General features: G+C 47.1%; 1 protein-coding gene across 5 annotated transcripts; it reads right to left on the minus strand.

Moving 5' to 3' along the window:
• Positions 1-17,999: 17,999 nt before the first annotated feature.
• Positions 18,000-106,306, minus strand: SCYL1 (SCY1 like pseudokinase 1). 5 transcript variants are annotated; one of them, XM_029611618.1, is made up of 19 exons: positions 106,086-106,303; positions 104,593-104,733; positions 101,572-101,690; positions 89,651-89,773; positions 87,209-87,432; positions 86,842-86,932; positions 79,027-79,182; positions 78,311-78,469; positions 74,162-74,269; positions 73,738-73,851; positions 73,015-73,170; positions 72,261-72,449; positions 72,059-72,134; positions 71,392-71,586; positions 70,933-71,087; positions 56,244-56,339; positions 33,770-34,051; positions 19,887-19,962; positions 18,000-19,583 (listed from the first exon to the last, which is right to left on the minus strand). In XM_029611618.1, the coding sequence occupies exons 3-19, from the start codon at positions 101,650-101,652 to the stop codon at positions 19,459-19,461; spliced, it is 2,406 nt and encodes an 801-aa protein (XP_029467478.1). In that variant the 5' UTR covers positions 101,653-101,690; positions 104,593-104,733; positions 106,086-106,303; the 3' UTR covers positions 18,000-19,458. The 5 variants fall into 5 exon arrangements, with proteins under 5 accessions (XP_029467478.1, XP_029467474.1, XP_029467475.1 ...); XM_029611614.1 differs by lacking the exon at positions 101,572-101,690; XM_029611615.1 differs by lacking the exon at positions 101,572-101,690 and having other exon boundaries at positions 70,933-71,084; positions 106,086-106,302.
• Between the last annotated feature and the right edge of the window lie 37,873 nt (positions 106,307-144,179).

Raw genomic sequence — 144,179 nt, forward strand, 5'->3', positions numbered from 1 at the left:
AAGCTCCGAGACAGGGAGAGCAGGCCCTCGAGGAGCGAGTACCTGATTCCTTGGAGCAGGGAGACTCGATGGTATTGTACTCACACAGCGATTCCATTAGACGAGAGGTCTGGCACTGGAACAGAGAGCAGGCCCTCGAGGAGCGAGTACCAGTTTCTTGATAGCACCTGAAAGAAGTAGAAGAGGCCCCCGAGGAGCGGGGGCCTCTTCTACTTACTTAGCAGTAAGAGTTCCAGAAACGCTGGAATGGCAGAGTAACTTTGGTATGGAGAGTGAATCCCATCCGTAGGGTCACTGTAAGGAGTCCGTTGCTAATTCGATTAGCTAGCAAAAGTTGTAGGCTTAAATATCCGGGCAGCATGACGTCATCTCAGGGGGGCGCCAATGGGGAAATAAAGATGAGGGCGGCGTGCACGCACGCGCGCCCTATGGTACACCTTGGAGGAGCATGGCAAGAAGCAGCACCAAAGCCGGTCCGGGGATGCCGGAGAGGACGGCCCACAGACGCTGCGGCAGGCAGTAGTCCGAGGTGAGCGGGAGGAGCCGCAAGAAGAGTAAGGTAGGCTGGGTGAAGCCGGTCCCAACACTAGCGTAGCGTAGCAGTCTCCCTGGTCTTGTGTGTATTTTGTGTCCTGCTCGTTTTGTCTTAGTATTGGCCTTCTGGTGTCTTGTTTGTCTTGTCCCTGTCTTGCTTTGTGTGCTGTCGCAGCTTTGTTTTCTCTTGTCTGTCCCTTGGTACACTCCCTGTTCTAGGTTTTCTGTGGAGACCTTTTAGTATCCTGCAGCCCAGCTCTGCCTCACTAGGGTGTCCTTCCATGCCCTGTAGCCCTGATCTCTAGTGCATCTCCAGCCTAAGTCCTGCCAGCCACCAGAACCTGAAGGCTCAACCCAAGGGGAGGTGACCAGTCAGGCAGAAGATCCTAGCAAAGCCTGTTCCTACATCACCAGCTGTTCCTGAGTTCAACCTTCTCCTGCCCTGGGGGTTATCTTACTGGCAACAGTGGCCTGTCATTTGGCAGGTTAGTTACATACAGTATATGCTGAGTGTTTTTGTTTTTTTGTTTGTTTTTTTGCAGGTTTGTATTTCACAATATGCCTGACAGTGGAAGGAGTGTGTGTTGCTGTAACTGAGGTGACTGCCGAATTTACTGTGGCTTTTTTTTTTTTTTTTTTTTAGTTTTAAGGGGAAATATATTAGTTCTGCTCTCTGTTCATTGTTAGGTGGGGAAGTTTCTTTGGATGCGGAGTGTTTGTTTACAGAATTTTAAGTGCAGGTTTTATATTGGGAGTTCTGTTCTATCTTGTAGAGACCCCAGACTTTACTCCCATTTAGGAGAACTGGTTGAACGATGCTTTTGAATCATTTAGTGTCAAGACAAGGTGTGCTTAAGTTTAGGGTGTGTTCTTGATTATTTAGGCAAAATATCAATTGTGTTGGAGATTTTTTGGCCTTGTATGGAAAATCATAATTTTTGTCTTGACCAGATTAACCTGTAGTGGCCCATTTGCAGTAGGTTTCTTACAGGTATAGGTTACGTTAAAATCTTTTGGGGTATGAGAGAACATGGCCAGATAATCTGTATACAGTACATATTTGATCTCTGAATTATTTAGTGTTCTTCCTGGTTCCAAGGATCTCTCCAGGGGTCGTGTCTCCAAATGGGGTTGTTTTGCACATTAAATGAACTTCACTCATAAGCCAGGGTATGTTGGATACGATCGTAGTAGCTCAGATTTACTGCTTATGCTCAATACTTGCATTATCCCAAAGAGAGCTGCTTTCTGGAGCTCATGGGATATAATATATACAGGTGACATATAAAGGTTGAGCTTGGAATTTCTTTATAATCAGGATGGTAAATTCCAATACAATTGGGACAAAGTCTGTGTCTTTCTACCACATTTTCTTGGTCTCTGGTAGTTAGTATCTTCTCTTTCTCCATATGATGGAGTCTCTTGCTACTGATATTTTTATTAGCAGTTTTGTTCTTCTGTTTTTTCTCCTCTATCATTATGCTGGTTTTCTAGCATCAAGTTTTATATTGGTTGATCTGGGAATGTCCCATGTGATCACAGCTTTTCATTCTCTGCAATTCTGTCAAGATTGTGATCCCAGTGTTTCTCAAGTACTCTAATGCTATAGTGTCTAATTTCTAGTGGATAAGCCATGCCCACCTTAGTGTGCCTTTTTTTTTGTATACAGGCCTTCTGACATCAGCACATCGCATCCAGTCATGAGATGAGAAAATTGTCTGCATGTTTCTCTTTAACGTACAATTTATAGGGATGCTGACAGAGACCATCAAATTTGACAGCTTGGACTGTGCTCCATAATCCCTTGTTGTGGCCCTGGCAATATGTTTAACAGTTATAAAGAAAGGTGCACACCAATGTTGCATGCAGAAAAGGCATGGAACCCATGCCGTGGAAATGTACATGATATGTGCAAATGTTGTTTTGGCTTGCTCCCTCCATTCTTAATTTGTCCCACTATTGTCCCCCACCCAAAAACTTATATCTAGAGACACCACTGTGTACAGTAAGGCAAGAAGATTGTTTAAAAATATCTTGAAAGCCCAGATAAAATGTATTCTACTCATTTAAAAAAAAGTATATGTTGCAGAAGCACTGGGAAGCAGTCCCATTTCCTGGGAGATGAAGTGTACCCTTGGCCATGACGCGACCAGAGAGGAGCTCCAGGGGAGCACCATGGCAGGCAAAATGTGCCCCAGCATGGGCCAGCATGCTGGAGCCAGGGACCCCTGGCCTCTGCCGAACCTGATGCATCAGAGAGACCCAGCAATGTAATGATGGTCTCTGAAGTAATCCTCCAGTCACTTGATAGCCCTTTCGGACCTGACGAATGGAACAGAAGCAACAGGACGGACAGAGGCTGAGGGCAGAAATGAACAGACTCAGACAAAGACTCAGGGTGTTTGACGGACTCAGATGTAGACACAGGTTGGTTGAAGATTCAGGATTGTGAAGGGTGTTGCTTGAAGATTCAAGATTATGAAAGTCCTGAGTGAGTGCTGCCTCACCGCGCGCCCTACACAGCCACTAATGGCAAGTCGCAGACCACGCTGATGGCAAAGCAGACTCCAGGCAAAGCAGTGACTTTGAATCAGAACATGACAAAGATTCAGATGAGGCCTGCACCGAGACGTGCCCTCCACAGCCAGGCAAGGCACGGGCCATGCTGGGACAGAGCAGGTTCAGGTGGAGTCTTAGGCATGGACAGAAGCAGACATGAGGAACTCCAGAGACCAGGTATGGATAAGGATTAAAAACAGAACCTCAGGATCCAAAGCTCAGAGGAAGGAACTTGGAGCGGATTGCTCGTAGAAAAGAAGTTTGGAGTAATGACTCAGAGCAAAAAGAACTCGGAGATAGGAACCTGAAGCTTGAGGATTAAAAGCAAAGGTCTTCTGAAGACTTGCGCTGCCAAACAGGATATGATTAAGAACATCAGGAGACAGCATCTGGGTATGAGGACATCAGGAGAACATCTGAACATCTGGAACCGACGAGACGAAGACACGACGAGAGACCAAAATGAAGACATGGGATCCCACACAGAAACTGAGTGCCTAGGAGGAGTTGAGAAGCCCCACCTAACAAAGCCACCCATCTCTCAACCACCAGAGAATGAGCCTTCTTGACAGCAGGTCCCACTCTCTGGAATGCCATTCCCCCGGCTCTCAGACAGGAATCCTGTCTCCTGACTTTAAAAAAAAAACTTAAGACTTGGTTGTTCACACAAGCCTTCCCCTAACCTACTCTAGCAACAACCATGTTTCTGAACAGATTTAGGCCGAACAAGCACCCTCCATTCTCTACTTGTAATTAGTTTATGAGTTATCTCTCTCCCTCTGCATTTCCATCTCCCCAGTTCCATACCTCTGTTTTATTGTAACTTTTTCACTCCTTCTAGTTATTGTTAATGTTATGATTCTTAAGTTCCATGTAAACCGATATGATATGACCTATATCATGAATGTCGGTATAAAAAAAAAGCAATAAATAAATAAGTCCCAAGGAGGACTGACTCCTTGCAAAGGCAACGATAGAATGAAGGCAGGGCCCTTTTATAGGGCTGAGGAGGAATTCCCACAATGAAGTCATCAGGAGGAGCCAGGAGGACTGGCCCTTTAAATCTGGAGAAGAGGCACAACCCTGCTTCTAAGGAGGCAGGACCAGGGACAGCAGCCATGATGAGAAGAAAGAAGCAGGCCTGAAGCGTCGGAGGCAGCTCCTGCCACGAAACAAGCTAGGGGCAGCTCCAGCCACTGAAGATAGGACTGAGGGTGGCTCCAGCCGTATGAAGCTCTGGTGGTAGCCTCCGGGCCGCGAAGAGGAGCTCCAGGGCGGCCTACAGGCCGCAGAAGAGGAAGCTGGTCAGCGGCTCCTGCCGCAGAAGACAGCTCTAACATCAGCGGCTCCCTGCCGTGAAGACTGAAAGCTTCAGGATGGCCTCCAGGCCGCAAGGAAGAGAATCGATGACGGCGAGCCCACCACGGAACATGGTGGTGGCTCTCTGCCACAAGAAGACAGCATCGGCGGCCTTCTGGCCACATCGGAGCACAGCAGCATGGCCCACCATGCAGGGGAATGGCGTGGGTGGTCTCCTGACCGTGAAGGAGCACCGGCAGCGGAGTTCTGAAAAGCTAGCTGGCAGAAGGTGAGAGGCTGCCCATGGCCTTAGCCACGGGCAGAATCGTAACAGTATATAGACAGCAGGCAGAATGGTAAATCTGTCAACCTATTGGGAACATGCCAGGCCCAACCCAGATCCTTTATTGGTCTTTTGCCCATCTCTTGAAGGGTTGTGTAAAGATTGTTCCCCTTTGGGATGCATCTTTTGGTGATGATGGTTGATTTTAAAGAAGCGGCATTTTAGATTATTGGATGAGGCGAAAAATAAATCTTATTCAAGATTGATACAGTAGGTTATGCTAGAAAACTGTTTTTAAAGTAATTTAAGGATTTGACAAATATTCTAGCCCCATTAAAGGCCTGCTAGTTTTTGACTGTGGGGCTTTTCAGTCTTCCTTTTGAATAAAGGATAAGACATCAGGCTTGACCTGGAGGAAGAACGCATGAGTAAATTCCATTCCAGTATCTTCTCACCTCACTTCAGAAGATCAAATTGCTCTCTCCTCCTTATTCTTACCTCAGGGGTCAATTGTTCTCTCTTCCCTCTTTTCACTTTGGCAGTTCATTTGCTCTTTCCTCACTCTTTTCACCTCAGGGCTCAATTGTTCTCTCTTCCTTCTTCTCAATTATTCTCTCTTCCTTCTACTCAGTTCAGCAGATCAGTTGCTCTCTCCTCCCTATTCTTACTTCAGGATCAATTGTTCTCTCTTCCCTCTTCTTACGTCAGCAGTTTAATTTTTCTTTCCTGCTTCTTCTCACCTCACCTCGGCAGCTCAATTGCTCTGACCTATCTCTTCTCACTTCAGCAGGTCAGTTGTTCTCTCCTGCTTCTTCTCACCTCTCCACAGCAGCTCACTTGCTCTTTGCTCCCTCTTCTCACTTCGGCAAGTCAAATTGCACTCTCCTGTCTCCTCTCACCTCACCATGACACCTCAATTGTTCTCTCCTCCTTCTATTCACTTCAGAGCTCAATTGCTCTCTTCATCCTCTTCTCACCACTATAGCAGTTCATCAGTTCAGCTCTCTCCTCCCTCCTCTCACCACAGCAGCGGCTCAGCTCACTGTTCTCTCTGATTATAAAGGCATGCCGCTCAGAATCACTTCTCTCTTCATGCACGAGGCAGTCAGGGTGAGCGAGATGGTAGGTGGGCAGCGTAAGGTCCTTAGCAGCGTACCGCTGTACAGGAGGTGGAAGCCATGGTAGTCGGGCTGGCAATCGAGAAGGCTGCAACACTCTTGATTGAGGTCGGGCGGGCGGGCAGGTAAGAAGGCTGCAACGGTTGGGAATGAGGTCGGGCGGGAAGGCCACAGGTTGTTGTTCTTCAGGGGAAGAAGGCAGTGGCAGACTAATGTATGTAGAGTGGGTAGGTCAGGCAGGCAAGTGGGAAGGCTGCAACAGTCGAGAGAGAGGGTGGGAGGGCAAGCGGTCAGGAAGGTCGCAGTGGTTCAGAGGGAGGACGGCAGGCAGGAGGGGAAAGGTTTCAGCCTGTTGCTCTCCGGAGACGAAGTTCGCGGTGGACCGATGTTTTGAGAGCAAGCAGGCCTTGGAGGGAGGGAGGGCGGTTTGGCAGGAAAGCCGCAACTTGCTGCTTCTGGGAGAGAAGGTCATGAAGGTCCAACGTTCAGGCAGGCATGTAGGAAAGCCTCAATCACCGTCTCTGGGTTTTACCTGGGGGCTTTGCGAGAGATTGGGAACTGTCCTCAGGTGCTCGCTCTTCTGTTGTCAGTAGGAGTTGCACAGAATAGCTTCTACAAGGTAGCGGTCACCTAATAAGTAGTTAAATACTAGAGGGATAGGTTCGTAGAACCTTGTTGAAGTGAGGATTGCAAGGGATTAAGTTCTCCGCTAGTCAGAGCAGCGAGGCTAGGCTACTATCTTAAACCGTGACGTCATTCCCAACATAGGGGTCCCATGGGTTTTTGTAGTTGAGGAGAGAAGTCCAGCCTGTCTGGATCCACCAGCTTCAGGATCTCCTGTCCTTAGGACTCTGGTGGTCTCCCCTGAGCCCATGGTGATTCAGGAATGGACTAAGCTTGGTAATAAGCCTTCACTTTTTCCAACGCCATCTCTAGCGTAAGATATGTGTCTCTTCTGACCCACTGCCACATAGGGCGTTCTAGGTCATCTAGGAATTGTTCCATCAAAACTGCATTGGCTACCTCCATCCAAGTCTTCCCTTCCAGGCACAGCCGCTTCCAAGCCACACCCTTACATTGATGGAAAAGGATCTGCGGGTTCTCCTCTGATTGAAGGACTCCTTGACGAAATTGCTGTTGGTAGGCTTCTAGGGTGAATCCCACTCTCTAAGATGGCTGCTTTGAGTTTCTGATAAGTGGCCCTCCCTTCCGGATTGGCGGTTTGGAAGGCTTCTTTACTACTCCTGGTGAGTAGATTCCTCAGATAAGTCATCCAACTATTTTCTGGCCAGCCTGCCAATCGAGTGGTCTGTTCAAAATTCTTCAGGAAACAATCGGTGTCTTCTCCTGGGGCCATCTTAAATATGACTGGTCACGGTGGTCTGCATGGCCGCTGTTAGCTGAGTTAGCACTGTGTTTTGCTGCATAAGTTGCTCTCGTAGTGCCTGCTGCTGGTCAGTTTGGGTTGGCAGGGTGTTCTGCAGTTGCTGCTGCTCTGTGGCAAGGGCCTGGATCACTTGCTCTATCTTCCCTACTTTCCGAGCTGCCTCCAAACCGAGTACTTCTCCTGGGAAAGGATTGGGGGGGGGGGGGGGGAACCCTGCTGGTCTATCTGACCCTGATTTACTGCTTGAACCCTGACTGTACCAATGGGCTACCCCCTTGGCCTGTTGTAGCTTTAGCTGGGTGAGTGGAACTGGGAGGCCCCAGGAAAGAGAGGAAAAACAAATCTCTGCAGGGTTTCTTTGGAGGGGGGGGGGGGGGTTCCCTGCTGCTGCGGTTGTGGGCTCCTGTTGGTGCTTCCTGCTTAGGCAGGAGATCCCACTGCTAATACCATATGTGATAACTGAGGTGATAGCAACTTAGAAACAACCAGAAGGAATAAGGAGGCAGAATCTGGCTGTTTCCTTTTGTGCAATTTATGTACAGTGAAAAAACAAATTGCAAAGCAAAACAAACAAATGATGCAGCTCACCTTAAAAATTCAGGTAGCACAGAGACATCAGACATAGCAAGTTTTAGCACAGGCTGGCTTCCTGCCTGCTCCTTGGGCCTCTCTAACCCCTCTGGGCCCTGTCTTCTTATGCTAGGCTGAAAGGATCCTCCCTGGGCCCAAAATCCCTTGCTGGGTTGGAACTTAAGGAGGACCGGGCCAGATAGCTGTGGCCAGTCCTTTAAGATGGTCTGAGGCAGTTTCCTGTAGACTCCCTCACACAAGATTTATTGTATTATAATGTATAAATTTTCAATAAAAATATATTAAAAAAAAAAAAGAAGAGAAAATGGAGGTGGCCATCACTTTCCTTTCTGGAAGAATGATGAGACCAGCAATAAGATGCTGAACATCCTCCAATTTGTAAAGCCTCCAAAAGGAGATTGCTACAGTCCTGGTTGAAGAGATCTTTCATGAAGTGCAGATATGGATGAGGGAAACCCTTTCTTTGTGGATCCCATAAATAAAAAGGCAGCTGCGATTTATCTTATCCTGAAGGCTCCTAGATTCTAAAAAAGGCAGCTACCGCATCAATATGTGATGGTCAAATCTGCTGTCAAGAAGGCCAAGAGGGCTTTGGAGTTGTAGCTAACTTTTCCTGGGAGCACTGGTGCACTAATGTGGCTCCTGATGCTCCTGGGGCTGTATGTTAAAGGACCCCCCCCCCCCAATAGTCAAAGATTTAAAAAAATAAATAAAAGAAAGTTTCAAATTGCATAATGCCAGCCCCTCCTCTCCCCTCTCAAATCTATCCTTTTGTAAAAATTGGCCCCCCTCCCCAGGCCTCAGGACCCCCCCAAACAAATTCTAGCCCACCCCCTCAATTTCCTCCCAGTCATACTTTTCTATCTCTGGTAGCTAATGGGGCCTGTGAGTTAAAATGGTATTGGCTGGCTGCTTTTCAACTTCTTCCCAGGGATATCGGGGTTGCCTCTAGAGGCTGGAAGGGGGGGGGGGGGGGAGAGGGAGGGTCTTCTCCCTCCCTTTTTTTTTTTTTTTTAAACGCTTGTGGGAGCCTTTTTTTGGGTTGCTCAGGCTTACTGTAACAAGATGGCAGCCCTGGGCTGAAGAGCCATTGTTACACAGCATTTGTAGGCCACATACCCTGTGCTATTTTTCCCCACGTTATGTTTCCACCGGGGAAAATCCTACACCAAGTACTACTGCTTAGTAAGCTCCACAGTATTTTCTTCCTCTGGGGGAAAATACTGCAGTTTAGTAAATTTACTAAAAGACTGGAAAATTGTTTACATTTGGTAACAATTTCTGTGCTAGCTGGGCAAGGTCAAGGGTGGGAGGGAGATGGTATCTGCCCCTTTCTTCCAGCCCTGCAGTCATCAGAGTAATTAAGGTATTTTACTGGAGGATGGGATAGGGAGGGTAGAGGCATGCAATATTACAGGCTCAAAATCTCTCTCTTAAAAGTTGTTCCCCATTGTTAGCTCCAGTATTGAGATAGGCTATCAGGGGTTTGAACTGAGGGGGCATGGAGGTTAATATCATTCCCCTTGTTCACGAAAATAAATAAAACATTTTCCTGTTATATCCCACTGGAAACAGCAGTTATGTCTGGGGTTTCCAGATTGAGGGAAGGAAGCAGCACATGCAGCTGTGGCCCTGGAGCTGGGGATAATCTGACTGCTGAACTGCTAGGGCTGAGGGCATGCAGGTGCTGGAGGTATCTTATGTGGACTTTGCAGGAATGGGATTGGCACTGACCTGGAGAAGTGCTGCAGGAGATGAGGAGGCAGGAACAACTGCAGAAAAATGAGATGTGCATGGGCTCAGGGAGGGCAAAGCAAGGAAGTGATCTAAGCTTGTGGAGAACAGGGATCACAAAATGAGAAGTCAGCTGAGCCTGCCAATGAAGGGAAACCTAACATGCTGATGAGGAGTGAGGCAACAGAGGACCAGTTAGTGAGAAATGGGAAGCAGAGCAGGTTAAGAGAATGTAGGGAGTGAAGCAGGAAGAGGGATATTAAACCCCTACCCCCCCTCCCCAAATGTAAAAAGTTGAAATTATGCTCATGCAGGAAGAGGAGAATCAAGAGTAAAGAGTTAGGAGGGGAGAGGGGAAGAGAGAGAGAGAGAGGAGATTAGGAGAATGAGAGAAAAGTGGGGTTGAGAGAGCGTGGTAGGGACAAGTGAGGTTGGGGGAAAAAGGCTGTGATCTAGATGGGCTGTAGAGGGGGAATGAAGCAGAAGCGAAGAGGTTGGTGGGGATAAGCTAGGGTTCGGGAGAAGAATAACTGGTGGGGCTTTAATCTTCCCTAGCTTTTGTTTTGGCCATAGAAGTCTTCCCCATGTCCACATTAACTGCTGCTCTCTGGACATTTAAATATAGGCTGGTGAGTCGTATCACAACCCACTGTGTTCTGTTTTCTCTTTTTATGCTGGAGACACTGTAATTTGTGATCAGTTCAGCACCCCCAAACATTTTCAAAAGGTGGCTCCTATAGTGAATGATGGCAGATACAGACCAAATGGACCATCCAGTTTTCCCAGTAAGTTGCTTACGGTAATAACTGCCACTCCATGAAGGTTACCCCATGCAGAAATGTTATATCGAAAGTTAACATAGGTTACCCCATTGTTTTATTTCTAACCTCTAGCCACAATGTTAATTCCATTACTGTTCTCATCTTTACCACCACTTCCGGAAGGGCATTCCAGGCATCTGCCATCCTCTCTGTGAAGAAATATTTTCTGATGTTGGTTCTGGAATTTCCCCCTGGACTTTTATATCTTGCTTCCTAGCTCTATAGTTTCCTTTACAATGGAAAAGGATTTTTGTTTGTGCATCATTAATATAGTACACCATTGAGGGACAAAGCTAGTTAAATGGCTTGTTTTGGTATCATAGAAACATAGTTTTCGTCACTAAAACCGGCTATAATCGTGTAATCACTTTTTTTTAAATTTATTTAAAAATAAATAAACTATCTTCTAACTCTTCTCCCATTCAAAAACATCAGCGGTAGGTATATCTGTTTGTATTACTTAATACAAGTACTTATCTTAATTTCCTCAGTGAGACTTATTTGTTTGTGAGAGCCCACATAATACTTCCACTGACAGAAATGCCTGACACTGTCAGTGTTTCGACAAAAACATCTGCTTCAGGGGCTGGGAGAATATTTGTAAGCATCTCTTTCATTTACATATGACCTCCACTTTACGGAGTAAAGGCCTCATTACATATGATCTCCATTTTACGGAGTAAAGGCATCATTAATACCTTTCATGTTTCTGAAAGTCTGTAACATATTTCCCCTGCACTTCCTCTCCTCCAGGGAATGCTTTTTAGATCGTTCAGCTTCTTCTTATAGATCTTCCATTAAACACCCCACACCATTTCAGTCACCTTTCTCTAGACCACTTCCATACTCTCTCTATCCATTTTGAGATATGGTTTTCAGAATACAGTGCTCCATGTGAGGTCTTACTAAAGACCTGTCCAAGGGCATTATCACCTCCTTTTTCCTGCTGGTTATTCCTCTCTATGCAGCCCAGCATCCCTCTGGTTTTAGCCACCGCCTTGTTACATTGCTTCGTTGCCTTCAGATCGCCACACAATCACCCCAAAGTTCCTTTCCTGGTCTATGCATGATAGACTTTTGCCTGCATCGCATACAGCTCTTTTGGATTACTGCACCCCAGGCGCAAGGCTGCACTTTTTAGCATGGACTCTCAGCTGCCAAACCTTTGACCACTCTTCAAGCTTTCTTAAATCACTTTTCATTCTCTCTACTTCAGATATGTCCACGCTGTTACAGATCTTAGTATCATCTGCAAAAAGACAAACCTTTCTTTCTAAGCCCTCCGCAATGTCACTCACGAAGTTATTAGAAAGAACCGGTCCCAAAACTGATCTTTGCAGCACTCCATTTAACACTGTTCTTTCATCAGAGTAGGTTCCATTTACCAGTGCATGCTGTCTCCTGCCAGTCAACCAATTTATTATCTATTTTGCTACCTTGGTACCCCAAGACTTCTCATTTTATTCATGAGTTTCCTATGTGGGACCTTATCTAAAGCTTTCCTGAAATCCAAGTAAATCACGTCAAGCACTCTTCCTTAATCCTAATTCTCTAGTCACCCAACCAAAAAAAAAAAATCTGATTTGTTTGACAGGACCTTCCTATGGTGAAGCCATGTTGCCTCAGGTCCCCACCTTGTTAAAGATCATTCACTATTCTTTCCTTCAGCACAGTCTCCATTAATTTTCCCACCATCAAGGTAAGACTAACCAGCGCTCTTCTCCAATCTTGCGGCACCTTTCCCGTTTCCAGGGATCTATTGATCAGGTCTTTCAGCAGACCCACCAGCACATCTGAGCTCCCTCAGTATCCTAGGATGAACCTTATTGGGCCCCATGGTTTTGTCCACTTTTAGTTTTCCTAGTTCTTCCCATTCATTCTCTTCTGTAAACGGGGTTGTGTCTATCCCACTCCCGCCATGCTCTTGTCAACCAGCAACAGTCCTCTTCCAGGGTTTTCTTTAGTGAACACCAAACTAACGTATTTGTTTAATATTTCTGCTGTTTCATCATCTTTCTCCACACATTACTCCTGGACTTCTTTCAATTTTACCATCCCACCTCTGGCCTTCCTCCTTTCTCTGATATATCTTAAAAATATTTTTTCAGCTTACTTTGCCTCTTTGGCAAGCCTTTCTTCCGCTACCTGTAGCGGAATAACTTGTCCACTTAACGTCCTATTGAATATGGTCCCCATAATGAATATAATTAAACCAAATTTAAAATATTAAAACACAATAAAACAATCCAACATCCACAAGGGTAGACAATAAAAGGTTACTCCTAAATTAGTTCTGTTACATTTTAGTAAGAAAACACCTGCTGAAACAATAGTCTTAATCTTCTTCCTGAATTTCATGATTCATCTTGTAACTGAACTAGTAAGAAATGTGGTTAAAGTAGTTAGCGTAGCTGGGTTTAAAAATGGTTTGGACAAATTCCTGGAGAAGTCAATAAACTGTTATTAACCAAATAGACTTAAGAAGTAGCCACTACTTACCACGGCACGATGGCAGCATGGGCTCTATTTACTGTTTGGGATCTTGCCAGGTACTTGTGACCTGGATTGGCCACTGTTAGAAACAGGATACTGGGCTTGATGAACTCTCTGTCTGACCCGGTATGGCAAGTTCACATGAGCTAATTAGGCTGCAGCCAGAGTGCTCACAAATGCTGCCTAAACAACCTGCCACATCCTACAAACCATGCTACAAATCCTGACTCCATTTCAAATCCTGGTTTTGTGCTGGAAAAAGAACTGTGACTTTCAAACTGAGACATACAATTTATCTTGTGTGAGTCACTACTCCCCATAGTGAGACCATGGGATTTGGGGATTGGGACTTTCCTGCATACCCAGAAACGCTTGGGGGCAACCCAAGGGATTGCAAAGCTTTATTGAGGGATGCTACTTCTCTGTTTTGTTTTGTTTAAGCCTGGGTTGCAGAGCCTTATCCTGAGGCATTGAGAAGGCATCTTATTTGCCAGAGACTCCAGGGAGTAGCAAAGAAGTTTGCACAGAACTGGTTCCAGACAATACTTCAAGGGGATCCCAGGGTTTTCCTGAAAGCATTGGAACAGAGATTTTGGGAACCAGAAACTTCACCCAAATCAGCTTCTACTACGGCTCCTACAAGGGAACTGGCATCCATTACAAGTGATATCCGGGCTGTTGCCTTTACCAAGACTGTACACACATAACCTGAGTCTTTCGATGGTGCCAGAGGGGAAACTGCAGAGATATCTAAACCAGTGCCACGCCTGGATACAGCAAACCTCACCTCACTTCAGTGATGAGACTACCAAAGTCAAGTCAATTTAGGGCTTCTTGCTCATAGGGGAAGCCCTAAATTGGTGGTGGCCGTTAATACTGCCCAACTCTATACACTTTTCAAGAATTTTTCACTGTCTTGGTTCGAACATTTGGAAATCCTAACAAGATGGCTATACCTACCTTTGACCCTTATTGCTGGTAGGCTGCTGGAATCCCAGCTCCTGGTCCAAGTATTATGCCAAATGCCCACCCGGATTATGGTTCCAGGCTGGTACCGGCAGCAAGTCCAATGCCAGATTCAGTGCCTGTTCCGCACAACCTGCCAACAAGAATTGAAGCCGTACCAAAAGAGGATACTCTTGACTTACCAGAAATTGTTGCACAAGAAAAATGGAGCATACAGGAGGTCCAAAAGCTCTTAAGCAGGTTCAGTACCCCTGCCAGACTTCTAGAACCTGTGGTTATTGGGATGGACTCACCTGCTGTGCTAGACCCTGTTCTCCAGCTGATGACAGAGACCCTGTACCTGAAGGGGGCGCTGCCCCCCATGCACCAGAGACAATGCATCCAGTTCCTGAAGGGGGTGTTTCGCAAAGTGCTCCAGAGCCGCTGCACAGTGCTCGAAGGAGGCACTTTACCCAGGGCTCCAAATATACTGGACTGAGAGCTGTTGCCAGCGCCAGATCCAATTCCCATAATTGTGGGCTCAGGTTCTGGGGGACTAGATAAATCTGAGATCTTGGATGTTTATTTACATGTAATGATAACGAAACATTCTGTTCTGTTTTTTTTCAGAAGCCTTGGATCAATAACCTGCCCTTGTGTGGGCAGTTCTCGGGGGTGTGGCTCTTGAAGAGCTACTATATACATAGAAGCTGTATTTCCACCCAGAACTAACACACTTGTGTCTATTGCAGGGTTTCTTGTAATACCTCCTTACCAATCCACCGCTGATTGGAGTAGAAGGAGCTTCTTGATGCCACATACTGACAAAACTTTGTGGTGGTCCCAGGAGGGATCCCCTGGAGGGGGAAATTCAGTCAGGGGAAAAGGTGTGTTTCCCGGTCTTAAAGCTAGGTATGGCTCAGAAAAAGGTAAAGTCAACTTAAAGATATCCTGCCATATAGCCCCACCCCTGAGTATCCAAATTGGACCTCAGGGAGGTCAAAAGGATGCTGGGACACCTCAAAGCACTCCCAGTATTAAATGGCACGGTGGCCAAGAAAGGATGTGGGATCCTGGAGAAGACCCATGAGTTCTTTACAAGCCGTGTATTAATGTGATTCTGATCTGTGAAGTGATGTCTGTCTACGTATGTACTGTGCTGTTTTCTGGAAAGATTCTATTGTGCAGAGACCTGGACTGATATTATGGACTGATCAAGCCTTATTCCTATCTATTTACCACTGATTCATCGGCCGTGCATAAGACAGGAAATGTCTTGCATTTACATAAACCCCCTTTGCAGTCTTACTCCTGGTGTCTGCGTGCTGCAGGGGCCTTCTGGCCTGACAGTAATATCCACTGAGTTTCTCAAGTGCTTGCACCAGGCTTTTTGGCATTGGACAAATGGTTCTGGGGCCCTCTTCAGTAGTTCCCATTGTCAGGTACTTTGCTCTGGGGGGAAGAAGATGAGGAAGGTTGAAGAGGATGATGACAGGGGGGAAGCAATGGGTCAGATAGGTTCCTGGCAGATTTTAAGGGCAGGATGAAGGGGTTGTAATCACCCTTCCCCCATCCACCCACAGAAGGAAGGTGGCTATGCTATAGTCTGTTTATTTCAGAAGAGGAGCTTTCTTCATTCATTTTTCATTTATTGAGAGTCCTGAACATTGCAGAGGAGAAAGTGGATGAAGGTCTTCCTTCTACTGAGGATCCCATCATGACCAGTCTATGTAGGCCAAATAAGTCCTTTCCTTTACATAGATCAGTTAAGAACTTGATTTCTTTGGCATGGGATTATCTTGAGGACAATTTTAGGGAAGATGATTTCTAGCAAAGCTGTATCTCCTTGTCTCTTAGGAAAGGAAGAAGTCTCCCTCCTGTTCCGTGCACAGCAGCGCTTCACCCCCCACCCCCCCAAATCGCATACAGTTCTTTTGGATTACCGCATCCCTGGTGCATGACTCTACACTTCTTGGCATTAAATCCCAGTTGCCATATCTGCGACCACTCTTCAAGTTTCCTTAAATCACATCTCATTCTCTCCACTCCTTCTGGCGTGTCCACTCGGTTGCAGATCTTAGTATCATCCGCAAACAAACTCTACTTTCTATCCCTTCCGCAATGTCGTCCACAAAGACGTAAAACAGAACTGGTCCCAACATCGATCCCTGCGGCACTCCTCTTAACACCGCCACCTTGGCACCCACTCCTAAGCTTCTCATTTTGTTCATGAGTCTTCTATGAGGGACCATATCAAAGGCTTTACTAAAATCCAAGTAAATCACGTTGAGCACTCTTCCGTGATCCAATTCTCTAGTCACGCAATCAAAGAAATCAATCAGATTTGTCTGACAGGACCTTCTCCTGGTGAATCCATGCTGTCTCGGATCGAGCAACCCACCAGATTGTAGGTAGTTCACTATCCTTTCTTTCAGCAGAGTCTCCATTAATTTTCCCACCACAGAGGTGAGGCTAACCGGCCTGTAATTTCCAGCCTCCTCTCTGCTCCCACTCTTGTGAAGCGGGACCACAACTGCTCTTCTCCAGTCACTCGGCATCACTTCCGTTTCCAGGGATTTATTGAACGGGTCTCTCAGTGGACCCACCAGCACATCTCTGAGCTCCCTCAAGAATCCTAGGATGAATCTCATCAGGCCCCTTAGCTTTGTCCACTTTCAGTTTTCCTAGCTCTTCCCATACATTATTTTTCATAAATGGGGTTTCGTCAGATCCACCTCTATCCACAGCCTTAACAACCAGCGACAGTCCTTCTATATGGTCTTCCTTAGTGAACACCGAGCTGAAGTATTTGTTTAATATTTCTGCTTTTTCTTCGTCTCTTTCCACACATTGATCCTTTTCACCTTTCAGTGTCACTATACCACTTTGGACCTTTCAAACGGCTGAGTTTGAAAAAGGTTTGGACAAGTTTCTGGAAGACAGATTTACTAACAATTATTAGCCAGATAGACTTGGGTGTCTCCACCTTACTTCTAGGATGATCCAGGTGACCCAGACTGGCCACCATCAAAGACAAGATGCTGAGCTTGATAGCCAGTTGATCTCACCCAGCATGGCACTTATATCTTCACCATGCAACTCTGCCATTATCAAGGGCACAGCTGTGCAACACCAGAGTACAGAGCTACCTTGCTGGTAGTGGCACAGATTTACCCCCTCCTCCCACCACAAGAATAGGACTGCTTCCCCCTCCCTATTTACCTTCTCAAGCAGCCCTCTCTCAGCTACAGCAACATTTGAGCCTCTTCCTTCCATCTTCAGAGTGGTGATGTGGGCTCTGCCAGTTGCCCCAGGCCTTGTCTCTTCAGTGGCTAGCAGGATGGACTTCACCAGCTGCCCTGGGCCTTCTCAGTCTCTTTGCTGACTGGAGGGATGGGCTCCACTAGCGAACTGGGCTTCCTCCGTCCATCTTTTACAGCTGGTAGGATAGGCTCCATCAGATGCCCTGTGCTGGGACGCCAAGCATTTTTAAAGCTTGCAGGTCAGCACTTCCTGGCTGCTGTTCTCACAATGCACAAGATTAGCAGCACTGGCTTGCAAGTTTTGTCAAAATGTGTGCAGCTGAACAGTAGCTGTGTGTACGAGTAATCTAACTCATGCACAGCTGTGCACATACATGCAGCTTAGAGGAAACATGACAGGAATATAAACTGATCTGAACCAAGGATACACTGAAAGAGCCAGGGACATAAAGTGACTGACAGCTGAGGATTCAAACTGAAACACAAGGAGATAACCTTTTTTTTTTTGTCCACCAGTTACCTCCTGTTCCTTTGGGCTTCCAGCTCAACTGGAACCAAGGCTGGCATCTGGCATCATGAGTCTTCATTCACAACAGCCTGCGGATATTTCTTCTATTTTAGATCTCCTCCCAATTCACTTAGCACAGTCACTGCAGTGACAGTCTTGGGCTGGGTGGCTCCTTTCAGAAACCTACATTCATTCCGCCTGAATATGGTTATTAGGTGTTGCTTTGTATTGGCTTGGACTGCCCCACCCCCCCAAGCCAAGTGACCGTGAATGCTTCCTATGCTGCATCCCCAGCTGACCCAGGAAGCAGAAGACTGGCACTGGGAATCAAACCCAGTTTTCTTACCACCTGACAATTCAGAAAATGCATACTGAAAATATATTTATTACCATGGGTGCTATATATGCAACATGCGACACCTGTCCAGGTACCATAAAGGACTCCAAGTAAGCAGAAAGCAAAATGAATATAAAGCAGATCTTTATGTGACTGATCAGTTATACAAAGAGACAAACATAGAGCTCTCATTTGTACAGAATAAATATCCTAAATATCAGAAAAAGCCAGTACCCTTGAAGATCTTCCACATATATAACAAGTCCATAAATGTGGCTCAGGTCCTCATATGTCACCCCAAGACAAGGGTAGTATGACATAACCAAACTGTTTTTCACATATCACTGTTCACTTCCTTCTACAGCTATTCCCAGTTCTGATCGTATCTTAAATTAACTTACTCCCTCTATTCTGCTCCTACCTGTCCCTCAGCATTTCCTGTATCTCTGGTTATTGCCCCTCTTTCCTCCTGCCCATCCCTCTCTCCCTCAGAAATTATTTTTCCTTCGATCTCCTTTCTTGTCCTATTAAATTCAATAGTAGAGAGATTTTTGTTTTTGCTTTCAAAATGCCCCTTTCTTTGATATTCATTGTCTATAAATGGCCTTTTTGGATTCTGCCTCGGTATGCATTGTTGCTCTGTGACTCCCAGCTCACTGTGTTTGTGTGTGTGTGTGTCTCTCTCTCTATCTATATATATATATATATATATAAATAATTTACTGGCTGAACTCAGTTTTAAAAGCTGAACTGTGATAAATCCAAGCAGTGAGACACCGAGCAGGTACACCCATAGATCTGTTTTGTATGGGCTGGTATTTATTGGTCTGAGAGTGCTAGTGCAACATTTACAGAAAAGTCACATTATATGAAGGTAGATTTCTGTCCTTGAATCCTTTGCCCTTCTCTGGTGGAGAGCGAAGTATAGAGGAGACTGCTCCGAGATGGCTGTACTCAGAACACATTCAGACCTGGCTAGGAAACCTGCAGCCCCTTCCTTCATGATTTAGCTTACTTTAATGGTGCTGCCAGGACTGACGTTTTGGTAGGACATAAAGTTAACATGGACTGGGACTAGAGGGGTGAAGGTGTGAAGATGAATTTTCTCACTTACACAAACACTCTCTTTGCCTTCTTCCAGCCAATGCCTCCACCTCCTTCTGGCCTAATACTGCTGCCTCATTCTGGACTATGGGTAGGGCACAGCCTACCCATGGCTACAGCCCTGAATCACAGTAGCTTAGCCTAAGCCTGTCCCCCTCTTCATCCAGGCAGGTCCAGCAGGTTTGCAGAAGCTCTGCTGAGTGTGCCGGAGTATGATGGGTTTGCAGATACTGTGTTCGGGCCCCAGAGATAAGGGAAGGCAATGAGATCGCTGCTATCCCCCACCTTGCTGCTGCCATCACTAGAGCTAACTCAGGGTTTCTTGTTAAAAAGGCTTCTCCCTCCATCCCTCTCCTAAAAGGAGGATCAAACCTTAGGAATCACAAGCAGAAGGAGGGGAGAAGTCACAGTCAGAATAAATCATGAGCTCTCCCTCCTTGGTATAGTCCTCAGCCCAAGCAGAGGCTCCTGGGTAAAAATCATCAGTCCACTTTACGGGCTCCGAGTTTCATGGGACCCCTGGCAGCCTTCCGCTCAGCCCGCCTGGCATACATCTCGCGCTGCCGGTCCTCACGCTTCTTCCGAGCAAGCTCAGCTTTACTTGGCCCTGCAAGCAATAGTGAGACTAGGTCACATACAAGGGGCAACCCCTCTCCACACATGTAGCTGCCGCAAGGCCAGAACAGGCCAAACAGAGCATTAAAGACTGAATCTAAAATCCAAAAACAAGTGAACAAAAGAGAGAGACGGGGGCCAGACAAACAAAGAGATAAGAGAACAGAGACAGACAGAAGAGAGGAAAGCAAAGTGTAATCTTTAAGAAGGGACTATTTTATGGCAACTATACTCAATAACATCAAAGCAGAAGCACACATTCATGCATGAAGATTAAATACTCCCAAACTCTGACCCGAATCCAGTGACTCCCAGTTCTCCTCAGACCCCCAGTCTCCAGTAGCCTCAATGCCGTAGGATGCCTCGACTTTCTACAGGAGAAAGAGAGAGAACTGACTCATTATTACCTCAATATCAATATTAAAAAGAGGTGTATCCATTTAATCCTCACCTGTATCTCAGTCCCATGACACATCCCCATATCATTCACTCCCCTCCTGTATCTCAGCCCTATAACACATCCATGTATCCATTTATGCTCTCCTGTATCTCAGTCCAGACACAAATATTCTAATATCCATTCAACTCTCCTGTATCTCAAACTGTAACACATCCCCATACACATTCATCCCCTCTATCTCATACTGTAACACCATCCCTAAAGCCATTCACCTCCCTCCTGTATCTCTGTCCAGTAACAAGTTCTCCATATACATTCACATCTCCCAATATCTCAAACTATAACATCCCCATATCCATTAAGTCTCTTGTGTCTCACACTAACACATCTCCATATCCATTCAACCCTCTAGTATCTCTATACAGGCCGATACAGTACAGTACGCTCTGGTGCAGTGTGAGATCCAGGGAGGTGAATGGATGTTGGGATGTATTACAGTTTGAGATACAAGAGGGGTGAATAGGTATGGAGTATTTCTTACTGAACTGAGCTGCAGAAAAGGGGGAAAGGATACAGGGATGTGTTAATGTGATATAGGGGGTAACGAGCTGATACAGTAAAAGTCATGGGAGAGTGGGCGAGCGCACAGGCCACTCTCCTGTGCGCATGATTCAGGGGGGAAGAATATGTTAATGAGGGCCCGCAGTAAAAAAAAAGGTGCTAGGGACACTAGCACGTCCGGTGGAGTGCACTGTTAGCCCCCGAAATTAATAGCGCCAAATGCATGTTGATGGCCCTATTAGTTATTCCCGCGCGATCCAGAAAGCAAAATGTGCAGCGAAGCCGCACATTTTACTTTCAAAAATTAACGCCTGCCCAAAGACTGGCATTAATTCCTGCTGACGCCCACGGGTCGGCAGATGGATGCTCAATTATGCCAGCGTATGTTTTCCAAACTATAACATCCCCATATCAGTGCTGATCAGGCTGCACAGAGTAGGTGGTGAATGGAAGCATTCTCCTCCTGCTCTGCTGGCTGAGCCCAACTGCAGCTTTCAGTCACAGTTAAACAGGGTCCTGCAGTTGAAAGCAGGGTAGCCGGCATTCAGCTCGGCTACCAGAGGATGAGGAAGTTGTCCAACGTGCTATCATTCACCTCCACCTCCTACATGATGCATGCTAGAGGATGGGGAGAGGCAAGAATCATGAAGTTGCTTCACAGTCACATGGTGGCTGAAAATGCCACCTCCTGATAGGATAGCAGAGCTCATCTCCTCTAAACAGGGCCTGGCTCCCTGGTCTCCCGAGATGATTCCACATAGACCAGGGAAGAGGCAGATTTTGCATCCCTTCCTATAGCATCCCCCTCCTCAACTGCACTTTAGAGTAGTGTAAGCATTTCTTGTCACCCCATTTCAAAAAAGATAAAGCAGAAATAGAAAAAGTGCACATAAGGGCAACAAAAATGACAAAGGGGATGAAGCAGCTCACTTGTGAAGAAAGGCTAAACAGGTTAGGGCTCTTCAGAATGGAAAAGAGATGACTGTGAGGGGACAGAGGTTGTGATTAATAGTGAGTTCTTACACAACAGGGGATACACTATTCCCTTTGAGGATAGATATGAGAAAGGTAGGCACAGGAGAGGGAACCTTGTATGCTAATCTACCCAATATGGCTGCACACCAAGAAGGAAGTTAGAAAAAAAAAAAAAGAATCCTGTATAAGGAGCAATATCTTGAAGGTGGTCAAATTCTAAGACTGAAAGCTGGGATGTATCTTTAGCAGTGTAGTCAGAATAACTGGGCCAGATGGTTTCTTTCTGCCTACAATACCAGGGTTTCCCAAACCTGTCCTAGTGACCCCTACAGCTGGTTGAATTTTCTGGATATCCACAATGAATATGCATGAAATAAATTTGCATAAGCTGGGTCTCCAATGCATACAAATTGGTCTCATGCATATTCATTGATAACCCAACTGGCTGCGAGGTCACCAGGACAGGTTTGGGAAGGCCTTATGTTATGTTTATAAAATCATGTGTAGTGCAGAAGAATTACTTTCAAATAGTAATATGACTAGGAATCATGTCATGAAACTAACTAGTAGCAGATTTAAAATAAAGTGGTTTTCAGTCAATGCACAATTAAGTTGCAGAATTTGGAGTCAGAGAATGTGTTCAAGGTTAGTAGTAGAGCTAGGTTTAAAAATTTGGTTTCTTACCTATTAATTTTCTTTCCTTGAATCCTACCACACCAGTCCAGATCACAAGGATTTTACCCTCCTGCCAGCAGATGAAGACAGATACCAACAACCGCTTTGCAAACATCACCCTATATAGGACAATGTGAAGCCTGCAGCATTTCAATAGCAAAGCAAAGAGCACTTTAAATTTTATCCCCCTACAGCGAGCAGGGGAGTTAAAGATGGGCCTCCAACCTAACATGGCCCTTAATAACTATGTGTTAAACAACATGAAAAAAACAAATGATATTCAAGACAGTGCTATACACTATAAAGCAGGATGTCAATTGAATTGGGAGAAAACCTGGTCTAATAGGATTCGAGGAAAGAAAATTAGCAAGTAAGAAATCAAATTTTCCTTCCTTATCGTCGCACTACACCAGTCCAGAATGCATGGGATGTCCCCAAATAACCCTTACTCTGGATCCTGCTCTCAGGATGCTTTTCCTAAATGAGGCAACCCTTTTAGCTTGCATGTCTAACCTGCAATGCTTGGAGAAAGCATGCAAGGAAGCCCACATTGCTGCCTTGCAGATTGTCGGTGAAACAAAATGCAGCTCTGCTCACAAAGTTGCCTGATCCCTTGTGGAGTGAGTCTTAAAATATACTTGGGCACCATTAAATCTCTAGAAATGTATGCCAAATGAATAGCTTCCTTAATTCATCTGGCTATAGTAACCTTTAAAATTGCATCTCCTCTCCTCTGATCTCTGAAGAGAATGAACAAATGATCAGATGTCCTAAAAGAACTGGTCATTTTCAAGTATTTGAGCAATATTCTTCTAACATCCAAAAGGTGAAGATGCTCAAACTTCCCCATAGTATCACTCCTCTTAAACGAAGGAAGTTCCACTGACTGACTTAAATGAAACGACAAGATCACCTTTGGCAAAAAAGATATAAGCATATGAATCAAAACTCCAGCCTTTGAAAACTTCAAGAATGAATCTCTACACAACAGTGCTTGTAACTCTGAGATATTTTGTGCCGAACAAATTATTACTAGGAAAGAAGATTTTAGCATTAAGTTTCTAATCAATGCTTTCCCATTGGGTCCAAACAGAGCACTGCACAAGGCCCGAAGCACCAAATTAAGATCCCAAGAAGAATGTCCTTACAAAGAGGAGGACTGAGATGTTTTGCACTACTTAAAAAAACATCCAGGTGTAAAGCTAAGGACATCCCCTGAACTTTCCCCCAGAAGCAGATAATAGCAGCCACCTGAGCCTTCAATTAATTCAAAGCTAAACCTTTCTGAAGGCCATTCAAAGAGACTGAAGCCATTAAGAAGGAAATATCTGCTTCCAAACACCATATCCTAAAAACCTTCCTGACACAGATATGAGCCAATGCCATGAATTTTTTCCTTTCATGAAAAATAGTGGTCACCATCTCTTCTGAATAGCCTTTATTCCTCAAGCCATCTTTCAATAGTCAAGCCTCAGCCTTCTTCAATAGTACAGCCAAGAAAAAAGGGAGCTATATTCTCCATGACAGTCCTTGCTATAACAGATCTGAACATGATTGAACCTCAGACGTTCTCCCACTTTGAGTCTCATGAGATCTACATAACAGGGATGCCTGAGTCAGTCTAGTGCCACCAAGAGCACCTGACCCTACTGAGTTTTTATTCTTTGAATGACCTGTCCTATCATTGGCCATGGTGTGAACACAAAGAAGGTCTCAATGAGGTCATCACTGAGAAAGTGTTTCTACTCCCACAGAAGCAGACTTCTATCTTCAAATGTAGAACAGTGTTACCTTGGAATTTCTGTATGTGGCCATGAGGTTTCAATTGGTTTGCCCTACTTGCACATTAACAAAGCAAGGCTGTATCTGCCAGTTCCCACTCCCAAGTCCAAGGTGTGACAACTAAAATTGTCTGCCTGAATATTCCCCACTCTGACGATATCAAAGGCTGAGAGCACTTGAAGATGTACCTCCATCCACTGGAACAAAAGATATGCTTCTGTGGCCACTGGAGACTTCTCGTGCCTTCTTGTTGTTGCATTACTGAAAACACTCTTACTGCTCTTACTTACACAATGGGACAGAACTCCTGCTGAGCTTTCCATATTGTTCGTCTTTAGCCGATTGACAGAGCATGATGCTTTTGCGAGTTGGACTGGAATCCGTTGTCACGACAACCCAGTCTGGGGCCTCCAAGGGCATACCCCCTGGGCAGATTCTGGATGGAAAGCCACCATACCAGGCTGGCTTTGGCCTTTCATGTCAATGCCAGCCACATCTCGAAGTCCTGTGATTGCACTTTCCAACAGCGACCTCTGTAACGGCCGCATGCAGTCCCTGGCCCAAGGTACTAGATACAAAGTTGCCGCCATGGAACCAGCACCTAAAAAGAATCCCACACTTTGGGAGACCTCAGCTGCAACAGGTTCTGAATCTGCATGGTGAGTTTGGCAATCCTCTCCCTTGTATGCATAATGAAGTGTACTCCCAAGGTCCTGAGTCGGCACTACCTACCTCTTGCCAAAATGTACTACTCAACTTAGATAGAAGTTGAACCACACACCTCCCTTCAGACTTCGTATGGATCAGCCAATTGTCTAGGTATGGATGAACTAGCACTCCTTCCTTGGCTGCCACTGCTATTGCCGGCACCACAACAATCACCTTGGAAAATGTCCTTGGAACAGTAACCAAGACAAAGAGTGTTTCCCCTGGAACTGCTGTTAGGGCTCCCTGTTAGGAAATGTGGCACTCAGCCACTCTCATGTGGCCACAAGCCACTGGATCCAGCAGCCTGGTACACAGGTGTTTACTAAATTGGATCTCTAGAATGCATACAATTTAATTAGAGTTCATGAGGATGACAAATATTTATGAAGTTGGACCTCTGAGAACCATACAATTTGATCCGAATCCAGGAAGACAATGAGTGGAAGACCGCCTTTAACACATGCAATGGACATTATGAGTATCTAGTAATGTCCTTCAGGTTATGCAATGCTCCTGCAGTCTTCTAATTTATGGTAAATAAGATATTTAGGAACTTCCTCTACTCCCAAGTGGTGGTCTACCTAGATGACATCCTGATCTTTTCAAAATCATTGAGCACTGACACCATGTGAACAGTTCCTGCAAAGGCTACGCGAGCATCATCTCTACACTAAGTTAGAAAAGTGTATCTTCGAGTAAGAAAAATGTCCCTTTTTGGGAACATCATGTCATGTCAAGACTTTCAGATGGATCCTGAGAAATTAAATGCCATCTCAGAATGGCCTAGACCGGTAGGCCTCAAGGTGATTCAACACTTTCTGGGTTTCACAAACTACTACTGCAATTTATAACTGGGTATTCCACCTTGGCGGCTCCACTCACAGTCTTTACTACAATGGGTGAAGACATCAGGAATTGGATCTCAGATGCCATTTGAGCCTTTGAACAGCTAAAGAAGGAGTTCACTTTTGATACCTACTTACATCACCCAGATCCATCTCAACTTTTCATTCTGGAGGTAGATGCCTCTACCCTCGGGTAGGTGCTGTCCTCCTACAACATAACACTAAGGGTACTCTCATGACTTACTCCTATTTTTCTAAGAAATTCTCTCCAGCAAAGAATTATATGATCAGTGATCATGAGCTGATAGCAGTTAGACTAGCCTTGCAAGAATTGCAACATCTTTTGGAAGGGGCCAAGCACCAAATAACCATTTATACAGATCACAAGAACCTTGAGCATTTGGCACAGGCTCAACGTCTGAACCTCAGGCAAGCCTGCTGGTTGTTATTCTTCAATCAGTTTGACTTTGAGTTGCGGTACCAACCAGCTGAAAGAACCAGCGAGCGGATGCACTCTCATGGTCATTCGATACAGAGCTCCCTGGAACCTCCACAACACATTATTGACCCAGCCAAAATTGAGGTTGCCATCATCTTCACAATTCCTCCCAACAAGATGCTGGTATCCCGTCGCCTGTGTCAGAAAATTATTGAGTGGGCACACAACTCCCGGCTATTGGGTCATCCTGGCATTACACAGACACTGGAACTAATTGTGCGACACTATTGGTGGCCACAGATGAAGACTGACGTTCAATGTTATGTAGGGTCCTGACCTATAGGCACCATGCATAAAAGTGTCAGAGCATGAATGTGGGGGTTTGTTACAGCCACTGCCAGCCCCCACAAAACCCTGGACCCATATGGCCACAGACTTTGTTTGTGACCTTTCCCGCTCTAGTGGTAATACCACCATATGGGTGGTTGTGGACAGATTATCTAAGATGGCGCACTTCATTCCCCTTCCTGGACTCCCATCTGCACCTGAATTAGCAAAACTCTTTGTTCAACACATCTTCCGCTTGTATTGGCTACCATGTCACATCCTCTCAGGTAGAGGAGTTCAGTTCATTGCCCAATACTGGAAAGGCCTGCGCTGAAAATTCAGAATCACTTTAGATTTCACCTCCACATACCACCCTCAAAGCAATGGACAAACTGGGCAGGTGAATCAATGCCTTAAGGCCTTCTGTGGGCTTACGTGAATTTACGTCAAGATAACTGGGCCTCTCCCCTTCCATGGGCCAAGTTTGCCCATAACAACCATGTCAATACTTCCACAGGATCTTCACCTTTTAACCAAGGCCCCAAGAAGAGGCCCAGGCAAGAGCAGGGTCACCCAGTGCAATCTGATGGGAAGAGGGCTGCCCGGAACTCAAATACATTCTGCATTGACTAATAAAGCCCCTGCATTCTTTGGGATCTCCAAGATACTTGGCAGGCAGCGGAAGGTATGCCATGGGTCCAGAGACATGGACAGGACAGCTGGAAGAGCAGCCACCTGGGCAGGAGCCGGCGCTGAAAGTTGGGCCTGCATGGCCAGTTACCTGATTAAGCATCTCCTGCTGCTGCTGAATTTGCTGGGCCAATCCAAGTGTTGCGTCCATCAGTCCTAGACGGCTTCGCCCCATTTGCCTCACCTTGTTCATGGCTCCTCCCACTTACCTTGGGAAAATGGCTTCCACCGAGTCTACAAGCCGCCCTCTCCGGCGTCCCCGGAATGGCTATGGTGCTGCCTCCCGCCATGCTCCTTCCAAGGCTCTACTAGGGTGTGCGCGCGCGCTACCCACGTCTTTATTCCAGCATTGGTGCGAACCTCGGGGGTGTTCCCCTCAAGTGACGTCACGCCATCCGGGTATATAGCCTGTACTTTGTTGCTAGCTCGTTGAGTTAACAAAGGATTGGTTTCGGCCGATCTTAGTTACCCTGCCGCTTCCGTGCTGCCGCTGAAAGCTCTCTCTCTGCCCTTCAGGGTATTGACTAACCTGGGTATCTGCTCCTCGGGGGCCCTTTGCTTTATTTCAGGTGCCTTACAGGGATCAGGTTCTCGCTCCTCGAGGGCCTGCTCTCCCTGCCTTGGAGCCAGTACCATCTACTTCAGCCTGGTGGAATCACCTACCTACAGCTACCATCCAGTGAGGAATCTAACTCTCAGTCTGTCTCATCTACAGCATTGCCTTGCTGGGAAACCAACATCGGAAGTCCCCTATACCAATGGGGTAAGAAGGGTTCCCTCTGTCGATGGTCCCGAGACTGCTACATCCAGACTACCTCACTACTGCATCATTAGTATCCTTTGAAGATACCTCTCTCCGAACCATGCGCTGCTGAGCGACTGTCGGCTTTCCCCTTTGTTCTTGTTTAAAAGCTTCTCTATCTCCTTTTTAAAGGTTAGTGTCAGCAGTCTGGTTCCACCCTGGTTAAGGTGGAGCCCATCCCTTCGGAAGAGACTCCCCCTTCCCCAAAAGGTTCCCCAGTTCCTAACAAAACTGAATCCCTCTTCCTTGCACCATCGTCTCATCCACACATTGAGACTCCGGAGCTCTGCCTGCCTCTGGGGACCTGCGCGTGGAACAGGGAGCATTTCAGAGAATGCTACCCTGGAGGTTCTGGATTTAAGCTTTCTATCTAAGAGCCTAAATTTGGCTTCCAGAACCTCCCTCCCACATTTTCCTATGTCGTTGGTGCCCACATGTACCACGACAGCCGGCTCCTCCCCAGCACTCTCTAAAATCCTATCTAGGTGACGCATGAGGTCCGCCACCTTCGCACCAGGTAGGCATGTTACCAGGCGATCCTCACGCCCACCAGCCACCCAGCTATCTACATTCCTAATAATCGAATCACCAACTATGACGGCCGACCTAACCCTTCCATCCTGGGCAGTAGGCCTTGGGGAGATATCCTCAGTGCGAAAGGACAATGCATCACCTGGAGAGCAGGTCCTCACTGCAGGATCCTTTTCTGCTGCACCCGGTTGATGCTCTCCCATCATGAGACCTTCTTCCTCCAAGGCAGCACCAGGGCTGCCAGTCTGAAGTTGGGACTTGGCTACTATGTCCCTGAAGGTCTCATCTATATACCTCTCTGTCTGCCTCAGCTCCTCCAGGTCTGCCACTCTAGCCTCCAGAGATCGGACTTGTCCTCTGAGAGCCAGGAGCTCTTTGCATCGCATGCACACATACAACTTCTCACCGGTGGGTAAAAAATCATACATGTGACACTCAATGCAAAAGACTGGGAAGCCCCCCTCTTGCTGCTGGACTGCTGCCTTCATCTCAATTTTGATCAGTTCCTAGTTAAGTTTTAGGATGCTATGAGAGTAGGAATGTGTCTAACGTCCTTTAAATGTATTAGTGAATTAACTATATGTCTGGTAGTGGCCTACCGGGGTCTGATCGAATTCTCAATAAAGTTTTTGTTGATGGGTTTTTTTTTTGTGAAAGTGGCACCTGCCTTTAAATTAAGGGATGAGCTAGGGGTGGGGTGGGTGAGGGGTGGGAGGGTTGGGAAATACAAACAGTCTAACTTCAGTTAGTCAGCCAGAGTGACTTACTGCTCTCTTGATTAACAAATGTTGATACCTATTCAACCCAATCACACTACCTCAACACCTTTCCAAGGTGAGTAACTGAACTGAACCTTTCAACCTTTTTACTTAGATATACACTGCTCCTAGCTTATTTCTAGCTTCTGGCTACTTTTTGGGGGGTTTTTTGTTGTTTTTTTTTAAATACAAACTCTCAGTTCTTTAAAAGTCTGCAGAACACTCAGTTCTGCAGACTTTTAAAAATTAACACACTACTGGAATCTGTAATAGCTTATGGGGCGGATGCTTTATATGACCTCCTCCGGGTGCTGGCCAGGTCAATGGTTTCAGCGGTCTCTGCTAGGCGCCTCCTCTGGCTCCGGAATTGGTCGGCGGATTCTTTCTCCAAGACTCAGCTGGGGTCTTGCCCTTCAAGGGGAAGTTGCTTTTCGAAGAAGATCTGGAGCAGATCATTAAATCCCTCAGAGAGAATAAGGTGCATAAGTTGCCTGAGGATCGGCCACGGAGCTCCAGGATGTTCAGATCCACCAGAAGCCGTTTCAGAGGGCAGCGACGCTTTCGTCAGTCCAGACCAGTCTCCCAGAGGCCGCCCTCATCTCGCTCCCAATCATGGTCTCATTCCTTTCAGGGTCGAAGGCCAGCTTGGGATAACCTCTCCCAGGCAAGCCCTTCCAAATCTTCCCAATGAAGGTGTGCTGGCCCACTCTTCGACCCCCAGGATAGGGGGACGTCTCTCCCTCTTCTTCGAGGAGTGGGTCAAGATTACCTTGGATCTCTGGGTCCTGGATATTCTAAAGCATGGCTATGCTTTAGAATTTTCTCGTCCCCATAGGGACAGGTTCCTCTTCTCTCCATGCAGCCCAGTGAAGAAGCAGCTCATAGTGTGTCAGACGCTCGACCTTTTCCCAGCTCTGGGAGCCATCCTTCCGGTACCTCCGGCGGAACAAGGGTTAGGCCATTATTCCGTTTACTTCGTAGTCCCCAAGAAGGAAGAAGGCTCCTTTTGTCCAATTCTCGATCTCAAGATGTTCAACAGAGCCCTCAAGATTCCTCGCTTCCGGATGGAAACGTTGCGATCCATCATTGCGGCGGTTCACCAAGGGGAGTTTCTAGCATCCTTGGACCCTATGGAGGCTTATCTGCACATTCCTATCTTCAAGGAGCACCAGCATTTTCTGCGCTTCAAGATTCTCGGCCAACATTTTCAGTTTCAAGCCCTACCTTTCGGCCTAGCGACTGCTCCCCACACTTTCACCAAAGTAATGGTGGTAGTGGAGGCAGCCCTGCGAAGGAAGGGAATTCTTGTACACCCCTATCTGGATGACTGGCTCATCTGAGCGAAGTCCAGGGACAAGTGTCAGCAGGCTGTCGACAGAGTCCTACGACTTCTCCATTTTCTAGGATGGATCGTCAATTTCGCCAAAAGCAGCCTCACTCCCTCTCAGTCTCTGGACTTCTTGGGAGCACACTTCGATACCAGTGTGGGCAAGGTCTTTCTTCGCCTGGACCAGGCCCGGTCCCTCATCTCCCAGGTACAACGCTTCAGTTGCCTTCCGCTCCCCACGGCATGGGACTATCTTCAGGTGCTGGGATCTATGGCTTCAACTATCGATTTAGTTCCTTGGGCTTTTGTGCATATGCGACCATTGCAGAGAGCTTTACTCTCCCGCTGGAAGCCAGTGTCCCAGGAGTTTCAAGTCCTCCTGCCGCTGTCAGATTTGACCAAGGACAGCCTGATCTGGTGGCTCAGTCTGGAGCACTTGCTGCAGGGAGTGAACTTGGAGGTCCCGTAGTGGGTGATCATCACCACGGATGCCAGCCTCTCCGGCTGGGGGGCTGTATGTCAAATGCAATCGACTCAGGGCCAGTGGATGTCAGTAGAGGCGACATGGCCGATAAATCGGTTGGAGACCACAGCAGTTCGTCTCACGTTGAAGCGTTCCTCCCTCTAGTTCATCATCAAGTCATAAGGATACTCTCCGACAACACGACCACAGTAGCGTACATCAATCGGCAAGGAGGAACAAGAAGCCGTCATGTGTCTCGGGAAGCGGACAAGTTGATGGCATGGGCGGAGCTTCACCTCTCTCGCCTAGCGGCGTCCCATATAGCGGAAGTGGACAATGTCCAAGCAGATTTCTTAAGCTGTCAACACTCAGGATCCCAGGGAGTGGGAACTCTCTGAGGACGCAGTGACACTTCTCTTCCGCCGGTGGGGAACACCTCACATGGACCTGATGGCCACTCAAAGGAATGCGAAGGCACCGGACTTCTTCAGTCGCAGAAGGGAGCACGGCGCAGAAGGGGTGGATGCAATGGTCCTCCAATGGCCGCGACACCTCCTGCTATACGTGTTCCCGCCCTGGCCCCTGGTGGGAAAGGTAATTTGGAGAATAGAACTCCACCAAGAACCTGTGATCCTAGTGGCGCCCGAATGGCCACGAAGACCGTGGTTTGCAGACTTGATCAATCACAAGGTGGATGGCCCTCTTCGTCTGGGACATCTGCCGAACCTTCTGCATCAGGGTCCTGTATTTTTCGACAAGGCAGATAGCTTCTGTCTTGGGGCCTGGCTTTTGAGAGGCACAGGTTGAGAAGACGAGGTTACCAGGAGGATGTTATTTCGACCCTCCTCAAGGCCAGGAAAACTTCCACATCTCTCTCCTATGTCCGGGTCTGGAAGGTGTTCGAGGCCTAGTGTGTGTTCGTATGCATATCTCCACATCGTGCTTCAGTAGCCCAAATCCTATCCTTCCTACAGCGAGGCCTGGAGAACGGTTTGGCTTACAATTCCCTGCAGGTTCAGGTGGCATCCCTTGGCTCCCTCATTCGACATCTGGACGGGGCTCTGCTTTCCTCTCATCCTGACATAGTACGATTTTTGAAAGGTGTTAAGCATGTGAAGCCTCCAGTACACGCCCTATGCCCCTCTTGGAGCCTAAATTTGATACTTCGGATCCTCAGCAGTCCGCCCTTTGAGCCGCTAAAGCATGCTGCTCTTAAAGGATCTTACGCTCAAGACAGCCTTTCTGGTGTCCATTTCTTCTGCCCGCAGGACCTCGGAACTCCAGGCTCTCTCGTGCAGGGAGCCCTACCTCTGTTTTACTGATTCGGGAGTATCCTTGACTTTGGTTCCATCGTTTCTCCCAAAGGTAGTATCGTCTTTTCATGTGAATCAATCGGTGGAACTTCCATCCTTCTTGAATGATGCATTCAGAGAACTCCGCCAACTTGATGTCAAGCGCGTCCTTATTCACTATCTGGAGGTGACTAATGATTTCCGCTTATCCGACCATCTCTTTGTCCTTTGGAGCAGTCCCAAGAAGGGCAACAAGGCCTCTAAAACCACCATCGCGCGTTGGCTGAAGGAGGTGATCTCCTCAGCGTACGTGGGAGCAGGTCGACAATCTCCAGCGGGGATTAAGGCTCACTCACTCCACACCCCGGCCACTTCCTGGGCCAAGAGCCAGGCGGTCTCTCCTCAAGAGATCTGCCGTGCGGCTACATGGAAATCGCTGCACACCTTTGCGCGGTACTATCGTCTAAATCTCCAATCACTGGGTTTTGGCTCCTTTAGCACTCACATCATTCGAACAGGGCTAACCGGGGCCCACCCTATGTAGGAAAGCTTTGGTACATCCCACTGTCTGGACTGATCCGGGTACGTACAGGGAAAAGAAAATTATTCCTTATCTGCTAATTTTCGTTCCTGTAGTACCACGGATCAGTCCAGACACCCTAAGAATTCATGGGGTTGGGATTGTCTTTCAGCTGACTGTTTGGGGTCACTAGTGTGGCTGTTTTCTAAGGGTTCTCTTTGCAAGTTTATTGTTATCAAGGTTTATACTCGTTCACTATTAATCGTTTTCTAGGTTTGCTTGAGTTATCCAATGCTCTCCTTTATGCTTTGATATTCTTAATACTGAAGGGACGCAGAAGGTGCACCTGCTTATAAGGGGATGCCCTTCAAGTTTTTCTCTGACTCCATCTGCTGGAAGGGGAACATAACCCACTGTCTGGTCTGATCCATGGTACTACAGGAACAAAAATTAGCAGGTAAGGAATAATTTTCTTATACTTCCCTGACTGGAACACTGTGGGCACTCCAGCCCTCAGATTCCTTCTTGACCAGGGAAGTCGAAACGTGGAAGGAGGATTGGGTAGGAGAGGGAACTCCTCTGGCTTTCAAACCATCACCCCACAGATAAGGATCAAGTCAGAAGAGAGCCACTGGCGACCCCTGCTTATCCATGCTCAACTAGGGTACCACTGAAGCAAGTCCCCCAGCAGCCGCAAGTCTTCAAACGTCCAAGCTACAAGTTTTACACCTCCACCATCTGCTGGAGACAAGAGAATACGGAAGTGCTGCAGGTTTCATATTGTCCTATATAAGGTAATGCCAGCAAAACAGTTGTGCTCTGTCTCCAACTGCTAGCAGGGAGATAAAACCCATGCATTCTGAAGTGGTAAGGTGAGACAATAAGAAAAAAAGGTTTTCAAAAATTTCTGGTTGACCATGGATCTGACCCAGTAAGACATTTATCATGTATCTCAGCACTGTAATATGCCCCTGAATCCATTCACTACCTCCTGTCTCAGTCCTGCAATGTAGCTGATGACAGTTATACTACTCGGGGCCTGATTCTCTTGCCTGGGCTCTGGTCCCAAGCATCTCTTCCTACCGTTAACTGGCTGGAGGACACTGGCCGTGCAGTCAGTGCTGAGAAGAAGTCCTCTTCTTTGCTTTTGCCGCCTGTAGTGTCCCAGTTGTATTCGCTGGCTGGAACGGTCCCTTCAGGGATGGTGGGGGCTTTTTTGTGTGTCGTTTGCCTGGGGGCCTGCTCCACTTGCCAGCCACTGCCCCAGTCATCATCCACTGCTGACTTCCTACTTTCTACCTTCTCCATCCAGTTAAAGTCATTCCACTTGGAGCTCTGTGTCCCAGAAGTGGTTGTGGTGCCTGACTGGAGAAACAGAGCAGATAGCATGCAGTGTTAGCATACAGAAGCATTAATCGTGGTAGAATAAGGTAGTAGAGTCCTGTGGTCTTTACATGGGCACTTATGTAGCTGAATTTAAAGGAGACCTGCTCAGGCTGGGATTCTGTGTGCTGAGTAAAGGAGACCTGCCTTCTGCTCAGGCTGGGATTCTGTGTGCTGACTAAAGGAGACCTGCCTTCTGCTCAGGCTCGGATCCTGTGTGTAAATATCGCCAGCAAAAAAAAGATTTTAAACACCAGTTGTGCTACTTGTATACACTGGATATCTCCCATCTGCCTTACTTTTATTGCCAATGGTTCTATAACCAATGCAAATAATAAGGGGGAAAATGGACACCTTTGTCTGGTATCCCTACCCAGATCAAATGCAGGACAGCTTTTCCCATTTATCTTAATTCAGGCCTTCAGGGAAGAGTATAAAACATGTAGCCAGACCAAAAAATGTGACCCCCAAGCCCATCTTCCTCAAAACCTGGAATATGAAAGCCCAATGTACTCTGTAAAAGACCTTCTCGGCATCAACCGATAGTAGAACCAATGGGACTTTATTCTCTCATGCCTCCCCCAGGTATAAAACAAGACTGGTCCACATTTTCCAAAGAGAGCTTTCCCAGCTTAATCCAAATTGAGTAAGGATATGAGTCTAAAGAAACTATGAAGTGTAGAATCTTTACTCAGTTTTGGTAAAAAATTAATGCCTGCAAGATTCATTAATCTTGGAAGTACTGGGTCTCTCAATAGTGAATTAAAAAGCTTCAAGAGAGCAAAATTGCTTACTTTGTAATAGGTGTTATCCCAGGACAGCAGGATGTAGTCCTCATATATGGGTGACGTCATTGATGGAGCCCTGTTGCGGAAAACTTTCTGTCAAAGTTTCTAGAAACTTTTGACTGGCACTCTGAGCCCACTGAGCATGCCCAGCATGCCATGATATTCTCAGCCACAGGGGTCTCCCTTCAGTCTCGTATGTAGCAATAAGCTTTAGCAAAAAATAAAATAATAAAATGTATCGGACCCAACTCCGCGGGGTGGTGGGTGGGTTTCGTGAGGACTACATCCTGCTGTTCTCGGATAACACCTATTACAAGGTAAGCAATTTTGCTTTATCCCAGGACAAGCAGGATGCTAGTCCTCACATATGGGTGATTAGCAAGCTAGAGGCTGAGTCATTTTGTAGTGAAGCAACACTGAAGTATTGTTGGTGAAAACGAGGCAGCCGAAGATCACAGCAGGTTGGATGTAGAAGAAGTTGGGGTTATACTGGAAACAAGTTCTTTAAGACAGATTGTCCATAGATTGAATCTTGTCGTCCTTCTTTGTCCAAACAGTAATGAGCTGCAAAGGTGTGAAGAGAACTCCATGTTGCTGCTTTACATATGTCAAGAATTGGCACTGAACGATAGTGTGCTACTGAGGTTGACATTGCTCTTACTTACTCGCCCTTGGAGAGGAAGGCCTGCTTTTTCATAGCAGAACTGTATGCAATCTGCTAGCCAGTTGGAAAGAGTGTGTTTGCCCACTGCTTTACCCGGTTTGTTTGGATCAAAAGATACAAAGAGTTGAGTGGATTTCCTGTGGACTGCAGTGCGGTCTAAGTAATATGCTAGCGCACATTTACAGTCCAAGGTATGTAAGGCCCGTTCCCCTTGGTGAGAATGAGGCCTTGGAAAGAATGTAGGCAAAACTATGGATTGGTTCAAGTGGAATTCCGTAACTACCTTGGGGAGGAATTTTGGATTTGTCCGGAGAACCACTATGTCATGTAGGACTTTTGTATAGGGTGAATACGTGACAAGTGCTTGTAACTCACTAACCCTTCTAGCTGATGTAATGGCTATCAGGAAGATAGTCTTCCATGTGAGAAATTTAGGATTACAGGACAGGAGAACGCATGAGCCTTGTTAAGGCCAGATTAAGGTCCCATTCTGTGACTGGTGGCCGAATTGGTGGTTTAAGGTGAGTTAATCCTCTCATAAACCTACTAACAAGAGGTTGTATGGATATTAGTGCATCTCCCATCTTGTTATGGTAAGCTGAGATTGCACTTAAATGTACTCTTACAGATGAGGTCTGGAGACCAGAGTCTGAAAGATGGCATAAATAGTCTAGTAGAGAAGGTGTGGGGCAGGAGAAAGGGTCTATGTCCTTTTGTGTGCACCACAAGGCAAACCTTTTCCATTTCGAAGAATAGTTTTTTCGTGTTGAAGGTTTGGATAATAGTAGAACTAGGGGGCAACTCCATCAAGTTAGCATGTAGCACATTTAAAACTAACTGAAGAAAATTCTTTTTCACTCAACGCACAATTAAACTCTGGAATTTGTTGCCAGGGGATGTGTTTAGTGCAGATAGTGTAGCTGGGTTTAAAAAAGATTTGGATACGTTTTTGGAGAAGTCCATTACCTGCTATTAATAAAGTTGACTTAGAAAATAGCCACTGTTATTACTAGAATCAGTAGCATGGGATATACTTAGTTTTTGCGTATTTGCCAGGTACTTGTAGCCTGGATCAGCCACTGTTGGAAACAGGATGCTGAGCTTGATGGACCTTTGCTCCGACCCAATATGGCAATTTCTTATGTTCTTGGGTGCTCCTTTTGTTTCCTGAAATGGGTCTCCTGAACAATACAAATTGAGGCACAGCCTTCACTTAACAGCAGCTGTCTTTTCCTTGGGTAATTTTGACCCTTCACATTTAACAAAATAATTTTGATATCAGCCACTGAACGACTCCACCAAATAAACAGCTCTAAAAGTCCAGCTAAATCCTATCCAAAATATTTGTTTCCCATCCTTAAATCCTACTCTCCTCTCTCATCCCCCCCCCCCCCCATTAATCAATGATCCCCCTAAACAGCCAGTGTGCATTACCACCAGCACACTTGCTATGGAGGCATGACACTTCCATAAGCGGCCTTCCCAATAAAGCCCAATATCACACCATAATGGTCAATACTCTAATCATATGAACAACAGAACTATATAAAATTCTAAAACACACTTGCAGAAAGAAGAAAAAGATACTCTGAAAATCATAAAAACATCAGAAGGTATATGAGTAAGGTACTTTCCAAAGCTTAAGCACCCACGAGAAGATCAAGTACTGCAAATCTCCTTGATCAAGTAAGAGAGTCACGAGGGGAACATCATTGTAGGAAAATTGGTTCTTACCTGCTAATTTTCATTCCTGTAGTACCGCGGATCAGTCCAGGACAGCTGGGTTTTGCCTCCCCACCAGCAGATGGAGACAGAAAAAGACTTCGCGGTCTCTGTCCTATACCCCTGAGGTGCCACCTAGTGTCTGCCAGTATTATACTGTACCCAAGCAGAAATTATATAAAAACCAGAACTGCCAACTAGAAAAACTACCTCCCCCCGAAGAGCAGAGGATATGTAAACACCGAAAAACCTCATGAATGAACAAAACATGCCCAAAACCTCTCTCTAAAAAGGGGGGCAGTCAGTAAAACTTGCAAAAATGTTGACCAGCCACCAGCCGAGCGGACTCTCCATTTTCTCCCTGGGCGGGCATCTGGATTGATCCATGGTACTACAGGAATGAAAATTAGCAGGTAAGAACCAATTTTCCTTTCCCTGTACGTACCCGGATCAATCCAGGACAGCTGGGATGTACCAAAGCTTTCTTAACCAGGGTCGGACTGAGAGAGTCCCGCTCGGAGCACACTGGCCCCAAAAGAACCAGACTCTGGAGCCCTGACATCAAGCCGATAATGTCTGGCAAAGGTATGCGGAGACTGCCAGGTAGCCGCCCTACAAATTTCCTGTGGCGACACCTGCTGACACTCCGCCCAAGAAGTCGCTTGAGACCGAGTGGAATGAGCCTTAAGACCAGATGGCATCGGGTGACCCTGAACCAGGTAAGCCGAAGCTATCGCCTCCTTCAACCAACGTGCAATCGTGGACTTAGAAGCCTTCTGCCCCTTTCTGGGCCCACTTCACAGCATGAAAAGGTGGTCCGAGAGCCGAAAACTGTTCGTCACCTCCAAGTAATGCAACAGAACTCTCTTCATATCCAACTTCTGCAAATCTCTAGACTCTGGAGAAGAAGAGTCTACCCCCGCGAAGGAAGGGAGATCCACGGACTGGTTCAAATGAAAGGAAGATACAATCTTCGGGAGAAAGGAAGGAACAGTTCTCAAGGAGACCCCTGCCTCTGAAATCCTCAAGAAAGGCTCCCTGCAGGATAAGGCCTGTAGCTCGGATACCCGTCTCGCGGAAGAAACAGCCACCAGAAAAAACGCCTTCAAAGTCAGATCCTTCAAGGTCGCACGTCGCAAGAGCTCGAAAGGGGTAGTACAAAGTGCTCTCAGCACCAAGTTCAACCTCCCCGATGGGTAAGGACTCCGGACAGAGGACAAAGATGCTTAGCGCCTCACAAGAAACGAACCACGTCCAGGTGAGAGGCCAGCGCAATCCCCTGCACCTTTCCACGAAAACTGCCCAGGGCCGCTACCTGCACCCGCAGCGAATTGAATGCCAAGCCCTTGGCTAGGCCTGCCTGTAAGAAATCCAGGACTTCCGGAATAGATGCCCTGGATGGCTATACTTGGTGGTCGATACACCAGGACTCAAAATCTCTCCCCAAACTCTAACATATGCCATCGAAGTAGAGGTTTTACGGGAACGTAAGAGCGTGGCCACCACCGCATCCGAGTAACCCTTACTCCTCAACCGACACCTTTCATAAGCCATGCCACTAGACAAAAGCGATAGGCCTCTGTGAAATAGACGGGGCCCTGCCGTAATAGCGTTGGAGATGGACAAAACCTCAGTGGACTGTCCACTGCCAAATTCAGGAGGTCCGCAAACCACAGGCGCCTCGGCCACTCTGGTGCCACGAGAATCACTCTGCCGGCATGCACCTCGATGTGGCGTAGGACCTTTTCCACCAATGGCCATGGTGGGAACACATACAACAGAACGTCTTTGGGCCAGGGGAGGACCAGCTGAAGAACCAAGGAGCCTTGGTATTCCCATATGTCGCCATCAGATCCATGGCCAGTCTGGACCACCGGTTGCACAGAAGTCGAAAGACGTCGTCGGAAAGTTCCCACTCTCTGGGATCCAGTTGGTGGTGACAGAGAAAATCCACTTGGACATTATCTACGCACTCAATGTGAGAAGCCGCTATTCAGTAAAGATGCTGCTCCGCCCAGAGGAACAAAAGCTGGGCCTCTGCCGCCACTGGACGGCTCCTGGTGCCGCCCTGACGATTGATGTAGGCTACTGTCGTCACATTGTCGGACAGCACCCTCACCGATCTGCCCTCCACCAGCAGGAGGAGGGCTTGGAGCGCTAATCGATCCGCCCTGGTTTCCAAGCGATTGATCGACCAGGAGGCTTCCTGCCTGGTCGGTCCACTGTCCCTGGGCTGCTGTATCCCGACAAACCGCTCCCCACCCGGAGAGGCTGGCATCCGTGGTCACTACGGTCTATCAGGGGGTCTTCAAATCCACCCCCTGCCGCAAGTTGTGTGGAGAAAGCCACCACTGAAGACTGGAATTCGCCCCGCCCGACAGCGGCAAGATAAGGTGAAAGTGCTGCGAGAGGGGATTCCAACGGACAGCAAAGCTGACTGAAGAAGACGCGTATGTGCAAACGCCCACGGCATGAGGTCTATGGTCGAGGCCATGGCGCCCAGGACCTGCAAATAATCCCAGACTCTGGGTCGAGCAAGAGACTGCAAACCTATCATTTGTGATGTGAGTTTCAAAATCCTCTCTTTGGTCAGAAATACCTTTCCTAAGGCTGTATCGAAGCGAGCCCCCAGGAACTCTAAGGTCTGAGAAGGAACCAGATGTCTCTTCTCGGGGTTGACCACCCATCCTACGGAGTCCAACATCCCGAGTACACGCATCACAGCGGCTTTGCAGAGGCTTTCCGACTTTGCTCGAATGAGCCAATCGTCCAGGTAGGGATGTACCAGTATTCCCTCCCGTCTCAAGGCAGCCGCGACCACCACCATCACCTTGGTGAATACCCTGGGCGCCATTGCAAGACCGAATGGAAGGGTGCAGAACTGAAAATGGCGCCCCAGGATCGCAAACCGCAGGTATTTCTGATGGTCTGGACGTATTGGGATGTGCAAGTACGCTTCCGTCAGGTCCAGCGACGCCAAGAACTCCTCCTTGTGCACCGACGCTATGACAGAGTGAAGCGTTTCCATCCAAAAACGGGGTACCCTCAGGGCGCGATTCACCCGCTTCAAATCAAGGATGGGACGAAAGGCTCCGTCGTTTTCTGGTACCACAAAGTAGATGGAGTAGCGCCCATGCCTTAGCTGCTCTGCGGGCACTGGAACTATGGCCCCCAGATCTTGCAGGCGCTGCAGGGTGACTTGTACCGCCCGGCGCTTTAGGCGGTATGCGCAAGGGGACACTATGTAATGCTCCTTGATCAGCCGAGCGAAATCTAAGGTGTAGCCATTCTCTATTATGCTGAGGACCCATTGGTCGGAGATCAGTTGGGCCCACGCCTCCTGAAAATGAGTTAATCTTCCCCCGATTCTGGGAACGGCAGGGTGGGCCAGTCTCACTTCATTGCGCAGTCTTGGAGCCCCCATGGGACTGGGGAGCACCGTCTCTGGCTGGGCGTGGCCCCAAAAGGACTGGTTCCAAGAAGCCTGACGACCCGGTGGACCGGGAATTCCGGAAACGACGATTCCCCTGGAATCTAGTCCACTGAGGAAAGGAACCTTTGGACCGAGGTCTATCTTCCGGCAACCTGTGGACCTTATTCTCTCCCAGAGACTTGATCATGTCCTCCAGCTGTTGCCCAAAAAGGAGCTTCCCCTTGAATGGCAAAGAACTCAGCTGCGCTTTAGAAGACGCATCTGCCGACCAGTGCCTGAGCCAGAGGAGCCTGCGGGCGGACACCACTGAAACCATCGTCCGACCAGATGTCCTCAGGAGATCATAAAGGGCATCTGCGCTGTACGTCACTGCCACTTCCAGCCAGCTAGCTCATAACACTGCCGCACCGGAAAGGTCTGACTCTGCCTGCCAATCCTGAATCCAGCGGAGACAAGCCCTCTGTGCAAAACTGCTGCACATCGCCGCCCGGACTCCGAGGGCCGACACCTCGAAGATCTTCTTCAGCTGCACTTCCAGCTTACGATTCTGCAAGTCCTTCAACGCAGTGCACCCCGTGATCGGAATGGTGGTCCGTTTCGTGACTGCAGCGACCGCGGCATCCACCTTGAGAAGTCTGAGGAGTTCCAAAGCGTCCTCCGGGAGCGGATACAATTTGTCCATCGCCCATCCGACTTTCAAGCCAATATCTGGATTGTCCCACTCTTTGAATAAGAGATCCGTGACCGACAAATGAAAAGGAAAGGAACGAGCCGGACCTCGGAGACCCACCATGATGGGATCCATAGCCCCAAACCTGGAATCCTCAGGCGGGACTTCAGTAGTGAGCTCCCCCAGAATGACTGGTATCAGCGGTCCCAGCTCATCTCTTCAAAACAGCTGCACCACTTTGGGATCATCGCCCTCCACCGCCGGATTTTCCTCCTGCCCATCCCCCAGAGTCGATGGAGGTGCAGGATGGTCATCCGACGAGTTTGTCTGAGATGACTCAGTCTGCTGGGACCGAGACTGGAGAGGGCACTTCGTTTTGGGGGCATCTCCGCCCACAGACAACCTGGAGCGTTTTTGCGAAGAAGACTCTCGGGGCAACTTGGAACGTGACCTCTTCTCCGACTTGCGGGCCTTGAAGAATTTGTGCAGCATCTTGACAAATTCTGAGGAGAACGAAGAAGAAGAATCCTCGGACTCTAGGTCTTGGTCCTCTTCCAAGAAATCCCCCTCCTGGGCATCCGGGACTGCGCCCCCTCCAGGGGCAGCCGGCTTCGGGGAGAGCGGAGGAGGAGAGGACCCCTCTCCCAGCACCTCCAGCGCTGCTCTTTCCTGGTCCCTGAAAGTTTTCAATAGGGCCTCCGATCCTGCACTCAGCCAGAAAGGATCTGAGTTCTGCCCCCCACGATCAGGCCTACTCGGCTCCCGACGCGGCCTGGAGCTGTCCTTAGCAGCCTTGTGCTGAAAATCCTGTGATGGGCCTTCCCTGCCAGAGAGACAGGGCTGTGCAGTCCCCAGCGCGGGAAATCCGCACGTGCACTGCCACAGGCAGAGCAGGCCACACCATGTGGCATATCCCCGGGCTCGATTTTAGGCTCTCCGAAAAAAGAACCGCGGAAATCGGTCAAATTTCCCGGTCGAACAACGGGCCAAAAAAGCGGTGAAAATGCACCAAAATGCGGCGAAAACGGAGTGAACACCCAGCCAGAGGGTCCTCACACACCAAGGCAAGTTTTTTTTTTTTTTAATTACCTTGACGAAGCCAGGCTGGCTGAGGGTGAGAGAGCCTAGACCCCCGGCATCACCCTTTGCCACGGCAGTTTTTAGGGTCCCCAACCCTCTGCTCAACAGTCTCGAATACCAGGGGGGGATGGGCCCACCAGGACCTGGAAACCCCCTGGGAGGCTAGACGCTGCTTCTGCTGCTTCTCTTTTTTAACTTTTTTTTTTTTTTTTAATGGGCTTAAAATTTAAAGGCACCCTGACAAATTTCCCCTAACAAAAAAACACCAGTGCTAAGTCACTAAAAGCAGACAAAATACCCCTAAACTTGGCACCTCTAAGAGACACTAGGCTTTGCACCTCCAGCATCTGCTGGAGACAGAAAAATACTGGCAGACACTAAGTGGCACTTCAGGTGTATAGGACAGAGTCCGCGAAGTCTTTTTCTGTCTCCAGCAGATGGTGGGGAGGCAAAACCCAGCTGTTCTGGACTGATCCGGGTACGTACAGGGAAAGGAAAATTGGTTCTTACCTGCTAATTTTCGTTCCAGCAAAGCCATCAGAATATATAATTGTAGGTCCTATATACATTTTTTGTTTGCACCTAATGGGAGAATGAGATGATTGCTCTCTCCTGCATCCATCTCAATCTATTGATAAGAGCGCTCATTGGACGTAGATAACATGGTGATCGATCAGAGGAGTGGCTACTGATTATAACATTGATGTCCGTGAGAAAAAAAAACGATAAATGGCTTCTCTTCAGGGAGGCTGGTTACCTTGAAATTCTCCACCAGTGGCTACAACAATACATGCGGTCAAACAAACAAACCGTCTAACTGCATAACCTATGTATAAGGAAGATTTCTTCCTATTTCTGTAAAGAATTCTGCCGAAGGAAAAAAAAAAGACAACATACTGAACGGACTCTCCAAAATCCAAGAGCGGGTGTCTGGACTGATCCTTGGTACTACAGGAATGAAAATTAGCAGGTAAGAACCAATTTTCCTTTCCCTGTACGTACCAAGATCAGTCCAGGCTGCTGGGATGTACCCAAGCTGCCCTAATTGGGGTGGGACCTGGAGAGTCCCGCGCGAAGAACACTGCTGCCAAAGCAGTCGACATCCAGATCACGGACGTCCACACGGTAATGCTTCGCAAAAGTATGCAACGATTTCCAAGTCGCTGCTCTACAAATCTCCTGCGGCGAGACCGACTGGTTCTCTGCCCAAGAAGCCGCTTGAGAACTGGTGGAATGCGCTTTCAAGCCTTCAGGGATTGCGCGGCCAGTGCAAAGATAAGTAGAGGAAATGGCTTCCTTCAACCACCTAGCAACCATAACTTTGGATGCCTTGTGACCCTTCCTAGGGCCTCTCCATAAGACAAACAAATGATCCGACAATCGAGAGGCGTTGGTCACCTCTAGATAGCGAAGGAGAACCCGCCGCACACCCAACTTATGCAGATCCCTATCCGCCGAAGAAGCAGGATCCAAATTCGGGAAAGCCAGCAACTCTACTGTCTGATTCACATGAAAACCCGATACCACTTTGGGCAGGAAAGAGGGGACAGTCCGTAGAACTCCTGAATCAGAAACATGGGTCCCGACACAACAAAGCTTGAATCTCTGATATCCGCCGTGTGGAGGTAATGACTACCAAGAAAACAGTCTTGAGAGTCAAGTCCTTCAACGTGGCCCGCCGGAGGGGCTCAAATGGAAGCCCACATAAGCCCCAGAGAACTAAATTCAAACTCCACGCAGGACAAATCTGTCTGACCGGAGGATGCAAATGCTTGGCCCCTTTCAAAAAAACGGGACACATCCGGATGAGCTGCCAGCGAAACCCCATCAATCTTGCCCCGCAGACAACCCAGGGCCGCAACCTGCACCCGGAGAGAACTGCAAGCCAGACTTTTCTTTAGGAGCTCCTGCAAAAAGGCTAGAATTTGCGCCACAGAAGCCCGACGCGGGTACACATTCAACCCACAACACCAAGAGTCGAAAACTCTCCAAGCACGAATATAGGCCAACGACGTGGACATTTTCCGTGCTTGCAGAAGGGTAGAAGTTGAGGACCTGAGATGGTACCAACTGGCTCTTGGCAAAGTTGACCACCCAACCAAGAGACTGGAGCCAGAACAGAACCGCACGTACCGCCAACCGACAGAGGCACTCCAATTTGCCCGGATGAGCCAATCGTCTAGGTAGGGGTGAACCAAGATCCCCTCTCGCTGGAGGGCCGCTGCGACTACCACCATCACCTTGGTGAAGACCCAGGGAGCTGTTGCTAACCCGAACAGGAGTGCTTGGAACTGATAATGCTCCCCCAGGACCATGAACCAGAGAAACCGCTGATGACGCTCACGGATTCCTATGTGAAGATACACCTCGGTCAAGTCCAAAGAGGCCAAATATTCTCCCGAGTGGACGGCCGCAATGACCGAGCGGAGAGTCTCCATGCGAAAAAGGGAACCCGAAGAGCTCGGTTGACTGTCTTGAGGTCCAATATCGGACGGAAGGACCCCTCTTTCTTCGGGACTACAAAATAGATGGAGTACCTGCCGGACCTGAGCTCCTCCGGAGGAACCGGAACAATGGCCCCCAGGGATTTCAACCGACTCAGGGTTGTCCGACTACTTCTTGCTTGGCCCGAGACCCGGCGGGAGAAATCAGAAACAGATCCCGTAACAGGTGGGCAAAATCCAACTCGTAACCGTTTGCGATGATATTGAGGACCCACTGGTCCGACGTGATCTTGACCCACTCCTCGAGAAACAGGGCGAGGCGGCTGTCCGCCCACCACTGGGACCGGGGAGAGGGTCTGAACACCTTCATTGGGCTGGCTTGACTCCCGTGGCTCCTTGGGAGCCCCCATCACGAAATGGCCTACGGCCACGAAAGGAAGTACGCCAAGACTGAGATCTCCGAGTCTGTTGTCGGACGGGAAAGGCAGGTGCCTAGCCTGCCGAAATCTGCGCTGTCCCTGAAAACGGTAACGCGCCGCCCCAAAGGGTCTGGAAAACTTGGGCTTATCTTCAGGCAACTTATACACCTTGTTCTCCCTGAGAGACTTGATAAGGGTGTCCAGCTCCTCACCGAACAACAATTTTCCTTTAAAAGGAAGATTGCCCAACTGAGTTTTGGAAGGAACATCAGCCGACCAGTTTCGGAGCCAAAGAAGCCTCCTAGCCGAGACTGCGGTGGCATGTTGCGTGAAGAAGCCCGTAGCAGATCATATAACGCATCCGCCGTGTAAGCCACCACGGACTCCATCCTATTTGCCTGATCTGCTTCCTCCAGTAGTAACTCCTGGGAGGTGAGCATTTGCTGGACCCAGTCGAGGGTCGCCAGCTGCATGAGGCTACTGCAGACCGCCGCCCGAACACACAGTGCTGACAACTCGAAGATTCGCTTGAGAAGAACCTCAAGTTGCCTATCCTGCAAATCTTTAAGTGCAGTTGCTCCTGTGACGGGAATGGTCGTCCGCTTAGTGACCGCGGAAACCGACGCGTCCACTTTGGGGATCCTGAGAATGTCCAAGGCCTCCTCGGGCAAGGGATAGAGCTTGTCCATCGCCCTTCCCACTCACAGGGTCTCCTCAGGAGATTCCCACTCAAGAGTTACCAGCTGCATAAGCATCGGGTGGAAGGGGAAAGTCTTGGGAGGGGCCCGCAGCCCCGAGAGTACCGGATTCCCCTTAAGCGGCTCCGAGCTGGAGATTGGCACATCAACGTCCAGCTCAGCCAGAACATGGGGGAATCAAAGGATCCAACTCCTCCCGCAGAAATAAGCGGAAAACCCGGGGATCATCCCCCTCAACTGGGGTGGACTCATCAACATCCCCGTCTATATTTTGGAGGAGAGGATCCAGGAAAGACCCTGAAGGACCAAGGTCCGGAGTCACATCAGGGACCGAAGGGACATTTAGGGTCATGGCACGTCTCGCAACCTTTGCGGGAGGAGGTTCCTCATCCTGCTGATGCGCTTCTGCCTCCAAAAAGGCTTTATGCATCAATAAAATAAATTTTGATGAAAATGTTGCCTGCCCCTTTAAGGGCTCTGATGGAGGAGGGAGGGCCAAATTCGAGGAGGGGGCAGGTCCCGGATCGCGCAGCCGGACCAGACTTAAGCTGGGAGGAGAAAAAGGAGAATCCTCTCCCCCAGCAGGCAGGCTGAGAACAGACAAAATGGCCGCCGTTCCCGCGCCAGCCGGCAACAGAGCTGCACGCGATCGGGGGCGCCGATACGAGGCGCGTGGTAAAATCGCCCCGAACCCCCCCCCCTGACGAGCCCTCCCATCTGGGGAGGCAGCGGGCGCATACCCCATCCCGCAAAAGACGTGGCCCCGACTCCCCACATGCCGTGCACGACAACCCTCACGGCATCCCGTGGGCGTCTGGACAGCACGGTAGGAAAAGGAAAGTTAGAGGCACCAGAAAACTATATACCCTGCCGAACTACGACCTTCCGGAGCTCTGGGAAACTGCAGCACCGGAGGAAAAACCTTGTCTCGGGGCGCTGAGGAGAGGGACCGGCCCACCAGTTAATCCCCCTCCAGAGAAGATCGTCCCTCTGGGAACAAGGTTCTTGGAGCGTCCAGCCCCAGCCTTACCTCTACCGCAACTGAAGTGGCATTGAAAAACACCGGTAAAATAAAAAAGTTCTGATTCAATTTTTTTTTTTCAATAAACTTGATATAGCCAAAGGTGTTAGGGAAAGAAAGACAGAGCCTAATAACTCTGGAAATAAAAAAATGTAAAGCATCAGGACCGCAGGTTCTGTCGACCTCCTCTGCTGAGAGTCAGAGAAAATACTGAAGGATCGCAGGTGACACACCAAGTTAAGAGGGGGTGCCTTTTCAGTTTTTTCTCTGACTCCATCTGCTGGAAGGGAGATACAACCCAGCAGTCTGGACTGATCCTGGTACGTACAGGGAACAGAGTTTCTTCTCCCTCTCTTGCTGACTCTTTGCCATCATGTAGCTTCTCTTTGAGGCAAAGGCTTGGCCTCCACTGGCTGCAACTTTATCATTATGCCCGCCTGGTTCAAAAGGTGCAGGTTCCTTCATAGTGTGAATCCTTGAAGTGGCGCTGCTGATGGTAAAGGCTACTCCAAAAGGATAAAGCCACTTATATTGAATATTTTCTGTTCTTAATGGATCTGTGAGCAGTTCTGTTCTTTACATCATATCAATGTTATAGAGTAGACATCATTAAACAATTAGCTAGGAATTCTCTTCCAGCTGATGGATCCCAATGAACTCGCCTTGTGCATCACAGACTCCTTGATAGAAAAGTAGTGCAGACATGAGATAATATCTGTGGGCTTATTCCGATTTGGTGAACCCCAGTGAGCAGTAAGCTTGGAAAATCGCCATATCCTGCTCCTCAGTTAGATGCATCAGATCTCAAAATAGCTCCGCAAATGAATTTCACCACATCACAGTCCAGATATTCCTCCACCTCAGGTACTCACCAAATGTGAATGTGCACCTAGAGGAACGGTTTTCAATAGCCTCTAATTTTCAGCAAGTTCGTTATTTTCTTTTTGCACCTTTTTCTGACATCATGTCACCCCATCTGTCTGCTCATCATTCCTCTGTTTAATTTCTTTAACCCTCTGCCCCAAATCATTGAATTCCCAGCACAGATCTTCTACCATCACCTGTATAGGAAAATTAGTTTCTTACCTGATAATTTTCGTTCCTGTAGTACCAAGGATCAGTCCAGGACACCTGGGTTGTGACTCCGCACCAGTAGATGGAGACAGACTAAAACTTGTGGGCGGAGCCATATGTGCCCCTGTGCCAGTCACAGCCCCTCAGTCATACGTAATGTCAAAGTAGAAAAATCCAAAAGGCAACATAGCTAACCATAGAAACTTGCTAAGTAAACAAAATAACTCCAACACCCCTACAGGAAAAAACAAACTCCCCAACAGGGAGAGCGAACAAAACAAGGGGTCAGCGTACTAAAAAACAACAATGAGCGGACTCTCCATTACTATAGCGCAGCACTGCGGGTGGGATCCTGGACTGATCCTTGGTACTACAGGAACGAAAATTATCAGGTAAGAAACTAATTTTCCTTTCCCTGTACGTACCAGGATCAGTCCAGGACACCTGGGATGTACCAGAGCTAAGTTGCCGAGGGCGGGAAGCAGAGAGTCCCGCTCGGAGTACTCTCTCTCCGAATCCCCCAGCATCAGTAGCCTGAACATCCAACCGGTAATGTTTAATGAAAGTATGCAACGATTTCCAGGTAGCCGCCCTGCAAATCTCTTGAGGCGACACCCGAGAAGATTCCGCCCAAGACGCAGCATGAGACCTCGTTGAATGAGCACGAAGACCCACCGGCGGTGATTTACCGCGCAAAATGTACACGGAACCAATGGCCTCCTTGAGCCAACGGGCGATCGTCGTGCGGGACGCAGCAGAACCTTTCTTCGGACCCGACGTCAACACAAAGAGATGATCCGTCAACCTAAAAGAATTGGTGACCTCTAGATAGCGAAGAAGAGACCTCCGCACATCTAGCTTTCTCAAGTCCCTCGATTTTGGGTCAGAAGACTCCCCTACCGCAAAAGCGGGAAGTTCAACTGATTGATTCAAATGAAAAGCCGATACGACCTTAGGCAGAAAAGAGGGAACGGTCCGCAAGGAAAACCCCCGAATCGGAAATGCGCAAGAAGGGCTCCCTACAGGACAAAGCCTGCAACTCGGAAACTCGACGAGCCGACGCAATCGCTATCAGGAATACAGTCTTCAACGTGAGATCTTTGATCGTAGAACGCTTCAGAGGCTCAAACGGAGCTGAGCATAAGGCCGAGAGTACCCAGTTGAGGTTCCAAGACGGACAAGGGAACCGCAAAGGAGGACGGAGGTGTTTCGCTCCCCTAAGAAAACGGGAGATATCAGGGTGGAGAGCCAGAGAGACTCCCCGGACTTTACCACGCAAACAACCAAGCGCCGCCACTTGGACCCGTAGGGAACTGCATGCTAAACCTTTGGCCAGCCCAGCCTGGAGAAAAGCCAAAATATCAGGAATAGTAGCGGAAGTGGGATCCAGACCCCGCTCTACGCACCACTCTTCAAAAACTACCCAGACTCTAACATAAGCCAGAGATGTAGACTGCTTCCTGGATCTCAGCAACGTGGCAACTACCGCATCTGAGTAACCTTTGCGCTTCAATCGATTCCTCTCAAAAGCCATGCCGCGAGACAGAAGTGATCCGCATCCTCTAAACAGACGGGGCCCTGACGAAGGAGCCCCGGAAACCCCTGTAGACGAAGGGGCGGCGCCACCGACAATTGGATCAGATCCGCAAACCACGGATGGCGCGGCCATTCCGGCGCCACCATGATTACGTTGGACGGGTGCAATTCTATGCGCCGCAGGATTTTGCCGATCATGGGCCACGGTGGGAACACATACAGTAGCACCTCCGCTGGCCAGGGAAGAGCTAACGCGTCGACCCCTTCTGCTCCTCTTTCTCGGCGTCGACTGAAAAATCTCGGAGCTTTTGAGTTGTTCCACGTGGCCATCAGGTCCATGTGGGGCGTTCCCCAAGTCCTGCAAATGAGAAGAAACACTTCTTCCGCCAGCTCCCACTCTCCCGGATCCAGGTGGTGCCGGCTGAGGAAGTCCGCCTGGACATTGTCGACTCCTGCTATGTGAGACGCAGCGAGATCGCTGAGATGCCGCTCTGCCCAGGCCATCAAGGAACGCGCTTCCTCCGCTACTTGAGGGCTTTTCGTCCCGCCCTGGCGATTGATGTAAGCCACGGTGGTAGCGTTGTCCGACAATACTCGGATCGCCTTTCCTCGTACGAGGGGTAGAAAAGCTTGCAATGCCAGTCGGACCGCCCTGGACTCTAGGCGGTTGATAGACCACCGGGTCTGATCTTCTGACCACAGACCTTGAACCGATTTCCCTTGGCAAACTGCACCCCAACCGGAAAGACTGGCATCCGTGGTCACCACTGTCCAGTTGGGAAGGAGAAGAGATACTCCACAGGAGAGATGTTTGGAATCCAGCCACCAGCTCAGGCTGGAGCGCGCCTGACTGTCGAGAGGCAGTGGAAGATAAAATTCCTCTGAAATCGGTTTCCAGCGGGAAAGCAATGAAGACTGCAGCGGCCGCAGGTGAGCGAATGCCCAAGGGACTAACGCCAGCGTGGAGGCCATAGATCCGAGAACCGTCAGGTAATCGCAGACTCGCGGACGGTGCTGAGACAAAAGACGTCGCACCTGAGACTGTAGTTTGCATATCCGTTCCTGAGAGAGAATCACTCTGCCCCGTTTTGTGTCGAAGACGGCTCCTAGATACTCCAAGGACTGAGTGGGTTCCAGATGACTCTTGTTGTAGTTGACCACCCAGCCCAGGGACTGCAAGAATTGAAGCACCTTGGCTAAAGCCTGCCGACACAAGCTCTCTGACTTCGCCCGAATCAGCCAATCGTCGAGGTAAGGGTGAACCAGGAGGCCTTCCCGACGTAAGTGCGCCGCCACCACCACCATCACTTTCGTGAATGTCCAAGGCGCTGTCGCCAGGCCGAACGGAAGAGCCCGGAACTGGAAGTGTCTTCCCAGAATGCAAAACCGCAGGAACCGCTGGAACGCTGGTTGGATGCCCACATGAAGGTATGCTTCTGTGAGATCTAGTGACGCAAGGAATTCTCCTGGCCGCACTGATGCGATCACCGAACGAATGGTCTCCATCTTGAAGTGAGGGACCCGAAGGCATCTGTTGACTCCTTTCAGATCCAGAATGGGTCGGAAAGTGCCGTCTTTCTTGGGAACTATGAAGTAAATGGAATAACGGCCCTTGCCGTACTGATCGACCGGAACCGGAGAGATGGCCCCCAAGCTTTCTAGTTTTCGAATGGTGTCTAGCACCGCCGCCTTCTTCTTGGGATCCTTGCAGGGCGAGATCAGGAACTTGTCCGCTGGAATGCGAGCAAAATCTAACTCGTAGCCGTGTCTTATCACATTGAGGACCCACTGATCCGATGTAATGCTGGCCCATACCTCGAGGAACAAGGATAGACGCGCCCCCACGTTTGGGACAACGTGGTGAGGACGCAAGGAGGGATGGGCCGGCCGAACTTCATTGCGAAGGCTTGGACCCCGCACCCGAAGGGGCCCCTCCTTGCCTGCCAAAGCGTTTGCCTCGAAAGGACTGCTGCCAGTGAGTGTTTCGAGAAGAGGACGATCTATAAGAGGACCCGGTGGATCTTTGCGGCCTGGACTTTCGGGGTCCCCGGAAACGAGCTCTGCTGGAAAACGAAGAGCGCGCCCGGGCCCTATCCTCTGGCAGCTTAAACGCTCGGTTCTCACCTAGCGAAACCATCAAGTCATCTAACTCCTTTCCGAACAACAATTTCCCTTTAAAGGGTAACGCCCCGAGGTGAGCCTTGGACGAACCATCCGCTGCCCAGTTGCGCAGCCAAAGGAGACGGCGTGCCGACACTGCCGAAACCATGGACCTAGCTGAAGTGCGTAAAAGATCATGGAGCGCATCAGCCCCATACGCAATAGCTGCTTCCAACCTATCTGCTTGGGAAGCCTCCTCCGGAGAGAGACCTGCATTAGCCTGCAGAACCTGGGCCCAGCGCAGACTAGCTCGCATGGCGAAGTTCGTGCAAATGGCGGCTCGCACTCCCAGGGCGGAAACCTCAAAAATCTTTTTGAGTTGTACCTCCAACTTCCGGTCTTGAATATCCCGGAGGGCCGTAGCTCCCGTGACCGGGATGGTAGACCTCTTCGTGACAGCGGACACCGCCGAATCCACCTTTGGAAGTCTGAGGAGCTCCAGCGCCTCCTCCGGTAAAGGATAAAGTTTATCCATGGCCTTGCTGACTTTCAAACCCAGCTCCGGAGTATCCCATTCCTTGAATAGGATATCCGTGGATGAGAAATGAAAAGGGAAGGCGACCGCCGGCCCTGTGAGACCGAGCAGAACAGGATCCATATTCGCCTCCTGGCGGACCACCACCGGGGGAGCCTCAATCCCCAGCTCCTGGAGAATGGCTGGGATGAGAGGTGACAGTTCCTCCCTGCGGAATAGCCGAACTACCTTGGGGTCATCCCCGTCTAAGGCCTGTGCACTTTTCCCTGCACTGGGCTGCGCCGTTCCATCCGGTGCTGCCGTCCCGGCCCCCATCAGGGGCTCTTCGGAGGCCTCAGAATCCGTTCCGGAGAAATCCTCGGAATCTGATTCTTGCGGGAGCCCCCGGGGAAGTCGCTTGTCCCTGGACGAGCCCTGGGCAATTTCCGCACTCTTCCTGGCCCTCTTTTTCCGTGGTGGGGACTTGCGGACAGCTGCACGTGAGAGATCCCCCCGTATGCGCTTGTGGCGCTTATATTTGAGGACTTTGCGCAGCAACAGCGCAAAGTCCTCAGAAAATTCCCCGGAATCCGCTGAATCGCTACACGAATCCTCCCGGGACCGAATCCCCTCCGAGGGGACCTCTCCCGCCTTGGCACGCTGCGGGGAAAGCGCGGGAGGCAGAGACGAAGCCCCCACCGTTTCCCTGGAAATTTCCCGGCCGGTGGCCAAAATGGCTGCCACTCCCGTGCTAAGCAGTAACAGCTCCTGAGGAGTGTCAGAGGGGCCCCCACCTCGCGGCGGCGGCGATCGCACGACCCTGGACCGAGCTCCCCGAGGTGCTGCTGAGGTGCCCTCATCACCCGGGACACAAGCCGAACAAAGGCTGTCCCGGGACAGACGCGCGCGCGCCGAGCTGCAGGCCCTGCACTGCGAACCGCGAGGCATGCCGGCGAACGTGGGAAAACAGAGGCGCAACGAAAAAAAGTTACCTCAGAAGAAAAAAATTGAAAATTAAAAAATGACCAATACGGCGCAATTCGGCGACCTCCCCCCAGCTGGCGACGCCCCCCCACTGACGAAAACTGAGCGGCAACGCCAAGGAACGGAGAGCCGCAAGAAAATAAAAGTAAAACTTTTTTTTTTTTTTTTTTACAGAAAAAAAAACGCGCTGCCCTTGGTTCTGAAAGCCCTTTTTTCCTGCAGGGGTGAGTGAACCAGGCTCCCTGGTGTCACCCCTGACACTGCCACTAGTTTAGCCGGGTCCTCAACCCTGGCAGCGGCCTCAACCGGGGGAGGATAGTCCCCTCAGGACCTCTCAACTCCCCTGGGAGGCAGGGCACCCGGGAAAAAATTAAAAAACAAAAACAAAAACCCAATTTAGCACATAAACAATTAAACTAAGACAAAAAACTAACTCAAAATCAAACCTGACTAAACACCAGAATCAGGTCAGGCAGAGGCTGTGACTGGACCTGCACCATCTACTGGAGACAGAGTAAGACTGAGGGGCTGTGACTGGCACAGGGGCATATATGGCTCCGCCCACAAGTTTTAGTCTGTCTCCATCTACTGGTGCGGAGTCACAATCCAGGTGTCCTGGACTGATCCTGGTACGTACAGGGAATTCACTTTACTGCAGCAATGTTGTTCTTCAGATGGTAAGAACAGCAGCACTGGTTAGACCTCACTTATTTGTGAGTACCTCCACAGTCTTCTTTGTTGTTTCTTGCATGTCTGCAGAGGCCACTGGTATGCCTCACGCAGACCCATTGTATTGCCGGTGAAGGAGAACTCCCATAGGTTGACCATTTTTTTATGCATTGAGCCACTGTGAAGTAGGCATGATAATCCCACCAAGAACATAAGATTAAACACACTGCAGATTGCTGAAAATATATTTATAAAAGACACTACATGGAGCTTCAGAGTTAAGAACATAAGAACACAAGAACGTAAGAGGTTGCCATACTAGTTCAGACTGAGGGTACCTAAAGCCCAGCATCATGTTTCCAACAGTGGCCAATCCAAGTTACAAGTATCTGGCAAGTACCCAAACATTTAACAGATTCCATGCTACTAATGCCAGTAGCATGAGATCTATTTAATGTTTGGGTCTTAGATAGGTAATGTTACTTCCCCTTGAAGTTCAGTCATCTTATACACACGGTTTTTCTGTGCTCTTGGAGACATCCTGTCAAGGTGATGGCAACTGGTAGAATCATGGTTGGGGCCAAGGCAGCGATAACAGACCACATGCCTATTGGAGAGAGACATAATCTGTCCACAGTTGCAGCTGGAAAGTCACTCAGGACGGTGCCATTCCCCAGTACCTTTTTTTTTTTCGTAGCATTGAAACTACTGTTGTGGGAGCTGCAGGGACAGCGAGGCAATGAAAAGATATGGTAGAAGAACCGTAAAAAAGCACTAAATGCAAAAAAGTAAGAGAAAGAGGATAACCATCTGTTCAGTGTGCGGACAAAAAAAAAAAAAAAGACTGAGGAGGTTCATGAGGCTGTGCTTGCATGAGAATCCCTGCACATGCTCAGTAGGGTCAAAGCTCTAGAGAAGGGTTCATTCATTGGATGACGTCACCCACACATCATGGCTATTCAGCCTTGCTTTTGATGGAGAAACTCCCAAATCCTCCAATCATAGAAGACCCCAAGGAACCTACAGGAAGCAATGCGGGAGGCCTTTGACCTGGCCCACTAAAATCCCATGGTTTCAAAATGCCTATCTTTCCCATCATGGCCGCAAGCCTGCCTGCAGTAATGGCCTAACCTGACAGCTCTGCTGATGCGGCATCCCTTGGAGACATCACATCCTTTTGATGCTCCTTTTCCCTATCTTTCATACAAACTTTGCATCTTAATCCTCCCCCCAAAAAGCCCGATGCATTCTGCACATGTTGCAGAGTTTTTTTTGCCACACTCCCCTTGCGTTACCATGTCCTCCTTCCCTTCCTCCCAGTCAGCCAACAGAGAAAATGGCACCCCTCCCTGGTCTCCTGCCCAGCTGAAGCTCACCTGCCTGAAGAAGCCAAGCACTAACACAAGAAGTCCTTTACCTCCTTTTCAATTTCTTTCTTTTTTATTTTTTTAAAACTGTGTCTGGATAGGTGCAAGATCGCTGAAAAAGTAGGGGGGGGGAGGGGCAGGGAATGAAGAAGACTCCTAAAAAGAAAAAGGGAAGACAAAGGGACAGAAGAAAGGCAAAAGGTTTTTTTCCTCCAGAAGTCTCCTGGTCAAACAGCACGTTCCACTAGGGGAGGACGCTTCCACTATCACCCCAGGAATGGCTCAGCTGAGGGAAGGAGTCAAGACTGTCACCTCAGCAGCAGCTCAATTGGGAGAGAGAGTCAAGGACCATCACCCCAGGAGCAGCTTAGTCAGGGGAGAGAGTCAATACTATCACCCTAGGAGCAGCCAATTCCAATTCTCCTTCACCTGGCCCAATACCAGGAAACCACACATCTGGACTGGTCTGGCTGGATGACGAGGAAAACTGGTTTCTTGTCTTTAAGTGCCTCTCCCAACTTCAGTCTGTTTATGTCATCTAACAGTACTTCACTTAGAAGCAGCTCCAGCACTGCTAACTACATCGATGGCGGGGGTGGAAGGGAAATAGAACAAAAAGTCACTTACAAGGGACAAGAGAAAGAGATAAGTATGGGAAAAAATATTTTTAAAAAAAAAGTGAAAGCTTGCTGGGCAGACTGGATGGACCATTTGGTCTTCTTCTGCCGTCATTTCTATGTTTCTATATATATATTAAGCACAGCAAATACTTCTTAATATGTCTGGCTGTAATGAGCCTGATAAAGAGAAGATATCGAAAAAGCTGGCATTTTTTTTTAAACTGTAAGTTGCCATTCCCACACAAAATCACATCCAGCCACAGAAAGACTTTGAAAAGACAAAATTTCCCATGTAAAATACATGAGCATACAAACACATTGTATACCACATGCACAGGGCATGGCATTTTCACACCAAGATTAATCCTCACCGTCTTCCCCTGGCTCGTCTTCACCTGCGGTGTTTCCGACCACTCCGGAGTGTTCCAATCTTCATCTGCCAGCCCCTGTGACTCTTCTTCCTCATGCTAGGAGAAAGAAGGAGGGTGGGGTCAGGGTTACCTTTTATGCCAGTGCCAGACACAGCAACCCATGCAAGCTGCAGGCACAGCAACCCATGCAACCTGCCAGATCCACATCAAAGGCAGAGAGAAGCCAAGCACCTCCCTGAAAGTCACACAAAGAATCAACAGAAACTGAATGACAGGTATTCAACAAACTGCCTTCTTTCTCAATATCCCCATATCAAGTCAAAATTCAGTATTTACAAACAAGTATAAAAGGTATACTCACACTAACACAGTAACTTTTAAATAGATGCGTGGGCGCACATATGTACATTTTCGTGCATGTTATAAAAAAACCTAACCACATACATGTTTGCGCAATTTTAAGACATGGGTCGATCAGTGGATCTTAAGTATCATTTGATGCGGCTATGCCTTGAAGATTTCCCATCCAATTTCAGACACTTATGATTTTCCCTTGTCATACCAAGAGAAAGAAAGAGGCAGTGCATTTGATGCTCGGTCGTCTCCTGTGTATAGAGTCTATAGTTTTGGTTCTGGTGGCTCTGTCACACTCTGAGGAATGTGAGACCTTGGGCTGCTGCTAGGTGGATGCAGCCTGGGGCGTGCGAACATGGACTGGGGCCTAGCAGGCAGCAGCTGACACACCACAAGGCAAGGTCTTCCACCTGAGCAGTTCCCTCCCCTTTAGGTTGAGCCTGCAAGTTCTGGTGGCTGGCAGGAGCAATGAGTCAGACAGGAACAAGGTGGGCTGAGGTCAGGCGGAGTTCATGCAAGGGTCAGGGCTGGCAGAGAACTAGCAAGGTTGGTGTCCAGGCAGGCAGAGAATAAGCAAAGTTGGTGTCCAAGTCAAGGTTGAGGCAGACAGAGATCAAGCAAAGTCAGAAGATCAAGCCGGGTCAGCAACAGAAGAACAGTCTGAGAAAAGGCTGACTGGAAGGCAAGGCAGGGTAGGAGAACAGCAAGGCAAGGCTGGACAAAGGAAGGAACATGGCAGGGCCACAGCAAGGTAAGGCAGGAACATAGCAAGGTAAGGCTGGACAAGATAGGAGGAGTAACAATAAGCACAGACAACTGGCGCAGAAGAACCTGCTGCTGAGGAGCTGGTTGGTTGCAAAGCACTTCTTATATAAGTAGATAAGATGTGATGTCATCAGCCAGCACTTCAGGAAGTCCCAGCTGCAAAGCCTATAAGAGGAACTCCAGCCCTTGGATGAAGCACAGGCAGGATGCTATGCCATAAGTGCTTGGAGGTAAGGGGCGTTACAATGGGGTCACGGTTGGTATTCAGTTTACTCTGTGGTTCCTGTGGTTCCCAAGAAGGAAGGAATCTTTCATCCTATTCTAGAGCTAAAATCAGTTAACAGAACCCTGAAGATACCTCATTCAAAATGAAGACCTTGCGGTCTGTCTTAGTGGTGATAGCACAAGAGGACTTTCTAATGTCTTTGGACTTAATAGAGGTGTATCTTCAAATTCCCATAAAGGAAAGTTGTCAGAGGTTTATTTTCATTTTACTGTCTAGGGGAAAACTTTTAATTTAGAGCCTTTCCTTTTAGATTGGATATAGTATCAAGGACCTTTTCCAAGGTGATAGTAGTAGTGGCAGTGACCTTGCATTGAGAGGATGTCCGGCTTTATCCTTATCCGAATGATAGGTTGATCCAGGTGAAATCAGCCCAGGAGAGTGAGCCATCCATAGCCAGGTTAGTTTAGCTAATTTAGGAACTGAATTGGGTAGTAGACTATGCAAAGAGTCATCTCAGCCTTCTTAGTCCCTGGAATATTTGGGGGCTCGTTTCAAGACAAAGAGAGGTCATTTCCAGTTAACACTTAAGAGCTCCAGAGTCAAGAGCATGCATTGTTAGACACTGAGAGGCCTATGGCATGGTGTTGGGGGTCTTTTGCAGCGGCATTGGATCTGAGGCCCTTGCTGAAGGCATTAGTGTCCAGATTGTTCGCAAGAATACTCGATAAGACTTGCAGTCCCAGAACAAACAAAGTTGAGTTTGAATTGGTGGCCAGTGACCAAGAATTTGGAAAAGGAGATTCAAGATCCACTCTCATCTTGGATAACGGTAACAACGGACGCTAGTCTGTTAGGTTGAAGAGCTCATTGTTAAGGTCTGGTGGCTCAAGAATCTTGGATGGCAGAGGAAGCCCAATGGTCTATCAACCACTTGGAAACCAGAGCAATATGGATGGCTCTTGTTCAGTTTATGCCTATTCTCTAATGTTAAGTGGTCAAAGTTTTATTGGACAATGCGATAGCAGTGGCATATGTAAACCACCAGTGGGGATCAAGAGCTCTGAGGTTTCATCAGAAGCAGGTCCTCTCGTGGCTTGGGCAGATAAGCATTTAAGTTTCAGCAGGAGTAGAGAACATACACGCAGATTTTCTCAGCCTCAACACTCTGAATCCAGGAGAGTGAGCTCTGTCATAAGGGGTGTTTGTTCAGATTTTAGCCCGACAGGGAAAGCCTATGATGGATTTGATGGCAGCCAGCAAAAACACAAAGGAGAAAGGAAAATTAGTTCTTACCTGTTAATTTTCGTTCCTGTAGTACCACGGATCAGTCCAGACTGTGGGTTGAGCCTCCTTTCCAGCAGATGGAGACAGACTAAAACTGAAGGATATCCTATATGAGGACAGAGCCTATCCTGTAACCCTTCAGTATAACCATTGTCAAAGCAGAAAACAATAAAACCAGAATAGGATCAAGCAAGAAACCATAAAGCTCAATGGAGCAACTGTAGAACAATGTAATAAACATGGTACAGCTATACGCTCTTGCATGTACTTGGTGTTTAAACGACCAAGGCTTCCGGTGTAATTGCTCAGTATTCTTGCACAAAAATAAAGTAATAAAATCTGCGAATCTGCAAAAACAAGCTTCGAGAGGACAGAAAGAAAGACAGACAGGGAAAGGAGTCTGGACTGATCTGTGGTACTACAGGAACGAAAATTAACAGGTAAGAACTAATTTTCCTTTCCCTGTACATACCCAGATCAGTCTAGGCTGTGGGATGTACAAAGCTTCCCTAAACCTGGTGGGACCGAGACAGTCCCGCTCGAAGCACTTGCCGCCCAAAGGAACCAAAAACCGGAGCTTGCACATCCAGATGGTAGTGTAGAGCAAAAGTATGCAAGGACGTCCATGTGGCGGCCCTGCAAATCTCCTGCGGAGAGACCGATTGGCTCTCCGCCCAGGAAGTAGCTTGAGAACGTAGCGAATGAGCCTTTAGTCCTTCGGGAACCGCCCGACCTTGGCAAGGATAGGCCGAGGAGATCGCTTCTTTCAACCACTGTGCGATAGTGGTTTTAGAAGCCAGCTTACCTCGATTAGGCCCGCTCCAGAGAACAAAAAGATGGTCCGAGACCCGAAAGTCATTGGTAAATTGGAGATAGCAAAGTAGAACCCATTTGACATCCAGCTTACGGAGATCGCCCCCAGTCGTACCCGCAATCTCCTCTGGGGAAAACGCAGGGAGTTGTACAGACTGGTTGACATGGAAGTTGGAAACAACTTTTGGCAAGAAGGAAGGTACCGTCTTGAGGGATACCCCTGAATCGGAAAAACGCAAGAAAGGTTCCCGACAGGACAACGCTTGAATCTCGGAGATCCGTTGAGCGGAGGAGATAGAGACCAGAAAGACAGTCTTAAGCTTAAGATCCTTCAATGTAGCGCGATGGAGAGGTTCGAACGGAACATGACAGAGGGCCCGAAGGACCAGGTTAAGACTCCACGACGGGTAAGTGGTACTTGAGGGAGGACATAGGTGTTTGACACCCGTCAAGAACCGGATCACGTCCAGGTGGCCCAATAAGTGATGGCCTTCTACCCGACCCAGGAGGGAAACGAGAGCGGAGACTTGTACGTGCAGAGAACTGAAGGAAAGGCCCTTGGAAAGACCCTTCTGAAGGAAAGAAAGGACCAACGAAACCGGGGCGGAACGCGCTGAGACACCAGACTCCGCACAAACGGATTCAAAAACCTTCCAGATACGCACATAAGCCAGAGAAGTCGACTGTTTCCGGGCCCGCAGCAAGGTGGAGATGACCTCCTCCTTGTAGCCCTTACGCCTCAGGTGTCGCCGTTCAAAAGCCAGGCCGCTAGACAGAAGCGATCGGCCTGGTCGAAAAATACAGGCCCCTGCCGAAGCAGGCGAGGGAGATGACCTAGCCGAAGAGGGCCGTCCGTCGCCAGGTTGATGAGATCTGCGAACCACGGCCTTCGTGGCCACTCGGGTGCTACCAGAACCACGGGTCCCCGGTGGAGCTCTATTCTTCTGAGGACTTTTCCCACCAGGGGCCATGGGGGGGAACACGTACAGAAGGACGTCCGCTGGCCAAGGAAGAGCTCCCTCCAGCGGCTGAAGAACCGATTTGCCTTAGTATTGCGCAAGGTCATCATGAGGTCCAGGTGGTGGGGACCCCACCTGTCCACTTTCAGAGCCATGGCCGCATCCGAGAGCTCCCACTCCCCCGGATCGAGCGATTGACGACTGAGGAAATCGGCCTGAACATTCTCCTTGCCCACGATGTGGGAGGCCGCCAGGCACTGCAGATGCCATTCCACCCATGCGAAGAGACGGCTGGCTTCTAGAGCCACCAGAGGACTGCGGGTGCCCCCTTGGCGATTGATGTAAGCCACGGTGGTGGAGTTGTCGGACAGCTTTGCCGCATATCAGGGGGAGAAACTCCTGAAAAGCTAAGCTGCCCGGGTCTCCAACTGATTGATGTGCCAGCGAGACTGAGTTGGCGACCAGGTCCCCTGGGTGGACTGGGAGAGACAGACCGCACCCCAGCCCGACAGACTGGCATCCATGGTTACTATCGTCCACTGTGGAGCTTGGAGAGGCATTCCCTGAAGGAGATGAGGGAGCAACAGCCACCGCTGCAAGTCGGCGACTGTAGAGTCCAAGAACGGAAGGACCATGTGAAACTGTTCCGACACCGGCTGCCAACGGGATTAGGAAAGCTTTCTGTAACGGACGCATATGAGCAAAAGCCCAGGGGACTAGGTCAATGGTGGAAGCCATGGATCCCAAGACCTGCAGGTGGTCCCAGGCCGTTGGGAAAGGCAGCGAAATCAGATTATGAATCTGCTCGATCAGCTTGAGAGCTTGCGCAAGAGGTAAGAAGACCTTTCCCATTCGGGTGTCGAAGTGGGCTCCCAGGAACTCTAACTCCTGGGAGGGCTGAAGGTTGCTCTTGGAGAAATTCACTATCCACCCGAGAGACGCGAGAAGAGCTAACACGCGATCCACCGCCTGTTGGCAAAGAGCCGCCGACTTGGCCCTGATGAGCCAGTCGTCTAGGTAGGGGTGAACAAGGATTCCCTCCCGGCGAAGAGCCGCCGCAACCACCAGCATGACCTTGGTGAAGGTGCGAGGCACGGTCGCGAGGCCGAAGGGAAGCGCCCGAAACTGGAAGTCCTGGTTGAGTACGTGGAAGCGAAGATACTATTGGTAGGTGCAGTGGATTGGAATATGAAAAGTACGCCTCTGCAAGATCGAGTGAAGCAAGGAACTCTCCGGGGCGAAACGCTGCGATGACCGCTCGCAGGGTTTCCATGCGGAAATGTGGGATCCTGAGGGCCCGATTGACCCTCTTGAGGTCTAAGATCGGACAATAAGACCCATCCTTCTTGGGGACGACGAAGTAAATAGAATACTGGCCGGCGCCAAGCTCACTCTCCGGGACCGGGACCACTGCTTCCAGATTCAGGAGCCTGGTGAGGGTTTGTTCCACTGCGTCCCTCTTGGACTGCCCGCATGGAGAGAAGAGAAAAAGATCCGAAAGGTCGCGAACAATCTTGAAGGCGTACCGTCTCTGATAATGTCGAGGACCCACTGGTCCGACGTGATTTTGACCCGTTTCTCGAAAAACAAGGAGAGGCGGCCGCCTAGGGAGGGGACCGAGGAATGAGTCAATTGAACTTCATTGTATAGCAGGCATAGGGGTGGAGCGCACGGGCTGGCCCTCGCGAAAGGGCCGCCGCCACGAAAGGGCTGCGACCAAGACTGAGACCGGGAAGAATAACCCCTCAAGGAGCCACCCCGTCCGCATGGGGTAAATAGTCTCTGACCCCAGAAACGAGGACGAGAGGGTGTGAAGGAACAGGATGGTTTAGGACGGTCCTCCGGAAGCTTATGGACCTTATTTTCCCCTAAAGAATCCATAAGGTTTTCAAGGTCCTCACCAAAGAGCAGCTTACCTTTGAAAGGCAAAGTGCCTAACCGGGCTTTGGAGGACGGATCGGCCGACCAATTGCGTAGCCAGAGGAGTCGTCTGGCAGACACCACCGAAGCCATCGCCTTTGCCTGAATGCGGATTAGATCGTAGAGCGCATCTGCCCCATAAGCGATGACGGCTTCCAGACGCTCAGCCTGCTCCGCTTCTGCCAACGGGAGGTCTTGGGTGCCGAGTAACTGTTGACCCCACCTGAGGCCTACCCGCAGCATGAGACTGCTGCAGAAAGTCTCCCGGACTCCTAGAGCCAGGGCTTCGAAGATACGTTTCATGTGAGCCTCGAGCTTGCGGTCCTGCCCGTCCTTCAGTGCCGTCGATCCCTCCACCGGGATCGTGGTATGCTTGGTGAAGGCTGAGACGGAGGAGTCCAAGGAGGGATTTTTTTAAAGATTTCCAAGCATTCCTCCGGAAGGGGGTAGAGCTAATACACCTGCTGGAGACAGACAAATACTGAAGGGTTACAGGATAGGCTCTGTCCTCATATAGGATATCCTTCAGTTTTAGTCTGTCTCCACCTGCTGGAAAGGAGGCTCAACCCACAGTCTGGACTGATCTGGGTACGTACAGGGAAAAGGTTTTTCTGCTGAATAAAGGAAAGGGGGTCATCTGGTCTGGATGCTCTTGATTCAAGACTGGCTACTGGAGAGACTTCTTTATGTGCTTCCCCCATGGTCTCTGATGGGCAGAGTTCTGCACAGGATCTAAAGACATTTTGGACGAGTGATCCTAGTGGCTCACGATGGGCCAAAGCTTCCTTGGTATGCGGATCTATCAAGTTCTTGAATAGAAAACCATTGCTGTTACTGTAGAACCAGGGTCTTCTGTTCCAAGGCCCAGTAGTACACAAAGATCTGGCTTGGTTTTGTCTTATGGATTGTTTGCTATTGCATTTTTTTAGGAAGAAGTGATGTTGATAGCATTCTCCTTGATCAGTGGTAAGTTTCAGTTAAGACTGTTATAAAATCTCTGTTTAGTGGTTCTTGTTTATTCTATCTGTTCTCTCCTAGAAACCCCCTGTTTGTGGGAAGTGAGAGTTGGTGAGTTTTTTCATAGCTTGTTTCAGGTTATACTAACAGCAAGATTGTTAGTTTCTGTTTCCATATGCTGGTTGGAATGATATTTGATGGTATCTGGTTTTAAAATTAATCTAGACAAATCTGAGATTTTGGAGATTTGATTGCCAGACACTTTTTATTAATTCAGTTCTGATCAAAATTTTCTTTTAAGTGGGCCAAACAAAAATTAAAATATCTGTGGATTTGTATGAATAATAAACCCAAAGATCTTTTTCAAATGAATTATCATCTTTTAATCGCTAATATTTTTAAAGTCTTGGAGATATAGGAGTGATATAAATTTGTCCTGGCAACAGTGAAGATGAATACTTTTCCTAGGATCCTATATCTCTTTCAGATTCTCCCATGTATCTGGTCTGCTCTGGTCTGGCTGGACTCAAGGAAAGGAAATTATTAGGTAAGAATAAATTTCTACTTTGCTGCCAAAGGCAGAAAATGGCTCTGAGACACACAGAATGACACTGTTGCTGCATACACACCCTCTGCAGGACAGGACTGATGACCATGAAGGGGTGCATTTGAGTGGGCAGAGAGTGTTGGGGGTTACAAGGTTTATGATGAAAAAAGATAAGGTCCAGCTAGAGAAATCAATATGATAATATAGAGATTCCTCTAAAATACTCTAATATACTATTCAGACACTCTCATTAAGTAGCACTAGCAAATTGTAGTCAACTGATCAGCTGATGTTGAACAAGCTTCCTTTTAAGAGCAGTCTGCAATTTGGCAGAGGTTTGTGGAGAATTTCAAGGTAACCAGCCTCCCTGAAGAGAAGCCATTTATCGTTTTTTTTTCTCACGGACATCAATGTTATAATCAGCAGCCACTCCTCTGATCGATCACCATGTTATCTACGTCCAATAAGCGCTCTTATCAATAGATTGAGATGGATGCAGGAGAGAGCAATCATCTCATTCTCCCATTAGGTGCAAACAAAAATCACATGTGTGGCTAGATACTCATTGCATATACTTCAAAATATCCAGTCCCCAGCAAAGCCATCAGAATATATAATTGTAGGTCCTATATACATTTTTTGTTTGCACCTATTGGGAGAATGAGATGATTGCTCTCTCCTGCATCCATCTCAATCTATTGATAAGAGCGCTCATTGGACGTAGATAACATGGTGATCGATCAGAGGAGTGGCTGCTGATTATAACATTGATGTCCGTGAGAAAAAAAAAACGATAAATGGCTTCTCTTCAGGGAAGCTGGTTACCTTGAAATTCTCCACAAACCTCTGCCAAATTGCAGACTGCTCTTAAAAGGAAGCTTGTTCAACATCAGCTGATCAGCTGTAAAGCCATAATGAATGCCTGGCTACCACAACAGAAGCCATGCTCCTAGCTGAAGTATAAGCCAAATCAAAGGAGGCGTCTGCCAAAAAGGCTGCCCCAGGTTCCATCTCAACCGCTTCATACAGCAGCCTATCGCCTTCTAACAAATTCTCCTGAATATGTTGAGATAAACCCAGGACTGCTCTTGCCACAATACAGCTGCATGCTGCCACCTTAAGTGCCATACTAGAAGCCTCAAAGGCCTGCCTAAGCACTGCCTCTATCTTCCTGCCTTGGGCATCCTTGAAGGCTGGGCCTCCCTCCACCGGATCAGTGGTCCTTTCTGGGATTACACAAATTAGCACACCAACCTTAAGGAATCTCAATTTCTTTATTTCCTGAGGAAGAGGGTACAGCTTTGTCAGAGACCACCCACCTTTAAAATTGGCTACAGGTGAATCCTTTTCCAGATCAATCAAATCCTTGACTGATCTGTGTAAAGAAAAGGCTTTCAAGGGCTTCCGCATACTAGGCATAACAGGATCCTCAGCAGAACTGGGACCCTCCTTAACTTTATTTTCCACAATATTTAACACTAGCAAGGAATGAGAAATCAATGTAGAAAGCTCCTTCTTAAGAAATAATCTTACCACAGAGGAACCATCCTCTTTGCCAGGGGTATACTCCTCCTCTTCTAACTCTCCTTCAGCTCCCTAAGGTCTGGGAGAGATTTATCCAATCTGGAGGATTTACCATCCCCCATATCCTTCTCTTCATCCCTTCTCCCTCTTTTCCACCATGAACCCCCAGAACAAGCCCCTTGGGGGAAGGAAACAAAGGAGAAGGGCTCAGCACAGAACTCTGACCCATACAAAATACTTGATGCAAGCACTTCAGAAACTCTGCAGACTGAAGCCCTGATTGAAGAGGGATTAAACTTGGGGAAGACTGTATAGGAAACTGCTCCTTTAAAGGCAGCAGCAAATGTAAAATCTGAGAGATTTGCTTCAGCCTCCTGGCCTGTGAGAACCAAAGGAGGAGGGCCCTGGGTCAGATTCCCTTCTGCTGTGATTCCAATATAGCAGCTGGCCTGGTCCCACTGCAGCAGCAAGCACACCGATGGAAACCAGCCGAGCTACTGACTCCGCTGATGAGGTTCTTCCCTAACCTCCCCACCCCAAAAGAAAGCGACTGAACTCACTGCCTGATCTCTCTCTTCAGGGCACCTGCTCACCCCAGAGCTTGTCGGCACGTTTCACACAAGGAGCACAGCAGTCTCTTTTCCACGCTTTGCCGAAGCTGCCATCAATTCCCTACCTCACCACCAAGAACAGCCCCCAGTCAAGCAGAAGTAATTCACTGCAGCCCCGCTAAGAAATATCATTCCTGCCAACTCCTTCAGGCCCTGCAAAAGTACCAACTTTTGTTCTTGTACACTTTTTTTTTTTTTTTGGTTATAAATAGCACAAAACAAACAGCTAAGAAGAAGCAACACTGAAAGAAATGTATTCCTCTACCACCCTTTTTTCTTTATTTTTACTAGAAATAAATTAAACCCCTAAAAAGGAAGAGAAAGAAAATCAAAAGAGGGCAGGGGGGGCGACACTATTGAACATGTTCCGGATGTAATCCAGGAAAATCTGGAAGCCCCTTGGTCTAGGGCTATGCTCAGCCGAAGGAGGGCGTACAAAGGAACTGCTCTATCAATCCATCAATCTCTATCTGGCCTAACCAGGCCTCAGTTTGCAGCAGAAGATGCTTATCTACCATCTGCTGAAAACAGAGAATACTGGCAAACTGAGGCAGCATAGGAGCCTATAATGGGTGATATCTGCAAGCTTTTTAGTCTCTGTCTCCATCTGTTGGTGAGCATAACGCATACATTTGGACTGGTCTGCCTGGCTGAAGAGGAATAGCACCTCTCTGCCCTGCTTCTCAATGTCCAACAAAGAAACTCTGGACTTATCAAACTGAAGAGCATGAAACTCCAAGTGTTAAACATACTACAGTCTTTCCTCACCTCAAGGCATAAACTGCTGGCTCATACTGTTTTGCATGTGATACAAAGTCACAGACAGATGGCACAACATCACCATAAGGCATTCTTGCATCCACAGGTTCCAGCATCCATTCCACAAGTTCCAGCATCCACTCCAGCTGTTCCAGCATCTACTCCAGCTGTTCCAGCATCCATTCCACAGGTTCCAGCATCCACTCCAGCAGTTCCAGCATCCACTCCAGCAGTCCCAGCATCCACCCCAGCAGTCCCAGCATCCACTCCAGCAGTCCCAGCATCCACTCCAATAGTCCCAGCATCCACTCCAGCTGTTCCAGCATCCACTCCAGCTGTTCCAGCATCCACTCCACAAGTTCCAGCTTCCACTCCACAAGTTCCAGCATCCATCCTAGCAGATTCTGAACGTAACCGGTCACAGACCTTCCTTTTATAACACTAGCAAATCAGCATACAATGACACACCGCCACTCCATCCCCATACTCAAGAGAAAACCCAGAAATAACTCTCCACCAGACCCCATTCAGACACCCAGACAACAAAGACTCATCAACATCATGACATCTCCCATTACACAACTTCTAGGCCTCTCATTATTCACTTTAACCTTATTCAATGCACAGTCACTTTCCAAAAAAAATGCACCTTCTCAATGATTACCTCATTGACAACAACCCTGACATATGTGCAATAACAGAAACTTGGTTAAAACCCACGGACATATCTTTAACTAACCAATTACCTACACAATCCTTCGACCTCTTCTCAATACCTAGACCAAAAAAGAAAGGAGGAGGAATTCTACTTGCTGCAAAAAAACAACTGGGCATAACCCTACAACTATCATACGCCACTTCAAATCTTGAATGCTCCATATTCAAATCTCAACATCTACAAATTTTCCTCATCTACGCCACACCAGGAACTCTAGAGGCTAACCCCTCCCCTCTAATAGAGATGATAGCCAAACACCTAAACTCAGACAAACCAACCATCATACTGGGAGACTTCAACATTCACGTGGACTCCATCCCTCAATCTACTAACTGCGAAACCTTCCTTTCCTCCCTCAGTCACCTTGGATTCTCACAAATAATCAGCGGGCCCACTCACAAAGCAGGTCATACATTAGACCTCATATTTATCAACGATAGCTGGTCCATCCATACCAATCCCACCTGCACACCAATCCCCTGGTCAGACCATCAGATCATAGACACAACCCTCAAAATGAAAAACTCACCACCTCCAAACATCTCCAAAACCACCATTCATTTCAGGAAACCATGCTCTCTGGAGTTACTCACAGAACACTGCTCCAAAGATCTCAAACAAATAGACCTCTCAGACGCCAACACAGCCACCACCTCATGGATCAAACTCACGAACAAAATAGCGGATCAACTCTGTCCAACCTCCTCAAAAGTAATCCAATCGGCACGAGACAACAGAAAACCATGGTTCACCCCGGAACTCAAAGCCCTAAAACAAAAATTACGAAACAAAGAACAAAGCTGGAGAATCAACCCTACACCCACATCCAGACTGGACTACAAAGCCACCCTTAACACCTACAGAAACGCCATACACAAAACAAAAAAGGACTTCTATGCAAAAAGAATTCATAACTTCATCTTCGACTCTAAAGCGTTATTCTCTTACGTATCATCTCTCACCAAACCGACACCACCATCCATTCCAGACCAACTAGCACTCAGCAAGGCCAACGAATTAGCCACCTACTTCAAAACAAAAATCTCAAACCTTACTAGCTCCCTCACAACCCATCAAACTCTACTAATACCTCATAGCTCATACCAACCCACTCTGAATTCTAGACTAGAGTCATTCGAGCCCACATCCGCCATGGAGATTGAAAATTTACTTAAAAAAATTTAACCATCTGCACATCCATCGGACCCACTCCCTACTAATCTGCTCACTGCCATCCCTAGCACCGTCGCAAAACCTATTGCAGAAATCATCAACACCTCTTTGGCCATGGGCACAGTTCCTAACCAACTAAAACTTGCAATCATCAAACCCCTACTGAAAAAACCAAATGCATCACTAACGGACCCAGCTAACTTCAGACCCAGCTAACTTCAGACCCATTGCAAACCTGCCCCTGATCTCCAAATTGATGGAAAAAGCCGTAAATATACAACTTTCCGATTATCTCGAGGAATACAACATTCTCTCCCCTGCACAATATGGTTTTCGAAAATCACTAAGCACAGAGTCACTTTTGCTTTCTCTCACTGATAATTTACTTTTGAACCTGGAGAAAAAACAATCATTCTTACTGGTCCTACTAGACCTATCCTCAGCGTTCGACACGGTAAATCACTCACAACTCCTAGAACAACTCTCAAACATAGGAATTAAAGGCACAGCTCTCAGTTGGTTCAAATCATTCCTATCAAACAGGTTTTACCAGGTCAGAATTAATAACAAGGATTCTAACCCCATCCTATCAGACCAAGGTGTACCTCAAGGTTCTTCCCTCTCTCCCACCCTGTTCAACGTCTACCTCCTCCCCCCTCTGCCATCTGCTATCACAGCTCAAACTTACTCATTACCTCTATGCAGACGACATCCAGATCCTCATCCCTATCACAGAATCTATTCAAAAAACCTTCACCTACTGGGAGAATTGTCTTCAACCAATTAAACAAGTACTCTCCAGCCTGAACCTGATTCTAAACTCCAGCAAAACAGAGTTGCTACTGATTTCACACAACCCGAACACCCACACACCTAACCTGACACAAACCACATCTTTAAACATTGAGCTCTCTGCTGACGTCAGGAATCTAGGAGCATGGCTGGACAATCAACTTAACCTAAAAAAATTCATAAACACAACCACCAGGGACTGCTTCTTTAAACTACAGGTCCTAAAGAAACTAAAGCCACTCCTTCACTTCAATGACTTTCGCCTCGTTCTTCAATCCATTATTTTTTCGAAACTTGATTACTGCAACTCAATCTTACTTGGCCTCCCCTCCAACAGCATCAAACCCCTACAGATAGTACAAAATGCCGCAGCCAGAATCCTAACTAACACGAAGAGAAGAGACCATATTACCCCCATCTTGAGCAACCTCCACTGGCTACCCATCAAACAGAGAATCCTATATAAAACATTAACCATCATTCATAAAGCAATTCACAACGTCGCACCTATATCTCTACAAACCCAACTTCGTCCACACTTATCTTCCAGACCCATCAGAAGCGCCTACAAAGGCACGTTAGCCGCAGCTCCTGCCAAATCAACACTAAGAAAAAGAGCACTCTCCACTGCGGGACCACACCAATGGAATGCGCTCCCACCAGACCTTCGACTCGAACCCAATCTACTAGAGTTCAAAAAAAGGTTAAAAACCTGGCTCTTCAGGCAAGCTTTCCAATAGGCACCTCCTCCTGACTTTCAGATCCAACCATTGCAGGGTGTCACCAACACCTTGCCACTTAATTTTCATACCGTACTTGCTTATTCGCAATTCTAACAGTCATTATTCACCTTTATATAACCGTCTACTGCAGACCATATTCGCTACTAAAGTTCTTTGTAAAAAAGGTTAAATCTGTTAAATGCTATTGTTACATTCTATGTTACTTGTAATAATGTTCAATGGTTTATTGTTATTGTTCCATGTTCTATGTAAAAAAACCCAGGTCTAACTTCCCAGACCAGGGCAACCTCTTTCGTTACTTGTAAACCGGACTGATTTGTATTGCATACAGGAATTCCGGTACATAAAAATTTAAAATAAATAAAATAAATAAATAAATATTTTGTACAAGAATGCCTAAAAAAGACCCAAAGAATTGCCTTCTGCTTCAAATTGGCTCCTGGACAGAGTCTGAGGCAACACAACCATCAAATCAAATTACAACTTAGCTTCTTTGTTGTCTTCTTGTTTCAATTCTAAAAGTTCTTTCTTCCTTCCCACTTACCTCTAGACTACCCCAGTCTTCATCATCCCACCGGTCCACAGAATTCTCCTCCTCTTCCTCCTCCTCAACCCCTTCTTCTTCTGTGTCCCAGCCGGCCGGGCGGGAAGCAGGGGCAATAGGATCAAGAGTAGCTGCTGCAGGACTAGGGCCAGCTGCTTAAATGCATACATACAACAGAGGATCTTAAGTCATCTACTAGAACTTATCCCCATCTTCTCCATCCCAATAGCTCAATCATCACTGAATGGTGTTTGCCTTAAAAGAGGCCTCCCAGGGGAGGAACCCTAATGAAAACCTGATGGGAAGTAGTCAGAAGAGACACCTCATAGTGGGGAGGGGTCCATGAAAAGCATCAGATGGAAAGTAGTAAGGAGAAAAGCCTCACACGGGATCCCCAATGAAAAGCAGTAGTAAAACTTATGCAAGGGGTGTGACAGTTCCCCCTTTATGAGCACTGACCTGTTTTTGGGTTCTCCACGGTCGATCCCAGCGCTTCCTCAGTTCCACCCCGCCCCAACACTGTTTGGCTGCCTCCTGCGTTGGTGCGGATGAGTTTGGAAGTAAGGGAGGAGACCCCGGTGACTGCCCAGCCTGCCCAGCTACCTGCTGCTGCTGCGATGCCTGGGCTGGTTGAGGCTGCATGAACATCCTTCTCTGTGACAGGAGAATGTAGAACACACACATCCACAGTACTGTCAGTCTTTCTGTGACTGGGAAAGGGGGCAGAGGCATCCCCTCCCTCCTACCCTCAAAGGAATTTACTCCAAATTATGCAGCTATTACATATAGTGCTGAGCCACCAAGAGTGGGGGTGACAGAAGAGCTCCATGACTTTCTTTCTCCCTTTGCCTGTGGGCCCAAGTCTCTTTTCTCCCTCTATGGGAACACAGTACTACATTACAAACTCTTCCACCCTTCAACAGCTCAGCTGTATGCTCCCTGGACTAGTGAATTCTGTCCCATGGCACACCCAGGCTCTCACACAGTAAAAGAAAGAGCCAGGGCATGCATATAAGCCCATCCGCTCCCTCCTAGCACAACTGAGGGTCTCTCAGCTGCAAGGTTATTGCACAAGTCGCTACTGCAGGGCAGAAGAAGGACTGGGGTAAATGTCTGCTGTGCTCACCCATCTCTGGCAGCATGCTTGGATCCTCAGATACTGTCTCCAGTTTTGTCAGGAAACTCCGAATCGCCTTAAAAGTCTAGAGAGACGCAGAGAACAGTGACGTAAGGTAGAGTCAGGGATTACAGCTGAGGCACAGGGAAGTAAAGTGAGTTGGCATAGGTCTGTGTCAGAAGCCAGGGACTGGCATTCAGGGACCCCTAACCTGGTCACGAACGCTCTTCTCAGGGTCCGTGGTGACAGCACACAGAACAGGCAGGATCTTGAAGGCGCAGTCGCTCATGGAGTAGAAGTTGTGCGTAGCAGCAAAACCCAAGACCCCCGCTGCCCGTGAGGGTGGGAAAGGGTCCTTGGTGGCTCGGCTGAAGGCTGAAATGAGAACCCGCTGCCTGGTCTGGAGGGGAACAAGTCAGCAGTTAGTGGGGCCACGGTTATTCCCTCGAGCCTCATCACACCCCTCCTACCCCACCCCACCCCCATTCCTTTTTCAAGTTTATTTAGTGTTGTAGCCATCAGAGGTTGCACCCTGGTTTTGTTCATTGCTCCGGTGGGAGTACAAAGATTACCCACGAGATCACTGTAGGATATACCCTACAAGACCCCCTGTAAGATCCACACTTTTACGCAGTATAATTAAATGGCCACTTCAGATTGTGTCAGTAGACAAAGATATCCAGTTTGGACAATCTTTCAGTCCCTTTATTGGCATGAGGTACTAGGGCACATGCTAACCAGACTGGATAAAGATCCATTCTAGGTGGGAAACCCATGGCACTTGCCAAAGACATCTTAGAGAAAACAGATAAATATTCTCAACTCTAGAAGCTGGCAATGACTGCAGGGATATATGAACAACAACCTTGGAAGTGGTTCACTCAGGAGATGTGAATGGCAGACAGCAAAAGGGCACTGGTGGGCTGGTAACAGAGAAGACATGGAGTGGGGCAGTTGGGGCTTACAGCAGGGTTAAGGTAGGGTGCAATCTTCCCCAGGCAAACAGTGGTGTTGCAGCGGATGGGGCCCTGCTCATCCTTGGCCTGTAGCCTGGCAAAGTGCTTCATCAGCTCCACGTTCAGGTTGGTTTCACTCAGCTTTGGTGCCAGGAGCAGCATGGACTGCAGAAGAAAAAGGGAGAGAAGGAAGTTGTTACAGGGCTAGCAAGTGTGAAAAGAAAACTGTTGAGGAGGCCCTTGCCCATCCGAAGGATTTGGGGCTCAGGGAGGGTAACTGACCAATCAAAAAGCAGCTGCTTCCTGGAAGCAACCAATCATAAAAAATACAGTACCACCTTCACACAGAGTGCAGTGCCCTCTTCTGGCTGGGAGCAAACTGCAGTTCCTTCTCCAAAACTACTTCCACAACTATTCTTAATCAGCCACCAAAGATCACCATAAACAAAGAACCTCTCCATCCACTACCATCCAGGGGCTGCCTAAACCATTTCAGTAGGAGTCCCCCGGCCCAAGGAGCACCTTACAGGATAACAGCACAAGCTGGGAACTGCAGCCAGAACAAGACATTCATCTTAACAATTCCAATTCCAGTTAATGGAGTAGCTGGGCAAGTGACACTGATTGAAAAGTTGCAAACATGGAAGGGTGCAGGGAATGTTTGGCAAGTTCCTTTTTCTGGTAGCTGCCACCTCTGAAACTCCTACAAGATTTTCTTGTGGTCAACCATACCTTTACAGTCTGCTCACGAATGGCTGGGTTGGTGTCCAGGAAGCCATGGACCACATGTGGAAAGATTTGTGTGTTCACTGTAGGTTCATTGAGGTACTGAATAAAATGTTCCATCTAAAATGGGAGGAGGTAGCAGAATCAGATTCAGTGTCATCCAGTCTTAGAAGCAACAGGATCTGTGCAGTCCACCAACCTCCCACCCATCCCCTGAACACTCTAGTTCTAGAAGAGATAGGCTCTATATCCCTGAGCACAACCCCTTAGCTCTCCAGTCCTAGAGATAACAGTCTCTGTATCCCTGTGCCATCCTCTGAGCCCTCCAATCCCAGAGGTGATAGGCTCTGTATCCCCATTGCCAAATACTGTAATGTCCAAGAGCCACTAGAACTGTTCCCAGCCCTTTTTCAGGACAGAGTACACAGACCTGCTGCAGCAGCCGTATCCTCATGGCTCTGTCTGTGGAAGAGAACATCTTTACAATCACAGGAATGATTTTCTGCTGATACTCCTCAGCATTCAGGAACTTCCCCACCTGTGGCAGAGAAATGAGAATTTAGAAAGGGAGACAGCAGTATATGGTGCAATGCAGGAAGAGCCTGAAGCTAAGAAAAAGGAGAGAGATGATGAACATGGCACAGATCTCTTCTAAAGTACCACATGCAAACATAAATGCAATAAGAAAATTGGTTCTTACCTGCTAATTTTCATTCCTGTAATACCAAGGGATCAGTCCAGACTCCTGGGCTTATTCATCCCTGCCAGCAGATGGAGACAGAGAAAAGCCTCGCTGACACTGCTTAAAAGCCCTGGTGCCACCTGCAGTAGCTCAATATTGATCTGTACCCAAGCTGAAAAAACACTATGAGCAATAAACAGACTAAAGAACTTGATAATAAAATTTGAGAAAAAACTTGTAAGTTACCAAGAAAGAACAGAAGTTTGCTGAAATGATTATAGCTGAGCGGAAGACTCGCCCCTCCAACCTGGGTGGGCTCTGGACTGATCCATTGGTACTACAGGAACGAAAATTAGCAGGCAAGAACCAATTTTCTTTTCCCTGTATGTACCCGGATCAGTCCAGACTCCTGGGATGTACCAAAGCTTCCTAGAGAGGGTGGGACCCGGAGAGACCCGCTCGCAAGACACTTTCCCCAAAGGACTGGGAATCAGAAAATCCCAAATCCAATCGGTAATGCCTTGCAAAAGTATGCAGCGACTTCCAAGTCACTGCTCTGCAAATCTCTTGTGGAGATACCAACTGAGCCTCCACCCATGAAGCGGCCTGAGTACGGTTAAGTGTGCCCACAAACCCTCAGGGACTTGATGGCCCTTCAGAATGTACGCCGACCCAATAGCCTCCTTAAAAAATCTGGCGATAGTTGTTTTGGAGGCATGGGTACCTTTCTTAGCACCGCTCCATAACACAAAAAGATGATCAGACCTTCTGAAAGCATTAGTAACTTTGAGATAGAGAAGCAAGGTTCTGTGGGTATCCAACAGCTTAAGCTCCCGAGCATGCTGCGTAGAATCCTCCAAGTCTGCAAATGTTGGGAGCTCGATGGTCTGATTAACATGAAAGGCAGAGACAACCTTTGGGGCAAAAGAGGGAACTGTACACAATGTAATTCCCGAATCTGATATTTGAAGAAAAGGCTCCCTGCATGACAAGGCTTGCAATTCCGAAATTCTCCTGGCAGAGCATGACAAGGCTTGCAATTCCGAAATTCTCCTGGCAGAACAGATAGCCACCAAGAACACCACCTTGAGAGTGAGATCTTTAAGAGTCACTCTCCGGACTGGTTCAAATGAAGCGTTACACAATACGTGCAGAACCAGATTAAGGTTCCAGGGAGGACATACCTTCCGCACCAGAGAACGCAAGTTCTTAACTCCCCAAAGAAACCTCTGTACGTCCGGATGAGAAGAAAGGGAATAACCTTCAACCTTTCCTTGTAAGCAGGCAAGAGCCGCTACCTGCACTCTAAGAGAATTAAACGCAAGACCTTTAGCTAAACGATCCTGAAGGAAAGACAAGACTTGAGAAATTGAGGCTTGAACCGCATGGATTCCTCGGTCAGTACACTAAGCTTCAAATATTTTCCAGACCTGAACGTATGAGAGGGAAGTAGACTGCCATCTAGCTTGCAAAAGCGTGGTGATCACTGGCTCTGGATAGCCTCTACGCCTTAAGCAATGCCTTTCAAAAGCCAAGCCACTAGACAAAAGCAATCTGCCTGGTCGGAAAATACGGGACCTTGACGGAGAAGATCTGGAAGATGACTGAGGCACACCGGACCGTCCACCCCTAGATTGACTAGATCCGCGAACCACGGCCGACGTGGCCACTCCGGAGTTACTAGGATCACTTCCCCGGGATGCCTCTCTATTAGGCAGAATACTTTGCCCACCAGAGGCCACGGCAGAAACACATACAGCAAGATTCCCCGAGGCCAAGGCACTACCAGTGCGTCGACTCCCTCAGCCCCATACTCCCTCCTGCGACTGAAGAACTGAGAAGCTTTTGTGTTGAGCCGAGTTGCCATCAAATCAACGAGGAGACAGCCCCACCGTCTTTGGATGAGCCGCATTGCGGACTCCGTCAACTCCCACTCGCCGGGATCTAAGCTCTGACGACTGAGAAAATTGACCTGAACGTTGTCGACACCTGCGATGTGAGAAGCTGCTAGCTGAACCAAGTACCGCTCCGCCCATTGAAACAACTCCTGAGCTTCCAGCGCCACCCCCTGGCTCTTGGTCCCGCCCTGACGATTGATGTAAGCAACCATTGTGGCGTTGTCTGACAGAACCCTGACCGAACGACCCTGAACGAGGGGGAGACAGGTTTGAAGTGCCAGCCGTACTGTTCTGGTCTCCAACCAATTGATAGGCCATGAGGCTTCCACCGACCAAGTGCCCTGGGCCGACTGTCGCTCGCAGACTGCTCCCCAACCAGAGAGACTGGCATCGGTAGTGAGAACCACCCACTCCAGGACTTTGAGTGACTCCACGCTGTAGATTGGACAACTGTAGCCACCACGAGAGGCTGGCTCGTGCCGACGCATCCAGCAACACCGGTAAATGAAAAGCCTGTGACAGAGGATTCCATTTGTCCAACAGGGCCCTCTGAAGTGGGCACATATGCACGAAGGCCCATGGCACCAATTCCAGTATTGAGGCCATCGAGCCTAGAACCTGCAAAAAATCCCAGGCCCGAGGTATCTTCAAGGACAGCAAGCGGCAAACTTGTGATTGGAGCTTGATCATTCTCTCTTGTGTGAGGAACACTCTGCCTAGTCTCGTTATCGAAACGAGCCACGAGGTAGTCTAGTGTCTGTGATGGCTCTAGATGACTCTTCGCCTGATTGACCACCCAGCCAAGAGACTCTAGCAGACAAATCACCTTCTGGACTGCCGAACGACACCCCTCCAACGATTTCTCCCGAATCAACCAATCGTTGAGATACACTCACTCGCGCCGAAGAGCTGCCGCCACCACCACCATTTCTTTGGTGAACATGCGAGGAGCCGTGGCCAACCCAAAGGGAAGAGCTTGAAATTGGAAATGCTGACCCATCACTGCGAATCTCAGAAAATGCTGATGGTCCGGACGAATGGGAATGTGTAAATACGCCTCCGTCAGATCCAAGGAGGCCAAAAACTCCCGAGAGCGCACCACCGCAATTACGGACCATAAAATCTCCATTCGGAACTGCGGAGATTTGGAGCTGCAAAAATCAAAATCTAAGGTAAAAAACGCTAAAAAAACCAAAAATTGCCCTGGAGCCTTACCAGAAGCCGACTTCTTTCTTCACTGTTGAAATTTTTTTTTTTTAAACTTTAACAAAAAACTAAGAGGGAAGTTTCTCTCCTGCAGCTGAGAGGAGCTGTCCAGCGCAACTCAGTTCCTGAATTACCAGGAGAGAAAAAAAACCCTGAGAAAAAAGAAGGGCTGAAAGCCGCACGGCCAGCCTCGTGAGGGGAGGGATCTGGACCACCAGATTTACACCCCACAGAACTGGACCTCAACTGGTCCACCCCGACCGAACAGGGAATGGTTCCCCAAGAACCAGTCCCCTGGGAGGAAGGCTTACCCAAAATCCTTTAAAAAAAAAAAAGGGTAGAGAAGAACTGCAATTCATGCACCCGCCATCTGCTGGAGGCAGAGAAATACTGAGCTACTGCAGGTGGCACCAGGGCTTTTAAGCAGTGTCAGCAAGGCTTTTCTCTGTCTTCATCTGCTGGCAGGGATGAATAAACCCAGGAGTTTGGACTGATCCGGGTATGTACAGGGAACACACAAAAGCATACTTTGAAAGGCAGGGAGAGGATGACACTCGCACACAAACACTGAGGAACAGGAGGAGGAGGACCACACACATAGATGAACCTTGAAGGGTGCAGCAAGAAAAACACACAGACATACATATCTTGAAAAGTAAGATGAGGACCACAGACACAAACAAATTCACTTTGAAGAGTGGGAAAAGGATCACTCACACAAACACACAAAGAAATTAACCTTGAAGAGCAGGGCAAGCACCGTACACACACACACACACACACACACACACACCTTGAAGAGCGGGGTAAGGATGACAGCCCCAGCACTGCCGTACTCAAAAGCTGTGAGCAGCTGGGGAAGGATTTTGTGTCGACAGAAACTTTCAGGGAAGGCATCAAGGCTGTCACTAAGTTTCTGAAAGAAATTCTGGCGCTCATTCGGCTCCTTAATCTGCCAGAGAGAGGAGAAGAGAGGAGAAGAGAAAAGGAAGCAAAATAGTTAGCCCCTTGCCACACAAGATCCATAAACCTTTACCAAGTTGGACTTTGGGAAATCCATTGCTTGTCCCTGGGATAAGCAGGATGGAATCTAATCAACCTTTTGGGATCCTGCCAGGTACTTGTGACCTGGATTGGCCACTGTTGGAAATAGGAAACTGGGCTTGATGGACATTTGGTCTGACCCAGTATGGCAAATCTTATGTTCTTAAAATCAAAACCCAGCAGAAGTGAGTAATAATCATCACAGCCTAACCCTGCACTGTCAGCTAAGATGGAAAAGACATATTTTTTCTCTCCCTCCTGTTCCCAGCTGTCTAGAGAACAGAAGTTGTAATCAATAGGGGACCAGACCTGATTGGTGCCTAAAGGCAGCAGTCTGTTCCCATCGGCCTCTCTTTAATTTGGGAGTGGATGAGATTTTTTCATTTATTTCCACCCTTCCCAGTTAAGTACATAAAACTACTGTGTGTCAGATCTGTGTCTAGTCAGGGAGGAGGGCCCACACACCTGTATCTCCTCTAGGAAGAGGTTGGTTTCCACGAAGCTGTTTCTCATGAAGCCTCCCGGTCCACAGCAGTTCTGCAGGAACTTGGAGGGGTTGGGACGTATCTTGGGGTTTGCCCCCACCAGTTCACAATAGTGGGGTACCAAGGACTTGGGGATCTGGAGAAGAAAGGAGGTGCTGTCATAATCTGGTAATCTGAGGTCCTATAGAAGACACGAGTATCCTAAATCGCTTTACACAAATACAAATGAACATAGTAAATGATAGCAGATAAAGACCAAAATGGTCCATCCAGCCTCCCCAGTAAGTTGCTTAGGGTAGTAACTACCTCTCTGTGCAGGTTACCTCCATGCAGAAATGTTACATTTAATATTATCGTAGGATTATCCTATTTCTTCACTTCCATCCCCTGGGGATCCACGATATATATCTCATGCTCTTTTGAATTCCATTATCGTTCTTATCGTTCTTTACCACTGCTGCTCCTTGTGACCTTGGGCAAGTCACTTTACCCTCTGTTGCCTCAGGTACAAACACAGGGCCGAATTTTAAGCCTAGTACAGTGGAAGAAACAGATGTTCGAACTAGCTTTGATTAAAAAGATCACATTCTTTAAGGGGGAAAAGTTGATAAATGTGACAAGATTTGAGGAAGATACTGGGAATACATGGAAAATAGGGTCCGTAGGGTATGAGTATTGCCTACATGTGGGGTTTCATATATCTTTCTCCCTTTCCATAATTCCTGGATCCCCCTATATGGTTTGTTATTGTTTTCCTATCCTCAGCATCACGGCATTCTTTTTACATGTCTTCTATAAATATGTCAATTGTGGAGGTGGTTGTTTTAAATAAAAAGTTTTTTTTTAAAGTGCTGGGGGGGAGGGGAGTTTGCTGATGTCACCGGAGGGAATGGCTGCCTAGCTTGAGAGCCCCTGCAACACCCCAAGGAAATCTGCAATTTATCCAGACCATAAGAGCCAATTTTTACCTTAAAATTGCTCTAACAGCGATATTAGCCTCATCAATTGGCATCTAAGCGAAAAACGACAGACTTAAAACAATTTTCTTATGCTAAAAATGCAGCGGACCAGATGGAGGAGTAGAGCGACCAGGCCGCAATGGCTCCTGCTTAGCCAGTGGCAGATCCCGATCACTTTACAGGCCTCTCTGAAATACCTACACAGAACGAACTCAGAGAATGGTTCATGGATATAAGATCCGACATGAAACAGCTAAAAAATGAACTGTTCGCATCCATTTCTGATGGATGTGAAGATCTTGCGGCCTTAGGCACACGTGTGGACGAACTGAACATTCAAATGGAAGACCAGGACGAATTGCAGAGGAAGATTGCTGCCCAACAGAAAACTCTCCACAAAGATCAAGCTTCTCTACTGGAAAAAACTGAAGATTTGGAAAACCGCTCACATCGGTGCAACGTGCGCATTCGCAGTATACCTGAAACTCCAGACTATGTTGACTGTGTAAAAGTGATGACAACAGTACTGCAGTCCTTATTACAACCGACGACAACTCTAGCCATGGCCAGCCTGAACCCAGGGTTCAGATCGAAAGAGCACACAGATCCTTGGGCCCCGAGCCCCCCTATGAGTCAGACGATATTGTAGTGTGCCTACACAGCTATAAAGTTAAAGAACAAATCATGTTTGCAGCAAGGAACTCTCCAGATTGGCAATGGGAAGGACATAATTTAACTATATTCAATGACTTAGCCCCATTTACACTACAGAAAGGCGCTTTACCTGGAAAAAATACGATACAAATGGACATTTCCTTTCGGCCTCTCATTCACTGCTAATGGTGTCACTTTCCAAACAAAAACTGTGCAAGAAGCATGGATAGCATTTAAACAAGCGAATCTGCTGATCACCTTCCAAACACAAGTTACTGAAGAAGGGTCAGTTAAAATTGATGAGCCACCAAAATGGCAGCGGGCCGGCAACCATCGCAGACTTCAGCACCAACCAGCTACTGCCCGCTCAGTCCCCGCTGGTGCCGCCTGACAATCAGGACTATGTTGAGTAGACATATATATTTGTGTTTAAATGGTGACAGTGAGAGAAGGTTCAGGTATTTTACATTGCTGCAGTAATTGTTCAATTATAATAAGATTATGATTTCAGGTCTGAAACGACTTTTCTAAGGAGTTACGATTATGTATATTAGTTTTGGGTAAATTATCTCATACATTTGACCTCTGTGTTGGGGGTTTCCAGTTGGACAGACTTCTTTAAAGTGTGATAGACTCCCCGATGAAGACAGCAGTCCACAATGGAGGAATGGTGGACGAAAGCTGATGGTGCACGATAGCTGATATCGTTATAGAGGATCCCCGAATTACCACAGGTCCGAATGTCTTTCTTTCACATCCTTTTCTTTACTCCTGCTGCCATGACCCTGCGAGTGATGTCCCTTAACATTAAGGGACTGAATACATATAAAAAGCATAGCAGTTTATTTAAAGATCTGCAGCAACATTTATTTATTTTATTTATTTAGAGCTTTTTTATACCGACTTTCTTGATACAAATCAAATCAACTCGGTTAACAGAGAACAAAGATCTTAACAATAACAATAAACATTAAACTAAACCTCATGAAGTAAAAGTTACAATAAAACAAGGGAATACAACATGGTCTGATCACGCCCCGATTAGGATGACCTTCAACCCTTAGGGATCAGATACGGGGCAAAGAGTATGGCGCTTAAATGATAGTTTATTGCAGGATGAGAAATGTTACACCATTTCAGAAAAATTTAAAGAATATTTTAAGCTGAATGCTACACCTTCCACCTCAGCAGGCTCCCTGTGGGAATGTTCAAAGGCAGTCATGAGGGGAATTTTTATTTCTCAAGCTTCTCATTGCAAAAAAGAGAGAGAGAAGCATAGGCTACAGCTCCTAGCTAAAATAGAAGAATTGTCCCGCTTGCATATGCAGAATTCCTCGCTACAAATACTTAAAAAGATGCAGACTGTTCGATATGAGTTGGCTTTACTAGACTCAGCCTATGTGGTTCATAAATTAGAAGTTGCAAAGTTGGATCATTTTGAGGGGGGGACAATAGAGCCGGCAAGTTTCTGGCACGAAAACATAAAGCGTCCATATCTCAAAATACAATAGCTAAGATTAAAGATGGTAATGGTGATATTCTAACAGTTTCCGCAGCTATTTGAAAACGCATCACAGATTTCTATACATCTTTATATTCTAAAGATTCAGCCATCGCATTAACGGATGTTGACAACTACCTGGCATCAGTGTCCTTACCTGCTTTAACAGCAGATCAACAAAAATATTTAGACACCCCAATAAACCTACTTGAAATAATGCTTGCTATCAAAACCCTCAAGCTGGGTAAATCCCCCAGACTGGATGGATTCATCAATAGCTATTATAAAACATTTGCTGCTGAGCTGGTGAATCCACTAATGGATTATTTTAATAGCATCAGAGCTGGAGAAAATCTCCCATTACATTCCAATATAGCCAGCATTTCAGTTATAGCAAACCAGGCCAGGATCCGACAGCATGCGGTTCATACCGCCCAATTTCACTTATAGATGTAGATCTAAAAATTCTAGCTGGAGTCTTGGCTGGATGTTTAAATGGGATATTACAGGGACTAGTACACACTGATCAAGTACGATTCATCCCACATCTCACTGCAGCAGACAACGTCAGGAAAGTTGTCGACATACTTTGGTGGGTTAGTAGCGAAAAGACTCCATTTATATTATTCTCTCTAGATGCCGAAAAGCACATTGACCTTTTCTTTTTGTAACACTTGGAAAAAAAATTAGGTTTGGCCCTTCTTTTCTATCCCTAAGGTGCAGGTGAAGGTAAATGGGGGCTATGGTGGTTATTTTTCCGTCGAGAAGGGTCTGCTTTCCCCACTTCTGTTTGCCATTTTCCTTGAGCCTTTCACTGCTCGCATATGGGCAGCTCCTGATATCTCTGGGATACAACTGGGTGAATTGCACATAAAATTGTCACTGTTTGCTGATGACGTTCTATTTACTCTCACACATCCTTCTTCCTCTCTTCTTAGTGTTTGGGTAATTGCCAGGTTCTTGTGGCCTGGTTTGGCCTCTGTTGGAAACAGGATGCTGGGCTTGATGGACCCTTGGTCTGACCCAGCATAGCAATTTCTTGTGTTCTTAAGCTGTTTCCTCAGAACTGAGGACCTTTAGGAAATCCTCTGATTTCCAGGTCAACCTTGATAAATCTGAGATCCTTAATATAACCCTGGCTGATAATGAGGTTTGTCATTTAAAAACTCTTTTCCCATTTAAATGTGCAAAGGAATCCATAAAGTATCTGGGAATAAGGACTGGACCTAAGGTGCGGGACCTTTTTGCACTAAATTATCTCCCTTTATTAAAAAAGTTAGACCAGGATATTCCCAGGTGGGACCGGGAGCACTTTTCATGGCTAGGATGAATAACGATTGCCAAAATGAATATTCTACCTAGATTTCTATATCTGTTTACCACTTTACCAGTTTTTATATCATCAGCTGTCCTTAGAATCTGGCAAAGAAAGATTTTTAACTTTATTTGGAAAAAGTGTCCATCACGAGTCTCTCGTGCACTCATGAACCAACCTAAGACAAGAGGAGGTTTGGGAATACCCAGTCTTGCCTGGATGCAGCTGCTCGATTTAGGGCGATTCCAGATATACACACACTTATTTTAAACAATGGGTGAGGCTAGAGCAGAACTTGTTGGGCAATATGCTATTGATGGCCATACCCTGGCAACTGAGAAATAAGTGGCATTCGCCTATGGTCCTCTCTTTTGCCCTCCAAACTCTGCTAAAAGTCTGGAATAGATGGTGAATACGGTTAGTAGGCAAGAGAGTTTATTTTCACAAAACCTACCTCTTTTATAACTGTCTTTTCCCAGCTGGATATCAGAATAAAGCTTTCTTCACCTGGAGGGTACATGGGGTTTGGAACATTGAACATGTTCTCAAAGGGGGCATATTAGCATCAACTGCAACCCTGCAAACAAACTATAACTTCGAGGAAATAGATTTCCTGGCATATGCCCAACTGAGACATGCCTGTTAATGAAACCAATCAGTGCTTCTTTAGCGTTAGGAAAGACTCTCTTTCAATATTTATGTGTAGATGTGGAAAAGAAGAAGGGTTTCGTTTCTAAGATCTATAAATTGCTTAAGGGACCTTCCCACATACAAAGGCATGGGAAAATGATCTGAAAACGACTCTTTCTTAGAGATATGGGATCAAATCTACTGCACAGCTTACAAATGTTCCATATTGGCCCCTCCTTACAGGAAAATTGCTATAAACTATTAACGAGGTGGTACCTCACTCCAACCAGGTTACACCGTATCTACCCATTGATAGATCTAATTGCTGGAGAAATTGCAAGTGTGAAGGTATCTTCTTTCACGTTTGGTGGAAGTGCCCGCAGGTTTCCTTATTCTGGGGCCGAATTCTACAGTGGTTGGAACCTGTTTTGTGGGTTCAGGATCTACTAAATGTGGGGTTAGTGTTGCTAAATGTCCCACATCCAAATCTAGATAAATACCAACAACGGATGTAGCAACAAGTTTCCAGAGCAGCTAGATGTGAACTAGCTTTGTACTGGAAACATCCGGAAGGCCCCATACTACAGTCAGTCCTAAAACAAGTGCGTCTTTATTACAGAATGGCTAGTATTCATGCTTATAAATGCTATCAAGTTATGACTTTTCAGAAAGTTTGGAAGCCTTTCAGAATGTGGGAAGAGAAGGAATCGGTTTAAAATATTCGCTATTGATTCTGATATTGATAACGCTATTGATGCTGTCTTATGTTGAGTATTGCAAAGGAGTTTACAGGTTCATATTTTGTACTAAGAATATTATGTACATATTTTTATGTTAACATCAGACTGCTTTATGTGATCATTGATCTTTGATCCTGGTTAACTAACCGTCATGAAGAGGGAGTCTTGTTTCTATTCATTCTTGATTTCATCTTGTGAGGCGATGGGGGAGGTTGGGGGAGAAATTATGTTCTATATACTGCAAAGTTGAATGCCAAAAGTGTGTTGTAAAGTGGTTCTGTTAATGTATATCTGATATTTGACTTTCAATAAAATATATATGATAAAAAAAAAAGTGTTGCTCACACTAAAAGGCCAATATGCACACGTATGTGGGCCGTGCGTGAGCAATGTAAATTTTAAAAGCCACTACTTATGTGCGTATATGTGCATGCTAAAAAAGGGGGCAGTGGAAAAGGGGCAGGGCCAGCAGTTACTCACATAAATTCATATTTTAAAACTGGAGGCCACAGCACGTAGCGGATTGTTAGTTGTGTATATTTATGCTACTCCTGACGAAGTGTAAGTCTGCAGAAATCGCGTTTTAGAACTAATGCAACAGGGTGAGGGGTCAAGGTCAACTGAGAGATTGCATGATGAAGAACCATGTGCCTGGATGACCTTGAGATTGACTGGGCAAACTGGTGGACTAACTGAAAAAACTGGGAATGTCCTTCACACGAGCATGTTTTAAAATCCGCTCACCTAAGCCCATTAAAGCCAGCAAAGACCTAAGCAAGATAAGCAAAGTATGTTTGCTTGAATAACGGCTTGTACTATTGTTCAAATATCACAATTTTAGTTTGTGGTGCAGGTTTTTTTTCATATATTGTGTACATTGTAAATATTGTCACAGCTTGCTGTATTCTCTGCTGAATAAAAAGTAATTAAAAACTAAATTAGGTGCATACTTACGGGCGGTATTTTAAATCATATGTGCACAACTGCTTTAAATTAGCCTGTTAGATTGTAAGCCCTTTGAGGATAGGGAAATACCTACAGTATCTGAATGTAATCCACTTTGAAGTGTTGAAAAGCAGAATTTAAATCAAATAAATAAATAATAATAAATTCTATGCATTCACCACCTTTTTCATGAAGAAATATTTCCTGTCATTAGTCCTGAGTCGCCCCACTTGCAGTTTCATATCATGACCTACAATTTCCTTTCCATCAGAAGAGGTTTGATTTTTGTGTATCATTAATACCTTTCCAGGTATTGAAAGTTTTTATTGAAAGTTTAGCTTTAGTTTAATAAGAATAAGTTTAGCTTTAGTTTAATAAGAATTTATTAATCGCCTACGCCAAGGCACTAAGCAAGTCACATGATAATACATTCATAATAAAATAAAACATGAAAACAATACAATAACAATGTCAATAGAAGTTCTTAATAAAATAACAGAACCACATAGGATCTGACTGATCCGGGTACGAACAGGGAACCCTGGTTTCAGTGTATCATATTTCCCCGTCCCTTCTCTCCTCCAGAGTATACATATTTAAGTCTTCCAGTCTTCTCTCATAGGTCTTCCACTGCAGACCTTACACTTTGGTTGCCTTTCTCTGGTTCCCCACTTAACTTATAGTAACAGAGCAGATGACAGCAGAAAAAGACCAACAGATCCATTCAGTCATCCCAGTTATTCCTGTCCACACTGCCAAGCTACGATCATGTTCTACTGCTGGCGGTTGGGATAAATCATTAGCAGAGTGGACAGGAATAACTGGGCAAATAGGATGGACCAGTTGGTCTTTTGATCATCTTCTGCCATCATTTACTATGTTACCATGTTACTGTGAGATGGGGAACCTAGAGAGACATCTATGGGGAAGTCTGGGGAGAGAGAATCTGTACAAAGTGCTTTGGGACACAAGGGATGTGATGTGTGCTAAAAATATGTTAAATCTTCTTGGGCTTCCCTTAAAAGAGCAATCAAGTGCAGACAAAGGCTACCTTTCCCAGAGAGCGCAGAGAGGAGGGGCGAGGCAGAGGCCCATTAAACACTTCCCAAATGAGACATCCCAGCCGCCACATATCTGCTGACCTGTCCAAAAAACACAAAGAAACAAATAAGTCATAAGACAAGAAGGAAGTGGCATTGTCCACTCAGCTGCCACATCATGCATGCATGCATCCTTGCCATCTTATATTCAAGTTCTCTGCACAGCTGCCACCATCTGCTACTATTTCTTTAGCAAGCCTGGCAGCTTCCATAACCAATGACATCACAAACAGCCACAAGCTACAGGGATCAATTACTTATCAAGAGTTTTCAAAAATCTAAAGTTTCTACCTCCTGAGCCCCTGAATACACACATACCACTTTTCACCAGCTGCCTTGCTGCTGCTCTCTATCTGCTCAGGCGGATCGTATTTCTCCAGCTCTGCAATTCCCTTCCGTGGCCTGCTTTCACCTCCTTGGATTGAGAACATGTAGTCTAGTCCCCCCAGCTTCCACTCGCCAGCCCGGTCCACGAACACAGAGGCCACGCACACATTGTTGTGAATGAGGCTGCAGTCATTCACCAGGAAGCAGAGGGCTTTCTGAGATAAGATGCAGGGTGTTAGAAACGGCAGAATGTGAGCCCTGCTAACCAGCTGCTCCTGCATGTGACTCCTGGCTCCTTTCTTCTCGGTATACCAGTTAATAATCCCCTGATGTTTTTTTCTTTTTTTTACTCCAGAACAACAACAGCATACAAAGCTCAAAATTTTCTGAAATTGACCATCCCTCTGACTGGTGACCTCAGCTAAGAGGAAGACACATCTTGAATTTTGTTTCACAGGTTGTCTGGAAAACACACCGCTGAACCTCAGTTCTAAACTGTGTGCCCTAATCACACATTACACAGTTTCGGTCACATACACAGGAATGAAATACAGAAGATGTTGGAAGATAATAATCGCTTAGTCTACCCTGTTTGCCCATATGTGGTCCTACTGTGGTCTCCTCCCTCCCTCATTAAGGTCCCTCGGTATTTATCCCATGCATGCTTGAATTCTGACACTGTGTTGGCCTATAATCTCTGCTGAAAGACTGTTTCAGGTGTCCATCTCCCTTCTCAGTGATAAAGCATTTTCTCACATCCCTTTTCAGTCTCTCTTCCTTTAACTTCATATCATGAGCCCTTGTCATTGAGCTTTTTATTCTATGGGAAATGCCTCCTGGTACTTTATGGAAGCCTGTTAGATGTTTGTATCATATCTCACCTTTCACTTCTTCCTTCTAGAGCAGTGCTTCTCAACCTTTTGTTTTTATTTCATGGCCTCAAGACACACCAAACCAAAGTTCATACATTCCACTCTCCGTCTTTCACTCCTCACGCTGCTCAGTCATCTCTCACTGTACCCCACCCCTGGCCATGTGACCCTCTCTCACATCCCCCAGCATTGTCCTTTCACTTGCCCCCTTTCCCCATTCACGCATTTCTTCCAACCTTCTATATTGTGTCACAAAGCTACAACAACATTTTATGTTCCTGTCATAATGGTCCTTTTCTCCCCTCTATCCAATGCTCCTGTGTCCTCTCATATTCCTCTTGCCAAGGCGTCCTCTCTCTCTACCCAATTCCTAGTGCTCCTTCTCTCCCATCTATTCTCACTGCCACCTCTCTTCCCATACCTAGACCTCCTTCTCCCTGCTCCCAGTGACCTTCTTCCCCATCTCTTCTTTTCCCCCGCTCCTAGCACTCACTCTTCTCCGTGATCTGATCTCTTCATTCATTCTCCTACTCCCCAAAAATAATTCAGCTTCCCAGCGTTCCATCCCTCCTCTCAGTCCCTCTCTTGTCACCCAGTACTCCAGCCTTCCTCCTTAGCACCTGCCTCACCCTTCAATTTCTCTCTTCCACCCCTCTCTCAACCACCCCCCCTCCCCCCTCACTCTCAGTCCCCTCTCTCCAGCCTTATTTTTATTTTTTTTATTTAGTAGGCTTTATATACCACCTGTAAAACAAGTTACCCGGATACCCACAGCACTGATGGCATCTCCTTCTCAGGGACTTCACGAGGACCTGCAGCAATGGCAGCTTTTCTCAGGCCCAATGCTTGCCTCCATCCCCTGGTATGATCCTCAGTTCCCACCCTGCTGTGCCGTGATATTGACTGCAGTGGCTCAATGAAGGTACCCTTCTCCCTCCCCACCAGAGAAAAGATAGTTTGAGGTGGCAAGCAAACTCCATCCCACCAGCCAGCATAGTGAAACACATGTGCAACATTTCAGCCAGCAGTCACCACAAGCATTTTTAAGTCTCACAGGCCAGCCACACTAGTCTTGCAAGATGAGCACAGCCAGTCAACATGCAAGTTTTAAAAATACTTGTGGTGACTGCTGGCTGAAATGCTGCACGTGTTTCGCTCTGCTGGCTGGCGAGATGGGGGTCCATCTCTCACCTCATGCCACCTCTTCTGAGTTGCACCCAGAGGGGTGTGGAGGCTCATGGTGGGAGGTGGAGAGCATCAAGCCACTACAGCTGCAATTGTAGCACAGCAAGGACTTTGCCACTGCACACTGGCTGAGAATCACTGTTCTAGAGAGAACATCCTTTTGCTCCCTAAATCCCTCTGTGTATGCTTATAGTGCAGGCCATGCACCATTTTGCTGGCCCTGCTTTGAAAGCCTTCTACCTCAATAATATCCTTCTGGAGATCAGGTCTGCAGAGCTGGACATAAGGCGGGGCACATCACAGGCACCAGTGACTATATCCTTAGTAAGGAGATGTGTACACAACACAAGTCGTGCTGTGTGTGTTTCGCCCTTACCACGATCTGATGGAGACCCCAGGAGACTTCCAGTTCATTCAAGCCTCCAGAGTCTGCCTTGGACTTGAGATGAGTGCCAAGTGGCATCACAGGCTCCGTGACAATGTATAGGCATTTATCTGTCTACCCACGCAAGAACAGAGAAAAAAACAAAACAAGGAAATGCCACATGAATTCTAGGCAGGAAGAGGTACACAGTCTGCTCTCCAGTACCTGAATGTTGTACAGACAGAAAGACTACTAAAGGGGATAGGAAGTGGTGAATCCTTAGATTTCAATCAGGTACACAAGTCTACCTGGCTAATAATTGTTTATGAAATTTTCCAAACCTCTTTAAAACCCTGCTATGCTAATTGCCTTGACCACATCCTCTGGCAATGGATTCCATAGTTTGATTGTGCATGGAGTGAAAAAAATGCTTTTTCCAATTTTTTTTTAAATCTGCTACTAGTTAGTTTCAACTAGTCTTAGCACTAGTTGAAAGGGTAAATAACAGTTCCCTATTTACCTCTTTCACCCCACTCATGATTGTATAAACGACTAGAAAGACTTATGTAATTTTATTATGTATGGTTTTCTTGTAAACCGCTGTGATGTACTGAATAGCGGCATAGAAAAATCTTTTAAATAAATAAATAGGACTCTTCAGCCTGAAGAGGAGATCGAGAAGGGATGTGTTAGAGATTTATAAAAATTATTAGTGGAATGGAATAAGTAAATAGGAGGCGGTTATTTACCCTTTCCAATAGTACTAGGGCTAGGGGACATTCCTTGAAATTAACAAGTAGCAGATTTAAAACAAATTGGAGAAATGCACAATCGAGCTATGGAATTTGTTACTGGAGGGTGTACCACAGCTAACAGCATAGCTGGGTTTAAAAAAAAGTTTGGACAACTTCCTACAGGAAAAATCCACAATAGTTATTAACCAGTTAACCACAAGAAACCAATTTCTTATCCCTGGGACTGAGCAACAAGAAATTGGAGCTATATTTTTGGGAATGGCAACTATTGGAGACAGCATGCTGAATTCGATGGACCTTTGGTCTGATCCAGCATGGCACTTATGTTATTATCATATTTCCTCTCAGTCATCTCTTCTCCAACCTGAAGAGCTCTAATCTGTTTAGCTTTTCTTCATAAGGGAGCCATTCCATCCCCCTTTTCATTTTTGTTGGCCTTCTCTGTTCTTTTTCTAGTTCTACTATAATTTTTTAACGATAGGATGACCAGAACTACACACAGTACTCAAGGTACTGTCACACCATGGAGCGATACAGAGGTATCATGATATTCTCCATTCAATTCTCCATTCCTTTTCAAATAACTCCCAGCATGCTACTTGCACTTTTTGATTGCCACTGCATACTGAGCTGAGGATTTCAACACATTATCCACAATGACTCCAAGATCCTATTCCTGGATGGTGACGCCCAACTATAGGTAAATAATTCTGGGTTACATACTGGGAATGTGCATTGTGAAAATATGGAGGAAACACCGATGGCCTGGACACAGATCTGTCGCCAGGCTGACACCCTGGACAGTACAAGGGGGTGGGAAGGAGGGCTTTACAACAAAAGCAGGCACTCATCTTGGGTAAAAGTAATCTCACTAAGATAAACACTATGACTCCATTGAGAATAAGCTCAGTGGGAGAACAGCATTTCACACCTATATGCAGCAAAAGCATGTTTACAGCTCCAAAGGAAACCGCAATGGAAGCTAAATTAATACTGGGGTCCATTTTCAGCTGCTGTCCAGCCAGCAAAATTAGCCAGATAAACTTGTCCAGTTAATTCTGGCAGGATATTAAATGATGCAGCTGCACCACTGAATATACCCAACTATCTTATCGCTAGATCAGTGATCTATGACACGACCAGAGAAAACTGAAAAGTCATGGGATAAGAGGCTAGATAAAATTGTTTTTGCCTGATAATTTTCTTTCCTAGACTCCTGCTAGACCAGGGTAATCCCCAGTACTCTAGGAATTACCCTGTTCCTCGGCTGTCGGAGACAGAGGACACACCTTCTTGATGACTTTACGCTTGGTCATAAAAGGGGCGTGGTCATAGGCCCTTCAAAGTAGGGGAGGGTGAAGAGGAAAGAGAAAGGAGAGAGAAAGTCTGGCCACCTTGTGCAACTCTACCTATGGCCCCTGTATTCTCAGGTGAAGCCTGGACTAGCCTAGCAGGAGTTAAGGAAAGAAAATTAAACAGGTAAGAACAATTTTACCTTCCTTTTCCCTCCTGCTAAACCAGCCCATTACTCTTGGGAGATACAAAAAGTTCCCCCCTAGGCCATGTGGGAGGAAGGCAGGGTAGTCTTAAGGACCCCAGTTACAAAAGCCACTTCCTCCTTTACCTGTTCATCCAGCTTAGCAAATAAATGCAGGGTCGACCAAGTGATAGCCCTGCAAATTTTCTCTGGGGAGACCAATACTGCTTCTGCTCAGGAAGATACCTGTGCTTGAGTAGCATGAGTATGGAGAGCCGCCATCACCTACCTACTGTTAAGAAGATATGCTGATGAAATGGCCTCCTTGATCCATCCTGCTATCATGGCCTTTGAGGCTGCCTCTTCTTTTCATGGTCCACTAAAGAACACGAACAACCTAGTGATTTCCTGAAGGGGTTAGTCCTCAAGTATCTCAAAATCACACAATGACAAGGTTGCCCTTTTCTCTACATTCCTTCCTTCTGAATACTGGCATGATCATTCCCCGATTCAAATGGAAGGGACACCACCTTCGGAGGGAAAGTTTGTCTATTTGCGGTTGATGCGCCTGAAGAAGTACAGAGATTGAAAAGTGATTTAAGGAGCTTGAAGAGTGGTTGAAGACTTGGCAGCTGGGATTCAATACCAAGTGCAGAGTCATGCATCTGGGGTGCGGTAATCCAAAAGAGCAGTATGTGATGAGGGGTGAATACAGCTAATATGCATGGACTGGGAAAGGAACCTTGATGTAATAGTTTCTGATAATCTGAAGATGGAAAAGCAATGCGACAAGGCAATATCTAAAGCCTGAAGAATGCTGGGCTGCAAAAAGATAACAACAACTAGCAGGAAAAAGGAGTTGATAATGCCCTTGTACAGGTCCTTGGTGAGGCATTATCTGGAGTACTATGTTCTGGAGCCCGTATCTCAAAAAGGAAAAGGATAGGACGGAGGCAGTCAAGAGAAGGGCAACCAAAATGGAGTGCGGTCTGTATTGGAAGATGTATGAGGAGAGGCTGAAGTATCTGAATATGTATATCCTGGAAGACAGTAGGTGCAGCGGAGATATGGCACAGACCTTCAGATACTTGAAAGGTTTGAATGATGCACAATCTTCAAACCTTTTCCGTTGGAAAGGAAATTGTAGAACTAGGGGTCATGAAATGAAACTCAGGGGGGACAACTCAGAACCAACATCAAGATGGTGGGCCTGGATTCCTGGAATGCCCTTTCAGAAGAGATGGTGAGGACAAAAACAGTAAATGAATTCAAAAGAGCATGGGATAAACAGTGTGGATCCCTAAAGACTAGAGGTTGGAAATTAAGAAAAGGATGCATGGGAGTAACGTGCACAGGGTGGCAGTTACTATCCTTAACAGAAGGTATGGGGATTAATACCCTTAACCAATTAGTCTGATGCTTGTGATACAAGTGCAACATCGCTCTCTGCTTCAATAGCAGGGGGAAAAAAGGGGAATTAGATTCAGACAACAGCCAGTGCTAGGCCACAACTTTTACAGTCCAGAATACTGATATGCAGACAGTAGGGATAAAGCATAGGATTGCTTCTACGACCAAGTCCAAAAAGCAAAGAACATGCAAGCAGCATTGATAAAGTTATAAGGTTGCTCACCCTGTAAAAATAAATTTGTAATAGGTTTGACAGTTGCTTGCTTTAGATTGTAAATATTGCTACCCTTAAGATAAGGCTTGGGGGTAACCTGCATGGAGCAGCAGTTACTACCCTCAACAGAACATGGGGTAACCTGCATGGAGAGTCAGTTTCTACCATAAGAAGCTTGCTGGATAGACTGGATGGATCATCTAGTCTTTTTCTCCCGTCATTACTATGCTACTATGAATGAGGGCATCGGCTTAAGGGTGACTGAATGAGACAAAATTATTAAGAGGCGTTTCCAACATGAGAGGGCTCTAACTCTGAAATGTGCCTGGTAGACTAGATTGCTACCAAGAAGTCATTTTCAACACTAGATCGTTAATGGATGCATGTCTTAAGGGCTCAAATGGCACCCTCACTAATGCCCCACGAACCAGATTCAGATCCCCCTGTGGAAAGATCAGTCTGAAGGGTGTGTGCGACCAAGCAGTGATTCCCACAGGCCTAGAGACATGAACTTGTCTGACTCTAGCCTTTCTTACTACTCACTTAATAATTTCCTTTTCCTTAGACCAGACAGATGAATTCAGGACCAATGAGTTATGCACCTCCACCAGCAGATGGAGACGGAGCAAACTGACGTCCCCTGCAGTGACATCAGCCTGCCAGTATTCTCTTCAAAAGCCAACTGTGGACAGACTAGCCAAAATCTTGATTAATAACAGATAACATTTCAGTACTCAGCCATCAGGAACCACTGAGCTCAGACAAAGAATGTATTAACACTAGCTTAGGGACTGAAGTAACACTTACCAGTAAGCCCTGGAACAAATAACCATGCAGGACCATAACCCAATCATTTGGCAGCGGAGGGTGGGAAACTGAATTCATTTGTCTGGTCTAAGGAAAAGGAAATTATCAGGTAAGCAGTAATTTCTCATTTCCTAGTGCTCAGACAGATGAATTCAAGACCAGTGAGATGTACCCAAGCTACTCCCAAATAGGGCAGGAGGCTGCCGTGATCCTGTCAAAATCGCGGGTGCAAAGGCTGCATCCTCCTGGGCCTGCAAATCCAGTCAATAATGCCTGGAAAAGGTGTGTATCGAGAACCACATTAGAGCTTGGCAAATGTCGATGGGAGACAACAAGCCTAACTTCTGCCCATGACTCTGACTGAGCGCTAACCTAACTAGGTAACGGCTTTTCGGCATCCACATATGCAGCCATGACTACCTCCTTAATCCAGCGAGCTATTGTAGCCCGCAAAGCCGGCTTGTTCCTTTTTACCTCAACCATGAATGATAAACAAGCAATCCGTTTTACGGACAGGTTTAGAAACCTCCAGATGCCTCACAACATGTCTCTTGACATCCAAGAATCGCAACAGGCAATATTCCTCCACATCTCTTTCTCTATTCAGAGATAGCAGGGAAATGGACTGTTTCAAGTGAAAATCTGAAACCACTTTTGGCAAAAAAGGAAGGAATACACAGCCATATTGCCCCTGGAGTCACTTGAAGGAATGGCTCCCGGCAAGAAAAGGCCTGCAACTCAGATACTAGACACTCAGAACAAATCGCCACAAGAAACACCATTTTCAAGGTCAGTAACCACAAAGAAAGACTACACATGTCTAAACATAGGGCCCTCCAAGAAATCCAAGACTAGATTAAGACTCCACAAAGGTACTGGTAATCGCAAGGGAGGACATAGATGTTTCACTCCTTTGAAGAAATGGGCCACATCTGGATGAGCTGATAAGGATTCACCATTCACTTGACCCCTGAAACAGGCAAGAGCCGCTACCTGTACCTTCAAGAAATTAAGGGCCAACCCTATATTCAATCCATCCTGCAAAAATTCCAAAATGAGTGGAGCTTAACTGAATGAGGAAGCACCCCCTCGATCTTCTCACCAAACCTCAAACAAACATTCGCCAAACCCGCACATAGGCTAAGGAAGTAGAGAACTTTCTTGTTTGTAGCAAGGTAGCAATCACCGCAGTAGAATATCCATGCTTCAGCAAGCAAGCCCTCTCAAGGGCCATACCTAAGACAAAACAGAGTGGGTTCTTCATGAAGAACAGGTCCCTGCTGCAACAGATTCCTGTGCGCCAGAAACAGGAGGAGGGAGTCTACCAGGAACCATCGCAGATCCGCATACCATGGTCTCCTGGGACAATCTGGTGCCACCAAAAGCACCATCCCTCTGTGACCCTTGACCCTCCGAACTATTCTGCCCAAGGGGCACAGGGGAAAGGCATACAACAGTTTGTCCCTCCAGCCAGTCCTGCACAAGAGCATCGATATCCAAGGACTTCGAATCTCTCCTGTGACTGAAAAATTGAGGAACCTTCACACTGTGAGAAATCGCCAGCAGGTCTAGAAACGGAAGGTCCCAGCAATCCACTACAAGCTAAAACACCTCATCCAGACTCCTGGGTCCAGACTCTCCCAGCTGAGAAAGTCTGCTCTTACATTGACTTTTCCTGCAATGTGCGAGGCCGAGATCTCCTGAAGATGCACTTCCGCCCATTCCATAAGTTGTTCTATATCCTGTGACACTTGCTGGCTCTTGGTTACTCCTTGCCGATCGATGTAAGCCACTGTTGTTGCATTGTCCAACATTATTCGGATCACTTCTGCTGCTGAACTGCAAGCATGCCAACCGGACCATTTGGGCTTCCTGCCGATTGATGTTCCAGAGAGACTCTTCCGCGCTCCAGCGCCCTTGTGCTGTTAGTTCCTAACAGTGAGCTCCCCTACCCTGGAGGCTCGCATCCGTCGTGAGTACTAACCAGTCCGGCGATTTCAGGGAAACTCCCTTTCACTGTAGTTGAGAGCAGACCTCCATCGGCAGGTGGAGCCAAATTGAATAGTCCTGAGATTGTGGGTTCCAACGAGACAGCAGGAAGTGCCAAAGAGGACACATGTGCCATCGTCCATGGCACCACTTCTAGGATTGCCGCCATCACAAGTAGCTGTAGACAGGACCACACTGTTAAGTATATAGTGTTCATCAAGAGAAACACCTGCACCATCAACTTCTGAATACAAGCTACTGGCAGGAAAACCTTGCCTGCTTCATATCGAACGGAACACCCAGATACTCTAATGTCTTAAGATGGCTGAAAACTGCTCTTGGCTAGGTTCACCACCCAGCAGCCAAGCTCCTGCAACACAGAGATCACCTTGCGGGTCACCAGGCCACTCTTTTCCAGAGTCTTGGCCGGAATCAGCCAATTGTCCAAATACGGGTATACCAGGATCCCTTCCTCTCTCAACTCTGCCGTCACCACTACCATAACCTTAGAAAAAGTTCTGGGAGTGGTGGCCAGACCAGAAGGCAGGTCTGAAACTAATAATGGCACCCCAACACTGCGAAACACAGAAAACGTTGCTGCTCCAATCGGATAGGAATATGGAGGTATGCCTTGGACAGAATCCAAGGAGGTCAGAAATTCCCCCGACTGCATGGATAATATCACTGAGCACAATGTTTCCATGTGAAAATGAGTCATCCGCAAATGATGGTTGACCCTTTGGAGATCCACCTTCCTTCCACCTACCCCTAGCTCATCCTTTAATTTATAGGCAGATGTCACTTTCACACTTAAAAAATAAAAAAAAAATTAATTTAATTAAAAAAAAATCAGCCTTTTAACTTAAACTCAGAAATTCCCCATACCTTATCAAGAGTTTGATCATTCCCTTGTAAGTTACTACCAGATATATAGTGAAAATACCAAATCATTTAAAAGACCCTAATTTGTACGCAATCCTACACCCATAGCAACCTAAAACTTAACTAGAAACTGAACAAATTTAAGATGAAGTCCAGCAGCAAGAGGGGGGCCTCCCAGACTTTTGAATCGAGTGTCACATGTATGATCTTTTACTTGCCGGTGAGAAATTGTGTGTGTTCATCCAAGGCAAAGAGCCCCTGTCTCTCAGAGAACGAGTCCAATCTCTGGAGGATAGCAAGGCAGACCTGGAGGAGCTGAGGCAGACAGAGAGGTATATAAATGAGACCTTCAGGGACATAGTAGTCAAGTCCCAACTCCAATCTGGCATCTCTGGTGCTGCCTTGGAGGAGGAAGGTCTCATGATCGGAGAGATTCAACCTGGTGCAGCAGGAAAAGATCCTGTAGCAAGTCCTGCTCTTCAGGTGGTACATTGTTCTCTCGCACAGAGGATGTGTCTCCCAGGGCTTCTGCCAAGGAAGGAAGGGTCAGGTCAGCTATCATGGTTGGTGATTCTATTATTAGGAATGTAGACAGCTGGGTGGCTGGTGAGCATGAGGATCTCCTGGTGTGAAGGTGGCAGACCTCACGCGTCACCTAGATATAATTTTAGACAGTGCTGGAGAGGAACAGGCTGTCGTGGTACATGTGGGCACCAACGAGATAGGAAAATTTGGAAGGAAGGTTCCAGAAGCCAAATTTAGGCTCTTAGATAGAAAGCTGAAATCCAGAACCTCCAGGGTAGCATTCTCTGAAATGCTCCCTGTTCCACACGCAGCTCCCCAGAGGCAGGCAGAGCTCCGGAGTCTCAATGCGTGGATGAGATGATGGTGCAAGGAAGAGGCAATCAGTTTTGTAAGGAACTGGGGAACCTTTTGGGGAAGGGGAAGTCTTTTCCGTAGGGATGGGCTCCACCTTAACCATGGTGGAACCAAGCTGCTGGCACTAACCTTTAAAAAGGAGAAAGAGCAGCTTTTAAACTAGAACAAAGGGGAAAGCCAACAGTCTCTCAGCAGTGCATGGTTCAGAAGGAGGTATCATCAAAGGATACTAATGACACATTAGAATTAGGGCATCCCAACAGTGAGGTTCCAATAATAAGAAAAGTAGTCCAAGTACCTGTAACTAAAAACTCACCTGAGCTAAAAAATTCTAACTTATCCCTATCAATTAAAAAGCAGAATGAAAATACAAATAAAAATCAAACATTGAAATGTTTGAATGCTAATGCCAGACATCTAAGAAGTAAGATGGGAAAATTAGAATATACAGCAGTAAATGATGACATAGACTTAACCTGCATCTCAGAGACATGGTGGAAAGAGGATAACCAATGGGGTAGTGCTATACCAGGATACAAATTATATCGCAATGACAGAGAGGAGCAGCGGGATGGTGCTTTATGTCCGGGATGGCAAGTGTTTCGTGATTTTTTATAGTTTTTTGTTTTTTTTTAACTCTTTCCATTCTCCTGGGTCCAGCTTATTCCTGCTGAGAAAATCCACTTGCACATTCTGCTTTCCTGCAAAGTGTGATGCTGATAACTGAAGTGGATTTTTTCTGCACAACTGAGTAGTTGTCTTGCTTCCTCTGCCAGTCTGACTGCCTTCCCCTTTACTCTTGGCTGGAAGGCTTGAGTGCCAGGCTGATAGCCCTTAATTCCAACCAGGCCTACCACAATCAATGCGCCCCCAGATTGTGCGCATAGGCAGCACGCCCAAAAAAACTGGGCATACAACTTGGACACCCAGCCAGAGGCACTTGCACGCACCAATGGACCTGAAAAGGGCAGCCTAACGTCCAGAAAAAAAGCATGTGAAAAACGCTGCCACGGCCTACCACACGGTACACCGAAAAAAGCCTAACAGCAAGGCCTTGCCCACCCGCGCTGCCCAAGTCCCTTATCCTCCCTCGGGAGCAGGAACGAATGTCAGAACGGCACACCAAGCATGGAGACCAGAGGAAGGAAACTACATCTATCGCGGCAGTCATTAACTCTGTAGCTGGAATTAGTCCTTGGTGTAACTAGGCTGCAAAACCCACTCACATGTTCTTCTATTTTGGCGACTCTCTTGAGAGGCAAGGTCAGCCATTCTTCCCTTGTGTCGAAGAGCACACCTAGAAACACTTATCGATTGGGCAGGTACTGAGTTGCTCCCTACATAGACTATCACCCAGATGAACCTTCTAGGAGCCGAACCACTGAGGCTGAAGTCTATCGATTCCCCTGGATGGGGGGGTGGGGGGTTCGCTCTCAGGAGACGAACAACTAAGGATGTACCATTATCCCTTGTTTGTGCAAGGCTGCTGCTCCAAACACCATCACCTAGGTGAAAGTTCTCAGGGCCATCATAAGCACAAAGAATGGCACCCAAAAACGCAGGAACTTCTGAAAAGAAGGCCTCATAGGAATGTGGAGGTAGGACTCTGTCGAATCCAATAGCAACTTTTCTTACTGTCACCGAGCAGAGAGTCTCCATTTGGAAATGGGATACCCTCAAACATCTGTTGATCCCTTTTAGATTAGGATGGGTCAAAAGATGCTATCTTTCTTTAGTACTACAAAATAAATTTAATATGCTGCTTTCTCCTACTCCTGGAATGGGATGCCAAGTCCCATAAACTTTGGAGGGTCACTTTTACTGCATCTCTTTTGATTTGTGATGTCTAGGAGGAAATCATAAATTTATTTGGCGCTGGGATGACACACTTGGGCACATAGCCCCTTAAAATTATGTCCACATTCCATGTAATATTGCGCTAGGCATCTGCCTACTGGCATTACCGCCAGAGGGTTCCTCTAGACATTATTGCAGGGTTGGCTGCTAACTGTGGCCTTTTGGCCCACAACGACTGAAATTTACCTCTTGGAGCATGTGAAAGTGCAGTCTAGCCCAACTGACCTCTGTCCTCTGGGAGCTTGGTTTCTTCCAATTAATTCACTAGTTTTTCCAAATCCTCGGCAAATAGGAATCCTCCCCTAAAGGGGAGCTTACACAGATATGATTTGGAAGCAGAATCTGCTGTACAAAAATGGCATCTAAGTAGCATCCTAAATGCCTCCCTGGATGCAACTGATCTAAAGGCAAACCTAACGAGATTATACATTGTATTCTCAAGAAAGGCTTCTGCCAACTCCCAGAGTGTCATTTCCTGAGTCAGGCAATTGCTGGGTCCTGCTTAAGACTGTCCTAACTACCAAGCCCCTGCAAACTGAGGTTAAAATTGCCAAGGTCCCTGTGGAGAAGGCCTGTTTTAGGTCCACCTCTATCTTCCTAACCTGGAGGGGCTTTAGAGCCATAACTCCCTCCACTGGGCAAAGCTGACACTAGTGCATCCACCTTTGGCATATGCAGCAGGCTATTTCTCTTCCTCTGGGAGAGGGTACAACTTCTCCATCACCCTGCTACTGAGGGGAGTCCCATACTGTCAATCCTTCTGTCTTAGGGTCTCATGCAAAGGAAAACATCCTTAATGGCTTCCTTATGCCCTGTAGGATGCGGGTCGCCCTCCATCAGGCCATCTGCCTTGGTGCTTGCTATCTTCAAGGCTGCCTGAACGTTAGTAATGAGGGCTTTAAGTTCCTCTTTTTTGGAACATTCCCCTCTTCCTGATAGCTCGAGTGCACTTGTCACCAACTCCTCCACCTCTGGAGTCCAGCGTGGTAGCTACCATGGGTGAGTACCCCCCTACTCCCCCCCCCCCCCCCCCCCATGAGCATATAGGAGCTCTACTTCTATCTTCCAAGGATCCCTACTCAAGGGATTTTGCACCCTCCGCAGCTCTGGTCTTCTGCATGGCACAGAAAAAATGGTGCAATATCAGCACAAAATCTGGGGAAACCCCCATAGAGTGGGCTCCTGCTGAGTCCCTAGTGAGGTCAGATCCAAGGCCTTGTTCTGGGCCTAACATTATGTTTCCTTGGCCTTCCCCAGCACTCCCTTATGCTAGGGGGACTATTGGGCCTAGTTGCCCTGGAGTCAGCCCCTCCTCTTTCCCCTAGGGTCAGGGGAGCAATCTAATGCAGGAAAACTCCTCTCTCGAGGCCCTTCCCCTATATGATGAGGAACTCCATTGGGTCCTTCAGAGAAGGTTGTGTCAGGACTGCCATCACAAGATGCACAGAAAGAGCCCGCCACACTGGGCATCATCTTAGTTCCTCTAGATCTGCATTTGTGATCTAGAGAAGCATGCTTCTGCTCCTCTTCTCTCTTTTTTTTTTTTTTTTTGTTTAAATGTGCAGCGGCACAGCACTGGTTGCACATGCTCGCTTCAGCTTCCAACACAGTGCTGCGTCATCTACATTTTCCACCTTCTCCTATGTTCCCCTGGTCTACTCACCATCACTGAGGAAAAACTGTTGGGGCCACCAATCACGGGCACACCACATGCCATGACCCACACTGGAATCTTCTCACTCATTTTTTTCTTTCCCCAGAACCCAGAGGGAAGGGAGGCAACTGAAGAGAGAGAAAGAGCGTGAGAGTGAGCATGAGGACAGCAAGAGAGAGAGAGAGGAAGGGGGACCTCAGGCCCAAAATGTTGGGGTTTTTTTTTGGAATAGAGCCAGGTCTCTCAGGATCCATCATGCCCTCAGGAATGGGGAATCCTCCTAGAAGGGATCCTCAGGAGCAGGGATCCAAAACCTAGGAGCCTACAACCAGGAAGAATCCCCTGGGATGCAGCTGCAATAGGAAACTCAAACTCAAGAGGCTGCTGACCCAGGAGCTTGGTAGACTCTACCAGACCGGGGCCGCACCCTGACTCTAGGAGTATCCGATGAGTCCATCTATTCTTGTCCACAGCTGCAGGAGACAGAGATGACTGGTAAGGGCCTATGACCATTCCCTTTTTATGACCAAATGTGACATCATAAGAGGGTGTGTTCTCTTTCCCAAAAGTAATGGACTGGTCTAGCAGGAGGAAAGGCATGTAAATTGGGTGAAATGTAAATTGGTTAAAAGATAGGAAACAGAGAGCAGGACCAAATGGTCAATTTTCTCAATATAGGAAGTTAAATAGTGGAATGCCCCAGTGCTTTCTAACATATTTATAAATGAACTGGAAAAGGGAACGAGTGAGGTAATTCAATTTGCAGACAATTCAAAAATATTCCAGGTTGTTAAATCATATGCAGACTCTGAGACTGGATCTTTAGAGACTAGGCATCCAAATGGCAAATTAAACAAAGTGGACAAGTGCAAAGTGATGCACATAGGGCAAAATAATGTAAACAGAGGTAATTTGCATGCACTGTCTCCACTGTATACAAATCTCTCTCACACATGTTCATTGTGGATATCCTGAAAACTTGACTCGCTAGATGTGTCCTGAGAACTGGGTTGAGAACCCCTGATCTAAACTGTAGTTACCTGATGTTAGGTTCCATATTATGAGTCATCACCCAGGAAAGGAATCTAGACATCATCGCAAACAATACATTGATGTCATCAGCTCAGCATGCACTGAATTATTTGGAAAGGAATGGAGAATAGAATGAAGAATATCATAATACTTCTGTATCACTCCATAGTGTGGCCACACTTTGAGTAGTGTGTACAATTCTGGTTGCCAAATCTCAAAAAAGATATAGCAGAACTAGAAAAGGTACAGAGAAGGGCAACCAAAATTATAAAAGGATGGAACGGATCCCTTATGAAGAAAGGCTAAAGAGGTTAGGGTTCTTCAACTTACAGAAGAGCTGCCTGAGGGGAGTTATGACTATAGAATCATAAGTGGTGTGGAATGGGTACATGCAAATCAATAGTTTACTCTTTCAAAAAATAAAAACCAAAAAGATTAGGGGGCACTCCATGAAGTTAACAAGTAGCACATTTAAAACAAATCAGAAAAAATATTTGTCACTCAATGCATAATTAAGCTCTAGAATTCTTATTGGAGGATGTGGTAAAGGCAGTTAGCATAGTTGAGTTTAAAAAAGGTTTGGATAAGTTCCTGGAAGAAAAGTCCATAACCTGTTTTTAACCAGGCAGACTTAGAGAAAGCCACTACTTATCCCTGGGCGCAAGCAGCATGGAATCTAGCTACTATCTGAGATCCTACCAGGTACTTGCGACCTAGATTGGCCATTGCTGAAAACAGGATACTGTGCTTGATAGTCCCTTGGTCTGACCCAGTATGGCAGGTTTTGTGTTCATAAATACAGCATGGACACCTGATGAGCAGATCTTTATCAGAGGTCCATGAAGGCATCACACACTAATACATGTGAAATATGAATCCAGTGCAGATAGCCAAAGAGCAGATCTTCATCAGCGCCCTGTGCAAAAGGCCAGCCTGATGGCTCAGTGGCAGTGATGTGCATTGCCATTTGAAAGGTCCCCAGTTCAATATCCAGGTCAGGTCTTCTGCCACCCAGTCAGCCAAAGCTGAGGATACTGTAGAGCACAAGTTCCCAAATGTGGTCACAAAATCAGTAGATGGTCACAGGAAAAAGGCCGTTTCTTCCCCCAGACCTGCAATCGGCAACAGTGGGAAACACAGGGCCTATGAGGGTGCACTGACTCAGGTCCTGTGCTGACTGCTGCTGCTACCACTTCTGCTTCCACCACTACCTTCACATTTTGAGTGAGTGCAGATGAGGGAGTTGTTGAGGGATGAGAGGGACTGGGAGGGTCTGCTATTTGTTTTGGTCGTCTTGTGGGATCATGTGAATTTTCAAGTGTTAAAACGGGGTTATACCAGATAAACGTTTGGGAAGCACTACTGTGGAGGCTTGGTGGGGGCAGGAAGTCGTAGTCACCATTCAAGGGTGACGCTTATTGGCCAGATATTCAGGGCCCATGATTGCAGGGTTCTGGAGTAAGTTTTGATGTACGGCCCCCGGCCAAAGACTGTCAATTTAATGACCATGGGTTGGGGGGGGGTGAAGAATTATAAAATAGGGAAGAAATCTGTGGATAGTTGTCAAAGACTCATGGCACCAGGATTCCAGCTGTGGTTTTGGCTGGCCTGGAAACCCAAAGGAACAGGAGGAAAAAAATTCTGCATGCAGGTATCACAATGATCCATGCAGAGCATTAATGTAGCACAACAGCTGGAGAACACAGCTTGGGGAAGAATTAAAAAAAAAACCAGATATACTAAAAGCTGCACACCTTTTATTTAAAAATATTAAAAGGAAAAGATACAATAAATTAGAGCTATAAATAAGACCACAGAAGAACCAACAGAGCAAAAATGTAGTGACTAGTTCTAATTAAAAAAACAAAGAACAATACAGAGTGGGCATGAATTATTCACAGATGCGCCTCACAAATGTACAGAACAAGACAGAGTGGGTACAGATTCTCTGGGTATTTCTCTTCTTCCCAAGGTTAAGAGCATCAGTACACTCCATACCTCTAAGCCATCAACGTAGGTCAGGATATTGGGATGCCTCAAGGTTTTTAGGCGTTTGAAGGCAGCTCTGGCCACTTGTGTCTGTTCCTCTGCATTAGGCTTCACCTCATATGTAAAGATGGAAACCAGATCACCTGTTGTCTGTAGAGGAAGAAGGAATGAGGGGATCACACTCTGAATTAATATCAGCACAGAGTCTGATCCATTGAAGGCAGGAGGTGCAGAAGGAAACCAAGGCAGGTAGGGGGTATAGACTGAGCAATGGCTGCAAAATGTGTATAAAGAGATTGTTGGGTAATGCTCATGTATTACTCTGTTCACTGACTCCCAATTTGCATCTACTTCAGTTTACTGGTTTGTTGGTTTTTAAATCATGCACCCGGCTACTGCAGAAAAGAAACAGAACCAAAAGCTCAGAATGTGTTCTGGCCACAGACATCAAATAAGAGAACCATTTTGTGCCACTGGTCTTATTGAATATCCCATAACATCAGCAAGAGAAGAGTACTGGGTTACTAATTTCAGCATGCTGTCCTATGATATCAGCAAGAGGAAAGTACTGGTCTGCTAATGTCAGCGCAATGTCCCTTGCAGCAATGAGAATACATCCTGCCTTTTGAATTCCCTTCTCTGGGCACAGTAAATCTGGGACCTCCAGGTATAGCTCAAGACTCTTTTACATGTTTCAGGATCCCAGAGAGAGTACATGGTAGTGTAACAGAATTGATGGCAGAAAAAGACCAAGTGGTCCATCCAGTATGCTGTCAGAAAGACACAAAAACACCAGAACCTCAGAGAGAAGTCTAACTCTACCCTCCACAGATGCTGGTCAGCACGCCACAGACAACTTTAAACCCTCAGGGATAGGATATGAACCCCAGAAATAGCATTAGACAGTCTGAGATGCCAAAGACCTCCTAACACAGGCAGGGACCCCCAGAGTCAGTGTGAAACCCTCAAGACACACATAGAGACTTCAAAGTCGACCACCCGGAAAAAAAAAAAAAAAGACTAGGCTGCCAGAGACAGTTTGATACTCTCTGATCTAAGCAAGAATCCCAGAAACAAGCTGGGACAATAAAGACAACCTGAGAGTCCCCACACCTAAGCTGGACCTCAGGAAACAGCATGAGACCTCTGACCTAAGCAGGAACACTAGAGCCCCTGACTTAAGCTAGGCCACAATAGACACTATAAGGCTACATAAAACCCCCTAACATAAGCTGGACTACCGGGGGCGGACTGAGATCCCCAGCTAGGCCCGCGCATTTCCCAGACAGCCTGGGCCATCTTCAGAGGCGGATCCCAGCCCGGCAGCCACGTCAGCGGAGATCCCGGGAGCACAAAAGAACCGAGGCCGCTCGGTCCCCGGGATCTCCTCAGCCCTGTCGCCGGCTCTCGCTCCCCCACTCCCACCCCCACCCAGGGTCCTGGGTTTCGGATCTGGCTCACCCAGGCCTTTCTCCCCCCCTCCCTTCCCCGCGCTCTCTCACCCGACTCTTTCCGCTCCGCAGCCGCCACAGTCCAAGCCCCGAAGCTTCCTCCGGCCGCTGCCCCAACGGCTCCACTTCATAGGGGAAATCCCGCACCGGGTCCCGGGAGAAGAACCACATCCCGGACCCGGGAGCAGGGAGACCTGCAGCGAGGAGGCGGAGAATGGGGAGACCCGGATCCGGCCAAGGCTGCTGCTCCTCCTCCTCCTCTAGAACCAGAAACATACCCCGGAAACGGAAAGGGGGCACTGTAACACTGTGTTAACACTTACGCCCCGGGGGTTAGTACTGTAACACTGTGATAAAACTGCACCCCAGTGGGGGGGGGGGGGGTGTCACTGTAACACTATGATAACACTACACTCCGGGGGAAGGGAGAGGGCACTGTAACACTATAATAACATTACAGCCCTGTGGAGGGGAGGGGACACTATAACACGACATCCCAGGGGATGTCACTCTTAACAGTGATAACATTCACCCAGGGGAAGGGAAAAGGGCATTGTAATATAACATTACGCCCCTGGGGAGGGGAACTATAACACTTATTGATAACACTACACCATAGGGCAGGGGAGGGGACACTGTAACACTACAATAACATTATGCCCCTGGTGAGAGGAGGAGGAACTATAATACTGATAACACTGCACCCTAGGGCAGGGGAGGGACACTATAACACTATGATAACACTACCCCAGAGGAGAGAGGGGGGTACTGTAATACTGTGATAACATTACACCCTGGGGCAGGGGAGGAGGCACTGTAACACTATGATAACACTACACTCCGTGGGAAGGGAGAGGGCACTGTAACACTATAATAACATTACAGCCCTGTGGAGGGGATGGGACACTATAACACGACATCCCAGGGGATGTCACTCTTAACAGTGATAACATTCACCCAGGGGAAGGGAAAGGGCACTGTAACACCATAATAACATTATGCCCCAGAGAGGGGGAACTGTAACACTGTGATATCATTACACTCTGAGGGAGGGGAGAGGGACACTAACATTGTGATAAACTACACCCCAGGGGAAGGGAGAGGGCACTGTAACACTATAATAACATTACAGCCCTGTGGAGGGGAGGGGGCACTGTAATATTATAACACTACTCCCCAGAGGAAGGAAGGGGCACTGTAATACTATGCCCCAGGGAAGGGGAGGGGACAAGAGAACTAAAACACTGGGGCTGATGCAATAAATATGCGCAGAAAGCGGGCGCTGAACAGTCAGTGCCCGCTTTCTTAATGTGCCCCCAGGCGCACACACACACACACACACACACACCCGGGGGCGCCATGCAATATTTAAATTAGGGGGTCGCATTAGCAAGGAGGCACTAGGGTCGCTTGCACGCCCCAGCACCTCCTAGCAAATGAGAACCCGATCGGCGTCAGCCATCCACCAGTTAGGAAAACCGATGCCGAGTTTATCAGCGTTGGTTTCCCTAAACGCCGCACAGCCAGGGGGTTCAGGAAACGGACACTTGTCAGTTGAGCATCCGCTTCCTGCACCTGACTGCCGGTGGTGTGTTTTTTTTTTTAACTTTTTTTTAACTTTATTTAGTTTTGGTTTTCCTCCTACTTAATATCGCAACAATATTAAGTAGGAGGCAGTACAGAAAAGCAGTTTTTTTCTGCTTTTCTATTCTAGTTTTAAGAGTGCTCAGCTATTAATGCCTACTCCAGGCAGGCGTTAATTTCTGATTGCTAAATGTGCATCCTTCCTAGACGCACAGTTTTTTTTGTTGCATAAGGGGATTAGTTAGCGCCTATACAACTGGTGCACTGTATTGCATCGGCCTAACTGTGATTACACTCCAAGGGAGGGGAGGAGAGGAGGCATTGCAACACTATTATAACATTACAACCCAGGGGAAGTGAGGGGCACTCAGGGGTGGATTGGCCTATTGGGGGATCGGGCATCCCCCGGTGGGCCGGTCGAGCTAGTCACGTGGTCTGCCGAGTGCGGCCATGACAGAGCTGCACTCAGCGGCGAATCCCTGGGCCGGTCTTCATCGGGAATCTGCCGCTGGGGGCACTAAACACTATAATAATATTGTGCCCTACGGGAGGGGGAACTGTAATATTGATAATGCTACACCCCTGGGGAGGAGAGGGAGAACTGTAACATTACACTCCGGATGAGGGGAGGGAGCACTCTAACATTATAATAACACTGAATACACTACACCCCGAGGGGACACTGTAAAACTATGATAACATTACACCCTGGGGCAGGGGAAGTGAGGGAGCACTGTAGCACTATGATACCCAGAGGTACACTAAACACTAAGACAAAGTGTCACAAATTGGGTTAGGACCCCAACTGGAGTCACAAAACCTCCAGCTGGGGTCACAATTGCCTCAAACAGAAGCGCTTTTCAGTCATGAGTAGCAGCAACAGCAGCAGCAGCAGCAGTGTGGAAGTCAGTTGGGAGCCAGCATACATTTATAGCTCTGCAGTGGTCCTCCTGTCTGAGATGCTGTGGTAACATGAAGACCTGTGTGAGGAGGGACTGGGGCCACTGCAAGATCTATGAGCTTGTGTACTGATATTCACTACTAATAATATTGGTGCTGTTTGCAGATCTGGCTTGAGGGCAGGATGGGATTTAGGTATAGTCAACTGCCTACGGTGCCAAATCTCAAAAGCATTGAATATCCAGGCCAAGGAGGAGTCTGCATCTGCTTGCTTTAGGGTCATGTGTTGGCACAGCTTCACAGGGGCAGCACTGAGGCACTCCTCCTACAGGCACCAAAATATTAAATCCAGCCCTGCATGAGGGGAGGGGATGGGAAGGCGGAGCTGAGCCAGTGGAGATTGCCACTGCTCTTCTCTTCCAACCCACTGCTTAACCTATCCAAGAGAAAAATGTTGCCCCTGTCATCAAGCTGCCCTCTCTTCCCACCGGTTGTCATCCACCTTTGGCCTTGCCACACACCCTGTCCTGGGGGATTTTGCAAGGAGGAAATGTTTAAGAGGACGAATAGATGCAGGAGGGGTTTGAGAATTGGATCAGGTGGATAGGGCTTGGCTGTTGATGGTGAGACAGGGTATTGACAGAAGATTGACTAGGAGATGTAAGAGAGAAGCTGGGGTGAAAAGGGATCAGCTGGAGGGATGTGAAAGAAGGGTTGGGGGAAGGGGTGAGGCTGGGAGGTGAGAGAGAGGGGATTGAAGATGAGATTGGGGAGGAAATGACAGAGGATCAGTAGGGAGTCATAGGAAGGGCTTGGGTGTGAGAAGATCAGATGTGAGGATGCAAAATGAACTGGATGGGGTGAAAGAGGAGAGATGGACTGGGGAGATGAGAATTGTTGGGAGATGTAAGTGGGGGTCTGTTGGAGGGCAGGAGATTAAGAGTGAGAAGGTGGAGGTTGAAAGAGAAGAATAACTGGAGAGGGTGGAGGTTAAGAGAGGGGATCAGCTGGAATGTGGGGAGGGTGAGAATGGAGTGATTTTTGGAAGGTGACTGCATCCCTGATAATTAATGTTTGTCATTCTTTGGAGTCATGTGAATTTTCAAATTCTAAAATGGAGTCACATTGGCTAGAAATTTGGGAAGCCCTGATCTAACTGCTCCTTGTAGATCTATAAAAGTGAGAAACCATTTGGCATCCACCTAATCTCTAATATCCATTTATGTCCTTGCCTTCCAAGAATGCATCCCAACCATTGCCCGAGGAGGAATGACATTGTAACATTATGATAACACTACACTTCGGTGGGGATACTGTAACACTATAACACTATACCCTGGAGAGAGTGAACACAAACACTATAACAACAATATACCCCGGAGGGTGGGGGCACTATAACATTTTATAACACTACTCTTTGGGGCAGGGCTGGATTTAAGATTATGGTGCCCAAAGGCAGAGGACCAGGGGTGGGAGATTTTGTCCTGAGAAATCATTGAGCAGCAGAGGGAGTTCCAGCTTTTGGGTGCCTTCAGAATTTGGCACCCAAGGCATATGCCTATGTTGCCTGTGTCTAAATCTGGCCCTGCTTGGGGAAAGGAAAGGACACTGCAACTCTACAACACCACTACTACAGTCTGGGGGGGATGTACACTACACTCTTGGGGGAAAGGAATAGGCACTGTAACACTTTAAAATTACATCCCAGGGAAGAAGGGGGGGGGGGGCACTGCAACATTATAACAAGACTAAAAGCCTGGGGAGGGAAAAGGGCACTGTAACATCATAATAACACTACATCTGAAAGAAGAGGAGGAAACACTGTAACACTATAATACTGTAATAACATTACTCTCAGAGAACACAATATTAACACTATGCCCTGGAGGAGTAGCTTAGTGGCTAGAACAGCAGGCCGAGAACCAGAGAAGCCAGTGTTCCTATATAGTGCTGTAAAAGCAGCTATAATATGTCTTCTCAAGAGTAAGACCTAAATCCTTGCCCCACTGCTCTGCTAATTTAGTAATATGAACTTTTCAAAATGTTTTTTAATATGAGAAACCCAGATACCGATTTTGTTGAATTTCAGTACTGTCTCAAAGAAATGTTCATCCTCATCAGTAAAAGTAATATGTTTTAGGTCTTTCTTGCCACTAAAATAGAATGTTGGGAATTATTAGAAAGGGGATGGTGAATAAAACGGAAAATGTCATAATGCCTCTGTATCGCTCCATGGTGAGACCGCACCTTGAATACTGTGTACAATTCTGGTCGCCGCATCTCAAAAAAGATATAATTGCGATGGAGAAGGTACAGAGAAGGGCTACCAAAATGATAAGGGGAATGGAACAACTCCCCTATGAGGAAATACTAAAGAGGTTAGGACTTTTCAGCTTGGAGAAGAGACGACTGAGGGGGGATATGATAGAGGTGTTTAAAATCATAAGAGGTCTAGAACGGGTAGTTGTGAATCGGTTATTTACTCTTTCAGATAGTAGAAAGACTATGGGGCACTCCATGAAGTTAGCATGGGGCACATTTAAAACTAATCGGAGAAAGTTCTTTTTACTCAACGCACAATTAAACTCTGGAATTTGTTGCCAGAGGATGTGGTTAGTGCAATTAGTATAGCTGTGTTTAAAAAAGGATTGGATAAGTTCTTGGAGGAGAAGTCCATTACCTGCTATTAAGTTCACTTAGAGAATAGCCACTGCCATTAGCAATGGTAACATGGAATAGACTTAGTTTTTGGGTACTTGCCAGGTTCTTATGGCCTGGATTGGCCACTGTTGGAAACAGGATGCTGGGCTTGATGGACCCTTGGTCTGACCCAGTATGGCATTTTCTTATGTTCTTATCTCCCTCAATACTTCGTTCATGAGATTTTGGAAGACTGCCGGGGCATTACACAACCCGAAGGGCATTACCAGGTATTCATAATGCCCGTCTCTAGTGTTAAAGGCAGTCTTCCATTCGTCTCCCGGGCGGATGCGAACTAAATTATAAGCCCCCCGTAGGTCGAGTTTCGTAAAGAGTTTGGCTCCCTGTAGCCTATCTAGGAGCTCGGGGATTAACAGAAGCGGGTAACGGTGATGGCACTTAAGCCTCGGTAGTCGATGCATGGTCTAGGGGCTGGCAGAATCTAGGCGGGTCCCAAGGGTGATCCAAGTCAGGGAAGGCAGCAAGGTCTGTGGCAAGGTCAGGTCCAGGTGGCAGGCAAGAAAGTAGTCAAGGTCTGTAGCAGAGATCAGATCAAGGTTGAGCAGACAGAAGGGCTGGAAAGGTATAGAGCAAGGACAAGGCAAGGCTGGGAGGGTGGGCGAGGCAAGGCTGGACGAGGCAAAAACGAGACAGGCTTGGCCAAGGCAAAGCTTAACAAAGAAAGGTTAGATGAAGCAAGGCTGGATGAGGCAAGGACAAGTGGTCCCAAAAAACAACATGGAAGACGGTCTTCCAAAGCCAGAAGGCAACAAAAGAAAATAGACCTGTCCCCTTAGAAGTAGGGATACTTTATTCATTGTGCAATTTCAAATGATGTTTAGACATGCACCCAACTCAGGCCGAGTTTTGCATCAGGGGCTAAAAATTGCAAAGCTGATGTGCACAGTTGTATACATTCATACTGATATTTAGGCTTGGACAAGGCAGGGCTGGATGAGGCAAGAACAAAATAGGTTTGGATGAGGCAAGGCTGAAGCAACACACACTACACAAAACAGGAGGACCCATTGCTGTGGCAATGTCAAGGAAGGCGGTTGGGGTTTAAATCCTCAGCCTCCTCTGATGTTATCTTCTCATGACGCTGTCCTTTCCCTCCATGGGGCCCTATGAAGTTTGGGCTGATGCACGCATGCACTCCTTAGTGGAGGGGCGGAACGCGGCATCCTTGCTGCAGAAGGAGGTGGGCAGCGTCTGATTAGCGGCAAGGGAGCTGTGAAGCTTTGCTTCAGAGTCCTGGGGTGAGTTCACTGACCCATTGTTACTGTACCCTCCCTTTCTAAGCTCCCTCCCCAGGCCTCCTGTCGTCAGCCTCTGGGGTAAACATCAGTGGAATAATTTTACCATCTGGGAAACTGGGCGGTAAGACACGAGCTCCAGAGAGGGTCCAAGAATTCTTTAGTTTTGGAGGAACATGAAAGAGCATCAACCCGATCATACACTTCTGTAGGAGGGAATCCTTTGGTAAAAGGAAAGCATGGCTCATGGGTCCCTGGGTCCTTTTTTTTTAAGTGAGATAGCCTCTGCTTCAATGGTACCTCCAGGATAAAGGACTTTAAGGAATCTGGATGTGTAGCAGAGCTGTGAGGTGACAGGGTCCTAGGCAGTGGCTTATTGTACACATTGATAAGTGTTGTGTATTGGATCTGCAGACCCAGCAAGTCAGGCAAAATGGCCTGAGCCACCGGATCTGAGAAGAATAGTGATCCTGGCAGGAGGGGTCCCAATGGGTAATTTGCAATGTAGGCCAGTGGATAGAAGGTTGGTGGAGTCTGAGCCAGGGCAACCCAAGAATGACAGGGTTAACCACCTTGGGTAATACATAAAAATTGATGCTTTCCTGATGTGAACTAATCTGCATGGTGATGGGTAAGGTAGCTGTGGTCATGTAGCCAGGCAGAGGCTCACCAAAGACTGAATAAATGGTGCGGGCTATGGTCAAGGTGGTGATGGACCATCCATACTGGTGCAGCAACAATGCCAGGATAAAATTGCCCCTGCTCCAGAATAAAGTAATGCCTCTGAATGGTGTGCTCCCCGAAGGTGAGGCACAGAGGTATCACCAGCTGTGGAGAGGGAGCTGGGTGAGTCAGGACTGTCTTCCTGACTCAGCCCCCATTCTGAGGTTTGCCTGACTTCTCAGGAAAGCAGCTAGCAAAATGCTCCTATGTGACACAGTAGAAGCAAAGGTTATGCTGTATTTGCCTCCATTTCTCTTCCTCCAAAAGTCAAGACTTGCCCAATTGTAAGGGTTTTTCGGAAGCGATAACAATCATGGGGTCCGAGGCAGGCTTCTGCGGGTGCTGGAAGTCAGTAGCCAAATTGATAGGATATCTTCTTCCCCTGGACTTGTTGGGATATCTTCTTCCCCTGGACTTGTTCATGGAACCTTAAATCCATGCAGATAGACAGAAACTGGCCATTTGGCATTTTTCACCCCAGCCAAGTTCAGAGGCCAGGATACAAAATTTTACTGCATACTCACCCATGATGCGAGTGCCTTGGCAAATACACAGTAACTCCATGGCTGCGGACGAGTCAAGACCAGGCTTATAAAAAATCAGGCGAAACTGTCATACAAAGTTGTCAAAGCTCCCAAGAACTGGATCACCTAGTTCCACAAGGGAGAGTATCAGGCAAGGGCAGCACATTGCAATAAGAAAGTATGTATGTTACCTTGAGGGTCCATGATGGGAAACGAGCCACCTGAAGTTCAAAATGCATCTTACATACATTGAGAAACCCTCTCATCCTTTGGGGTCACTACTGTACCTGGGAGGTGGTGGAAGATGCAGCATGGATTCCAAGGTCTGAGTGGATGTAGGTGGAGGATTCACTGTAGCTGGTGCTAGAGCTGGTAGTTGGGCCTGTACAACATCCAATCGCTGAGCAAGTCCCTGAAGTAGTCTGGTCATATGGTTAAGCTGCTGCTGGGTTTGCTGGATTAAACCTTGGAGGAGACTGGCCAAGAAGTTCAACTGGTCATGTTGCTGCAGTATTTGGAGGGCCAATCTGGCAATGGCCTGGGTTGGGAACATGTCCGTCGAGTTCATGGCCTCTGCAAACTGTAATGATTGTGAGCCCTTGTGCTGCAACAGGATTGATGTAGCCTAAAAGGCAAACATACTAGGCCCCCACTGACAGCTGGCAAACACACCCTGGTCTGGGATAAGCTGGAACATGCCTAAACCAGCCCCCTTCCCTCTCAGGTTGTGCCCTTGGGTTCCAGGGGCCGGCAGAACTTAGCTGGGTACTGAAGGCAGTCCAAGAGAGAGTCTTAAGATGGGTCAAGATTCAGAAGAGGCAGCAGGCAGGGCATAATCAGGGTCCATGACAAGGTCAGGTCCAGGTGGCAGACAAGGAAATAGTCAAGGTCCATTGCTGGTTGAGCAGTCAGAAGGGCTGGAATGGTAAGAAGCAAGGATGGATTAGGCAGGCTTGGAAGAGGCTGGAAAGGTAAGAAGCAAGGACAGATGAGGCAGGCTTGGAAGAGGCAAGACTGGACAAAGCAAAGGTGGATGAGGCAAGCAAAAGACAAGCTTGGACAAACCAAGGACAAGGCAGGCTTGGACTAGGCAAAAACGAGGCAAGGCTGGAGCAGCACACACTACACAAGGCAGGAGGACATGTTGCTGAAGCAATGTCAGGAAGCACGGCTGGGGTTTAAATCCTCAACCTGCTCTGATGTCATCTTTTTGCAATGCTGTCCTTTCTCGCCATGGGGCCTGTGAAGTTTGGGCTGCGGCTGGGAGAGACGGCGTCATTCTTGCAGGCAGCATCAGGCAGCATTGGTGCCATGAAGCATCACTTCTGTATCCTGGGATGAGTTGGCTGGTTGCAGGGCTGCCCCACAACCAGCCCATCGTTACACATATGGGCTCCAAGTGTCTTTTTTGCAGGGTTTCCTCATTGGCATCACAGCAGTGCATGTAAATTTATTATCCATGTTGTAATATTTTTACATCAGAAGACTGCACTTTGAATGTACTTTTTCATGTAAAATCTGTTATTCATGCATACTTTTGATTGTGTGTAGTGAGAGCTTGGGGCAGGTGTATCACAAGGGTGTAAGGTTCACCGAGCACCTAATATCCTTACGCTGCCCCTGAGAGAGTGCGTCATGATCCTCACCATCAACCCATCTCCCACTTCCCCAGGGTGCAAATGCCGGGGAAGGGTGGGAAGCAGATAATAGGATTCCGAGGAGTGTGCATGATTTCCAGCTTCCTAGAAATATCACTGACACTCTTATGTCACACATCTGGGAACTCTGACCCCTGCCTGCCCATTTCCCCAGTATTTCAAATCATCGAAAGGGCCAGAGTCAGTGGTCACGTGATGCTGTAAAGAGCTGGTAGCAGCACAGTGAAGGAGCTCCCACCAGCCGCATTATATTTAGCCTTTTAATATTATTTCTTCAAGCTTGAAAGACTAGAGAGAATGGTCAAAGGCAATAGCAAAGGGTGGATAAGGCTACTAAAAGTGGAAAATCCTCAGCTTTACCTCCCTCAGAGAAGCCTGAACTAGGTCCAGCTGATGACTCATCTTCAGAAGGGGAGGATTGGCTAGTTATGGATCTCTCATTTGTCCCCACAGATACACTCTGGCAGCTGTCTGACAAATTCTCAGACATCTATTCCAAAAGTATCAATTCTAAATTAAAAATTGTGGTGGAAAATGTCGCTAAGTTCATATTGTCTATGCAGGAGCAAATGAACAGCTGGAAATGGTGCAAACAAGAGTTAGTGACCTGGAAGATGGCTACACTAATTATAGCCAGAAGATTGATCTCGTAGAAAGGAAACTTACCAATTTGGATGAATGGCAGGAAGTCTTAGAAAACAGAAGCCGGCATAACAACCTTTGCATAGTAGGCCTCTCTGAAAAAGTAGAATGGCTGCCAACGCTGCTCAATATGGAGACAAAAGGAAATCGAGTGAAGATAGATCGGGCACGTCATACTTTGGTGCTGACTCCAGGTCCCAATGGAAGGCTCCAACTCTGATAATAAGGCTGCATAATTTTAATAAGTGACAAATCATGGAGTCAGCTAGAAAGAAAGGCACACTAAAGTAAGAACAATCTAAATTTTTTATTTTTCAAAATTTTTCACAGGCCATGAAGCAGCAGCTTCTGAATATGGGCTTCACTTATATGTTATATCCAGCATGATTAAATATGGTCGTAGACAGTAAGCCCCTCTTTCTTTAACTCTCCTGAGGACGTGACCAGTTACTTGGATAAATAAGGGTCAGTCTTTTGGCTACCTTTTTGTGTGGAAGGATGCCTGCTTGTGGATCAAAACTCTTTTTTCCTGATTGGGCTAGAATGATGTTATTTTATTATTGGTACATAGGATTACAGTTCTTTTCTTTTTATTTAGACAATTGTTAATGTCGAATTATGTCTCTAAATGTGAGGGAATATCTTCCCCACTCAAAAGGTCTAGAATATTTTGTTTTCTTAAAAAAAAACCAGGGAGCTCAAGTGTCCTTTCTTCAGGAAACACATGTATAAAAGGAAGAACATGTAAAACTAGCAAGGGATTGGGTAGGCAAGGCTGTTGCTGCTTCTTATAATCCTAGAAGTCGTGGGGTCTGCATTCTCATACATAAACATTTTCTGCTAGAGGTTTACAGATCCTTTTTGGACCCTAGTGGTATTTCAGAGGCTTATTTCAGGGGAAGCCACTTACTTTGGTGAACATCTATGGTTCTAACAAAAATAACGCTGTTATTTTGGGGGGTTTTGATGATGTAATGAAAGTTTTGACAAATTATAGCTCCAGGTCTATCATTTTGGGAGAAGACTGGAATCAGTGTCCTAATCCTGCTTTAGCTTGCTCTGGTAGTCAGGGGAGTAGTCCCATCTCTTCTGAACTGAAAACTCTCATGAAGCTATTTGATTTGCAGGACCTGTAAACCAAGTGATAGGGACTATACATTTTTCTCCTCTAGGCACCAGTCATATAGTAGGATCAATTATTTTCTTGGAAGTTCCAAGCTAAGCCCCAGAATAACAGATTGTGATATTTTGCCTGGGTTTTTGTGAGAGCACAATCTTATAAGTTTTTCTATTGGGCCTAGTGATGGGGAATCCAGTAGTGGGAGGTGGAGACTGAATTTAGCAATTCTACAGGATAAAACATTTGGGGATATGATAAAAGCAGCAATTGATATTCACCCTGCTAATAATTACGGTCCCATATTAAGGTGGGAAGTGCTTAAAGCAGCTCTGAGAGGGAAAATTATCGTGTACACCTGTATCCAGACATGGCAGAGAGAGCAAAACTAGAAGTAATTATATAGTGAAATAACTGCATTAGAAAAGAAGCATAAAGAGATAGGCAGTGTTAAAATATATAAAGAATATATTGAGGTTCAAACTGAAAGCTTTATAGGTACACTTGCTTGAAAAAGTAATTTGCTATAGTCGCCAAAATTTGCAAAACAACGAATATAATCTGCCATAATTTGTGGCATCAGAAATAAGAGACATGTTCTTAAACATCTTCCCATGCATATAAAGTATTCCTTGAACATTTTTTAGACTTCTATTAGGTGTCTGCTGCGGTGTTGGATAGTGATGTGTAGAGCTTTCTGCAGGAGCTTGGTCTTCCCAGTGCTTTCACCTGAGGTGGCGGCATCTTTGGCTGGCTCTCTCTACAAAGCTAGAAATCTATCAAGCATTGTTCGCTTTCCCTCTGTAGAAGAGTCCATGTCCTGATGGATTTCCAGTACATTTTTTATAGAACTTTTTACGGGAAACTGAATCCTTTACTGAAAATTTATTAATAGCTACGGATTCTGTTGGGTGCTCCTCTTTTCTTGGTACTTTAACAGATGCTTATATTACGTTGATTCATAAGAAAGGTAAGGATCCTTTAGATTTTGCATTCTACAGACCCATTTCATTAATAAATGCCGATGTTAAAACACTGTAAAAAAGTTTACAACTCAGATTAGAAAAGGTCCTTTCATAGTACATCCTAATCAGACTGGCTTTATAAAGGGAAGAACTTCCATAAATGTATGGCAGTTATTGAATATTGTCCATCTGGCTAAATAGCAACAAATTCCAGGACTGATAAATTGTCCTTGGATGCCGATAAGGCATTTGAAAGGAATTCCTAGAATTTTTTTTCTTTAATTTGTAGAATTTTTTATTTTGTTAATAAGCAGTAAATTTTCCAAATACATATGAAAACAATAATAACAGCCAAATACACAATCGTTTATCATGGCACAAAGAATGTAAACATTCAATTCGTACAGGTAACTCCAAAAGATTGAGATTAACATGGGGACTGTAATGTAAATCCAAAAGGGAAAGCACCACTGGTAACATAGTTCGTTGAAATAATATAGTCTTATGATCAACAAGCATAAATTCCCTGACCCCCTTCCCCCTTCCCCCTCCCATGGACCGTGGGTAGATATTCAAAACTGAGTCAGCAGTATAGGTAAGTATAAAGACTCAACATACCATAAATACCTCATGATGTATTAAGAGATTGAAGCCATCTCTCATAGCTTGTCAAAGTTTGGTGAAAACGTGAGATAGTCCTATGTTTGTAAGCAGTAATTTTGCCTAATGTGTGCATAACCATCACTTGTGATTGAATGAATTGTAATGAGGGAATTTGAGGGTCCTTCCAAAATTTAGCAAGGGCACACCTTGTCGCTGTAATTACATATTTAATAAAACGATTTTGAACTTTATCATAGGCTGACGACTCTTTGTTCAATGGGGCTTGCGATGGTTCAAGGGTTACGGGAACCTGCAAAATCACAGCAAGCTAATCAGACACCTGAGACCACAAACACTGTATTTTAGGACACAACCACCAAAGATGAATAAACGTACCCTTACTAAGGCATAATTTCCAGCATTGATGGGAGGTTCCAGGAACCATATGGCATAATTTGTCCGGTGTAATGTACCAGCGAAAGAACAATTTATAGCTGTTTTCTATATGGCTCGCAGATACTAACCCTTTCCCCAGTTGTGTATAAACTTGTCAGATTGAATCCTCTATGTTCCAGGAACATTGTAGATCCTCTTCCCAAGCTTTAATATGTGAGAACTCAAGCCTAAACCTCTCAGAGAGAAGCATATAAATCCGAGAGATAGACTTATGAGATTTATCAGCCTCTCTGCACAGGCTCTCAAATGTGGGTATCCCTAATGCCAGCTCGCCTAAAATTCCTTTATATGTGTTATAAAGTGACATAGTTGCAGATAAGGGAACACATCATTATCGCTTGATACCTATCACGTAGCAAGCTAAATGGAACCATACTGCCAGGTTCATACACATGGGAGAGGTGGATAATCCCCTTTGCTATCCAGTTTCTAAATGATTGTGGGTTCTCAGCAGGCTCAAAATAGAGATCATAAAATAAAAAGGTACTAAGAAAATATGTCCTCTGGCCCACTAACTTTTCTTCCAACAGTCTCAGATTTTTAAAGAAAGCTGGATAGTTTCTGGAAATCGCTGAGGTCCTTTCCATGAAGCTCGGGGTTGCCACAAAATGGCAGATATGGGCATCGGACCTAATAGTGCCTATTCTAAGTGGACCCAAGGTTTTTTGTTTTTAATTTTATGCCAGTCTATAATGGATTTTAATTGGGCTGCTCCTTGATAATGATGCAGATTAGGCATTCCCATTCTACCCTGATTCTTGGGTAGCATGAGTATTCTTTGTGCTATTCGAGAACGTTTCCCTTTCCATATAAATTTTAGCAATCTCCGTTGCCATTTATCAAGAATTTTAGCCAGTATATCTATTGGTAAAGTCTGAAGGAGGTATAGCATACGAGGAAAAATATTAATTTTGATTACTGCTAACCGACCAAGCCAAGAGATATGGTACCGGTCCCATTCTTCCAAATCTTTATATATTTTGGCCATTAAGGGAGGATAATTGAGTTGAAATAAGTCTTGTGAGTTTCCTAAATAGATTCCTAGATATTTAAGTTTTGTGGGTACCCAACAGAATGGGTGATCTTTCCTAATTTGTTTTGCCAGTTCCTCAGTCACTGAGATATGCAGCAGCTTGGATTTGTCCCAACTGATTTTAAAGCCTGAGACTCGGCTAAATTTTGAAATTTCTTCACTAATCACTTGAAGGGAGCTAAGGGAGTTAGTTATGGTAAACAATATGTTGTCTGCGAATAATAAAAGTTTAGATGAGAAATCCCCCACCTGTATTCCAGTAATATTGTTGTTTTTGCGAATCTTGCAAGTGAAAGGTTCTAAAAATAAAGCAAAAAGTAAAGGGGAAAGAGGGCATCCCAGTCTAGTACTCCGACCCACATTAAAAGGCAAGGAATAGCCCCCATTCACCTTCAGGCAGGCTTGAGGTGCCGTATAGTTTTTTAAACCATCCAATGAAAGTGTCCCCAAATTTATAGGCCCGCAGTGTCTGAAATAGAAAAGGCCAGTGAACAAAGTCAAAGGCCTTTTCTGCATCGATCGCTAGGAGAAGAAATGGTATTTTCTGCGTTTTGGCCCACCAAATGGAATCTACGGTTTTGCGAATGTTGTCAGAAGCCATTCGTCCAGGAATAAAACCTGATTGATCTGGGTGCACGAAATCTGGTAGAATAGCATTTAACCTATTGGACAAAATTTTAGCTAACAGTTTCATGTCTAGGTTGATTAAAGAGATGTGCCGATAGGATCCACAGGCCGCATGATCTCTTCCTGGTTTAGCTATCAGTGTGACTCCCGCTAGATTGGTGGACGGAGACAAACTAGTATGTCCTCTCAGTGAATTAAACAATCTGACTAGTAGTGGGGTAAGGATATCTATAAATTTTTTATAAAAGACCACAGTATAGCCATCTAGACCAGGTGATTTACCTATTTTTAGGGTTTTTATGGCCCAAGTCACTTCAGCTTCCGTTATTTCTTTATCTAAAGATTCTTTTTCTTGTGGTAGTAACTGAGGTAAAGGCAGATGTTGAAGGTAAAGATATATCTGCTCCTGTGTAATAGAAGAATCAGTTCTATACAACTCTGTATAAAATCTTAGGAAATGTTGTCTAATGTCTGTGTTAGTGGTCAGAATGTGACCCGATTCATTTTTAAGTTTAACATTATTTGAGATCTCAATTTACGTGCCAAGTGTTTACCTGCTTTGTTTCCACCTTCGTAGTGGGCCTGTTTACATAGTTCCAACCGATGAGCTAACTGAGCAACATCTATCTCTTCTAGGGATTTCCTGCAATGTTCAATTTGTGTCTGAACTTTTTGGGAGCCAGATGTTTGGTGCAAGTTACCTAGTAGGCGAATCTTTGCTGTAAGAGCCATCCTTTCTTTGTTTCTTAACTTTTTTAAGTAGGCCCCCCTAGCTATCAATTTACCATGGATGACAGCCTTTAGATAATCCCAGAGGACCATTGTAGAAATGCCTTCCTTATCATTAAACTGTATGTATTCCTTTAAGTCCCGGCGGATTTGGGTCACAAACTCTTCACTTTCTAATAGGCTGTCATTGAGTCGCCAGTATTGTTTACCCTTATCATATTGGGAAATGGTAAGTCACAGTCTTATGGGTACATAGTCAGACCACGTAATTGGTTCAATAAGAGGCTTAGATGTCCAGTTAATACAACCTTTAGTCACACACAGTAAATCTATTCTCGAGTGGGATTGATGAGCTCTGGAACAAAAGGTAAAGCTTTTAGATCTGGGGTATCTAGTTCTCCATGTGTCAAGCAGATCTAACCTCTTTAAACAATTTTTAAGTTTTTGACGATCCTTTCCTTTGGCTGATGATTGCCCCAGGGAGGTATCAAGATGGGGGTTAATTGTTAGATTAAAATCCCCACCAAGTATGAGATGGCCTTCTGCTTTATCTTCTATAATTTTGGTTATCTTTTCAAAGAATAAACCTTGATCAGTATTGGGTGTGTAGATATTTACTAGAGTGAATTTCTCCCCAGCTATGGCAATTGTCAACAGTAAATATCTACCATCCGGGTCTGGTAGGTAGGAAATCAATTCAAAAATAGAATATTTCTCCATCAATATGCCTACGCCCGTATATTTATGAGCCTTAGTGCACGCCCCCCAATATTGAGAAGGATATAAATGGTGTTTTAAGAGATATTTATAACGATGTTTAAGATGTGTTTCTTGGACAAAAGCTATTGTGGTATGATATTGTTTTAGGTCAACGAACAAACGATGCCATTTTAGGGGAGTATTTAATCCCTTAACATTTAGGGATATAAGATTAATGTCCGCCATTCATAGATGGTGGATAAGGAAAATAAGATACCCATTGTCATCATCCCCTGTCCACGGGAGATGTTCCAACCAATATAAGGTACTATAACACTGTGAGGAAGCATAACATTTCTGTGCACTTCCCTTGACTGCTAGACCATACAATTGTAGGTTAACCCAGTTCCACGGTCACCCCAAGAGTAAACCTCTTCCCGGTACAATGCTATCTCCCCATTTAGAGAGCATTGTGAAATATAGAGAGGAGGCAGTCACCCCAACAGACCCAGTGACCCCCCCAACAGCTTAACATGTGAATAAAAGATAACTTTCTTAGAGTAAAGAATCTCCAAAACATTCAATTGAAAATATAGAAATGAGTAGGCAAACTCTGATTAAAGAGCTGAGTCACTCCAAGTCACCTTGGAGCTCGCAGGAAGAGCTAACTGTATGTGGTAAATCTATAGCAATTAAAATCCAAAATTTAGTGACAGCTATTTGGTCAAAAGAAAAGATGAGTCAACGGTTCCAGGCAGATTCAGGTCTGATCCTTCGAGGAATCCTCAATTTCCGTATTGCGCCGTAATCTTCAACCTCCTTTAGCAACACGTTGCACTTAGGTGGATCGTCCCTCCGGTAGGGTAATTTCGGGGTGGTAGTCGGGACTTTGAATCCAGTGTATCTGGTGTCTTTTAGGACTCGAGACACTTCCTGCAGTGTTTTAACCCGGTGGGTGACTCCTTTTAGGGTAAAGCTCAACCCAAAAGGGAAGAGCCATCTGTATTTTACATTGTCCTTACGAAGTGTCTCCATTATGCTCCTCATTTCCTGGCGCTTACGAACAGTCACTGGGGACAGATCTGCAAAGATCATCACCCTCAGTTCCTTGCCAGCTCCATGTTGCTTGTTTCCTTGCAGCCACGGCGACCCGGTCCTTAATATGGTAATCGTGATAGCAAGCAATAATGTTCCTTGGTTTGTTACTCGGTCCAGCTCCCAGTGTATGGTGTGCACGGTCTATTTTTATGGACAGTAAATTATTAATGTCCGGTGAGTCACTGTCTCCATTCAGCAGCATATTACTGATCTGGATAACCACCTCCATGCAGTTCTGATTTTCAGGTGTTCCGGAATACCTCTGAATCTTAGGTTTTGGCGGCGGGAGCGATTCTCCAGGTCTTCTACTATTTCTGTTAAGTGCTCTATTTCATTGAATAGGGAAGAGTGAGTTTCCCGAACAGTTTAATGTCCTCGCCATGTGCCTCAACTCTCGATTCAATTTCAAAAATCCGCCTCCCATTGTCAGCGATTTCTTCTTTTAGTTCGTCAATCGAGGTCATAATTTATTTTTTGTTTTCCTGTAAATCTTTTTTTAAGTCCGCAAACCAGCGTTTCATTTCTGCCCTTGTCGACAGCTCATCATCCGCCAAAGAGAGGGGGATCTGTGCTGTCACTCGTGAACGGGCCTTCCCTCATTGCTGCCGTCTCTGACCCTATGTCCTGAGCGAGTTTTTGATAAGAGAACTTCTTAAAATCAACCGATTTTTTTCTTACCGACATCAGCGATCGGTAGAGGAGAGGTTGCAAAAAAATCTGGGTTTAGCGCATGGGATGCCTGTGGTAGATGGAGATTTCTAAAGCTATTGGAGGAGGGTCCTGATTAAGCTGCCATCTGCAAGTATGACGTCACTTCCTCCGAATTTTTTGTTTTTGCCCATGTGTCAGTTTGGGCTGCCTGAGGAATTTTTGTCTTGGGTCAAAGCGCTTTATTGCTCTCCTAGGGCCATGGTAATTACTAATGGTCTACAATCCTATTTCCTGTTTTACATGGGACCAGACAGGGATGTCCATTATTATTCAACTTAACTTTAGAAATGTTGGCACATACGATTAGAGTCTCTCCTGTACTGACAGGGTTACTTTTTCATGGGGGTCACGCATAATGTAGAGATTACTTACCTGATAATCTCGTTTTCCTTAGTGTATGCAGATGGACTCAAAACAAGTAGGTATAGTGTGCTCGTGCTAGCAGTTGGAGACGGATCTGACGTCAGCATGGGTACATAAACCCCCCGCAGAAAGTGCAGCAATTCAGTAATCTTCCTTGCAAAAGCTGTAGCTGACCAATCGATTAAATGAACAGGATTACCCTGACCGATTGATAGGAGCTGGAGACCGCCAGTGTTCTCAACCGGAAGGCGTCGACACCCGACAGGGTGGATGGCCTATTATAAGAAAAACATGGCTTACCGTGAGTCGGTGAATCCCCATGTATGCCGGCAGCCGGGCGGGATGCTGAGTCCATCTGCATAAACTAAGGAAAACGAGATTATCAGGTAAGTAATCTCTACATTTCCTAGCATGTAGCAGATGGACTCAAAACAAGTGGGATGTACAAAAGCTGCTCCCGGACTGGGCGGGAGGCTGCCCGAGGTTCGTTCAGGATTGCCCTTGCAAATGCTGTGTCCTCCCTGGCCTGGACGTCCAGACGATAGAATCTGGAGAAGGTATGGAGGGAGGACCACGTCGCCGCTCTACATATTTCTGCAGGTGACAGCATCCTAGTTTCTGCCCAAGAGGCCGCTTGCGCTCTGGTAGAGTGAGCCTTGACCCGTAGAGGTGGTGGTTTTCCCGCTTCTACGTAGGCTGCCTTGATAACTTCTTTGATCCAGCGGGCGATGGTTGCCCGTGAGGCCGCTTCCCCTTGCTTCTTCCCGCTGTGAAGGACGAACAGGTGGTCCGTCTTTCGTACTGCTTCTGACATTTCCAGGTATCTGGACAGCAGCCTGCCGATGTCGAGATGGCGTAGTATTCGACCTTCTTCCGACTTCTTCAAACCTTCCGTGGTAGGCAAGGATATGGTTTGGTTGAGGTGGAAGTGTGAGACTACTTTGGGTAAGAAGGAAGGAACCGTGCAAAGATGGATAGCCTCTGGAGTGATTCTGAGAAACGGATCACGGCAGGACAGTGCTTGTAGCTCTGAGATGCGGCGTGCTGAGCATACAGCCAGCAGGAACACCATCTTCAAGGTTAACAAACGGAGGGACAGGCCTTGAAGTGGTCTGAAGGCATGTCCCGCTAGAAATTCCAAAACTAGGTTGAGGTTCCACAGGGGTACTGGCCACTTCAGTGGCGGGCGAATGTGTTTGACTCCTTTCAGGAAACGTGAAACGTCTGGGTGTGTGGCGATGCTGTTGCCGTCACTCCGGGGACCGTAGCAGGATAGTGCTGCCACTTGAACCTTGATGGAATTGAGGGACAGACCCTTCTGAAGGCCATCTTGCAGGAAATCCAAAATGATAGGGATTTTAGCGGCATGTGGATTGGTGCTGTGAGTTTCGCACCAGGCTTCAAATACTCTCCAGATCCTTATATATGTTAGTGATGTGGAGAACTTGCGTGCTCGGAGGAGTGTATCTATTACCAGCCCCGAGTATCCTCTTTTCTTCACTCTAGCCCTCTCAAAGGCCAGACCGTAAGAGAGAATTGAGCCGGATCCTCGTGGAGGATGGGACCTTGCCGCAGCAGGTCCCTGTGTGGAGGCAGGGGAAATGGAGTCCCTGCCAGTAGTCTTCTCATGTCTGCGTACCAGGGTCTTCTTGGCCAGTCTGGGGCCACTAGAAGAACTAGGCCTCTGTGCCTCTGAATCTTGTGTATAATGGAGCCCAGCAGGGGCCATGGAGGGAAGGCATATAGCAGGATCCCCTGAGACCATGGCTGTACCAGGGTATCGATCCCCTGGGATAGCTGATCCCGCCTGCGGCTGAAATATCTGGGTACTTGGGCATTGGACCTGTCCACTAGTAGGTCCATGCCCAGTGTCCCCCACTGATCCACAATCATCTGGAAAGCTGTGGGCGACAGCTGCCATTCCCCTGGATTTAGGCTTTCTCTGCTGAGGAAGTCTGCTGTGGTGTTGTCCTTCCCGGCGATGTGGACGGCGGAGATGTCCTGGAGATTTGCTTCCGCCCAAGTCATCAGGGAGGCTATTTCTAGTGATACCTGTTGGCTTCTGGTTCCGCCCTGTCGGTTGATGTATGCCACCGTGGTGGCGTTGTCCGACATCACTCTGACTGCTCTGTTTCGAAGTCTGTGGGAAAATCGCAGGCACGCTAGCCTGACTGCCCGTGCCTCTAGTCGGTTGATGTTCCACCCTGACTCTTCTCTGTTCCACCGCCCTTGGGCGGTGAGTTCTTCGCAGTGTGCTCCCCATCCGTTCAGGCTGGCATCTGTAGGGAGCAGGGTCCAGGTTGGGGAGGACATTCTTGACCCCGGCTCATGTGGCCGGGCTGCAACCACCACCGTATCTGATTCCGCACTCCAGCTGATAGAGGTAGGAGTACGGTGTAGTTCTGTGATCGTGGGCTCCACCGAGATAGGAGGGCGCGTTGTAATGGTCTCATATGAGCTTGCGCCCATGGTATCACCTCCAGAGTGGATGCCATAAGGCCGAGGACCTGTAAGTAATCCCAAGCTGTGGGCCGGGGTGGCGCTCAGCAGGGCCAGCAGACGATTCCGGAGCTTTGATCTTCTCTTGGAGGTCAGGCTGACCTTGTCTTCCTGGGTGTCAAATCGGACTCCTAGGTATTCCAGCGACTGAGAAGGCTGTAGGGAACTCTTGTTCAAGTTTACTACCCATCCTAGGCTTTCCAGAAGAGATATAACTCTGTTGGTTGCCTGGTGGCTCTCCTCCGGGGACTTTGCCCTGATCAGCCAATCGTCCAGGTAGGGATGGACGAGGATTCCTTCCTTCATGAGTGACGCCGCCACTACTACTATGACCTTGGTAAAGGTTCACGGCGCGGTGGCTAACCCGAAGGGTAAAGCTCGGAACTGGAAGTATTGATTCAGGACTTTGAAGCGTAAAAAGCGCTGGTGATCCCGATGGATTGGGATATGCAGGTAGGCTTCCGATAGATCTAGGGATGTGAGAAACTCCCCTGGCTGTACTGCATTCTTGACCGACCGCAGGGTTTCCATGCGAAAGCTGGGGACCCGTAGGTGTTGGTTGACCGACTTGAGGTCCAGGACGGGCCTGAAAGTGCCCTCCTTCTTGGGCACTATGAAATAAATGGAATAATGCCCAGAATTTATCTCCCCTGCAGGCACTGGGATTATGGCTTTTAGGGACAGGAGCCTCTGCAAGGTAACTTCCAGTGCCGTCCTCTTGAGGGATGAACAAGGAGATTCCACAAACTTGTCCGGCGGGAGCCGAAGAAAGTCCAGGTAGTACCCTTCTCGGATGATGGCGAGGACCCACTGGTCCGAGGTAATCTCGACCCACCTGCGGTAGAAGAGGGTTAGCCTGCCCCCTATGGCTGCAACCCCCAGATGGGTCGGCTGATTGTCATTGTGGGGTACGGCCGGGACCCGAACCCGAGCCGGTTCCCCTCTTGTTGCGCTTAGTCCGAAAGGACTGGTTCCTGGCCTGCAGACGAGATGCTTGGTAGCGAGCCCTGTAAGGGTTGAAGCGCTGAGAGTTTCTATCTCAGGATGGTCTAGGAAAAGGGCGCTGGCTCCTCCTTGGCCTGTCTTCTGGCAGACGGGGTAATGGAGAGGCGCCCCATTTACTGGCCAGTTTCTCGAGGTCGCTGCCGAACAGGAGGGATCCCTTAAAGGGCATTCTCGTGAGACGTGTCTTGGAAGAGGAGTCGGCCGACCAATTACGTAGCCAGAGCTGCCTCCTGGCTGCCACTGCGGATGATACTCCCTTGGCTGCCGTACGGACTAGGTCGGAGGCTGCGTCAGTGAGGAACGAGAGAGCTGATTCCATCTCTTCTCCTGGGGTGTTGTTCCTAGCCTGTGATAAACAGGAACCGTCACCACGGTGCAGCAGGTCGCAATTCGTAGGGACATGGCTGCCACCTCAAAGGCTTGTTTCAGAATGGCGTCCATGCGCCGGTCATGTGTATCCTTGAGGGCCGTCCCCCCTTCCACTGGAATGGTGGTGCGCTTCACAATTGCGCTAACTATGGCGTCTACCTGAGGGCACGCCAGCATTTCCTTAGCTGCCGGGTCTAAGGGGTACATGCCAGCCAAGGCCCGACCCCCTTTGAATGAGGCCTCCGGCGCATTCCATTCCAGATCGATTAGCTGCTGTGCTGCTTGTAGGAGGGGGAAATGGTGAGTCATTTGACGCAGGCCCTCTAGGGGGTTCATTCTCGGTTCCCCTGGGGTGTCATGGCCCGGAAGAGCCAGTTCCGACAGGCATTGAGAGATCAGGCCCGGGAGATCCTCTTTCAGAAAGAAGCGCCTCATCGTCCGATATGGTTCAATCCCCAAGGGAAATTCTCCCTCCTCGGGGGGCTCTTCGTCTTCCTCGGGGCAATCTGAATCCCCATAAGTGGGGGTTCCGGGTGGCCGTGCCTAGGCCTTGAGGGTCCAGGGGCCGGGTCATCCGGTACATATGGACCCGTTTGGGGTGCAGCCTGCATTATCACAAAGGCATGAATCCCCTTGAATAATTCCACCCAGGAAAGCGAAGCCGGATCTGGCCTTAGGGGCACCAGGTCTCTCGGGTTCCCTGGCAGCTCCCTGCTGCCTGCTAGGTCCGGGGTGTTCCCTGAGGAACTGGCAAGTACGCTGGGCTGCGACCGGTCCTGGCCTGTAACTCCCAGGGCCTCTTCACATTGGGCACATAGGGAGTCTGCTTCCTCGCTCTGTGTGGCTCTGAGGTTGCATGCAGAGCAGAGGCTTATGCCGGATTCTGGAGGCGCCGGCTCCGCTGACGCATGGGCTCTCTTACGCTCCATCTCGTCTGTAAACTCAGCTAGAGTCTGCGCTTTGTAATATGCGCGAAAGATGTGCGCCTACCAATATGCTCTTATCAACGTGTGCGAATCAACGTGCGCCTATCAACTGGCGCCTATGAACGTGCGCTTATCAACGTGCGCCTATGAACGTGCGCCTATCAGCGGGCACCTATGAACGTGCGCCTATCAGCGGGCGCCTATGAATGTGCGCTTAGCAGCGGGCTCCTATCAACGTGCGCTTAGCAACGGGCGCCTAACAGTATGCGCTTAGCAACGGGCGCCTAACCTTAGCAACGGGCGCCTAACAGTATGCGCGTAGCAACATGCACCTATGGCGCGGTGACGAACCAGGACAGAAGGCATCGGCGAGCAGACAGGCAAAATGGCGACCCCCTTGGCGGGTTGCCACGTAGGCAGACTCAGCTACTCCTCGGTTCCTCGGAGACGAACAAGTAAAGATGTACGCCTTACCTTGTCTTCGGCGCTTCCCGGCTGCAACCCAGGCAGTCTCCGTCACCACTGCGCTCGAGGAGGTGCACCCGCTGCCTCTAGGCCGCACCCGAACTTGTCTCGCTCGGGGGCCAAGTCCACGCCGGGACCGAGGCTGCCCCTAGGCCGCGCCCGAACTCATCTCGCTCGGGGGTCAAGCCGCGCCCGAGCCCTTCTCACTCGGGGGCTAGGTCCCTGCCGCGATTTGGCCACCGGACCGAGGCACTTACCTCCGAGGGACCACGGAAATCACCTCGGGAAACTCAACTGGGGGAGGGACCGACTGGTATCACCGCAGGAGTGCGAGGCTCGTCTTCAGGTAGGTGTCTTCTATGAATTTAGTCGTTAGAATTTGGAAAAACGCTCAGCGAGCGTGAGGTAGCTCCAAACTGCTTTGGAGACGGAAATTACTGAATTGCTGCACTTCCTGCGGGGGTATATGTACCCGTGCTGACGTCAGATCCGTCTCCAACTGCTAGCACGAGCACACTATACCCACTTGTTTTGAGTCCATCTGCTACACGCTAGGAAAGATCATGTTATATCAGATGATATATTATTTCTTATAAACACTACTAAATCTGCCCATACACATTCATTAGACTTCTGGAGATATATAACAGCCTATATGACTATTGTATTAACTACTCCAAATTACAGATTTTGCCCATAAGTCCTAAGTGACTTCTCCCTGAAAGTTTATCTCGTATCACTATGGTTAGGGACAATTTTAGATACTTGGGAATACAGATGTCTGTGAATATTAGGGACTTGGACCAGTGGTTTTCAATATAAATATATATATAAATGATCTGGAAAGGAATACGAGTGAGGTTATCAAATTTGCGGATGATACAAAATTATTCATAGTTAAATCACAAGCAGATTATGATACATTACAGGAGGACCTTGCAAGACTGGACGATTGGGCATCCAAATGGCAGATGAAATTTAATGTGGACAAGTGCAAGGTGGTGCATACAGGGAAAAATAACCCTTGTTGTAGTTACACGATGTTAGGTTGCATATTGTGCTTTTAATAGTCAGTAAGGCAGCAAATAAACAGAAGTTAGACTGTTTGTATTTTTAGTCAGTCAGTAAGGCAGCTAGTAAGAAGTAGTGTGTTTATTTTTAATAGTCTGTAAGGCAGCAGAAGTTAGAGTGTTTGTATATTAAAAACAAAAAAAAAAGCCCCCAAAAAAATAAGTAGCCAGAAGTTAGAAATAAGCTAGGAGCAGTGTATACCTAAGTAAAAAGGTTGAAAAGTTCAGTTCAGTTACTCATCTTAGAAAGGTGTTGAGGTAGTGTGATTTGGTTTGATTAGGTACCAACATTTGTTAATCAAGAGAGCAGCATCCTGTTTCCAACAGTGGCCAATCCAGGCAATAAGAACCTGGCAAGTACCCAAAAACTAATTCTATTCCATGTTTCTGTTGCTAGTAATAGCAGTGGCTGGCTATTTTCTAAGTCAACTTAATTAATAGCAGGTAATGGACTTCTCCTCCAAGAACTTATCCAATTCTTTTTTAAACACAGCTATGCTAACTGCACTAACCACATTCTCTGGCAACAAATTCCAGAGTTCAATTGCGCGTTGAGTGAAAAAGAACTTTCTCCAATTTGTTTTAAATGTGCCACATGCTAACTTCATGGAGTGCCCCCTAGTCCTTCTATTATTTGAAAGAGTAAATAACCGATTCACATCTACCCTTTCTAGACCTCTCATGATTTTAAACACCTCTATCATATCCCCCCTCAGCCGTCTCTTCTCCAAGCTGAAAAGTCCTAACCTCTTTAGTCTTTCCTCATAGGGAAGCTGGTTCCATTCCCCTTATCATTTTGGTCGCCCTTCTCTGTATCTTCTCCATCTCAATTATATCTTTTTGAGATGCGGCGACCAGAATTGTACACAGTATTCAAGGTGCGGTCTCACCAAGGAACGATACAGAGGCATTATGACATTTTCCATTTTATTCACCATTCCCTTTTTAATAATTCCCAACATTCTGTTTGCATTTTTGACTGCCGCAGCACACTGAACTGACAATTTCAATGTGTTATCCACTATGATGCCTAGATCTCTTTCTTGGGTGGTAGCACCTAAATATGGAACCTAACATTGTGTAACTATAGCATGGGTTATTTTTCCCTATATGCATCACCTTGTACTTATCCACATTAAAGTTCTTTTTTACTCAACGCACAATTAAACTCTGGAATTTGTTGCCAGAGGATGTGGTTAGTATAATTAGTATAGCTGTGTTTAAAAAAGGATTGGATAAGTTCTTGGAGGAGAAGTCCATTACCTGCTATTAAGTTCACTTAGAGAATAGCCACTGCCATTAGCAATGGTAACATGGAATAGACTTAGTTTTTGGGTACTTGCCAGGTTCTTATGGCCTGGATTGGCCACTGTTGGAAACAGGATGCTGGGCTTGATGGACCCTTGGTCTGACCCAGTACGGCATTTTCTTATGTTCTTATGCCATTTCAATGCCCAATTTTCCAGTCTCACAAGGTCTTCCTGCAATTTATCACAATCTGCTTGTGATTTAACTACTCTGAACAATTTTGTATTATCTGCAAACTTGATTATCTATTTCTTTCCAGATCATTTATAAATATATTGAAAAGTAAGGGTCCCAATAGAGATCCGAGGCACTCCACTGCCCACTCCCTTCCACTGAGAAAATTGTCCATTTAATCCTACTCTGTGTTTCCTGTCTTTTAGCCAGTTTGTAATCCACGAAAGGTCATCGCCACCTATCCCATGACTTTTTACTTTTCCTAGAAGCCTCTCATGAGGAACTTTGTCAAACGCCTTCTGAACATCCAAGTACACTACATCTACCAGTTCACCTTTATCCACATTTATTTATTTTAAACTTTTTTATACCGACATTCATGTGCAAAAGAACATATCAGATCGGTTTACAGCGAAACGGAAACAGCATTAAACGAATGCATTACATCAACAAGGGATAAACTGGTATCAAAGGGTTACAAATGAGAAAATAAGCATAATTAAAGGGTATAAAATGTCCTTTAAGTGTCAATAAATTTAAATAAAAAAGCAATAGATGACAAGAAATAAAACTACAATATAATTTACAGGAAATTGCAGATAAACTTAAGTAAGTCGCAATGACAATATCAGTAGATCAGAAAGGGAAAAACGGAAATTTGGGTTGTATATGGAAGTGTCTATAAAGGATGGGTCGAATTGAGGATTAAGTGAAGGCTTGACTGAAGAGCCAAGTTTTGAGTCTTATTTTGTTCTAGTCGGAGGTCCGTTGGAAGGGCATTCCATTGTGGGGGACCGGCTGTAGAAAGGGCTCGTTTTCTAAGAGAGGATTTGGCAGGAGGGGTGTAGAGAGTGTTGCTGTAAACGTATCGGACTGGTCTTGAGGGGTTGTGGAAGCGAAGAGGGATGCTAAGATCGAGAGGAGTGACATTATGCATGGCTTTGTGTATAACCATGAGGATTTTGTACCGAATTCTGAATTTGACAGTGAGCCAATGAAGGCTCCGCAAGATAGGTGTTATGTGTTCTTTTTTATTGGTTTTGGTCAGGATCCTGGCTGTGGAATTCTGCAACATCTGCAGGGGTTTGATGGAGGAGGCTGGGAGCCCAAGAAGCAGGGAGTTGCAATAGTCGATTTTTTAAAAGATGATGGCTTGTAGGAATGTACGGAAATCTTGAAAGTGTAGGAATGGTCTCAGCCTTTTTAATGTTTGCAATTTGAAAAAGCAATCCTTTGTAGTGCTGTTGATGAATTTCTTAAGGTTCAGCTGACCGTCTAAGATGACACCAAGGTTTCTCACTTGGGAAGAGAAGGATGTTTGGCTGGTGAGGTAGTTGTTGGCTGTTGAGGAGTAGTTGTCCTGGGAGATGAAGAGTAGTTCTGTCTTGTTGGTGTTAAGTATTAAGTTGAGGCTTGTGAGAAGGAGGTTGATGGACTGGAGGCAAGTGTTCCAGAAGCTGAGGGTTTTGGGAAGAGAATCCTTAATCGGGATGAGTATTTGAACGTCATCCGCGTATATGTAATGCTTTAGTTTAAGATTTGATAGAAGCTGACAGAGGTAAATGTTGAAGAGGATAGGGGATAGAGAGGAACCTTGAGGGACTCCCAATGTTGAGCTGACAGGGTGGGATTCTTGGTTGTTGATTCTGACTTTGTAGGATCTATTACTGAGGAATGATTTGAACCAACTTAGCGTGGTACCTTTGATGCCGATGTCTGCTAGTCTATCGACTAGAATTGCATGAAAAAAGTGAAGAAAAAAAAAGTGAAGCAGATTTGTGAGGCAAGACTTGCCTTGGGTAAAGCCATGCTGACTTTGTTCCATTAAACTATGTCTTTCTATATGGCCTTTGTTTTGTGGGTCAGATATGGAAGGGTGAGTCCTTTTCTTCCTTTGCAGATCTAAAAGAACTTTATGGCCTACCAGAACATATGCAATACCTATATCTGCTGATTAAAGAACTGACCTCTGGGAGGGAAGACTTTGACAATTTTCTTTGTAAGAGGAAATCTATATTTTATAAAAACAGAGTACTCATGTATAAGCTGATTCACAGATCCTATAGATGTCCGGTTTTTTTTTCTAAATTTAAAGGAGGCCCAGTCATAACTAGGCAGGCGTGCTGCAACCAGCTCGAGGGGCGGGGTTGAAAACATGTGACCAATGGAGCTCCCTGGCTGATTTAAATCCAAGCGTGGAGGTAATAAGAAAGGGAGTGGTTGCACATTAGCCAACAGGGGACCGGAGAGCAGGCAATTTACCTTCCACATGCAGCTTTTCAGCACTCCTGGGCAGAAGAAGCAGGCTAGAAGTTACACCCGGTGGGTTTTGGCTGTGCTTCCCCTCTGAAGCTAGGGGAGTTTATGGATCCGAAGTGCTGTTCCGTCTTTCCTTTTCAATTGTGTGTCCCTGGAGTCTCTCCTTTTCCTTCCAGGTAAGCCTCCATCTCCCTTTCTTTTCATGCATTTGATTTGGCTCCCCCCCCCCCCCTCCAGAATAGACCTACATCTGTTTCTTCCCCACGTTCCCTCTTTTTTAATAAAGTTTTTGTTGTGGTGTGCTTGTTTTTTCTTTAGTTTTCTTATTACTAGTTTAGCTATTCCAGGTTTTTATAATTTCCCTGGGTTGTTTTTGTACCCACGCCCCCTTGTGTTCCCTTCCTACTGGCTGGTGCCGGCTCTTTCCTGCGGCCCCCTCACCCTCCATACAGCGACAACTCAGGCCATGAGAGGCCCCCCCATCCCCCTTTTCTTCTTCTAGCTCGGCCCCCTCCCTTTTTTAATCGGCATCCATTGTATCCCTTCCAGCCCCCTTTCCTCGGTTCTCTCTCCCCACCCCCACCCCCGTGCTTCTCCCCTATCTATTTTGCTGTGCATTTGGCCCTTCTTCTGTTTCATTATTTTATTTTTCCCTTTGGTTTTTCCTGCACTCCCTCCCCCGGCAGATGTTCCTTGAGCCCCCGCCAAATTTTCACCAGTGCCCGCTTTTCTCTTGCTGTTTATGCCGAGCCGCCTAAAATCTATTTCGCCGGGCCCAGCCCCCCTGGGCAGTATCTTTTCCACCCTCCCCCACTCAATTTTCTCCCCGGCGTCCGCCTTCCGCTTCTAGCCCCCCCCCCCCCCCCAATGTTGGGCTTCATCAATATTACCCCCCCTTTCCTGTTTCTCCTGTGCTCCTTCTCTCTGGCCCCCCCTTTGCGGCCCGTTCAGCTTTTTGTTCCGGTCCCCTCCCCCGTGTGCCAAATATCTGCAGTTGACTTTTTTTCCCCTCCCCCCGACTGTTCCCTGTGCTCTTCTTTTAAACTCCCATGGCCACCCTTCGTCGTCGTCCCCCAGCTATTCCCGGTGCCTTACGCTGTGTTTTTTGGGGGTTTTTTTGTTTTTTTTGCTTCAGCCACTTTCCTCCCCCCACCCCCAAACACATTTAATCTGGCTCTCCCACCTGCCAGCCCTTTTTCCACCACTCCCGTTTTGCCCAGCCCCCCTCCTTTCTTTGCTGGCTCCTGGGATTTATAACTCCTCCCCATCCTTCCTTTTGCTCGTCCTATTGTGTTTTCTCTGCCTTCAGCTGCTGTATGCACCAGGCCATCTTATCCCCCCCCCCCCCCCCCCCCTTTGCTTCTCTCCCCTCCCAGTGCCTGTTTTATGCAAACTTATTTAAGCTTCCCCTGCAACCTTCTTGGATCCCTCAGCCAAAGAACTCCTGGTGTTTCCCAAAGTGGACACCATGGTCTGCGCTGTCACAAAGCACACTACCATTCCAGTCGAAGGAGCGGTACTCAAGGATGCCCAGGACAGACATCAGGAATCCATCCTTAAACAGTCATTTGATGCAGCAGCTATGTCACTACAGATCGCTGCCTGCTATGCCGTGGTGACACGTGCCTGCTTATTACTCACCAGGAATGCTACCACGCCCATTAGAACCAGCGATATCCTTCCTCACGGATGCGATGTCCGACCTGGTGCGCACCTCAGCCAGGGGCGTCTCATCCATTGTGACAGCCAGAAGGCAACTCTGGCTCCGAAGCTGGTCAGCCGATGCAACCTCCAAGACGAAACTCACAAGAATGCCCTTTAAAGGAGCCCTCCTGTTCGGAAGCGAACTGGAGAAGTTAGCCAACAAATGGGGCGAATCCCCAGTACCTCGGCTATTGGAGGACAAGAACAAAAGAAATCATCGTCCCTCTCCCCGAAACATCCAAGGGCAGAGGATCACAGCGCTTTAGACCGTATAAGAATACATACCAAGCGCCTCGCCCTGCAGGCAGGGGCCAGTCCTTTCAGAACAAACACAAGAGGGGAGCTGGCTCAGGTCCAGGCCCCAGCCGCACCCCACAATGAGAATCAACAGACCCATCCACAGGAAGAAGCCATAGGGGGCAGGCTTGCCCTATTTTACCAAAGATGGGCCGAGATAACGTCTGACAAGTGGGTCTTAACCATCATTCGAGAGGGATACTATCTGGACTTCCACAGCATCCCTCCAGACAAATTTGTGGAATCCCCTTGCCACTCTCCCTCCAAGAGGACGGCAGTGGAAACCCCACTAACAAAATTGCTCTCCCTAGAGGCTATAACACCGGTGCCCAAGCATCATCAAAATACTGGGCACTATTCCATCTATTTTATCGTCCCCAAGAAAGAGGGAACGTTCCGGCCCATCCTGGACCTGAAGTCTGTCAACCGCTACCTGAGGGTACCACACTTCCGCATGGAAACCCTACGTTCGGTCATAATGGCAGCACAGCCAGGAGAATTTCTGACCTCCCTGGATCTGTCAGAAGCCTATCTGCACATCCCGGTTCATCACGACCACCAGCGCTTTCTACGCTTTGCGATCATGGAACACCACTACCAGTTCCGAGCGCTACCCTTCGGACTAGCCATTGCCCCTCTGACGTCCACCAAAGTCATGGTGGTAGTGGCAGCAACACTGAGGAAAGAAGGAATCCTCGTACACCCGGTACCTGGACGATTGGCTGATCAGAGCAAAGTCTCCAGAAGAAGGTCATCAGGCGAACTCCAGAGTCAAGAGCCTACTACAAAACCTAGAGTGGGTCGTCAACACAACCAAGAGTTGTCTGCAGCCCTCCCAATCTCTAGAATACCTGGGAGTCCAGTTCAACACCCAACAGGACAAGGTCGTCCTTCCCATTACAAGGAGAAGGAAATTAATGGACCAGCTGAGAAAACTGTTGAACAGCGTTCGCCCCACTGTATGGGATTACCTCAAAGTCCTCGGACTCATGACATCAACCCTAGAGGTCGAACCATGGGCAAGGGCCCACAGGCAACCACTACAACGTTCCCTACCGTCACAATGGAACCCGATGTCCCAGGACTACACCGTCCACCTCCAGTTGCCGGCGGAGGTACGGACCCAGCTCCTATGGTGGCTACAAGACCATCTGAGCAAGGGAGTAAGACTATCCCCACCGACCTGGGTCTTGCTCACCACGGATGCAAGCTTACGAGGGTGGGGAGCCCACTGTCAGGAACTGATGGCCCAGGGGCAATGGGAAAAGGAAGAGTCAGGATGGAACATCAACCGACTGGAAGCCCGGGCAGTCAGACTAGCCTGCCTACGATTCAGTCACAGTCTCCGAGGAGAAGCTGTCAGAGTCAAGTCGGACAAAGCCAAAACAGTGGCCTACATCAACCGCCAGGGAGGAACCAGAAGCCAACAGGTGTCCATGGAAATAGACCCCTAATGACGTGGATGGAAGTAAACCTGCAAGGGATCTCGGCAGCCCACATCGTGGGAAAAGACAACGTCACTGCGGATTACCTTAGCACAGAAAGTCTAGACCCAGGGGAATGGAGGCTGTCAACCACAGCCTTCCAGTTGATAACAGACCGCTGGGGAACCCCAGCCAAGGATCTTCTGGCAACCTGGTCCAACACCCAAGTTCTTCAGTCACAGATGAGACCCTCAATCCCAGGGGATAGACGCCCTCGTACAAACCTGGCCACAGGAAGACCTACTGTATGCTTTTCCTCCATGGCCACTACTGGGCAGGATCATCCGCAAGATAGAACACCACAGGGGGCTAGTACTTCTAGTGCCCCGGACTGGCCAAGAAGGCCGTGATACGCAGACATGCGAAGACTTCTGGTGGGGAACCCCCTGTGTCTACCTCCACACAGGGACCTGCTCCAGCAAGGACTGATCCTCCACAAAGACCCAACTCGATTCTCTCTTATGGTCTGGCCATTGAGAGGACTCGCCTGAAGAAGAGGGGCTACTCGGGGGCATTAATTGACACCTTGCTCCAAGCACGCAAGTTTTCCACATCTTTAACTTATATACGAATATGGAGAATATTCGAGGTGCGGACATTCAAAATTTTCATGATCCTGAAATTCCTGCAGGATGGCCTGAAGAAGGGGTTGTCTTTCTACTCCATCAAGGTTCAACTGACCGCGCTGGCCTGCTTCAGAGCCAAAGTGGACAGCATCAGTCTATCGCTTCCTGAGAGGGGTCAAGCAAATCCGACCACCACTAAAGTGGCCGGTACCCCAATGGAATCTCAATCTAGGACTCTACTTCCTAGCGGGAGCTTCTTTAAGACCCTTACGCAGTCTGTCCCTAAGGCTCCTGACCTTGAAGACTGCATTCCTAGTGGCAATATTTTCAGCCCGTCGCATCTCCGAACTTCAAGCACTATCCTGTTGGGAATCGTTCCTCAGATTAACACCGGGATCCATACAGCTATGCACTGTCCCCTCTTCCCTTCCAAAGGTGGTTTCTCATTTCCATCTAAACCAAACCATCTTCCTGCCATCTCCAGATGAGCATAAGGACTCGGAAGACTCACACTGCCTATGCAGTCTTAACGTCAGCAGACTTCTAGTCCGCTACCTGGAAAGATCGGAATCCGTACGAAAGACAGACGACCTATTCGTCCTTCACAGCGGAAAGAAACAAGGGGAAGCAGCCTCGCGAGCAACCATAGCCTGCTGGATCAAAGAAGTAAACAAGGTGGCCTACGTAGAGGCAGGCAAGCCTCCACCTCTACAAATCAAGGTCCATTCTACAAGGGCCCAGGCAGTGTCCTGGGCAGAAACCAAGATGCTGTCACCCGCTGAGATCTGTCTGGCAGCGACGTGGTCCTCCATTCACACCTTCTCGAGGTTCTACCGCCTGGATGTTCAGGCCAGGGAGGACACAGCATTCGCAAGGGCAGTACTAAGTGGGCCACGGGCAGCCTTCCACCCGGTTCAGGAGTAGTTCAGGAAAACGAGATTATCAGGTAAGTAATCTCTCCATTTCCTAGCGTGTAGCAGATGGACTCATTACAAATGGGATGTACAAAAGCTATTCCCGGACTGGGTGGGAGGCTGCCCGAGGTCCGTTTAGGATTGCCCTCGCAAATGCTGTATCCTCCCTGGCCTGAACGTCCAGACGGTAGAATCTGGAGAAGGTATGGAGGGAGGACCACGTTGCCGCTTTACATATCTCTGCAGGTGACAGCATCCTAGTTTCCGCCCAGGAGGCCGCTTGAGCTCTGGTAGAGTGAGCCTTGACTCGTAGAGGTGGTGGTTTTCCCGCTTCTACGTAGGCCGCCTTGATAACTTCTTTGATCCAGCGAGCAATAGTTGCCCTTGAGGCCGCTTCTCCTTGCCTCTTCCCGCTGTGAAGGACGAACAGGTGGTCCGTCTTTCGTACCGCTTCTGACATTTTCAGGTATCTGGACAGCAGCCTGCCGATGTCGAGATGGCGCAGCATTCGACCTGGCTGAACATATAGCCACCAAAAAAACCATTTAAGAATCAAGCTCTTAAACATAGGTCTCTTAGTGGTTCAAACTGTGCCTCACAATCTCAACCTTTTTTGGCCGGGACATACCTGACAGATGGTTCTCACATGCGTGACACACTGAACATGTGACCATCACGGGGCTAAATGTAAACATGCACTCTGCATCCACAGGAATCCCCTCAACCCCCAGCAATGAGTGCAGAGCAGATCTAGGGCATTACCCTGTACACCTTGCCATACAAAAAAGATATTCTGGTTCTGATGACATCTCAGTAAAAGCAAAACAAACTCCCTTTACTACCAGGCACAATAGCCTTCCTTATGAAAAGATAGTAATTTACCACTAATGAATATCCTATTGAGAAAACACAACAAATAAGATTGATACAAATGCCTACATGCTAGTAAAATACCTAACCTCGGTTCACACACCCAGAACTGACCTTCACCAAGTACAGAAAAACCACAAATTATAAATATGGAAGCAGAAACTGGAATGGAAAACCAAAAAAGCCTCTCTGCATGCAGTGCAAACTTGGAGAAATGGAAAGAGAAATATAGCACCTAACAGACTCTCAGGATTTGCAATAATGCACACAAATTAACACCTGTATTATGGAACACACAAACAGTAACAACCCTAAGAAATACAACTATTAAACCAGGCCCTAAACACTAATACATTTCCTATTGGGAAAAAAGAATAAGCCAAGCTGCTATTGACAGAGCCCCACACAGAAATAATTGTAAAGCTATACTAAAAATGTTACAAAACAGCTGAACAGAATACTATCCAACAATTAAAAACATGTCCAAATATCAATAAAATATTTCAAAGCAGCAGTCACTGCATAATACCCAATAATTAAAATGGCAATCAAAAAAAAATATTTAAAAAGCTACCTTTACTTACCCTCTCCAGCAACTCTCCTGCTTCTTTCCCTTCCAGGCCAATAGCACTCACCAGAAGCAGCAAGGGCTGCTGAAGCTCTGTCCTCACAGTCCTCTTTCTTAGCACCCACAACCAGTCTCTCTCTCATATACACATACTAGTCATCTTCCTAACCAGTCTCTCACACAGAAACACATCACCTCCCTGACCAGTCTCTCTCTCTCAATTACACTCATGGTCTCATATACAAGCTCTCAATCACACACAAATGCTCTCGCACCCATTCACACCAGCTCTCACCCAGGCACCGATTCACACCCACAAGCTCTCACCCAGGCTTCCATTCACACCCACAAGCTCTCACCCAAGCACCCATTCACACCAGCTCTCACCCAGGCTTCCATTCACACACACACACAAGCTCTCACCCAGGCTTCCATTCACACACACACACAAGCTCTCACCCAGGCACCCATTCACACCCACAAGCTCTCACCCAGGCACCCACACACACAAAGCTCTTACACAAGCTCTCACCCAGGCATTCATTCACACCCACTCACACAAACTCTCACCAAAAACTTCTTCCTTCACTGCAGGGATGGGCTCCAGTTCCACCGCAGCTTTACTCTGGCAGGCCTTTTTTTGTCGCCACGGGGATGGGGTCCTGTGGTGGCCTTGTCGGGGTTCCTCTTCGCCACCACGGGGATGGGCTCCCGTGGCGACCTTGCTTCGTCGTGGTCGGGTTTTCCTCTTCACTGCCATGGGAATGGGCTCCCATGGCGGCCTTGCTTCGTTGGGGTTCGACACTGCCATTCCTCCCACCTCTGGGCCAATCAAAGGCTTCCTCCCTTCTTCCTACTCCCACTGGCAGGTAGAAGGGAGGAAGCTTCCGATTGGCCTGCACGGGGGCAGGCAGAATGAAGGAGGCTTCCCATTGGGCAGTGAGGATAGGAAGAAAGAAGGCTTCTAATTGGCCCGCAGGGGCTGGAAAAAAGGAGAAGGAAAGTACAATCGAGGCAGTGGGACACCGGGAGACGCTACACACCTGCCAGTGTTTGGCAACACACCGGTTGAGAAGCGCTGCTCTAAGGACAAGATTCAGACTCCAAGATGGACAAATGTTCTGCACTTGAGGACACAAGTTCTTAGCTCCCCAAATGAACTGTATAACATCTGGATGTGGGGACAGAAGATACCCTTGCACAATACCCAGAAGACAACCCAATGTTGCTACATGAACTCTCACAGAATTAAAGGCCAGTCCCTTGACCAGAATCGTTCTGTAGAAAAACCAAAATATGCAACACAATAGCCTGAACAAGCTGGGGTTGCACTTCATCAACAGTAGACCCAGACTCGAAGATCCTCCAAATTTGCATATATGTCAAGGATGTAGGTCATCTGCAATAAGATGGAACTGCTTCAGAATATCCCCTCCATCTCAGTCATCTCCTCTGAAGATATTGGGCCCTGGTGGAAAAGAGTCGACCGATGTCAAACCTCCGTCTTTGGCCATGTTGATCAGATCTGGGAAGCATGGTCGATATGGCCACTCTGGAGCTACCAGGATCATGTTGCCTGGATGTTTATCCGCTGTAATCTTGTCCACCAGAGGCCATGGAGGGAAGACAAAGAATCCCTTGAGTGCATGGCAGCACCAGTGCTTTGATTCCTTCCATACCATTTTCTATTCAATGGCTGTAAAACCACGATGCCTTTGTGTTCTCTTTAGTCAGGATACCTCCATCTTCTGTGAATGAGACACATCGCTGCCTCGGACAGTTATTTCCCAGGGTCTTTCTCCAACTGAGAAAATTTGCCTGAACATTGTGCACGCCAGTGGTGTGAGATGCTGCCAGCTGCTCCAAGTGCTGCTCTGCCCAGAGAATCAACTCCCAGGCCTCTTGAGCTACTGCCTGATTCTTGGTTCCATCTTTACGGTTGACCTAGGCCACTGTCATCGAATTGTCTAATAGAATTTGTACTGGATGGCCGTGTGACCTTGGCAGATAGGCAAGCAACGCAAAATGTACCACTATTGTTTCTTTTTTTTCCATTTAAAGTTTTATTAACAAGAAGTTAGATACAAAGACAAACTGTGTAAACAATTTTGATACTCTTGACAATTTCCCCCCTGTTTCCCCTCCCCCCCCTCCCCCAAAATGGATGTTCGGCTAGAGAGCATGAGTCACTCTCGTCCCCATCAGTTATGACAAACTAGTAATGAAAAACAGTAAATGTCCCTTCTTGGCTACATAAGCCCAGAAAAGAGTCATGATGGGACTGATTCATAAGCATATCCTTATGAGTCGAAGTCAATGCATGCATGCCAACAGAGCTGTGTGTTGGAGTATTGTACACTGAAGAGTGGGCGCTCACACCTTCTGGTGAGTGAGCCAGGTTAGATGAGGCTGCCAAGTTTTCTGGAAACGTTGAATGGTATGGTGTTTTGCTGCAGTTAATCTACTCAGGGTACAGACATGATCAAGTCGTGCCAGCACCGCCGCCAAGGTTGGGCCTCGGCGTGCCTTCCAGTCCTTTGCTATTTCCAGTCGCATTGCAATACAGGTCTGTACCACCAAGGCACGATGAGCCGGTTGATGGTCACTATCCGGCACATTCAGAAGTGCTGTATCTAGTTGTAATCGGAGCGGTGTATGCAGTATCTTAGTTAAATGGTCCTCAACCTGCTTCCACAACGGTTTTATGCAAGCCCCCGACCACCACATATGAATATATGTTCCGACGGATGCACACCCTCGCCAACACAAAGGAGAGCTATTTGGTGAGATTTTGGCCATGCGCTCCGGCGTGAGGTACCATCGGTACAATTGTTTATATCCGTTTTCGACCAAAGCCGACGATACAGAAGCTTTCCTCAGAGAGTCAAAAAGGGCCTCCCAATCCGAGTCCATATATGCTCTGGGTAAGTCTTTCTTCCATGCCCGGATATGGGATGTATCGTCCAGCAGTTTTGCATTCAATAGTTTATACACTTTTGCAATAAGACCTTTATATTGACCGGGAACAGAGCCATAACCTTCAAACAGCGATTTTCCCTTCGTTAAACACACCTTAACCCGCTCCCCATGACAAAAGTGACGGAGCTGTGAATATGCCAGATACTCAGTGGGAGGCATATTGTACTTAACTTGAAAAGATGCAAAGGATATAATGTCTTCCCCACCCCAGACATACCACTATTGTTTCTAACCAATTGATAGACCATGAGGCTTCCTGTTTCGACCACTGGCCCTGCACGGACTGATCTTGCCACACCA

This window comes from Rhinatrema bivittatum, chromosome 8, assembly GCF_901001135.1.
Source record: "Rhinatrema bivittatum chromosome 8, aRhiBiv1.1, whole genome shotgun sequence".
Classification (NCBI taxonomy): Eukaryota; Metazoa; Chordata; class Amphibia; order Gymnophiona; family Rhinatrematidae; genus Rhinatrema; species Rhinatrema bivittatum.

What these genes read in the sequence shown, in the direction of transcription:
- SCYL1 (XM_029611614.1), bottom strand. Translation starts at nt 106,205, where the DNA reads ATGTGGTTCTTCTCCCGGGACCCGGTGCGGGATTTCCCCTATGAAGTG. An exon ending in AAGGCAGCTGGTGAAAAGTG is followed by an intron (nt 86,933 to 87,208) that starts GTATGTGTGTAT and finishes TTTTTTGGACAG; the next exon opens with GTCAGCAGATATGTGGCGGC. An exon ending in TTCGTGAGCAGACTGTAAAG is followed by an intron (nt 73,171 to 73,737) that starts GTATGGTTGACC and finishes TTTCTTCTGCAG; the next exon opens with TCCATGCTGCTCCTGGCACC.